At 44.0% G+C, this 144,179-nt stretch overlaps 2 protein-coding genes, 1 non-coding gene and 1 pseudogene across 5 annotated transcripts in view; all 4 read left to right on the forward strand.

Moving 5' to 3' along the window:
- The first annotated feature begins 941 nt into the window (after window positions 1–941).
- On the forward strand, window positions 942–1,182 carry LOC139279916 (U2 spliceosomal RNA; annotated as a pseudogene).
- Window positions 1,183–3,714: 2,532 nt separating this feature from the next.
- Window positions 3,715–109,021, forward strand: haus6 (HAUS augmin-like complex, subunit 6). 3 transcript variants are annotated; one of them, XM_070886448.1, is made up of 17 exons: window positions 3,715–4,033; window positions 20,287–20,382; window positions 51,356–51,434; window positions 61,995–62,127; window positions 65,567–65,711; window positions 69,556–69,621; window positions 72,723–72,768; window positions 73,934–74,107; window positions 80,978–81,156; window positions 86,236–86,365; window positions 87,263–87,365; window positions 91,989–92,097; window positions 94,286–94,340; window positions 94,497–94,679; window positions 100,822–100,957; window positions 104,266–105,556; window positions 108,938–109,021. In XM_070886448.1, the coding sequence occupies exons 1-16, from the start codon at window positions 3,894–3,896 to the stop codon at window positions 105,513–105,515; spliced, it is 3,024 nt and encodes a 1,007-aa protein (XP_070742549.1). In that variant the 5' UTR covers window positions 3,715–3,893; the 3' UTR covers window positions 105,516–105,556; window positions 108,938–109,021. The 3 variants fall into 3 exon arrangements, with proteins under 3 accessions (XP_070742549.1, XP_070742558.1, XP_070742567.1); XM_070886457.1 differs by lacking the exons at window positions 3,715–4,033; window positions 20,287–20,382 and adding an exon at window positions 42,064–42,229; XM_070886466.1 differs by lacking the exons at window positions 3,715–4,033; window positions 20,287–20,382; window positions 61,995–62,127 and having other exon boundaries at window positions 51,354–51,434.
- On the forward strand, window positions 93,871–94,002 carry LOC139279995 (small Cajal body-specific RNA 8). Its single transcript, XR_011596578.1, has one exon. It is a non-coding gene; the product is annotated as a small Cajal body-specific RNA 8 (non-coding RNA).
- A 17,405-nt stretch (window positions 109,022–126,426) lies between the features above and the next one.
- The window catches only part of LOC139268390 (stabilizer of axonemal microtubules 2-like), a 164,075-nt gene continuing 146,322 nt past the window's right edge, over window positions 126,427–144,179 (forward strand). Inside the window, exon 1 of the mRNA XM_070886479.1 lies at window positions 126,427–126,506. Coding sequence (XP_070742580.1) covers window positions 126,469–126,506 — 38 coding nt within the window. The 5' untranslated portion in view covers window positions 126,427–126,468. The remainder of the gene's footprint in view (window positions 126,507–144,179) is intronic.

Genomic DNA, 144,179 nt, shown 5'->3' on the forward strand with positions numbered 1-144,179 from the left:
GTTTAGAAGGATGAGAGAGGATCTCATAGAAATGTATAAGATTCTGACGGGACTGGACAGGTTAGATGCGGGAAGAATGTTCCCGATGTTGGGGAAGTCCAGAACCAGGGGACACAATCTAAGGATAAGGGGTAGGCCATTTAGGACTGAGATGAGGAGAAACTTCTTCACTCAGAGAGTTGTTAACCTGTGGAATTCCCTGCCGCAGAGAGTTGTTGATGCCAGTTCATTCAAGAGGGAGTTAGATATGGCCCTTATGGCTCAGGGGATCAAGGGGTATGGAGAGAAAGCAGGAAGGGGGTACTGAGGGAATGATCAGCCATGATCTTATTGAATGGCGGAGCAGGCTCGAGGGGCCAAATGGCCTACTCCTACTCCTATTTCTTATGTTCTTATGTAAACCCATGACCTTTACCACTGAGGACAAGGGCAGCAGGCACATGGGAACACCACCTGCGATTTCCCCTCCAAAATTAACACCATACTGACTTGGAAATATATCGCTGTTCCTTCATCATCGCTAGGTCAAAATCCTGGAACTCCCTCCCTAACAGCACTGTGGGAGTACCTTCACCACATGGACAGCAGCCGTTCAAGAAGGCGGCTCACCACAACCTTCTCAAGGGCAATTAGGGATAGGCAATAAATGCTGGCCTTGCCAGCAACGCCCAGATCCCATGAACGAATAAAAAAAAACTAATAGAGGTCTTTAAAATTATAAAGGAGTTTCATAGGCAGACGAGAGAAGATGTTGCCATTTGTGGGGGAGTCCAAAACTAAGAGTCATAAATATATAAGATAGCCACTAATAAATCCAGTAAGAAATTTAGGAGAAACCTCTTTACCTAGGGAGTGGTGAGAATGTGGAACAATCTGCCCCATGGAGTAGTTGAGGTGAATAGCATGGATGCATTTAAGGGGAAGTTAGATAAGTACATGAGAGAGCAATCTCGGCCTTTTGGCTAAGATCATGCGTAACTGACCTGACAGGGGAGTAACCATGACCAGAAAGTGGTTCTCCCTGGATCAGGAAGGTGGTTCTCCTATGCTTTTTGGAAATAGGAGGTGGGTGGGGGAGGTTTGACCCATCTACCTCCATGGAGGTGGGTGGGGGGGCTTGACCCAGCCACCTCCATGGCACGAACCTGGTATTGTAGTACTTCCAGGAACGGTGCTTTGGCTCTAGGCCTTTTGGCTAAGAGCAAAAACATTGGCGCAGAGTGATTCTTGAATGGGCCCAGGGTGACCTTTGCCGTTTATGATCTGACAAAGAATTGGAAAGATTGGCAACGAATAAAACATTTTTAAAAAAGTACATGAGAGAGCAAGGGATAGAAGGATATGCTGATAGGTGAGATAAAGAAGGGTGGGATGAGGCTCGTATGAAGCATAAACATCGGCATTGACCAGTTGGGCCGAATGGCATGTTTCTGTGCTGTACATTTTATGTAATTTATTTCCACAGTTGCACGGAAAAGTACTAAGACATTGATTGTACAATACTGACAAACAATAGTAATAGAATCCATGTCAAATTTTGTTTGATAGCGCACTTGTAATGTGCTTTGGAACTATAATAAAGGCGCTGTATAAATGCAAGTTGTTGCTGTTGTGGAATCAACACTCAAGGGGTTAAATGCTAGTCTCTAGATTGTACTCTTACACAATTTGTTACACAATATGGCTCTTGGATGAAACAATCTCACGTGGAACTTTAAGAACACAATATTGTATGTGAGTAACAGTGATTTCTATGTTGGTCCAGGCAGTACAAGCGTTAATTTTAGAAACTGAACTGAATTAATGATGACAGGAATACCCTACATGTCCCCTTTTTGTGTCGCTCGTTTGTGCCTCCGGAAATACTTTTCACCTGGAGGTCGCTACCGGCTCCCGGGGAATAATGGTAGTAATGGAGGCGCTGTCATGACAACGGCGCGCTCCACGTGTAGAGCCCCAGGCTGTCCTGCAACTAGCGATGAAGTCATCGCAGTGCGCGCCAAGCCCTTTCCGCACCGTGGCAGATATTGCCCTGTGGCCTGCAAAGCTGGCATGAGCGGGTGTTAGCACCAGCCTCACAGGTCGCGAAGCGGCCAATATCTGCTCGCGGGGCAGAAGTTAAAGGGGAGGTCGCCAGCGCCCGGTGCCACCATTTTGGTGGTTTTGCCAACTCTCCGGTTGGCTCTAATAGTTGTACCCTAGCGTGGTCCGGGCTGCCATCTATTTTGGGTGCCGGGCTACAGCCCTGGTACCACACTGCCCTGATGGCCTAGTGGAGGCCATCAGAGGCATTACAGAATGCGCAGTGGCCCTCCCATTTAAGTGAGAGGGTCAGCATGCAGATGGAAAATAGGAGGGAGCCAAGGATAGATCCTTGGGGGACACCAGCGGTAATGGTGCGGGAAGAGAAGCAATTGCAGATGGTTTTCTGGCCACGACAGGATAGATAAGACTGGAGCCGGGCGAGAGCAGTCACATCCAGCTGGACAATGGAGGAGGGGCTGAACGAGGATGGTGTGGTCAAATGTGTCAAAGACTGCAGACAGGTCGGAAGGAGAAGAGAAATGGGGGCAAAACCTTAAAATCAGAGTAAGGCCATTCAGGAGAGAAGTTAGGAAATACTTCTTCACGCAAAGGCTGGTAGAAGTGTGGAAGTCTCTCCACAAGAAGCAGTAGATACTAGCTCAATTAATAATTTTAAATCTGAAATCAATAGATTTTTGCTAGCCAAGGGTATAAAGGGATATAGAGCCAAGGCAGGTGGATGGAGTTAAGATAGAGATCAGCCATGATCTCATTGAATGGCGGAACAAGCTGGAGGGGCTGAATGTGGCTCAGTGGGTAGCACCCTCACCTGAGTCAGAATGTTGTGGGTTCAAGTCGCACTCCAGGGACTTGAGCACATAAATCTAGGCTGACACTTCAGTGCAGTACTGAGGGAGAGCTGTCGGAAGTGCCGTCTTTCAGATGAGATGTTAAACTGAGGTCGCGTCTGCTCGCTCAGGTGGATATAAAAGATCCCGTGGCACTATTTTGAAGAGCACGGGAGTTATCCCTGGGATCCTGACCAATATTTATTGCTCAACCAACATCACTAAGAAAAAATTATCTGGTCATTATCACAACTATTTTAGTAAAACAATAAATCAAGTGCCCCTTATTAAAGGGACACTAAAACTGACAAATTAAACTTTTAACTTGAAATGGTCAAATTCAAATTTGGTTGCCGGGGGTGATGATGCACCCCAGTGCTTCCGGCGCCTACCTCTCGCAGAAGGCCGCGAGCGTACCGGTGGACACCGCGTGCTCCATCTCCAGGGGCACCCTGGCTCGACTGTAACCGGAAGGGATCTGGTCATTATCACATTGCTGTTTGTGGGAGCTTGTGGTACACAAGTAATTAATTGGCTGTAAAGCATCTAGGGACGGCCGGTGGTCAGTCGTGAAAAACGCTATATAAATGCAAGTATTTCTTTACTGTTGCTTTGAGGTGAAAGCAGAGTTGGCGACCCAGCTCTTAATTATGTTAATGCCCTGCCCGATGGATCGCGGTGAAGCCAGTCTGATTGTACATCACACAACAAAGTCAGCGAAATGTGGTAACAGCCAGCAGCATCTGTGGAGAGAGACATACACAGTTAATGGGTACTCGCCCTTTCCGGCCCGTCGTCGCCAATCAGAGCGGCGCGCGGCTTGGCGCGCTCTCGGGGCAGAAGGCGGGCTGGCGCCGGGCTCGGATTGGCTGACCCCAGGAGCGGATTGGTTATTTCTCTCCCCCTCGCGGCGGTTTGAATCGAGCGGTTGGGGAATAATTGCAAACTGCCGAGTTAGCGGCTGTGTGTCGGGCATCGGCATCGGCATCTCTGGCAACCGAACTGAAGCGGCTCGGCCTAATGGCGGCGGACTGGAAGAAGAAGAAGCTGTGGAGCCTGCTGCTGGCCCTGGGCTTCACCCCACCCGGGGCTGAGGAGCGGCCGGCGGGGTCCGCGGGCAGCGCCGTGTGGAGGAGCGGCAGCCGGACCGTCTTCGGCGTGTGAGTGGTTTGTTTTAACCTAGATTTTGCCTGGGTGGGGGGGTGTACCACTACCACTAGCACCACCACCAACCGGGGCCGCCAGAGCACGGCTATTCTACCCCAATCCTCTTAACCCGAGCACCCCGGACCCGTGGCCCCAAGGACGAGGGTTAATTTGCAGGGCTACGGGGAAAGAGCAGGGGAGTGGGACTAATTGGAGAGCTCTTTCAAAGAGCCGGCTCAGGCATAGAATCATAGACATTTACAGCACAAAAGGAGGCCATTTCGGCCCATCGTGTCTGCGTGGGCAGATCAAGAACTATCCGGCCTAATCCCACTTTGCAGCTCTTGGTCCGTAGCCCTGTAGGTTATGGCACATCAAGTGCACACTCAAGTATTTTTTAAATGTGGTGAGGGTTTCTGCATCTACCACCCTTTCAGGCAGTGAGTTCTGGACCCCCACCACCCTCTGGGTGAAGACATTTCCCTTCATCTCCTCTAAACCTCCTACCAATTACTTTAAATCTATGCCCCCTGGTTGTTGGCCCCTCTGCCAAGGAAAACTGGTCCTTCCTTTCCACTCTATCCAGGCCCCTCAAATTTTATACACTTCAATGTCTCCTTAGCCTCCTCTGTTCCAAAGAAAACATCTCCAATCTTTCCTCATAGCCAAAATTCTCCAGTTCAGACAACATTCTTGTAAATCCCTTATGTACCTCCTCCAGTGCAATCACATCTTTCCTGTAATGCGGTGACCAGAACTGTGTGCAGTACTCTAGCTGTGACCTAACTAGTGTTTTATACAGTACAAGCAGAACCCCCATCTCTTGTATTTTATGTCTCGGCTAATAAAGGCAAGTATTCTGTATGCTGCCTTAACCACCTTATCTATGTGGCCTGCTACCTTCAGGGATCTGTGGACCTGCACTCCAAGGTCCCTTTATTCCTCTACACCTCCTGTGTCCTATCATGTAATGTGTATTCCCTTGCCTTGTTAGCCCTCTCCAAATGCATTATGTCACTTCTCTGGATTGAATTCCATTTGCCACTGTTCTGCCCACATGACCAGTTCATTGATCTCTTTCTGCTTTCTTCTTCATTATCAACCACACAGCCTATTTTTGTATCATCTGTAAACTTCTTAATCATACTCCCTACATTCAAGAAAGACTTGCCTTTCACAACCACTGGACGTCTCAATGTTTTACAGCCAATAAAGTACTTTTGAAATGTAGTAGCTATAGCAAGGGAACTAGTACAGATGTGGAATGTTTGGAAAGAACAGATCCGAACACTCCAGTTCTGACGAAGGGCCATCAATCCGAAATGTTAACTCTGCTTCCTCTCCACAGATGCTGCTGACCTGCTGAGATTTCCAGTATTTTCTGTTTTTATTCCAGATTCCAGCAACCGCAGTATTTTGCTTTTGGACCTAGTACTGAGCCCTGCGGGACCCTACCCGAAACAGCCTTCCAGTAAAAAAACCCCCATCAACCATTACCCTTTGCTTCTTGCCTCAGCCAATTTTAGATCCAACTTGCTACTTGCCTTGGAATCCATGGGCTTCTACTTTTGTGACCAGTCTGCTATGTAGGACCTTATCAAAAGCCTTGCTAAAATCCATATGCACAACCTCAAATGTACTATCCTCATCGACTCTCTTGTTATCTCCTCCAAAAGTTCGATCATGTTAGTCAAGACCTTCCCTTAACACATCTGTAAGGGGTTCTCGGGGAGTGTTGTTGCGCCTTGGGTGTCTCTTTCTCTGGGCTTCTGCCCTCACAGCTTATGCCTGGCCTGTGAGGTACCCTGAGTGCTGCAAGAGCACCCCTGGAGAGACTGTGTCCACAGCTTATGAAGGGGGTTTTGAGACTTGTGTGTCCCTACAGCTTATGCCTAGCCTGTGAGGCACCTGTGAGTGTCAAACACTCCTAACCCCTTCTTCCCTAGCCTGTGACACACAGTTGAGTGTTTTCGAGGCGCTCCTAGCTTCCCTTACACTGTTCTGACATAAGACTCACGATCAGGAGATGTAATACAATAGAACTGAGACAAGATGATTCCAAGAGGAACTTTAGGCTTCCAATTTATTTGACAAGGTGTATCTCAACAAACAGCAATACACCAACAAAACAATCCCACTAAACGGACACAATGAAAATATTTACACAAGTTTAGCAGTACAGTGCCCAACCTCTCTCCTTTCCTGGCCTAACTGAGTTGGGCGTTCCGGGGACCAGAGGTTATACTCACTACTGTGCCTTCTGCAGTCTGGTGGTTTGTTTCTTTTATCTTCGGACTGGTTTTCCTTCAGTGTCAAGAGGCTTGCTGGTTGTTGGATCACGAGGGCAGGGAACCACCCACACTACATCAGAAACCCCTTTTTTATAGCCAGATTATCCAGTCCGCCTCTCTTGCTGAAATCGATTCTTTCCATTGATGGGCTTTGTGATTTTGAAAAATGCAGCAGTTTTAGATTATTGCGGGTTTTTTCCACTGATGTTAACCTACTCAAGGTTTGAGTGGGTGTTGATTGTCTTGGCCTCCTGTAGCCATTGTGTAGGCCCTTGGTTTGTTTTGGGTTCCCTAGTTTTCTGAAGGTCTGCATAATTTCCTTCCATAGTGTAAACATGGGGAAGACAATAGCCCGATAATGGCTGAGTCCGTCCCACAGTTTTCGAGCAAGTACTCTCCCATTGGCTTGAAAGCCCCATGCTTCGGGCTGACTCTGTCCCACAATTGGCCCTCCGGTGTCCTCCCCCCGTCCAATCACTGCTCTGCCAAGGTCAAACCGTCTCGGTTTCAATTCACAGCACAGACCGATCCCACAGCCCTTTTCCTTCTGGGTAAAATGAGGGGGTTTTCGTCCTCCCCTACATGATCCCCCATCTGACACAGTCAGGCACCACTCGAGTGTGTCAAAGTTCAGGGTGGTGAGAAAACCCTAGGTCTCCCAAATTGCCCAACTTTCCCCAGTTTAACTCTAAACTGATCCCATCGATATATATCGTAATTCCTTTTAACGCGGTACAAAACACACAATCCAACAGGTTACAATATATGACAGCAATATACATATATGTACTTAAGGTTACAGCAGTAATTGTACATTGAGTCTCATTTCAGTCTTAACCGTAAAACAAAGAAACCTGCCCTGCAAAACCCCCAGGGGCCATGTATGAAAACACAGTCATCCCTGGGAATAACAAAACCGCCTAAGTGTTGCGGTCAAGCTTTGTTTACACGCCTCGAGTGTTTAGCAACGGCTCTCCTGTCTGTGTAGTAGCCTGAGGAACTGCTTTCTTTGTCTTTTTCTCCTGAGCTTACAGCTTGTAATTAGCAGATATGCTACAATCAGGAGTTGGCCGATTACTAAGGCATGCGATCCCACCCGGATCCATGCAGGTATGTCTGCTTGTATCCCCAAATCCCACTGGGGGTTTAATCTGGGTAATCTTCCCCTGCTAGAATTTCAGTTTTCTGCTCCATGGTGTAAAAATGTTTGAGACAAATCCACTGCCTGGAGGAGGGCTTTAAGTTTCTCAGGTAGTGGGGCAATGGGATAGCCAAAATGGGCGACATATTGTTGTAGGTGGCTGAGGTTGTTTTGTACCGTGAGGTGAATCGTGGAAGGTTCAGGGGTGGGTGTGATTCTGGTGTGTGCCACTTGAACCTCTGCCCTGGGTTTAAAGCAAAAGCTGCTGTATGGTATTGGACACCACCTTCCTGGTTCGTGTTCATACCGTTGGGCACTTGTGGTGACACAATATGTCCCACCACCTACATATGCTACCTGTGGAGGCATGTGGTTAGGGGCCATTACCTCCATTGTGCAATTGATAGGCTCTGCCCCAGCAGTGCTGAACCCGCATTGTGGCCTTGCAAAAGTGTTCAAGTGCTGGGGGCACAGGATTACCTGTGCTCCCCTGCTCCGACAACCCGAGAGGTCTGTACCTGTCAATGTGCTCCCACATTGTGACATAAGGTGGGACCTCTTGGAATCGAACAGGCACCCCTCCACGAATGAATCCCACATTCTCCACTCGGTACAGGAGTGCTGGTCGTGGGGACGCCCCCATCACGGGCATCCTGACCACCACACCCATGATGGTATGGTTTGACATTTCACAGTCCACCGGTACCGGGTAGGCTTCCGACGTTACACGAAGTTGGCAAGGACTCAAAATATTATCATAAGGGTGCAGTGCTACTAAGTGCTGGTTGCTGATCCAGAAGGGGACTGGTTCCTGTCTCAGATCCTCGAGGTTACTCCGTCCCTCTCCCAGCAACCAGGCCCCATAGAGCATGCACACCTCATTTTGGGCAGCTTGATCGGAGGCGGTTTCTATCCTCCCGAATCAAGGCGTGTACAGCCCTGGCCTGTGCCTCCAATTGAGAGATAATCTCCTTTTAAGTGAACTGTCATTGTCACCTCTTCGTGGAGTGCGGATCCCACTATAGTATTCTCGTCCCCCAGGATTTTGCGCAGCTGATTCTTTAACCCATTTATCTGGAGGGCCAGCTGCATGTTATCCAAACTGTTTATGGCGGACGTCCTGGTGTTAAACCACGTGAAAATGTCATTTAAAGTGCCACGCCTCTGCCTGCCCAGTTCAGCCCTATCCCACTGTTTATACAAGTCCTGTCACTTTGACATCCCCGAAGTCCAGTTCATAGAACTTCTGGAACATCTCCCGCAGCAGAGCCTGATATAACAGCTCGGTTTCCCGGGGACACCACGTAGGTAGGCACTGTCAGATTTAGCACCACTGATGCCACTGCGTATTGTACCGCCTGATAAAGTAGTTTCTCGGTAGGGACCAACACTAAACCATTCCCCGGCCCTCTGGTTGTTGTCGGGCACCCGTGTGGGGCGGTGGGCTTGGCCGTGGGTGGGGGTTTTCTTTCCCGAACTACAAGTTCGCTGGCATTTACTGGTACCCGGGGATTGGGGGGGTCACACATGCCTCCCTGCTGCGATCCCATACCAACCCATCCCCGACATCCTGCCACCACCTATAGAAAGCAACGGAGACCCCCTCTGAACATACGCGAGTGGATCCCCACATACACAAATAAATTCCTTGGTTGTACGCCCACCATTTCTCCCAACACACCGTGACCCCGCCAGATGACCCCACGATGGTTCGGTAGGTATCATTATCCAGATGTTCCCAGTCTGCGTGTCGGTCTCCCACGTCCCTCGAGCTTTCTGAGCCGCCACCACCACCGTCCCAGAGGTATGTCCCCTTGGCAAGTTAGGCATACCTTCCTGCCTTCTGTCACTCTCACTCTGGAAGTGGCCACAGTGATCTCCGGGCAGGGGATGGAGGCCTCTCCGTAGGTAAAGTCCTTATGGTTGGAGTACTTGGTGGAGTTCGATCCCAACCACTCAGGCAATCTCCCCTCGTGGGAGTAAGTGACCCGGACATCTGCCGCCGGAGTTCCTTCCCCTGTGGTCACCGTCGGCGCTCTGCCCCCGGAGCATCCGAAAACCAGGGAGTCCTCGGTGTCCCCTCGGTACCCGGTGCAGATCCTTAGCGATACCAGCATCACTAATGTCCAGCAGGGAGGTGTTGACATCTGAAAGGCAAGAAGAACATGGCCTTTCCTTGAGAGACCTCTCCAGGCTCGGCCCACTTAACATGTTCTGAACATAAAATGCTGTACCCAACCGTCGCTGCCTTACCTAAACACATTTGCACACAACACAAAGTAACAAAACAGGAAAGGAAAATATATACATTGCCACCCGTCCCCGGGTGGCTACATCCTGTCACTGTACAGGGGTCATTGACCACTCGGCTGACTGTACCCTGGGGACCAGGATGCTCTCCGCTGAGGGGCTCGTAAAGTCCCCCTTAATGAGTCTTGTGCTGCCCTCCAAGGCCCTCTCGAGCCCCGGATAATCGGTGGGAGACCCTTGCTAGCGCAACAGAGCACCCTCCCTGTTGTCTTTCGCCTTCTCGGTCTGGGACGGGGAGCTAAGTAAACAGGGGACCACGGCGCCCTGGGCTGTGGCACTCTGTTATTCCTCCTTACTGTCGGTGCAGAGTCCCACATTATGGGCTGCAATGCTATCTACTCCACCTCTTGGGCTAGCCCCAGCTGATCCACCATGGGCGGTTCAGCTTCCCCTTGGACCTTGCTAATGGTAGAGCCTTTCTCCCTACTTCTGTTAGTGGGCTGGGAACCTCTACCCAGTGGTGGGATAGCCTTACTGGAGCAGTGAACCAGCCCCGGCTGTAGAGCTTCGGGGCCCGCTGCCTCCTCCGGAGCCTCCAAATCCACCGGGGCCTGTTCTTTCCCCAGTGCCTGATTCCCTTCCCTTGCTCATCCCCTCTGTTTTTTACCTCTTTTGAGGTCAAACAATTTACACTGATTAATGTGATACTACTTCACCCGGTGAGGCAATTGAACCGCATAGACCATAGGGCTAGCCTTGTCGACTATGCTGTATGGTCCCATATACAGTGGTTCAAATACCCCGACCCGGGCGAAGCTTCTCACCATCATCTGGTCGCCCACCTTCCAATTGTGGTGACTATGGGGTTCCAGCAGCAGCCGATTGGCATGGTGCTGTTACCCATGTTGTTGGCCACCTGCCAGTGACTCTGTTGAAGCTGTTCAAACAGATTCCTGACGAAGCGGTCCCGGTTCACCCCTCGAAGCTGCCCTTCGGTGAGAACCAGCGGCAACACATGCACTGGGGTTCTCATGATCTGGCCCCTCATCAGCTCAAGGGGTGAGTACCCTGTGCTCTTTGACTGGCCCAGATTCCCATGAGGACCAATGGTAAGACCTCCACCCACTTGTTCGGTGAGTCTCCCGTCTCCTTGCGCAGGCGCTTTACGGGGCCTGAGGACTGAGGGTTGTAGGCAACATGCCATTTGGCTCTTATCCCCAGCACCTTTAGGGTGGCCTGCATCATCTGGCAGGTGAAGTGGCTTCCCCGGTCGGACTCCACGATTTGAGGTAGACCGAGAGAACACCTCCCTCACCAGGATTTTTGCAGTCCCCACCTAGCTGTTCGGCAAGGGAAGGCTTCCACCCACTTGGAAAACACATCCACCAGAACGAGGCAGTATTTATAACCTCCCTGGGCGGCCGGTAGGGGTCCGATGTAGTTGATCTGGATCGACTGCCACGGTCCCTCTACCCGCCTGACGTGTCCCATAGCACAAACCAGACAGCCCGCACAGAAGTTGCGGACGTCTTCCCGGAAGCCTGGCTACCACCCTGCCTTTTCTACCCGTTGCCAGGTAGATTCCGGCCCAGGGTGTCCCGCACCTGGACCCTCATGGGCCAGCTGAAGGAATTCCCTCTGGTGTTGTGGCGGCACTACCCATTTGTCCCCTTTAAACAACATTCCTTCCCGCACAGCAATATCTGCAGCACTGTATGGGCCCTCCACCTTTTCCCCCTTTTTGATAGCAGCCAAGGCAGCCTTCAGGACCGGATCCTGCATCTGGACTACTTTAAGGTCCGGGGCCGCAGCCGCCCCTACGCTCCCTTGTGCCTCTGGCTTGCTTCTTGCTGCTGCTATCCTGCCTGCCTTGTATGGGTTCCATGGGCGACCTGTACGAGCACCTTCCCTTGCCAGCAGGTCTGATTGCTGGTTACCTTCCCCCCGTGGCTCAGTTTTGGAGTGGGCCTTTACCTTGTGGATATATACATCCCCGGTTTCTCCCACTGCAGCCACGATCTTTTCTAGCAGGGGTTTGATCACAAGGGGCTTCCCATCCGCAGAGGTGTACCCCCTGCGTGACCAAATCGCCAGATACTCTGTACACGAATTGCAAGTGAACATGCTGTCCGAGCAAATCGTGTATGGGGTAGGGAATTCCTTTGGGTGAGTGACCACATACATCACCGCCGAGAGTTCCGCCTGCTGGGCACTCTGGGTGCATGGGAGTTTAAGAGCCAAGGCAATCCCTGCCTTGGCATCCCAAACTCCGCAGCCCATAGATCCCGCGGCCTGTGGGGTGTATCCCTGCCCGAAATCCAAAGTTGATGTCCCATACCCCCTCCACAGAGCATCTATGCGGCTGCCCTGGATAAATTAAATTTGCTGCGAGCCTAGGCTCGCAGAGGCCCTTGACCTTTAAAGTCATTTCGGAGAGGAGGAGGGTCCAGCGAGTGATTCTAGCACTGTTCACTGTCCCGTCCTTAATCCTCCCGTCCAACAGCATCTGCGTCGGGGTGTAATGGGGGATATTCTGGTAAAGATCTGATCACCCATGAGTTAGAAGCTAAAGGCTGGTTAATACAAAATTGGCAAAAAGTTGTGCATCTCCAGTCTGGGACACTAATCAGGATACACCCATGGTTTGGTATCCGTCCCGGCGTGGGTGGTGTCCCGGTTCCCCGCGCTGTTCAGTGAGGAGTGATTGCAGACAACGACTAAATGCTGCGCATGCAGAATGCTTCCAGATCATTGGTCCCAACTGCATCACACCCTGCAACTGGATTGAATAGATTTGTGCATGCACACAGAAAATGTGTAAATTTGGGGACGGGACCTGACAGCTGCCTCCATCTTGTTTCGAACTACCCTTGGGGGTGGGGGGGGGGGGGAGGGGAGACACGACCTTATAATTAAAAAAAAAAAGACCCAACTAATGCTGAACCACAGATGTTTCTGGATACTTCTCATCTATTTTTATCCTATACAGGTACAGCATCGAGAATCCAGAACCCTCTGGACTGAGGCCATTCTGGGCTTTTGCGATTGTCTTTCTGACATCACGAATCCGGAAATAACCGAGCCCAGGTTTGGGTATTTCCAGATTTCGGTCCCCTTCATGGTGGAGCTGTTTGAGGGGGCCCTGCTGGCGAGGAGGCCCCGAGGTGAGGTCGGTGGGTCTGAATTCCGGAACATTTTACAGATTCCGGTCGACTCTAACACCGATCGGTCTCGAACATTCTGGAACTCTGCATTTTCAACGTTGCATCTGTATAATAATATCTCTACTACCTCCTCCTTCACTGTGGCACCATCCATTTGCAAAATACTCATTCAGTACCTCAGCCATGCCCTTTGTCTCAAGAAGATCTCCTTTTTGGACCCCAATCAACCTTGCCCTTTGATTATACTTTTACTATTTATATGTTTTTAAAGGACTTTAGTGTTCCTTTTTATATTGCATGCTAATGTATTTTTATACACTCTTTGGGCCTTTTGTTTTCTTTTTCAGTTCATCTGTGCACTTTCTGTATTTAGCTTGGTTCTCTATTATATTATGAAGTTCATATTTATCATAAGCTTTCTTTTTCTGTTTCATTTTAATCTCGAACTTTGGGTGCCCTTCCTTTACCACACCAGGAAATATCTGGTGTGTACCCAAAGCATCTCCTTTGAAGGCCTCCCATTGTCCATTTACTATTTTACTTGCCAATCTTTGACTATTCCACTGGGAGAAGATCCCCTTTCAACTCATTGATATTAGCCCTCCTTCAGCTGAACATTTTTTACGTTTGATCCTTTTCCATAACTACTCTTAAATCTAATGATTGTGATCACTGTTTCCCAAATGCTCTTCACTGAAACATGCTTCACTTGCCCCACTTCATTCCACTGATCTAGATCCAGCACTCCTTCCTTCCTTTGTTGGGCTGGAACTATTGATTAACAAAGTTCTCTTGTGCACCTTTCAGGAATCACTCCCCCTCTTTGCCCTTCACATTATTATTTTTGCTGTCTATACTATGATAATTAAATTATTATTACATTACTACAATATTGCTCCTAATTTAGAAATCTGAAGGAAAAGGTCAAGCCAATGGAGCAGTGTAGCGAGTTGGGTAAAGATAAGCAGAGTAATAGGAAGAGACAGAGTTTAACAGTAAAAGCGGATAAGGTGAAATCAGGGAATAGTGGTTTAAAGTTAAGGTTCTCCATCTGAGTGCACAAAGCATTCGTAACAAGATAGACAAATTAGTGGCACAAATGGAGATAAATTGATCTAATAGTCATTACAGAGACGTGGTTACAAGGTGACCAAGGTTGGGAACTAAATATTCATGGGTACTTGATGTTTTGAAAAGATGGGCAGAATAGAAAGGAGGCGGGTAGCCCTGATAATAAAGGATGACTTACTGATGGTAGGGAGACAGGATCCTGGCTCGGAAGATCAGGAAATAGAACCGGTATGGGTGGAGATTAGAAATAACAAGGGGGAGAAAATACTAGTGGGGTTAGTATTATCATCATAGGCAGTCCCTCGAGATGAGGATGACTTCTTTCCATGCCAAAAAAGATGAGTTCATAGGTGTTTTAATGAAGGACCTAATATTCCTGGTCCTGAACTATATTCTGAAGGTTGGAAGGTGCCTGTGCGTGGATTTTTTTTTTTTAAACTTGTGGTGGCTGTTGCGCACCGGCCACCACACGGGTTTGACAGAGCTAGGTGTTGGTCCAGTGGCAAGGGTTATCCAAGACGACTTGAGACCTGCTCTGCTGCACGGACCTAGTGCGCACACATCGCAGTGTGGGCTGGCTCGTGCTGCCCCTGGCCCCGAACTCTCACCTCCCCTGTGCCCCGATCACATCCCTCCACAGTCTCGCCGCTCCTGCTGTATCTGCCCACTCTCCAATCAATGACCTGGACCTTGATGACATCACTCCTGCCCCAGCTCGCGCTGCTGCCTGATGTGGCATGCCTCCACGCTGCTCCCAGGCCGCTGCCACCACCTACCTTGGTACACGTAACTACAAGTACTCTTGCACACATGTGTATGTACGTGCAACATAAACACACTCGCCAATACTATTATAATTGGTTGAAACAAGCAATATTCAGATCTGACAGTGGAAGGATGCATTGCTATCAGTCAAAGCTTCCTGTTGAATAGTTGATGTTTTCCAATCTTCTGAGGAAATGAAGTTGTCCCCCCACCCTGCCCCCCTATCCCTCCCTCCCCCTGCATCTCCCCTCTCCTCCCCTCACCTCGCCCCCCCCCCCCCCCCCCCCCCTCCAATGAACTGGGCCACTGAATATATTTAAAGGGGAGACAGACAGATTTCTGATATGGGGAATCAAGGGTTATGGGGAGCGGGCAGGAAAGTGGCTTGAGGGGCCAGATGGCCTACTCTTGCTCCTATTTCTTATGTTCTTATAACAATAAACTGGTCAGAACAATGGCAAATGGCATTAAATCTGGAAAAGTGTGAGGTAATGCATTTAGGGAGAGTTAGCAAAGCGAGGGAATACACATTAAATGGTAGGACACTGAGGTGTAGTGGAACAAAAGGACCTTGCAGTGCATGTCCACAGATCCCTGAAGGTAGCAAGCCAGGTAGATAAGGTGGTTAAGGAAGCATACAGAATACTTGCCTTTATTAGCTGAGGCATAGAATACAAGAGCAAGGAGGTTATGCTTGAACTGTATAAAACATTAGTTAGGCCACAACTAGAATATTATGTGCAGTTCTGGTCGCCTCATTACAGGAAAGATTTGGTCACCTCATTACAGGAAAGATTTGGTCACCTCATTACAGGAAAGATGTGATTACACTAAAGAGGGTACAGAGGAGATTTGAGGATGTTGCCTGGACTAGAGAAGTTTAGCCATGAAGAAAGATTGGAGGTTATAGGCCCCTCAACACCTATACTGTTAGACAGAGTGTTAATCAACTAATATTTGGAGCTTGTAACAAAGATAATGCAATAATTGTGGGAGACTTTAACCTTATAGACTGGGCAAATCAAATTGGCTAAATTAGTCTGGAGGACGAGTTCATGGAATGCATTCGAGAGTTTCCTAGAACAATATGTCATGAAATTAATGTTGTGGAGTATTTAAATATAACACTCGACAAAAGCCTGAATATAGAGAAAAGAGTTTATTTTGCTCGATCAATCAAGGGAGAAATGGCTCTCACCAGTTCCGCAACTGGATACACCCCCACTCTCACTGAACAATCATCTGGTCACTGTCTTTATACAGTGAACATACATACAAAATCATCAAGTTCTGCGTGGAAGTTTTCCATTTGTTGTTTCTCTGACGCTTCACAAATTTTCGCCTACCTACTACGATTACATTGGTTAATACAATTATAATGACAGTTTTGATGCATCCCCCTGTGCGCCCTTTATCTGATTAGTTACGTGCCGCATCATTTTCATGTCTGCGAACTCTCTCTCTTTTCCCCCCGCCCCCCGCCTTGGCCTATTTGCCCTCAACCAGCTGGGATGTTCTCAATCCTCCTTTGTTTCCTGTTATCTCCTCCCACTCCATGTGACACCTATCCTAGCCTTGGAGTTTATTTTTTGTTGACTAATGTCTCCAACCTAGTCCAACTATTTTTTTCTGTTATAAGCTGATTTATATTCCTCAATGTTCTTTTGACTTCAACCACGACCCTTGCTAAGTCTCAATGTTCTAACAACAGTTTCCCTGTGTTCAGCATGTGTCTTTTCTGTTTTTACTTTCAGCTTTGCTTATGGTTTTAACTTTACTTAATTAAGTTCCCTCTGACTACTAATTGTAGAGGGGGAAAAATTAATCTCAGTAAAGGAGGGGAAGTGTGATCATAATATGATAGAATTTCACGTTAAGTTTGAGTGACATACTTCAGTCCGAAGCTAGAGTCTTAAACTTAATGAAGCCAATTACATGGTTATGAGGGGTGAGTTGGCTAAGGTAGATTGGGAACTTGAATTAAAAGGTATGACAGTAGATAAGTAGTGGCAAACATTTAAACATATTCCAAAATTTTCAACGAATGCAAATTCCATTGAGAAATAAAAACTCCACGGGAAAAGTGATCCATCCATGCCGAACTAAAGAAGTTAAGGATAGTATTAGATTAAAAGAATAATGTTATGTTGGGAAGAATAGTAGCAAGTCTGCGGATTGTGAGAGCTTTAGAAACCAGCAACGGATGACCAAAAAATTGATAAAGGGAGAAAATAGAATGCGTAAACTAGCAAGAAATATAAAGATTGAAAAAGCTTCTACAAATATGTAAAGGAAGAGTAGAAAAAGTAAGAGTTGATTCCTTAGAGGCTGATTTATAGGAGAAATTATAGTGGGGACTAAGGAGATGGCAGAGATTTTAAACAATATTTTGCACCAGTCTTCACCAGTAGAAGATGCAAAAAGCATACCAAAAAAGTGGGGTACCAAGGGCCGAATGAGAGTGGGGAACATTAATATCAGTAGAGGAAAAAGTACTTGAGAAACTAATGGGACTAAAAGCTGATAAATTCCCTGGACCTGACGGCCTACATCCTAGGGCTCTAAAAGAGGTGGCTGCAGAGATAGTGTATCTTTCAAAATTCCCAAGCTTCGGGAATGGTCCCAGCGGATTGGAAGGTAGCAAATGTAACCCCACTGTTTAAGAAAGGAGAGAGAAAACTGGCAACTACAGGCCAGTTAGCCTGAGATCAGTTGTCAGGAAAATTCTAGAGTTCGTTATTACGGGAGTGGTAATGGGTCAGTTTGAAAATCATAGTCAATCAGCATGGTTTTGTGAAAGGGAAATTGTGTTTAATAATTTCATTAGCATTTTGAGGATCTAACTAACAGGGCAGATAAAGGGGAACCGGTGGATATAGTACATTTGGACAATAGGAACATAGGAAATAGAAGCAGGAGCAGGTCATTTGGCCCCTCTAGCCTGCACTGCCATTCGAGAAGATCATGGCTGATCTGATCATGGACTTAGCTCCACTTCCCTGCCCGCTCCCCATAACCCTTTACTCCCTTATCGCTCAAAAATCTGTCTATCTCCGCCTTAAATATATTCAATGGCCCAGCCTCCACAGCTCTCTGGGGCAGAGAATTCCATAGATTTACAACCCTCAGAGAAGAAATTTCTCGTCTGTTTTAAATGTGCGGCCCCTTTTTCTAAGACTATGTCCCCTAGTTTTAGTTTCCCCTATGAGTGGAAATATCTCCTGCATCCACCTTGTCAAGCCCCCTCATTATCTTACATGTTTCGATAAGATCGCCTCTCAATTCTTCTGAACTCCAATGTGTATAGGTTCAACCTACTCAAACTTTCCTCAAAAGTCAACCCGCTCATCTCCGGAATCAACCTAGTGAACCTTCTCTGAACTGTCACCAATGCAAGTATATCCTTCCTTTTAAATATGGAGACCAAAATTGTACACAGTACTCCAGGTGTGGCCTCATCTATATCCTGTACAGTTGTAGCAGGACTTCTCTGCTTTTATACTCTATCCCCTTTACAATAAAGGCCAACATTCCATTTGCCTTTCTGATTACTTGCTGTACTTGCATACTAACTTTTTGTGTGTCATGCACAAGGACCCCCAGATCTCTGTACTGCAGCATTTTGCAATTTTTCTCCATTTTAAATTATAATTTTGCTTTTCTATTATTTCTACCAAATTGGATAACCTCACATTTTCCCACATTATACTCTCTCTGCCAAATTTTTGCCCACTCACTTAGCCTGTCTATATCCCTTTGTAGATTTTTTGTGTCCTCCTCACAATTGCTTTCCCACCCGTCTTTGTATCTTGAGCAAACTTGGCTACATTATACTTTGTCCCTTCATCCAAGTCATTAATAACGATTGTAAATAGTTGAGCACCCAGCACCGATCCCTGCTGCACCCCACTCGTCACTGTTTGCCAACTGGAAAATGACCCATTTATCCCAACTCTATTTTCTGTCAGCCAATCCTCTATCCATGCTAATGTATTACCCCCAACCCTGTGAGCATTTATCTTGTGCAGTGTCCTCTTGTGTGGCACCTTATCAAATGCCTTCTGGAAATCCAAATACACCACATCCACTGGTTCCCCCTTATCCAACCTACTTGTTACATCCTCAAAGAACAAAAAAGGTTGTTGCACAAGATAAGGGCTCATGGGGTTGGGGGTAATTTATTAGCATGGAGAGGATTAGTTAACTGACAGAAAACAAGAGAGTAGGGAAAAATGGGTAAATTTTAGATTGGCAGGCTGTAACTAATGGGGTTTCACAAGGCAACGTGCTTGGGCCTCACCTATTTACAATTTATATTAATGACTGGATGAAAGGACCGAGTGTAATATATATCTAAGTTTGCTGACGATACAAAGCAAGGTGGGAAAGTACATTGTGAGGAGGACACAGAGCCTGCAAAGGGACATAGACAGGTTAAGTGAGTGGGCAATAAGGTGGCAGATGGAGTATAATGAGAAGTGTGACCTGGTAGAATGGAAAAGCAGAATATTTTTTTAAAAAGGTGAGAAATTACATTCACTTTTTGGTAGGAAGAATAGAAAAACAATATTGGTGTTTGTTTGCCTACAGGAAACTAGCATGTGGGTACAGCAATAATTAAGGAGGCAAAGGGGTTGGAGTACACGAGTAAGGAAGTCTTGCTTTAATTGTACAGGGCTTTGATGAGACCACACCTGGAGTATTGTACAGTTTTGGCCTCCTTTATTTGAGGAAGGATATACTTGCTCTAGAGATGGTGGAATGAAGGTTCACTGGATTGAGTAGGTGAGAGATGATCTCATTGAAACGTGTGATTCTGAGGGGGATTGACAGGGTAAATGCTGAGAGGTTGTTACCCCTGGCTGGAGAGTCTAGAACTAGGAGGCATAGTCTCCAGATAAGGAGTAGACCTGCTATGAGCAGGAATTTCTACACTCAGAGTTATGAATCTTGGAAATTCTCTACCTCAAAAGGGCTGTGGCTACTGAATCATTCAATATATTCAAGGCTGAGCTAGATTTTTGGACTTTAGGGGAATGAAGGGATATGGTGATCAGGTGGGAAAGTGGAGTTGAAGTCAAAGATCAACCATGATATTGAATGGCAGAGCAGGCTTGAGGGGCTGGATGGTCTACTCTTGCTCCTAATTATGTTTTTAAATAGATTCTGTCTTTAAACCCGTGAGCCTTTTCAGGGCTGAAACAGTATCTTTGATTAATACTGCTAAGCCCCTCTTTTTCCTTTATTTTTCCTGAATATATTGTAGCCAGGACTATTAAGTTCCCAGGTCTCTGCTGTTGCCACAATAACATACTGTTTGTGGTTTGGTACCGATAATATAATTGCTTTGCTTCCATGTTTTCAATAATCCTCATTAAGAATTAAGGAGTAAAGGAAAATTAATTTCAGTTACAGTTGAAGCTTCCAACTTGTGAATCTGATGCTCTGTTGGTGGAGATGTTTGCATTCTGTCACTGATTCACTTTGAAAATGTTGTCAAAAAAACATGATCTGTTGCACATGCCTGAAATTTCTACATATGTTATAGCCTATAATAATGATCACCTGTTTCATTCTTCAAACAGGGATATGTTTGACAAACCAAACAATGAAGCATTCCAAATTGTCATGCACTACTTGTTGCTGCAATTGGACCAAACTCGGGCCAATTCTCTTTTCAGGTAAGCAGAGTGGATTTGTTATGTCAACTGACTTCAACTTTTTGTTCACCTAGGTTTGTATGATACTTGTTTTATTATAGTTTACAATAAAGATGAATATAATTCTTTTGAGGATGCAACGAGCAGGTTGGATAAAGGGGAACCAGTAGATGTCGTCTTTGTTTGGATTTCCGGAAGGCATTCAATAAGGTGCCACACAAGGTTACGGCACACAATAAGAGCTCATGGGGTTGGCATGGATAGAAACATAGAAAATAGGTGCAGGAGTAGGCCATTCGGCCCTTCAAGCCTGCACCGCCATTCAATGAGTTCATGGCTGAACATGCAACCTCAGTACCCCATTCCTGCTTTCTCGCCATACCCCTTGATCCCCCTAGTAGTAAGGACTACATCTAACTCCTTTTTGAATATATTTAATGAATTGGCCTCAACAACTTTCTGTGGTAGAGAATTCCACAGGTTCACCACTCAGTGAAAAAGTTTCTCCTCATCTTGGTCCTAAATGGCTTACCCTTTATCCTTGGACTGTGACCCCTGGTTCTGGACTTCCCCAACATTGGGAACATTCTTCCTGCATCTAACCTGTCAGAATTTTAAATGTTTCTATGAGATCCCCCCTCATTCTTCTGAACTCCAGTGAATACAAGCCCAGTTGATCCAGTCTTTCTTGATATGTCAGTCCTGCCATCCTGGGAATCAGTCTGGTGAACCTTCCCTGCACTCCCTCAATAGCAAGAATGTCCTTCCTCAAGTTAGGAGACCAAAACTGTACACACTACTCCAGGTGTGGCCTCACCAAGGCCCTGTACAACTGTAGCAACACCTCCCTGCCCCTGTACTCTAATCCCCTCGCTATGAAGGCCAACATGCCATTTGCTTTCTTAACCGCCTGCTGTACCTGCATGCCAACCTTCAATGACTGATGTACCATGTCACCCAGGTTTCGTTGCACCTCCCCTTTTCCTAATCTGTCACCATTCAGATAATAGTCTGTGTCTCTGTTTTTACCACCAAAGTGGATAACCTCACATTTATCCACATTGTACTTCATCTGCCATGCATTTGCCCACTCACCTAACCTATCCTAGTCACTCTGCAGCCTCATAGCATCCTCCTCGCAGCTCACACTGCCACCCAACTTGGTGTCATCCGCAAATTTGGAGATACTACATTTAATCCCCTCGTCTAAATCATTAATGTACAATGTAAACAGCTGGGGCCCCAGCACAGAACCTTGCGGTACCCCACGAGTCACTGCCTGCCATTCTGAAAAGTACCCATTTACTCCTACTCTTTGCTTCCTGTCTGACACCAGTTCTCAATCCATGTCAGCACACTACCCCCAATCCCATGTGCTTTAACTTTGCACATTAATCTCTTGTGTGGGACCTTGTCGAAAGCCTTCTGAAAGTCCAAATACACCACACCAATGGGTTCTCCCTTGTCCACTCTACTGGAAACATCCTCAAAAATTCCAGAAGATTTGTCAAGCATGATTTCCCTTTCACAAATCCATGCTGACTTGGACCTATCCTGTCACCTCTTTCCAAATGCGCTGCTATGACATCCTTAATAATTGATTCCATCATTTTACCCACTGCTGAGGTCAGGCTGACCGGTCTATAATTCCCTGTTTTCTCTCCCTCCTTTTTTTAAAAAGTGGGATTACATTGGCTACCCTCCACTCGATAGGAACTGATCCAGAGTCTATGGAATGTTGGAAAATGACTGTCAATGCAGCTGCAATTTCCAAGGCCACCTCCTTAAGTACTCTGGGATGCAGACCATCAGGCCTTGGGGATTTATCGGCCTTCAATCCCATCAATTTCTCCAACACAATTTCCCGACTAATAAGGATTTCCCTCAGTTCCTCCTTCTTACTAGACCCTCTGACCCCTTTTTATATCCGGAAGGTTGTTTGTGTCCTCCTTCGTGAATACCGAACCAAAGTACTTGTTCAATTGGTCTGCCATTTCTTTGTTCCCCGTTATGACTTCCCCTGATTCTGACTGCAGGGGACCTACGTTTGTCTTTACTAACCTTTTTCTCTTTACATATCTATGGAAACTTTTGCAGTCCGTCTTAATGTTCCCTGCAAGTTTCCTCTCGTACTCTATTCTCCCTGCCCTAATCAAACCCTTTGTCCTCCTCTGCTGAGTTCTAAATTTCTTCCAGTCCCCAGGTTCACTGCTATTTCTGGCCAATTTGTATGCCACTTCCTTGGCTTTAATACTATCCCTGATTTCCCTTGATAGCCACGGTTGAGCCACCTTCCCTTTTTTATTTTTACGCCAGACAGGAATGTACAATTGTTGTAGTTCATCCATGCGGTCTCTAAATGTCTGCCATTGCCCATCCACTATCAACCCCTTAAGTATCATTCGCCAATCTATCCTAGCCAATTCACGCCTCATACCTTCAAAGTTACCCTTCTTTAAGTTCTGGACCATGGTCTCTGAATTAACTGTTTCATTCTCCATCCTAATGTAGAATTCCACCATATTATGGTCACTCTTCCCCAAGGGGCCTCGCACAACGAGATTGCTAATTAATCCTCTCATTACACAACATCCAGTCTAAGATGACCTGCCCCCTAGTTGGTTCCTTGACATATTGGTCTAGAAAACCATCCCTTATGCACTCGAGGCAATCCTCCTCCACCGTATTGCTTCCAGTTTGGTTAGCCCAATCTTTGTGCATATTAAAGTCACCCATTATAACTGCTACACCCTTATTGCATGCACCCCTAATTTCCTGTTTGATGCCCTCCCCAACATCACTACTACTGTTTGGAGGTCTGTACACAACTCCCACTAACGTTTTTTGCCCTTTGGTGTTCTGCAGCTCTACCCATATCGATTCCACACCATCCAAGCTATTGCATTAATCTCCTCTTTAACCAGCAATGCTGCCCCATCTCCTTTTCCTTTTATTCTATCCTTCCTGAATGTTGAATACCCATGGATGTTGAGTTCCCAGCCCTGATCATCCTGGAGCCAGGTCTCCGTAATCCCAATCACATCATATCCGTTAACATCTATTTGCACAGTTAATTCATCCAACTTATTACGGATACTCCTTGCATTAAGACACAAAGCCTTCAGGCTTGTTTTTTTAACACCCTTTGTCCTTTTAGAATTGATGTAGTGTGGCCCTTTTTGTTTCTTGCCTTTGTTTACTCGGCCTTCCACTATTGCTTTTTACTTTTCTACCATCTGTTTCTGACTCCATATTACTTCGCCCTATCTCGCTGCATAGGTTCCCATCCCCCCCTGCCATATTAGTTTAAACACTCACGAACTGCATTAGCAAATGTTACCCCTAGGACATCAGTTCCAGTCCTGCCCAAGTACAGACCGTCCCTTTTGTACAGGTCCCACTTCCTCCAGAACTGGTTCCAATGTCCCAGGAATTTGAATCCCTTCCTCTTGCACCACTGCTCAAGCCATGTATTTATTCTAACTATCCTGTTCCCTCTACTCTGATTAGCACGTGGCACTGGTAGCAATAGAGGATTGGCTAACTGTTTTCTGTTAGAGAGTTGGGATAAATGGTCATTTTCAGGATGGCAAACAGTGACTAGTGGGGTGCTGCAGGGATCATTGGTGGCGGGGGGGGGGCCTCAACTACTTACAATCTATTAATGATTTGGATGAAGGGACTGAGTGTAATGTAGCCAAATTTGCTGCTGATGCAAAGATAGGTGGGAAAGCAAATTGTGAGGAACACACATCTGCAACGGGATATAGACAGGCTAAGTGAGTGGGCAAAAATTTGGCAGATGGAATAGAATGTGGGAAAATGTAAGGTTATCCACTTTTTGGTAGGAAAAATAAAAAAGCAAATTATAATTTTAAATGTGGAGAGATTACAAAATGTTGCGGTACATCAGGATCTGGGGGGTCCTTGTACATGAAACACTAAGCTAGCATGCAGGTACAGCAAGTAATTAGAAAAGCAAATAGAATGTTAGTCTTTATTGCAAAGGGGATGGAATATAAAAGTAGGGAAGTCCTGCTACAACTGTACAGGGTATTGGTGAGAACATACCTGGAGTACTGTGTACAGTTTTGGTCTCCTTTTTAAGGAGGAATATACTTGCATTGGAGGCAGTTCAGAGTAGGTTCACGAGGTTGATTCCTGAAATGAAGGGATTGTCATGAAGAAAAGTTGAGCAGGTTGGACCTATACTCATTGGAGTTTAGAAGAATATGAGGTGATCTTATTGAAATGCATAAGATTCTGATGGGGCTTGACAGGGTAGATGTAGAGGATGTTTCCCCTCATGGGGAATCTAGAACTAGGGAGCATAGTTTCAGAATAAGGGGCTGCCCATTTAAAACAGAAATGAGGAGGAATTTCTTCTGTGGGGTGTGAATCTTTGGAATTCTCTACCCCAGGGAGCTGTGGAGGCTGGGTCATTGAATATATTTAAGTTGGAGATACAGATTTTTGAGTGTTTTTTTTAAAAGTGAGTCGAGGATTATGGGGAGAGGGCAGGGAAGTGGAGTCGAAGCCAAGATTGCATCAGCCATGATCTTATTGAATGGTGTAGCAGGCTCGGGCCAGATGACCACCTCCTGCTCCTATTTATGTTCTAATTGAGTGGTGAAATAATCATCACTGAACTGGTTAATTTGTTTTTTTATTGCTTTAAAAACTAACTAGGATATTTGCACTGTAGCAGTGAAGTCTTTTTCTCCTGTTTTCACCAGATGTGTTAAGTTGTGCTGTGATTGATGTCGAGTAGCTTGCCCTAGAGGCGAGTTATGTGAATCTGCAAAGTGATAATTTGTCACTCTTCAGCTTTGGGGAATGTAGCAATTAAGTCTGAGCACTACAATTTCCTGAAGTCCATATTCATGTAGAAGCAGGAATGCTGGGTGATTTAAAAAAAAAAATCGCAAACCATGGGCACCGGAGTAGGTCATTCAGCCTCTCAAGCCTGTTCTGCCATTCAATGAGATCATGACTGATCTGCGATCGAACTCCATATACCCACCTGCCTTTGGCCCATATTCCTTCATACCTTTGGTTAACAAAAAGCTAACGGTCTTCGATTTTAAAATTATCAATTGATCTAGCATCAATTGCCATTTGTGGTAGAGAGTTCCAAACTTCGACCACCTTTTGTGTGTAGAAGTGTTTCCTAATTTCACTCTTGAAAAGTCTGGCTCTAATTTTTAGACTATGCCCCCTAGTCCAAGCATACCCAACCAGTGGAAATAGTTTCTCTCTATCTACTCTATCTGTTCCCCTTAATATCCTGAATATAACCCTAATTTGTGTAATCTCTCCTGGTAACTTAACCCTTGAAGCCTGGGTATATAATTCTGGTAAACCTATGCTGCACACCCTCCAAGGCCAATGTATACTTCCTAAGATGTGCCCAGAACTGCCCACAGTACTCCAGGTGTGGTCTAGCCAGTGTTTTGTACATCTGTAGCATAACCTCTACCCCCTTGTATTCTAGTCCTCCAGATATAAAGGCCAGCATTCCATTAGCCTTTGATTAATTTCTGCACCTATTCATGAAATTTTAATGATCTATGTACCTAAATCCCCAAGTCTCTTTGTATGACCACTGTATTTAGCTTTTTACCATTTAGAAAGTACCCCGTTCTATCCTTGAGGTCCAAAGTAGATGATCTCACATTTGCATAGTAAAATCCATTTGCCACAGTTTTGCCCATTCACTTAATCTATTAATATCCCTTTTTGTAATTTTATGCTTTCATCTACACTGTCTACAATGCCGCTTATCTTTGTGTCATTGCCAAATTTGGATATATGATTTTCTATGTCATCATCGAAGTTGTTAATAAATATTGTGAATAGTTGAGGCCCCAGCACCGATTCCTGCAGGACATCACTAGTCCCCTCCTGGCAATTTGAGCACCTACCCGTGCCAATTTCCTAACCAGGTCAATAATTTGCACTCCATTCCTTAGTTAACAATCTCGTCTCAAGTGCCTTCTGGAAGTCCATATAAATAACATCTATAGACATTCCCCTACTTTAGTCACCTCTTCAGAAAATTCACTTGGGTTTGTCTGTTGTAGTCAGTTGTCGGGCCACATTACTGTAGAGGCATAGAACATGGAAAAGTCTATGGGGCCTTTTTTTTTTTTCTAGCTTGGTTCCAAACTAAGCAGTGAATTTATATTGGGGGCAGTCATTTTTGTCAATTGCTTTTATTTTATTCTGCAGTTGAAAGTGTGGGTAGACAACCTGATCAACTAGCTTTTGCTTCTTTTATAAGCAAAATAGTCTGAGGGTACTTGTGCATGAAACACAGAAGGATAGTATGCAGGTACAGCAAGTGATCAGGAAGACCAATGGAATCTTGGCCTTTATTGCAAAGGGGATGGAGTATAAAAGCAGGGAAGTCTTGCTACAGCTATACAGGGTATTGGTGAGGCTACACCTGGAATACTGCGTGCAGTTTTGGTTTCCATATTTACAAAAGGATATAATTGTTTTGGATATACTCGGGCCATCTATCATCAATGGCGCTACTTGGTGCCGAGCTTGTGGCTAACACTTCGCCATAGGCAATTAGGCTTATAGAGCAGTGCCTGGTCTCCAGTTGTCTTGAACCCCTTTGCCACTGGACCAAGACCTTGTTCAGCTAAGCCCATGTGGTTGCCGGTGTGCAGTGGCCACCCCATGTTAAAAGCACTCGCGCACAGGCATCTTCCACTGCGTCAGTATGAAGTTCAGGACACTCTTGGACAATCCCAACAGCAACAGGCTGGAATGCCGCACCGCCATAGTTGCCCGGGAACTCGGACACTTTGATATTGACCTCGCCGCCCTAAGTGAGACCCGGCGGGCAGGGGAAGGCCAGTTGAAGGAACATGGTGGCGGTTACACCACCTTCTGGAAAGGGAAACCAGAGGCAGAATGCTGCCTTCATGGAGTCGGCTTTGCCGTCAAGAGTGAGCTAGTCGACTGCCTCAAAGACTCTCCCTGTAGGGTTAACGAACGCCTCATGACTCTTCGTATTACCCTATCCCGGAACCAACGCGCCACAGTCATCAGTGCGTACGCCCCTACACTCGATGCAACGGATGAGGCTAAAGAGGGTTTTTATTCCAACATCGAGACATCCTTGTCTTGCATCCCCACGGGCGACAAATTGATCCTCCTTGTTGATTATAATGCCAGGGTCGGCAAAGACACAGCTCTCTGGGGAGGTGTGATTGGCAGAGAGGTGGTAGGGAAAGCCAACTCCAGCAGTACCCTACTCCTGACAAAATGTCTAGAACATGAACTCCTCATCACCAACACCCTGTTCCACCAGCGGGACAAATACAAGGCATCATTGCAACACTGCCGCTTCAAACACTGGTACCTGCTTGACTATGTCATCGTCCGAGCCAGGGATCGCAAGGATGTGCGCATCACCCGTGCCATGACAGGAGCTGACGACTGCTGGACGGACCACCGCCTAATCCGATCCATCATCAACATTAACAAAGCAGAGGGGACAGCAGAAGCAGTTCTGCAAAATAGTTAATGCTGGGGCACTTAGAGAGCCCTATACAGCCAGCGCCTCACAGCCAATCTAGCGTGCCTTGATGACACTTGGCCTGCCCTTCAGGCCTTTATAACCAGTGCCTGTGAAGAGACACTTGGTCACTCAGCCAGGAAACATCAGGACTGGTTTGATGAAAATGATCAGGAGATCGAAGAACTAATGGATCGCAAGCGCAAAACATTTCTGAGACTCCAGCAACAACTCTGGAGCTGCAAAACAACATTGGACGGCTTACGGCTCAGGTCCAACAAAAAACCCGGAATCTAAAGAACAGGTGGTGGATGGAGAAAGCACAGGAGATACAACAACTGGCCGACAGCCACGATGTGCGAGGATTCTTCGCTGCAGTCAAGGCCACCTATGGTCCAAACTCCCAAGGCCCCACCCCACTCCTGGCCAAGAACGGGGAAACACTCAGCCTCTGTGTCCTTGATATCAGGGCCCGATGGAAGGAGCACTTTGAAGATTTCCTCAATCGAGACTCTGCCTTTGACTTGAGTGTTCTCGACTCCATCCCGCAGCACGTGACCCACCACCAACTCGGTGAAACTCCAACGTTGCACGAGGTAGGCAAAGCCATAAAACAGCTCCAGAATAACAAGGCTACGGGTGCGAATGGAATCCCTGCTGAGGCGCTAAAGTATGGCGGAGAGGCAGTTGGTGCAGATACATGACCTCATCTCTCATCTGGAGGGAGAGCATGCCAAGAGATCTGAGATGCAGTGATTGTGACTTTTTTTTAAAAAGGGGACAAGTCCGACTGCGGCAACTACAGGGGAATCTCTCTAGCGACAACTTTCCCAGTGGCTGATAGTAGAGTTCTCCTCAACCGTCTTCTCCCTGTGGGTGAGGAGCTCCTCCCGGAATCACAATGCGGATTTTGTCCCCTACAAGGCGCAACAGACATGATCTTTGCAGCGTGACAATTGCAGGGAGCAGCGCCAGCCCTTGTACATGGCCTTTTTCGATCTTACAAAGGCCTCTGACACTGTTAACCATGAGGGTCTATGGAGCGTCCTCCTCCGTTTCGCCCCCAACAGTTTGTCAACATCCTTTGCCTGCTTCACAATGACATGCAGGCCGTGATCCTTACCAACGGATCCATTACAGACCCAATCCACATCCGGACCGGGGTCAAACAGGGCTGCGTCATCGCACCAACCCTCTTCTAAATCTTCCTCGCCGCCATGCTCCACCTCACAATCAACAAGCTCCCCGCTGGAGCGGAACTAAACTACAGAACCAGTGGGAAGCTGTTTAACCTACGCCGCCTCCAGGCCAGGTCCAAGATCACTCCAACCTCTGTCGTTGAGCTGCAGTATACAGACGATGCCTGCGTCTGCGCACATTCTGAGGTTGAACTCCAGGAAATAGTCAATGTATTCATTGAGGCATATGAAAGCATCGGCCTTGCGCTTAACATCCGTAAGACAAAGGTCCTCAACCAGCCTGTCAGCACTGCCCTCCAATCATCAAGATCCACTGTGCGGCCCTGGACAACGTGGACCATTTACCATATCTCGAGAGTCCTTATCAACAAAGGCAGATAGTAATGCGAGATTCAACATCGCCTCCAGTGCAGCCTTTGGCCATCTGAGGAAAAGAGTGTTTTGAAGACCAGGCCCTCAACTCTACCACCAAGCTCATGGTCTACAGGGCTGTAGTAATACCTGCCCTCCTGTATGGATCTGAGGCATGGGTGATGTATAGAAGGCACATCAAGTCGCTGGAGATATATCACCAACAATATCACCAACAATGTCTCCAAGATCCTGAAAATCCCCTGGGAGGACAGGTGCACCAACAGTGTCCTCAACCAGGCTAACATCCCCAGTATTGAAGCATTGACCACACTCTGATCAGCTTCGCTGGGCAGGCCACATAGTACACAAGACTCCCTAAGCAAATGCTTTATGCGGAGCTCCTTCATGGTAAACGAGCCAAAGGAGGACAGCAAAAACGTTATAAGGACACCCTCAAAGCCTCCCTCGTAAAGTGCGACACCTGGGAGACCCTGGCCGAAGATTGCCCGAGGTGGAAAAAGTACATCCAGGAGGGTGTTGAGCTCTTTGAGTCTCAACGCAAAGAGCATGAAGAGGCCATGCACAGGCAGCAGAAGAAGCGCGCTGCAAAACACCGACCCCTTCCGTCGACGAATGTCAGTCCCACCTGTAACCGGGTCTGTGGCTCTCTTATCGATCTGTTCAGCCATCAAAGAATTCACTGGGAGTGGAAGCAAGTCTTCCTTGATTCTGAGGGATGCTGATACTTGCTTTGGAGGCACTTCAAAGAAAGTTCACTCGATTGATTCTGGGGATGAGGGAGTTGGCTTATGAGGAAAGGTTGAGTAGGTTGGGCCTCTACTCCATTGCCATTCAGAAGAATGAGGGATAATCTTACCGAACGTATAAAATTGAGGGGGCTTGACAAGGTGGATGCAGAGAGGATGTTGCCACTGATGGGGGAGACTAGAACTAGACGGCATGATCTTAGAATAAGGGGCCGTCCATTTAAAACTGAGATGAGGAGAAATTTCTTAGAGGGTTGTAAAGCTGGAATTTGCTGCCTCCAAAGAGCTGGGACATTGAATAAATTCAAGACAGAAATAGACAGTTTCTTAAATGATATGGGGAGCTGACTGGGAAGTGGAGCTGAGTCCATGATCAGATCAGCCATGATCTTATTGAATGGTGGAGCAGGCTCGCGGGGCTGTATGGCCTTCTCCTGCTCCTACTTATGTTCTTATAAAATATTTAGATATTAATGGTGCAAAATATCACCATTTCTGTGCGTGGCCTGAAAAGATAACTTGTAACCATGGGATGAAAATCCTTTGGGTTTTTCCCCTCTACCACTAACTTCAGTAGATGTTTGGTGGAAATCCTGTTTACATGAATAAATGGGACTTCTGCCAAACCTGCAGAGGAGAAACTGAGGAAATTCACCCCTATGTTTCTGTAATGAAACTAAGTAATGGTGAATCAACCATTGAGGTTGTGCTGTGCCTGTAAAGGATCCTTCTTTTTTTTTAAAGTTATTTGGATGTAAACTGCATTTATTGCCCATCCTTGGTACCGCAGAGAAGACGGTGGTGGTTGTTACACACCTGAGTAGCTTATTGGGCATCTTCAGTGGGCATCAGGAGTCAATCATCTAGAACAGTCTGGGCCGAGACTCACATGTAGCAGTCAGTGACTGGCTTCTTTTGCTGACTACCCGGTTCACTAAAGTTAATTTGGTACCTCTCGGTCATGCTAGCCCACAAGTTACCAGCTTTTATTAAATTTGTGCTCTGAATTGCTAGCACAGTGCCAGAACCACAAGTATTATAACTGAGATTTGAGATGGAAATATGATACTTAAGCTTCTAGTTTGCAACAGGAAAATTAACTTGGATTTGAGAATTGCTTCCTGTTTTTTTGGCGGGTGGGGTCTGAGCTAATTTTGATCATATGACATGAGCATGCAATTTAATTATTGAGCTGAGAGAACTGCTTTGACAGTGTGAGAAGGAAATTACTAGGTGTAGATCACAGCAATCTATATGGGAATTGTTTTTTTTTACATTTTCCGTGTAATTTTAGGTATTGTAAAAACAGTGCTAATTTGCTTTTGCGTATACAGATAATTCAAAAATATTCCAGATTTTTCTATCTTTGTTGGTATTTAAAGCTGCTAGTACAATTTTTATTTTGCACTTCATCTCTTTTTTTTTAAATAAGTATTTTAATTTTCATGTACACTATTCTGTTAGTATTTTCTTGAGGTCCTCATTCCACCTTCATTCACTCATTAATGGGTGTCAGTAGACAATTGCAGCTTGAAGCAATGGAACTTCATAATTGAAAACTTTTCATAAAGTGACATACTGTTAAGAATCATTTTATTGGCTACAGGATGTAGGACAAGTTTTATTCAAATAGATTTATTTTACTGACTTCTAAAGTTGAGCCTTGTCACTCATCCATTTATTTAAAAATAATGAAATCTGCTTTCAATAAGTAATAGGGCCCAAGTTTCCCCACGATAAAAAACGGGCGCCCCTCCGAGCTAGGCGCCTGTTTTTCGCGCCTAAAACGGCGCCGGAAAAAAAAACTAGTGATTCTGGAGCGTTCTGCAGCTCCTTGTCTGCTTGGCGTGGCGCCCAGGGGGGGGGCGGAGCGTACACTTGCGCCGATTTTGTAAGTGGGAGGGGGCGGGTACTATTTAAATTAGTTTTTTTTTCCTGCCGGCAACGCTGCACGTGCGCGTTGAGGCATTCGCGCATGCTCAGTGTGAAAAAAACATTGGCGTGGCCATTTTTGTAGTTCTTTGTAGCTGTTTAGTTTTTGAACATTTTTTAATAAAAGTACATTGCCATCAGCACAGAGGCTTCTTGTAGCAGTGAGAAGGGTGCAGGAAGCCTCAAAGTTGAGGCAGCCGTTTCCTGACGACCTCCCCCTTTTTGCTGTTGGGAAATGGCTCCGCAATTTCTGAGACTTCCTGCAGCCTTCTCTCTTTCCCGCCAGCTTTCTGGAACGGCTCCATTCCCCCCCCCCCGCGTTCGGTCGCCTCCCTCGTTTTGTGAGGCTTGCTGCACCATTCTTACTGGCTGAAGCACTTTCACACAGGTAGGGAGATGGTTTATTTAATATTTTCTTTGTTTATAAATGTTTATTCAGGTTGGATTTATTTGTATAAGTATAAATAAGGATTTATTGTAGAATTTAATGACTTCCCTCCCCCCCCCCCCCCCCCAACCTCGTTCTGAACGCCTGATTTGTAACCTGCGCCTGATTTTTTTAATGTGTAGAACAGGTTTTTTCAGTTCTACAAAAATCTTCTCTTGCTCCATTCTACTTTAGTTTGGAGTACATTTTCACTGTGGAAACTTTCAAATCTGGCGTCAGTGGCCGGACACGCCCCCTTTTGAAGAAAAAATTCTGTTCCAAAGTAGAACTGTTCTACCTGACTAGAACTGCAGAAAAAAAAATATGTGGAGAATTGCAAATTCTAAGAAAGTCTGTTCTCCACCAGTTGCTCCTAAAAAAAATCAGGCGCAAATCATGTGGAAACTTGGGCCCATAGAGTTGGTGTATGTCTTTAGTGTGCTGGAAGGAATGGCTGTTTGTTATTTGACTCCTAATCACAACAAAGATGACTTGAATTGTTTCGTGGGTTTTATACCACTTCCAGGCAGCAGAGTAGGGAGGATATTTAGAAGCTATTTGATAATGCTGGCTGCTGGAGGATGAATGGGAGTTGTGTGGTATCCTTGCTCTTCTCTCTAGAATCATAGAGGTTACAGCATGCAAAATTCAGCCTGTTGAACCTGTGCCGACTCTCAACTAGTCCCACTCCAACCTTTCTCTGTAGTCCTGCAACTTTTTTTCCTTCAAATAGATATCCAACTTCCTTTTTGGAAAAAAAAAGATTGAGTCTGCCTCCACCACCTTTTCAGGCAGTGCATTCCAGAACCCAACTACTTGCTGAGTTAAGTTTTTTTTTTATATCGCTGTTGGTTCTTTTGCCAATCACTTTAAATCTGTGTCCTATGGTTCTTGACCCTTCTGCTGGTGAGAAGTTTCTCTATTCTGTCCAGGCCCTTCATGATTTTGAACACCTATCAAATCTCCCCTCAGTCTTGTCTGCTCCAAGGAGAACAACCCCAGCTTATCCGGTCTACCAATGTAACTGGAGTCCCTCATTCCTGGAATAATTTTTACATCTTTTCTGCATCTTCTCTAAGGCCTTCGCATCTTTCCTGAAGTGTGGTGCCCAGAATTGGACGTAGTACTCCAGTTGAAGCTGAACCCATGTTTTATTATACAGGTTCATAGGGCCCAAGTTTCGGGCCGTGCCTAGAATGGCGCAGCCCCGACCTGGACACCCGTTTTTCACGCTACAAAGTGCGCCTAAAAAAAACTTCCAGATTCTCCGACTCCCTGCAGTTCATTTGCAGCTCGGCGCGGCGCAGCACGAGCAGTTGGGGGCGGAGCTCAGTCCCTGCGCTGAAAACAGTGCCGGGACCTCTGCACATGCGCACTACAGTGGGTGCGCATGTGCAGTAGCTCCAGGTGCCCAAAACTGTGTGGGAGGGGCCCGAAGCACGCAGCCCCTAGCCCTGGCCGAATGGCCTCACTGGGGCTGCATGCATAAGGCTGCCTCCCACGCCCAGCTCCTGCTTCCTCTGGACCCGACCCGACTTGACTCCCGCTCCCTTTCCCCCCCCCCCCCCCCACACCAGACCACCCCCGACACGACCTCCGTTTCCCCCGACCGACCCCTTTTTTTTTTTTCCTCCCCCCCCCCCCCTCCCGACCGATTTCCTGACGCCACCTACCTGTCAATCCGGTAAGTCTAAGCTCTCTCTCTCTCTCTCTCTCTCTCTCTCTCTTTTTTTTCCCCCCCCCCCCCTCCCGACTGTCCGACAGTGAGAGAGACACATGGGGGGGGGGGGCCGTCCCAGCATGCTGTTGGAGGACTCCCGGTGCTGCAGTCAGTAAGTAGAAAATGTTTCGTTTTATTTTTTTTTAAATTTATTTTTCATTAAATTTTTTGATGTATTTATCATTTATTATTGATTCTTTTTGTAAAATTGAAGTAATTTAATGTTTGTAAACTTTCCTTTTAAACCCCCCCCCCCCCCCCTTCCCATTCCGTATGCCTGATTTGTAACCTACACCTGATTTTCTAAAGTGTAGACAAGCTTTTTTTGAGCATACAAAAATCTTCACTTACTCCATTCTAAGTTAGTTTGGAGTAAGTTTTCACTGCCGAAACTTTGAAAACAGGCGTAAGTGGCCGGACACGTCCCCTTTTGAAAAAAAAATTCTGTTCCAAAGTGAAACTGTTCTAACTGACTAGAACTGGAGCAAACTAAATGCCGAGAATTTGAATTTCTAAGATACTCCGTTCTACACCAGTTGCTCCAAAATATCAGGAGCAACTGAGGCCGAAACTTGGGCCCATAATTTCCACACTTTGGTACACACATCTCTATGAAGTCCAGGATCCTGTAAGCCTTTTTAACTGTTGTCAACCTGTCTTGCCACCTTCAACAATTTGCGCACACATGCCCCCAGGTGTCTCTGTTCATGCAACCCCTTTAGGATTGTACTATATAGGTTCTATGTCCTCTCCTCACATTTTGGTAGAAAGAATATCACGTCACACTTTTCTGCATTAAATTTCATTTGCCACGTGTCTGCCCATTTCACCAGCCTGTCCATGTTGTCTTGAAGTTTATAACTCTCCTTCTCACTGTTCACTATACTTCCACGTTTTGTCAGGTGCAAATTTTGAAATTGTGCCCTGTGCACTCACATCCAACTCATTAATACATATCAAGAAAAGCAGTGGTCCTAAAACTGACCCCTGGGGATAACCACTATATCGTACTCCAGTCCGAACAACAACCGTTCATCACTACTTTCCTGTCGCTTAGCCAATTTCATATCCATGCTGCCACTGTAAATGTAGATTATTTTCTCTCAATCTGGTTCAGTAAAATTACTGAGTCGAATACCTCTTGTGCTTTGAACAAAGCAGTCTTTATTTTACCAGCCGGCAAGACGTATCAGACAGTGGATATACATTCTCGATCGAGCGTACACACTCCCTACGGATAAGTGAAGTTACATCGTAAAGCGACAACAGTTATACATTCTCGGCAAAAGATAACAAGATAGGGCTAGAGTGACATCCTAGTTCAACCTATCTCTTTTGGTCCCTCTTTCCCTTTGTCCACTCATAAGCCGACCTAAGTATGGTCTGATTTTAAACAAAGACCTTCTGTTAATGTTTCAGGTTAATAACATGATTTAATAAGACCTTGAGGTTTTTCTGCAAGCTGTGGGTTTTGTTTCAATATGTTAGTGTTGTAACATTTCGCAGTCTCGCGTCCGAGATGTCATGGCTATTCCTCCATGAATTCTTTGCTAGCTTATACTGTCCCTATACAATTCCCATGTTCTCAACTTCAATGTCTCTATACATTTTAAACATTCACACCACTGTCCCTTGGTCTTCAACTTTGCTGGCAAGCCTATTATGTTGGCACTTTGTCGAATGTCTTTTGGAAATCCATGTACATCAATCGCATTACCCTCATCAACCCTCTGTTACCTGATCAAAAAACTCGCTCTAGTTGGTTAAACATAATTTACCTTTAACAAATCGGTGCTGGCTTTCCTTAATTATTCCACACCTATCCAAGTGACTGTTAATTTTGTCCCTGATCACTGTTTCTCTAAGCTTCTCCACTACTGAGGTTAAACTGACTGGCTTGTAGTTGCTGGGATTATCTTTACACTTTTTTTTGAACGATGGTATAACATTTACAGTTCTCCTGTCCTCTGGCACCACCCCTGCATCTCTCTGGAAGATTGGATTATTATGGCCAGTAACTCCATTATTTCTGCCCTCCATTCCCTTAGCATCTTAGGATGCATCCCATCTGCTCCTGGTGATTTATCTACTTTTAAGTACAGCCAGTCTTTCTAATACCTCTATCAATTTTTATATCATCTATCTATTCTGATTCTCAGTTGTATTAGCAACCTGGCATCTGTCATAGTGCTTCATCATGTTCTCTCTCTGTTTCATCATCCAGGGAGTCCTGACTTTAGTTGCCTGCCTTTTCCCCCAGTGGGAATGTACAATGACTGTACCTGAACTATTTCCTCTTTAAAGATGGGGGGAGCAGTCTAAGGGAATCACAAGATTTGGAGATAAAGTGGAGTTGAGGTTGATATTAAAGAACATAAGAAATAGGAGCAGGAGTAGGCTATATGGCCCCTTGAACCTGCTCCACCATTTTAATATGATCATGGCTGATCTGGGACTTGGGTCCACTTCCCTGCCTGCTCCCCATAAACCCCTTTTATCGGTTAAGAAACTGTCTATCTCTGTCTTAAATTTATTCAATTACCCAGCTTCCACAGCTCTGAGGCAGTGAATTCCACAGATTTACAACCCTCTGAGAAGAAATTCCTTCTCATCTCAGTTTTAAATGGGCGGCCCCTTATTCTAAGATTATGCCCTCTAGTTCTAGTCTCCCGAGTGGAAACATCCTCTCTGCATTCACCTTGTCACGCCCCCTCCATAATCTTGTATGTTTCAATAAGATCACCCCTCATTATTCTGAATTCCAGTGAGTAGAGGTCCAACCTTCTCTGAACAGCCTCCAAAGCAAGTATATCCTTTCTTAAATATTGAAACCAAAACTGTACGCAGTGTTCCAGTTGTGGCCTCACCAAGCCCTGTATAAGTATAGCAAGACTTTCCTGCTTTTATACTCCATCCCCATTGCAATAAAGACCAAGATTCCATTGGCCTCCCTGATCACTTGCTATACCTGCATGCTAACCTTTTATGTTTCATGCACCAGGATATCCAGGACCTGCTGTATTTGCAGCACTTTGCAATTTTTCTCCATTTAAATAATAACTTGCTCTTTTTTTTTCTCCTGCCGAGGTGCATAACCTCACACTTTCCAACATTATCCTCCATCTGCCAAATTTTTGCCCACTCACTTGGCTACGTTGAAAGAAAGGACCGAGTGTAACGTAGCCAAGTTTGCTGATGATACAAAGATGGGAGGAAAAGCAATGTGTGAGGAGATGACACAAATCTGCAAAAGGACAAAGACCGGCTAAGTGAGTGGGCAAACATTTGGCAGATGGGGTATAATGTTAGAAAGTGTGAGGTCATGCACCTCAGCAGAAAAATCAAAGAGCAAGTTATTATTTAAATGGAAAAAGATTGCAAAGTGCTGCTGTACAACGGGACCTGGGGGTACTTGTGCATGGAACACAAAAGGTTAGTATGCATGTACAGCAAGTGATCAGGAAGGCCAATGGAAACTTGGCCTTTATTGCAATGGGGATGGAGTATAAAAGCAAGGAAGTCTTGCTACAGTTATATAGGGTATAGGTGAGGCCATACCTAGGATACTGCATACAGTTTTGGTTTCCATATTTACGAAAGGATATACTTGCTTTGGAGGTTGTTCAGAGAAGGTTCACCGAGGTTGATTCCGGAGATGAGGGGGGTAACTTATGAGGAAAGGCTGAGGAGGTTGGGCCTCTACTCATTGGAATTCAGAAGAATGAGAGATGATCTTATCGAAATATATAAAATTGAGGGATTGACAAGGTGGCTGCAGAGAGGATGTTTCCACTAATGGGGGAGACTAGAACTAGAGGGCATACTTGTAGAATAAGGGCTGCCCATTTAAAACAGATGAGAAGGAATTTCTTCTGAGGGTTGTAAATCTCTGGAACTCATTGTCTCAAGAGCTGTGGAAGCTGGGACATTGAATAAATTTAAGACCGAGATAGATAGTTTCTTAACCGGTAAGGGGTTATAGGGAGTGGGCAGGGAAGTGGACCTGAGTCCATGATCGTATTAAATGGTGGACCAGGCTCGAGGGGTCGTATGGCCTACTCCTGCTCCTATTATGTTCTTGTGTAACATCCTGATCATTCAAGCCAATATCGTTTCTTACTATTGCAGTGATTCCATCCTTTTATCAACACAACTACCCCACCTCCTTTTCCTTTCTGTCTGTCCTTCCGAATTGTCAAGTACCCCTGAATGTTTAGTTCCCAGTCTTGGTCACCTTGCAACCACATCTCTGTCATGGCTACCAGATCATACCCATTTGTAATTATTTGTGCCGGCAGCTCAACTAATTTGTTACGAATGCTGCGTGCATTCAGATAAAGAGCTTTTAAATATATTTGTCAGGACAGGCTCCAGGGGCCACATGGCCTACTCCTGCTCCTATTTCTTATGTTCTTAAAGGCAGCCCATTGTTCCATTGCAATATTATCTGTCAATCTTTGATTTCAGTTTACCTGGGCCAGATCTGTTCTCATCCCATTGAAATTAACTTCCTCTTCTTCCTCAAACATTTTTATTCTATATTGTTCCCTGTCCCCTAAATGTTCACCTACTGACACTTGCTCCACTTGACCTCCCTCATTCCTCAGAATCAGATCCAGCAATGCCTCCTCCCTCGTTGGGCCAGAAACCTACTGATCAGAAATTCTTCCCCTTCTCTGCCTTTTACACTATTACGATCTCAGTCAATATTGGGATAGTTGGAGTCTTCCATTGATACTACTCTAGTTCTTGCACCTCTAATTTCTCTGCAAATTTGCTCCTCCATATCTTTCCCATATATGATGGTCTATAGAATACACCTAGTAGTGTAATGGCACCTCTCATTTCTTAACTCTAGCCATATAAATTCTGTCCTTGACCCTTCCAGGATATCCTCCCTCTCCAGCACTAACATTCTCCTTAACCAATACTGCCACACCACCTCTTATCTTTCCTTTGCTATATTTCTTAACTACCTTTTTTATAACCAGGAATATTTAATAATCAATCCTGCCCTTTTTTGAACCAAGTCTGTTATTTCCACAACATCATATACCTATGTGGCTATTTGTGCCTGCGGCTCACTTGCCTTGTTTACTACACTTTTCGTAGGTTCACATAGATACACTGTAAACCCATCTTAGACCATCCTTTTTCCCTCTTGCTTTTGACCCCACCCAATACCATACTATTTGTTACTTATAGTGCTTTCCCTATTCTTTGAGAACTTTACTTCCTCTTTCTAATGTTGCATCCTGGTGCCCATCCCCCTGCCAAATTAGTTTAACTTAGTAAGAAGCCTTTGGCATTGTTATCAATTAGGTTAGTTTAAGGGTTAAGCCATGGCAGGAGAGCCCAGACCTGTGCCACGATCCTCCTGTGCTATGTGGGAAATCGGGGACACTTTGTGTCCCTGACAACTACATGTGCAGGAAGTGTATCCAGCTGCAGCTCCTGACAGACCGCCTTGTGGCACTGGAGCTGCGCATGGACTCACTGGAGCATCCGCGATGCTGAGGATGTCGTGAATAGCATGTTTAGTGAGTTGGTCACACCAATGGCAAAGTTTACACAGCCAGATACGGAATGGGTGACCATCAGGCAGAGCAGTGGAAGAAAGGTAGTGCAGGGGTCCTCTGAGGTCATCTCCCTCCAAAACAGATATACCACCTTGGGTACTGTTGGGGGAGATGACTCATCAGGGGAAGGCAGCAGCAGCCAATTCCATAGCACCAGGGGTGGCTCTGCTGCACAGGAGGGCAGGAAAAAAAGTGGGAGAGTTATAGTGTAAGGGAATAGATAGGCGTTTCTGCAGCCGCAAACGAGACTCCAGGATGGTATGTTTCCTCCCTGGTGCAAGGGTCAAGGATGTCTGAGTGGCTGCAGCGCATTCTGGAGGGGGAGGGTGAACAGCCAGCTGTCGTACATATAGGTACCAACCAAATAGGTAAAAAACGGGATGAGGTCCTACAAGCTGAATTTAGGGAGTTGGGTGTTGAATTTAAAAAAAATAGGACCTCAAAGGTAGTAATCTCAGGATTGCTACCAGTGCCATGTGCTAATCAGACTAGGAATTTCAGGATAGCCCACATGAATACATGACTTGAGGAATGGTGCAAGGGGGAGGGATTCAAATTCCTGGGACATTGGAATCGATTCTGGGGGGTGGTGGGACCAGTACAAACCGGACGGTCTGCACCTGGGCAGAACCGGAACTAATGTCCTAGGTGATGTGTTTGCTAGTGCTGTTGGGGAGGGCTTAAACTAAAAAGGCAGGGGGATGGGAATCTATGCAGAGGGAAGTAAAAAGGGGGCAGAAGCAAAAGGTAAGAAGGAGAAAAGCCAGAGTGGAGGGCAGAGAAATCAAGGGCAAAAATCAAAGGGCCACATTACAACATAATTCTAAAAGGACAGTGTTTTTTAAAAAAAAACAAGCCTGAAGGCTCTGAGCCTCCATTGCGAGGAACATTCGTAATAAGGTGGATAAATTAACTGCGCAGATAGCTGTTAACGGATATGATGTAATTGGGATTATGGAGACATGGCTCCAAGGTAACCAAGGCTGGGAACTCAACATCCAGGGGTTTTCAATATTCAGGAAGGACAGACAGGAAGGAAAAGGAGGTGGGATAGCATTACTGGTTAAAGAGGAGATTAACGCAATAGTAAGGCAGGACCCATTAGCGTGGATGATGTGGAATCTATAAAGGCCCAAGTTTCAGGTGGAATTGCTCCAATTTTTTTTGGAGCAACTAGTTTAGTTTGGAGTATCTTAGAAATCGCAATTCTCTGCATTTAGTTTGCTCCAGTTCTAGTGAGTTAGTTTAGTTTTGTTTTAGTTCAGTTTTTTTTCAAAAGGGGGTGTGTCCAGCCACTTGGGCCTGTTTTGCAAGTTTAGGCAGCGAAAACTTAGTCCAAACTAACTTGGAATGGAGTAAGTGTCCACTTTTGTACATTCTGAAAAACCTTATCTAGAGTTAACTTCAGTACAGGCACAGCCAGAGACTGGGGGTGGGAAGCATTAAACACAAAGGACTAAAGCATTAAACACATCACATAATATAAATAAGCAAGTGTAAGCTCCCGATGAGGCAGACACATCAAGGGGGGGGGGGGGGGAAGGATTTTTCAAAGCTCTAAACACCTTCACAACAACATTAAAGAAGCATAAGTACATTTTAAGCACTCAACAAAGTAGTACATTTAAAGCACCAAGCACTAAATGAAGCACAAAAAGTAATAAGCAATTAATTAACAAATAAAAAAAAAAATAGAAGGAACCCTGCACCTCGAGCACAAAGACCAAAGTAATAAGCAATCAATAACACAAAATAGAAGTCCTACCTTTTTTTGTGAAGGGAAGGTGTTCTGTCAGCCTGTCTCTCTGTCTGTGTCTGTCTCTCTCTCTCTCTCTCTCTGACAGGTGGGGGGGAGTGGAGGCGAGGCGGGGCGGGGCAGACAAACTGCAACTATACTTTGATACAAACAGCAGCTATACTTGAAGGGAGCATTGATCAACAGCGTGAAATCTGCTTTTCCACATGACTTTCAGAGTTTGCAATAAAAACATTTTTTTAATTAATGCTAGTACATTACCTTGCATCCACAGCCAACTTGATGTGTTTTTTAATTGTAAATTTACACTTGTAAACAATGCATGAAAAAGTGCAGAAAACAACAAACAGGGCTGACTGTTTTTAAAAAAAAATTATATCCATGTGGGAAGTGTTTGCTACAGGTTGAATGTGGGGGGGCTAAACAGGAGGTTGAACTGCAGAGATTCGGGCTGAGAAGCTACTGCACATGCGCGCACACTCGTGCATGTGCAGAGGTACTGGCACTGTTTTCGGCTCTGGAACCTGGCTCCGCCCTCGACCCCTTGCGCTGCGCTACGCCAAACCTAAAGATGTCCTGAGGAGCTCTAAGAATTAGCAGGTAAGTTTTTGGCACACCTTATGGAGGTGCGCTGTTTTTACAGGGGGTGGAAATTTGGGCCCTATATGGGTAGAGCTGCGAAACACCAAAGGGCAGAAAACATTCGTGGAGTTGTGTACAGACCACCAAACAGTAGTAGGGAGGTTGGGGATGGTATCAAACAGGAAATTAGGGACGTGTGCAATAAGGGTACAGCAGTTATCATGGGTGACTTTAATCTGCATATTGAGTGGGCTAACCAAACTGGTAGCAATACTGTGGAGGAGGATTTCCTGGAGTGTATAAAGGATGGTTTTCTAGACCAATATGTTGAAGAACCAACCAGAGAGCAGGCCACCCTAGACTGGGTCTTGTATTGCGAGAGAGGATTAGTTAGCAATCTGGTCGTGTGGGGCCATTTGGGGAAGAGTGACCATAATACGGTAGAATTCTTCATTTTAAGATGGAGAGTGACAGTTAATTCAGAGACCAGGGTCCTGAACTTAAAGAAAGGTAACTTCGACGGTATGGGACATGATTTGGCTAGGATAGACTGGAGAATGATACTTGAAGGGTTGACGGTGGATAGGCAATGGCAGACATTTAAATATCACATGGCTGCACGACAACAATTGTACATCCCTGTGTGGCGTAAGAATAAAATAGGGAACGTGGCTCAACTGTGGCTAACAAGGGAAATTATGGAAAGTGTTAAATCCAAGGAAGAGGCATATAAATTGGCCAGAAAAAGCAGCAAACCTGAGGACTGGGAGAAATTTAGAATTCAGCAGAGGAGGACTAAGGGTTTAATTAGATGGGGGGAAAATAGAGTATGAGAGTAAGCTTGCAGGAAACCTAAAAACTGACTGCAAAAGCTTCTACAGATATGTGAAGAGAAAAAGATTAGTGAAGACAATTGTAGGTCCCTTGCAGTCAGAATCAGGGGAATTCATAATGGGGAACAAGGAAATGGCAGACCAATTGAACAAATACCTTGGTTCTGTCTCTTCACTAAGGATGACACGAATAACCTGAAAATACGAGGGGACTGAGGGAAATCCTTTAGTCAGGAAATGGTGTTGGGGAAATTGAAGGGACTAGGCCGATAAAACTCCAGGGCCTGATAGTCTGCATCCTAGAGTACTTGAGGAAGTGGCCCGAGAAATAGTAAATGCATTGGTGGTCATTTTCCAACATTCCATGGACTCTGGTTTAGTTCCTATGGATTGGAGGGTAGCTAATGTAACCCCACTTTTTTAAAAAAGGAGGGGGAGAGAAAATAGGGAATTAAAGACCAGTTGGCCTGACGTCGGTGGTGGGGAAGATGTTGGAATCAGTTATTAAAGATGTAATAGCACATTTGGAAAACCGTGACTGGATCGGTCTAAGTCAGCATGGATTTATGAAAGGGAAATCATGCTTGACAAATTGAGTTTTTTGAGGATGTAACTGGTAGAGTGGATAAGGGAGAACCAGTGGATGTGGTGTATTTGGACTTTCAAAAGGCTTTTGACAAGATCCCACACAGGACATTCGTGTGCAAAATTAAGGCACATGGTATTGGGGGTAATGTATTGACGTGGATAGAGAACTGGTTGGCAGACAGGAAGCAAAGAGTGGGAATAAACTGGTCCTTTTCAGAATGGCAGGCAGTTACTATTGGGGTGCCGCAGGGGTCAGTGCTGGGACCCCAGCTATTTACAATATACATTATGATTTAGACGAAGAAATTGAATGTAATATCTCCAAGTTTGCAGATGACACTACGCTAGGTGGCAATGTGAGCTGCGAGCAACATAAGAACAGGAGTAGGCCATCTAGCCCCTCGAGCCTGCTCCGCCATTCAACAAGATCATGGCTGATCTGGCCGTGGACTCAGCTCCACTTGCCCGCCCGCTCCCCATAACCCTCAATTCCCTTATTGGTTAAAAATCTATCTATCTGTGATTTGAATACATTCAATGAGCTAGCCTCAACTGCTTCCTTGGGCAGAGAATTCCACAGATTCACAACCCTCTGGGAGAAGAAATTCCTTCTCAACTCAGTTTTAAATTGGCTCCCCCGTATTTTGAGGCTGTGCCCCCTAGTTCTAGTCTTCCCGACCAGTGGAAACAACCTCTGCCTCTATCTTGTCTATCCCTTTCATTATTTTAAATGTTTCTATAAGATCACCCCTCATCCTTCTGAACTCCAACGAGTAAAGATCCAGTCTACTCAATCTATCATCATAAGGTAACCCCCTCATCTCCGGAATCAGCCTAGTGAATCGTCTCTATACCCCCTCCAAAGCTAGTATCACTTTCCTTAAGAAAGGTGACCAAAATTGCACGCAGTACTCCAGGTGCGGCCTCGCCAATACCCTATACACTTGCAGCAGGACCTCCCTGCTTTTGTACTCCATTCCTCTCGCAATGAAGGCCAACATTCCATTCGCCTTCCTGATTACCTGCTGCACCTGCAAACTAACTTTTTGGGAAAATCCCCTCCGTGCCTTTCAGTTCCGCGCGGAGGGGTTTCCTGTACGGGCTGCTCCTGCACACTCTCAACTTTGCCATCCTCGCCTGCCGTCCGGACACGCCATGGCGTACCATCTTGCCGTCCGGAGGAGGCGGGGGTCCCCGATGGAGGGCACTCTACGCAGGGGTCCTCCCACTATTTGTCGGGGACTTGGCCTGGAGGGTGGTGCACGGAGCAGTGCCGTGCAATAAATTTTTAAGCCGGTTCACGGGCTCCCAGGCCGCCTGCAATTTCTGCGGTCTGGAAGAGTCTGTTCCATGTTTTTATTGAGTGCACGAGGTTGCAGCCCCTGTTTTGTTATCTAAAGGGGCTGCACTTCAGTCCCACACTCCTGATCTTCGGGCACCCTGTGCGGAGGGGAGCGGGTAGGTCCGAGGGCCTCCTCGTAGGACTGCTCCTGGGCACGGCCAAGGGTGCCATCAGCCGGTCCAGGCAGCGGGCGGTCGAGGGGGTCGTTCAGCCAGACTGCCTGCCTCTCTTCCGCGCATACATCCGGTCCAGGGTGTCCTTGGAGATGGAGCACGCGGTGTCCACCGGTACGCTCGCGGCCTTCCGCGAGTGGTGGGCACTGGAGGGACTGGAGTGCATCATCGCCCGGCAACCGAATTTTAATTTGATTTTATGTTAAGTTAATTTGGTTTAATTGCCGTTGCTTTTAGTGTCCCCCTCCCCTTTTATAGGGGGCACTTGGAGAAAAAAAATGTTTTTTGTGCCCAAAAAAAATACCATTTAAAAAAAAAAGGCATTGTAAATGTTGGTGTTTCCCCCAGATCGGGGGGCACGGTTTAATGTTTTTTGTTTACTCCTAAAAGAGTTTCATGCACAAGGACCCCCAGGCCCCTCTGTACCACAGCATGTTGTAATTTCTCCCCATTCAAATAATATTCCCTTTTACTGTTTTTTTTTTCCCAAAGTGGATGACCTCACATTTTCTGACATTGTATTCCATCTGCCAAACCTTAGCCCATTCGCTTAACCTATCTAAATCTCTTTGCAGCCTCTCTGTGTCCTCGAACAACCTGCTTTCCCACTAATATTTGTGTCATCTGCAAATTTTGTTACACTACACTCTGTCCCCTCTTCCAGGACATCTATGTCTATTGTAAACAGCACCGATCCCTGTGGCACACCACTAACCACCGATTTCCAACCCGAAAAGGACCCATTTATCCCGACTCTCTGCTTTCTGTTAGCTAGCCAATTCTCTATCCATGCTAATACATTTCCTCTGACTCTGAATACCTTTATCTTCTGCAGTGTGTGGCACCTTATCGAATGCCTTTTGGAAATCTAAATACACCATATCCATCGGTACACCTCTATCCACCATGCTCGTTATATCCTCAAAGAATTCCAGTAAATTAGTTAAACATGATTTCCCCTTCATGAATCCATGCTGCGTCTGCTTGATTGCACTATTCCTATCTAAATGTCTTACTATTTCTTTCTTAATGATAGCTTCAAGCATTTTCCCCACTACAGATGTTAAACTAACCGGCCTATAGTTACCTGCCTTTTGTCTGCCCCCTTTTTTAAACAGGGGCGTTACATTAGCTGCTTTCCAATCCGCTGGTACCTCCCCAGAGTCTAGAGAATTTTGGTAGATTATAACTAATGCATCTGTTATAACTTCCGTCATCTCTTAATACCCTAGGATGCATTTCATCAGGACCAGGGGGACTTGTCTACCTTGTCCCATTAGCCTGTCCAGCACTACCCCCCCCCCCCCCCCCCAGTGATCGTGATTGTCTCAAGGTCCTCCCTTCCCACATTCCCGTGACCAGCAATTTTTGGCATGGTTTTTGTGTCTTCCACTGTGAAGACCGAAGCAAAATAATTGTTTAAGGTCTCGGCCATTTCCACATTTCCCATTATTAAATTCCCCGTCTCATCTTCTAAGGGACCAACATTTACTTTAGTCACTCTTTTCCATTTTATATATCGGTAAAAGCTTTTACTATCTGTTTATGTTTTGCGCAAGTTTACTTTCGTAATCTATCTTTCCTTTCTTTATTGATTTCTTAGTCATTCTTTGCTGTCGTTTAAAATTTTCCCAATCTGCTGGGTTCTCACTAACCTTGGCCACCTTCTACGCATTGGTTTTTAATTTGATACTCTCCTTTATTTCCTTGGTTATCCACGGCTGGTTATCCCTTCTCTTACCGCCCTTTTTCACTGGAATATATTTTTGTTGAGCACTATGAAAGAGCTCCTTGAAAGTCCTCCACTGTTCCTCAATTGTGCCATCGTTTAGTCTGTGTTTCCAGTCTACTTTAGCCAACTCTGCCCTCATCCCACTGTAGTCCCCTTTGTTTAAGCATAGTACGCTCGTTTGAGACACTACTTCCTCACCCTCAATCTGTATTACAAATTCAACCATACTGTGATCACTCATTCCTAGAGGATCTTTTACTAGGAGATCGTTTATTATTCCTGTCTCATTACACAGGACCAGCTCTAAGATAGCTTGCTCCCTTGTAGGTTCTGTAATATACTGTTCTAAGAAACAATCCCGTATGCATTCCATGAATTCCTCCTCAAGGCTACCCCGTGCGATTTTGATTTGACCAATCGATATGTAGGTTAAAATCCCCCATGATTACTGCCGTTCCTTTTTCACATGCCTCCATTATTCCCTTGATTATTGCCTGCCCCACCGTGAAGTTATTATTTGGGGGCCTATAAACTACGCCCACCAGTGACTATTTCCCCTTACTATCTTTAATCTCCACCCACAATGATTCAACATTTTGTTCATTTAGAGCCAATATCGTCTCTCTCAACTGACCTGATATCATCATTTATTAACAGAGCTACCCCACCTCCTTTCCCTTCTTGTCTATCTTTCAGAATTGTCAGATAACCCTGTATGTTTAATTCCCAGTCTTGGCCACCCTGCAACCACGTTTCTTTAATGGCCTCCAAATCATACCCATTTGTAATGATTTGTGCCGTCAACTCATTTACTTTATTTCGAATGCTGCGTGCGTTTAGGTAGAGTGTTTTAATACTAGTTTTTAAACCATGATTTTTAGTTTTGACCTTTCCTGCAGCCCCTTTATATTCATACATATTGTCCCTTCCTATCACCTTGTGGTTTACACTTGCCCTAGTGCTACTCTGCTCTGTTGCCTCCTGCCTTTTGCATTCTTTCTTGGGGTCCTGTTCATCTGAGCTCTCACCCACACTAACTAGCTCAGAGCCCTCTCCTGGATTCCGAATACTCCTTGCATTGAGGCACCGAGCTTTCATGCTTGCCTTTTTATTACACTTTGACCCTTTAAACTTTTGCTGTACAGTGGCCCTTTTTGTTTTTTGCCTTTGGTTTCTCTGCCCTCCACTTTTACTCATCTCCTTTCTGTCTTTTGCTTTTGTCTCCATTTTGTTTCCCTCTGTCTCTCTGCATTGGTTCCCACCCCCCTGCCATATTAGTTTAACTCCTCCTCAATGACACTACCAAACACTCCCCCTAGGACATTGGTTCCGGTCCTGCCCAGGTGCAGACCGTCAGGTTTGTACTAGTCCCATCTCCCCCAGAACTGGTTCCAATGCCCCAGGAATTTTAATCCCTCCCTGCTGCACCACTGCTCAAGCCATGTATTCATCTGAGCTATCCTGCGATTCCTACTCTGACTAGCACATGGCACTGGTAGCAATCCCGAGATTACTACTTTTGAGGTCCTACGTTTTAATTTAGCTCCTAGCTCCTTAAATTCGTCTCGTAGGATTTTTTTTAACCAATGTGCACCATGACAACTGGCTGTTCACCCTCCCTTTTCAGAATGTCCTGCGCCCGCTCCGAGACATCCTTGATCCTTGCACCAGGGAGGCAACATACCATCCTGGAGTCTCGATTGCGGCTGCAAAAACGCCTATCTATTCCCCTTACAATTGAATCCCCTATCACTATCGCTCTCCCACTCTTTTTCCTGCCCTCCTGTGCAGCAGAGCCAGCCATGGTGCCATGAACTTGGCTGCTGCTGCTCTCCCCTGATGAGTCATCCCCCTCAACAGTACTCAAAGCGGTGTACCTGTTTTGCAGGGGGATGACCGCAGGGGACCCCTGCACTACCTTCCTTGCACTGCTCTTCCTGCTGGTCTTCCATTCCCTAACTAGCTGTGGACCCTTCACCTGCGGTAAGACCAACTCTCCATGTGCTACTCACGTCCTTCTCAGCATCGTGGATGCTCCAGAGTAAATCCACCCTCGGCTCCAATTCCGCAACGCATCCCTGATTTCCCACATAGTACAGGAGGAGCATAACACTTGTCCGAGCTCGCCTGCCATGACTTAACCCTTAGATTAACTTAAATTGGCAACAACAGTGCTAAAAGTTGCTCACTGATATAGAAGAGAAGGATGCTAGGAGGCTGCAGGGTGACTTGGACAAGTTAGGTGAATGGGTAAATGCATGGCAGATGCAGTATAATGTGGATAAGTGTGAGGTTATCCACTTTGGTGGCAAAAACAGGAAGGCAGATTATTATCTGAATGGTGACACATTAGTAAAAGGGCAGGTGCAATGAGACCTGGGTGTCATGGTACATCAGTAATTGAAAGTAGGCATGCAGGTACAGCAGGCAGTAAAGAAAGCAAATGGCATGCTGACCTTCATAGCGAGGGGATTTGAGTATAGGAGCAGGGAATCGTGGTACAGGGCCTTGGTGAGAACACCTTGCGTATTATGTGCAGTTTTGGTCTCCTAATCTGAGGAAGGACTTTCATGCTATTGAGGGAGTGCAGCGAAGGTTCACCAAACTGATTCCCGGGATGGCAGGACTGACCTATTAAAGACTGGATCGACAAGGCTTATATTCACTGGAATTTAGAAGAATGAGAGAGGATCTCCTAGAAACATATAAAATTCTGACTGGATTGGCAGGTTAGATGCAGGAAGAATGTTCCCGATGTTGGAAGTCCAGAACCAGGAGTCACAGCCTAAGGATAAGGGGTAAACCATTTACGACCGAGATGAGGAGAAACTTCTTCACTCAGAATTGTGAACCTGTGGAATTCTCTACCACAGAAAGTTGTTGAGGCCAGTTTGTTAGATATATTCAAAAGGGAGTTAGATGTGGCCCTTATGGCTAAAGGGGTATGGAGACAAAGCAGAAATGGGGTACTGAAGTTGCATGATCAACCATGATCATATTGAATGGTGGTGCAGGCTTGAAGGGCTGAATGGCCTACTCCTGCACCTACTTTCTATGTTTCTATGTAAACCCTCCCCAACAGCACTGGCAAACCTCCCCGTGAGGATATTGGTTTTGGCCCTATTGAGGTGCAAGCCATCCAGCTTTTTCAGGTCCCATTACCCCCAGAACCGGTCCCAATGTCCCACTAATCTGACGCATTCCCTCCTGCACCATCTCTCCAGCCGCACATTCATCTGCTCTATCCTCTTATACTCGCTCGCACATGGCACCAGGTGTAATCCGGAGATTACAACCTTTGAGGTCCTGCTCTTTAATCTCTTTCCATGTTTCCTAAAATCTGTATGCAGGACCTCATCCCTCTTTCTACCTAGATCATTGGTACCAATATTGACCACGACCTCTGGTTGTTTACCCTCTTCCGCCCCACACCCCCCAGAACTTTCTGCAGCCACTCTTGACATCCTTATACCTAGCACCAGGGAAGTAGCATACCATCCTGGAGTCCAGTCTGTGGCTGCAGAAACTCCTGTCTGCTGCCCTAACTCTTGAATCCCCTACCACTATTGCTTTCCCACTCTTCTTCCTCCCCCGTACAGCTGAGCCACCTGTGGACTTGGCTCTGGCTGTACACTCCAGAGGAACCATCGCCCTCATCAGTACTCCCAACAGAATAATGATTGGAGAGCGAAATGTACTCTAGGAACTCCTGCACTACCTGCCTGGTCCTCCTCTCCTATTTGGCGGTCACCCATTTCCTCTCTGCCTCTTGCAGGGTGACCACCTCCTGAAACGTGCTATCCAACTAAGCTCTCAGCTTCACGGATGCACCAGAGTGACGCCAGCAGCTGCTCAAGCTCCGAAGCCTGGAGCTCACTTCCAGCTAACGACACTTCCTGCACATGCCTCTATTTAATAGACTATGAATTTACTTAACATAAATAAACTTAGCTGTTTTTTTTTAAAAAAACATTAACAGCTGCTACTCCCAATTAGCTCCTTCTCTTGTGCTGATATCACACTTTGAAATTCTGCATGTGTTGAGTTGCTTTGGTCCCTCTCTGGTCTGCTGACTCTGCTGTCTGGCCTCCTCTACAGTGCTCTTTATCTTTATCTTGCTCTCACTCCCAGCTCTGGCCCCATTCAGGCCTGCTGCCTCCTTCCAACATGCCTCCACTTCCGACCTATCTGGGATTCCAGACATCAAATTTGCCCCACTGTCTGTAGTGCAGCTTGCTGATTTTCCAATTAATGTTTTATGGTTAGATGATTTTTAATTAAAATTTAAGTGCCATATCAAATTGAGTGTGTAAAATTAATCTTTGTATTTTTCAGTGCCTCTAATTAACTCTAGAATCATAATTCATATGGCGTTTAGTTTGTCGGTATTAGAAATCTTGGTTGGAATTTATAGCAAATGTATAACTGCATAGTATTCCATATCTGAATAATTTTTTAACCTCTGCTTTTCTCAAGGGATTGCTGGCCTATTTATGATCGGAAAATGGCTGCATGCTTTAGAAAAGTGTGCTTTGAGTGGATAAAGAAAGTTGCAGTAAGTAATTAAACAAAATAATCAAACTGTAAAAGATGGGATGTATTATATGGTTGAGTCCAGGTTAATGTGATTTGTGGTGGGGGGTTGTTGGGACATCATGATGCTAAGGGCGTTATGACTGCGTGTGTTGGGCTCAATACATTGGGCCCAAGTTTCGGGCCGCGCCTAGAACGGCGCAGCCCCGACCTGGACGCCCGTTTTTCGCGCCACAAAATGCGCCTTAAAAAAAAAAACTTCCAGATTCTCCGGCTCCATGCTGGTCATCTGGCCCTCGGCGCGGCGCAGCACGAGCTGTAGGGGGCGGAGCTAGGTCCCTGCGCTGAAAACAGTGCCGGGACCTCTGCACATGCGCGCTACAGTGGGCACGCATGTGCAGTAGCTCCAGGCGCCCAAAACTGTGTGGGAGGGGCCCGAAGCATGCAGCCCCTAGCCCTGGCCGAATGGCCTCACTGGGGCTGCGTGCATAAGGCTCCTCCCACGCCCAGCTCCCGCTTCCTCCCGACCCGACTCGACTCCTGCTTCCCCGGACCCGACCCGAACCGACTGACCGCCCACCCACCACCCCCCGACCCGACCCGCGCTCCCCCTTCTCTTTTTTACCCCCTCCCTCCTCCACCTCCACCTCCCCCGACACACACAGACAGTGAGCGACACACTGGGGGGTGGAGGGGGCCTGATGCTGCAGTCGGTAAGTAGACAATGTAACTTTTATTATTTCTTCTTGATTTTTTTTTGATTGATTAATGGCTCTTTATTTGTAAAACTGAAGTGTTTAATGTTTGTAAACTTCCCTTTAAACCCTTCCCCCATTCCCTACGCCTGATTTGTAACCTACGCTTGAAGTGTAGACAAAGTTTTTTTCGAGCGTACAAAAATCTTCACTTACTCCATTCTAAGTTAGTTTGGAGTAAGTTTTCACTGCCAAAACTTTGAAAACCAGCATAAGTGGCCGGACACGCCCCCTTTTGGAAAAGAATTCTGTTCCAAAGTGAAACTGTTCTAACTGACTAGAACTGGAGCAAATTAAATGGCGAGAATTAGAATTTCTACGATACTCCGTTCTACACCAGTTGCTCCAAAAAATCAGGAGCAACTGAGGCTGAAACTTGGGCCCATTAGTGCTTTTTTTGTATGTTTGTGTACTCTTAACCTCCTCCGTTTACTCTTCTGTTCTTGATTGGGTTATTGCCTCAAATCCATGTCCGTCTTCCCCACAACTCTGTCTGAACCTCTCCAATCCGGTTTCTGTCTCTGTTAAAGCACTGAAATGGACCTTATCAAAGTCACAAATTATAATTCACCCAACTCGACCTCACCACCACCTGTCTCGATCCCTCCACTGCCTTCGACTTGACATGCCACTTGCCCAACATCCAGTATTGCAGGAGAAAAAATTTCCTTCAATTAAATATTGGGAACACTCAAATCAGTGCCTTCAGCCCCTGCCACAAGCTCTGTTCCTAGGCATCGATTACATCCCCCTCCCTGGCTACTGTCTGAGGCTGAACCAGACTTGTTTGCAACCTCTGCGTCCCATTTGACCCTGATCTGAGCTACTGATCCCGTATCCTTTCCATCACCAAGACAGTTTATTTCCACACCTAATATTGCCCATCTCCTGCCTCAGCTCATCTGCTTCTGAAATCCTCATCCATGCCTTTGTTACCTCGAGACTTGACTGTTCCAATGACCTCCTGGTCTGCCTCCCACCTTTATGGAGCACCTTCCATAAACTTGAACTAAGCCAAAACTGCTGCCCGTATCTGAACCTGTTTACCCATCACTCCTGTGCTTGCTGACCTACATTGACTCCTGTTCAGCAATGCCTCTGTTTTTTAAAAAAAAAAATTTAATTCTCAACCTTATTATCTCATCCCTCCACGGTCTTGCCCCTCCCTATCTCTTCCAGCCTTACAACCCTCTGCGTTCCTCCAATTCTCTCCTCTTGCACGTCCCCTGTTTTCTTTGCTGTGCCATAGAGACTTGTCAAACCTGTTGATGCAACCCTGCCAGCAGCAGTAAGTATGAAAATCTGGAAAAAAAAAAAGTAAAGTTTTTATTTTTTTACTTTTCCCCCCCCCCCCCCACCCCTGTGATTTGATAGATAAGGGTCTTGTGAAATCCCCAAAGCATTCACCCCCCCTCCCCTCCAAGATGCCTCTCGCAGCGCTCCCTACCCCGGACTAAAATTGGCGACACTTGTGTTTTTGCGCTGCAAATACTTGTGCAACACCCCAGCCTCGCGCGCCCCCCCCCTAGCCTGACATAAAGGACAAAAGTTCGGGCTAAAAACAGTAGTGCAGCGCAAATGGTAAATTTCACGTATCGCTACAGTTTTCACCGAAAAGCCAAAAATCCGGCCCAATGTATTTAATGAAATGAGTGCAGTACAATGTTCTGAAGCCGCCTTAATATTAAAAACTAAAATTCTCACTGGGGGAGAGGGAGAAGAGAGACAATATCTGGGTCACTGCCCTTTTGCAACAGGTCCCTTTCATATGCCATTATTTAAGGCCCTGTGAACTGTTCTTTCTTTTTCCCTCATTAACTCGGGGCACGTGGAAAAGGCTTTTTTTAAAAGCCTACGGGATTCTAGGATTTCTAACCAGGCAGAGAATACAAAAGCAAAGCAGTTGTGCTAAACATTTTATAAATCATCTAGTTAGGCCCCAGCTGGAATATTGTCCAATTCTGGACACCACACTTTATGATGTCAAGCCCTTCGAGAGGATGTAGAGAAGGTTTACTAGAATGGTACCAGGAATGTGGGACATCAGTTACGTGGAGAGACTAGAGAAGCTGGGATTTTTCTTCTGAAACAAAGAAGGTTAAGGAAAGATTTAACAGAGCTGTTCAATATTAAGAGTTTTGATAGAATAAATACAGTTTTCAGTGGCAGAAGGATCAGTAAGCAGGGGATGCAGATTTAAGTTAATTGGCAAAAGAACCAGAGGCGAAATTATTTTATGCAATAAGTTATGATCTGAAATGCACTACCTAAAATTGGTGGTAGAAGTAGATTCAATAGTAACTTTCAAAAATGGAATTGGATAAATACTTTGAAGGGGGGAAAATTTGCAGGGCTATTGGGAAAGGCAGGTGAGAGCGACTAGTTGGATAGCTCTTTCAAACCGCCAGTACAGGCATGATGGGTTGAATGGTGGCCTCCTTTGCTGTATCATTCTATAATTCCAACTACAATTTTGTGTGGGTTATTATCGGCACACATTTCTCCTTAGAAGAACATAAGAAATAGGAACAGCAGTAGGCCATACGGCCCCTCGAGCCTGCTCTGTCATTCAATAAGATCATGGCTGATCTGATCATGCACTCAGCTCCACTTCCCTGCTCGCTCCCCATAACCCCTTATCCCCTTATCGTTTAAGAAACTCTCTATTTCTGTCTTAAATTTATTCAATGTCCCAGCTTCCACACTGCTCTAAGGCAGCGAAATTCCACAGATTTACAGCCCTCAGAGGAAATTTCTCATCTGTTTTAAATGGGTGGCCCCTTATTCTAAGATCATGCCCTCTAGTTCTAGTCTCCCTGATCAGTGGAAACAGCCTCTCTGCATCCACCTTGTCAAGCCCCTTAATCTTGTATGTTTCGATAAGATCACCTCTCATTCTTCTGAATTCCAATCAGTAGAAGGCCCAACCTACTCAACCTTTCCTCATAAGTCAACCCCCTCATCCCCGGAATCAACCTTGTGAACCTTCTCTGAACTGCCTCCAAAGCAAGTATATCCTTTTGTAAATATGGAAACCAAAACTGCATGCAGTATTCCAGGTGTGGCCTCACCAACACCCTGTACAACTGTAGAAAGACTGCCCTGCTTTTATACTCCATTCCCTTTGCAATAAAGGTCATGTTCATGTTTCAGTGTAGTTTGCTTTTTAAGGAGTTTTGTAAAAGCCGTCTTGTGTTTTCAGTTACCATTTTACCCCTTGTTGTACCATTTTTCTCTCTTCTGCAGACATCAACTCTTTTGGCGTTAGGATCTGTAAGCTGAATGTCCTCTTATACCTTGCCCAAGTGACAATGCTTGATGTGAGCTTAGACAGTGGTTGTTACACTACATGACCACTGGGAATATTCAAGCCAAAACCAAACCTGACCTCTCCCAGTGTCCATGCATACACTTCTGGCGCAAGTTGCTGCAAAGCAGAAAAACGGGAGCAAGAACACTGACCCGTTCCTCCTCCCCACCCTTCACGATTGTGAGATAATTACAGATGAGCAAGGCTTGTGTTCAGCCCATCTTAATTTATCCATTCAGAGTGATCCTAATGTATTCTCATTGTAGCAAAATGTTTCTTGAATGGCTCCAGGGTTTCTACCTCCATAGAATCCTAGAAATCTACAGCACAGAAGGAGGCCGTTAGGCCCATCATGTCTGCACCGGCTGAGCTATCCAGCCTAATGCCACTTTCCAACTCTTGATCTGTAACCCTGTAGGTTATGATACTTCAAATGCATACCAAATACTTCTTAAATATGATGAGGATTTCTGCCTCTACCACCCTTTCAGGTGATATGCTCCAGACCCCCACTGCCCTCTGAGTGAAAAACATTCTCCTGCACTCCTCTCATCCTTATACAAATTACTTTTAAGTCTATGCCCCTTAGTTATTGACCTTCCTGCTCAGGGGATTAGGTGCTTCCTATCCACGCTATTTAGGCCCCATATAATTTATACACCTCAATTAAGTGTCTTTCCAGCTCCTCTGTTCCAAAGAAAACAGCCCAGCCTATCCTCTTAAATCTCTTCTGTACCCATTCTAGTGCAATTGCATCTTTCCTGTAATGTGATGACCAGAGCTGTGTGTTATCATCATAGGCAGCCCCTCAAAGTGAGGATGATTTGCTTCCACACCAAAAAGGGATTAGTTCACAGGTGTTTTAATGAAGAACCTAAAATTCCAGATCCCAAACTACATCGTGAAGAGTGGAAGATGCCTGTGCATGGATTTTTTAAATGTGTGGTGGCTGTTGCACACCAGCCACCACGTGGGCTTGACAGAGCTAGGTCTTGGTCCAATGGCAAGGATTACCCAAGACTAACTGGAGACCAGCTCTGCTGCACAGACTGAGTGCGAGCGCACATATCGCAGTGTGGGCTGGCCTACGCTGCCCATAGGCCCCCTCCTCTTCTGGGCCCCAGATTCACGCCTCTCCTGGGCCCCGGTCACTTCCCTCTACGGACTCTTGCCGGTCCATCGCCCCTCCTGCTGTGCCTGCCTGCACTGCAATCAACAACCTGGCTTCGTAGCCGTCTCCCTCCTCCAGCACGTGCTGCTCCCTGTAGTGATATACTGCCGTATGCACTATATGGTAGTACTCTATCTGTGGCCTAAGTAGTCTGTTGTACAGTTCTAGCATAACCTCTGCTCTTGTATTCTCTGCCTCGACTAATAAAGGAAAGTATCCCAAATGCCGCCATAACCACCTGTCCTACCTCAGGGATCTGGTCATTTTTTAAATATTTGTTCACTTGATGTGGGCGTCACTGCGGAAACCAGCATTTATTGCCCATTCTTAATTACCTTTTGAGAAGGTGGTGGTGAGCTGCTGCCTTGACAACTGAGTGGCTTGCAAGGCCATTTCAGAGGGCAGTTAAGAATCAACCACATTGCTGTGGGTCTGGAGTCACATAGGCCAGACTGAGAGTTAAGGACGGCAGATTTCCTACCCTAGAAGACATTAGTGACCAGATGGGTTTTTATGACAATCCAGCAGTTTCATTACTGATACTAGCATTCTTTAATTCCTAATTTATTTAATTAATTGAATTTGAATTGCCTAGCTGCCCTGGTGGGATTTGAACTCTTGTCTCGGATTATTAGTCCAGGCCTCTGGATTATGAGTCCAGTAACATAACCACAATGCTACTGTTCCTGTCTAAGTACTCCAAGGACCCTCTTTCCCTCTGCATTTCTCAGTATCATACCATTTATTGTGTATTCCCTTGCCTTGCTAGACCTCCCCAAATGCATTACCTCTCCTCTCTGGATTGAATTCCATTTGCCACCTTACTTCCCATCCCATTGATATCTTCCTGCAGTCTTCAGCTATCTTCCTCACTATCAACCACAAGACCAATTTTTGTCTCCTCTGCAAACTTCTTAATCATGCCCCCTACATTGAAGTCTAAATCTTTGATATACCACAAACAAGGGACCTAGTACTGAGCCATGTGGAACATCACGAGAAACAGCTTTCCTGTTGTAAAAACACCCATTGACCATTATTCTTTGTTTCCTGCCACTGATTCAACTTGCCACTGTCCCTCAGATCACATGGACTTTTACTTTTTGCTCCACCTACCATGTCGGATCTTCTCAAAGGCCTTGCTAAAATCCATGTAAACTACATCAAATGCACTACCCTCATTGACACTCCATGTTACCTCCTCAGAAAATTCAATCTAGTCAGACACAACTTTCCCTGAACAAAACCATGTCCTTGATTGATCTGTGATTTTCTAAATGAAGATTTATCCTGTGCCTCAAGTTTTTCCCAAAAAATTTCCCACCACTGAGGATTGACCTACAATTACTCAATCTATCCATTTCTCGTTTTAAACAATGGCATGACGTTTGCAGTCCTCCAGTCATCTGGCACCATGCCTGTAGCCAGAGAGGATTGGAACATGATGGGCAAAGCCTCTGCTATTTCCTCCCTTGCCTCAACAGCCTGGGATACAATTCATCCCGGCCTGGCGATTTATCTACTTTCAAAGTTGCTCAACCTCTTAATACCTCCTCTCTCCCTGTTTATCCCATCTAATGTCATACTCCTCCTCCTTAACTCTGTCTGCATCGTCTCTCTTGTCAAGACAAATGCAAAGTATTCAATAAGAACCATACCCATGTCTTCTGTCTCCACGCATAGGTTATCTTTTTGGTCTCTAATAGGCCCTACTCTTAGTTATTCTCTATGTATTTGTAAAAATCTTTGGGTCTTCTTTGATTTCACTTGGCAATATTTTTTCATGTCTGTCATTGCTTTCCTAATTTTTTTTTATACTCCATGGCTTTCTGTCGTATTGTGTTCTTTGTATCTGATCTAAGCTTCTCTCTTTTTTGCCTTATCCTACCCTGTACGCTCCTTGACATCTAAGGGGCTCCAGATTTTGCTAAATCGCATCTCGGCTTTGTAAAATTGGCCTTTCCCCAATTGAGAACTTTTACACCTGGTCTATCTTTGTCCTTTTCTGTAACTATGCTAAATCTAATTGAATTATGATCACTACTGTACCACCAAAATGCTCACCCACAAATACCTGCCCAGCTTCGGTCCCTGAATTGTGGTGGTGGAAGGAAGAAAGAACTGTTTTGTCAAATGATCTGGCTTCATGGACCAGCAGGTCTTTTCCTTCCTGTCAATTTCATATGTTTGGATGTTCTCAAATTTCATCTGCCATTGTTTTGCCCAATTGCATACCTTGTCTAACTTGCTCTAATTTTGAATCTGCTGCTTCTGATTCTACTGCCCCTCAGACGCACGCACACATTTGTGAGCATTGTGATACTGCCACTTGGGTTTTAAATCGTCAAATAGCACCAGTCATTTCTCCACCACTTGTGTAGCACTATGGGCTCTTCACGCCATAGATGAATTTGTCTCATATGTCTAATGTTTGAAAGACCCACCCGATCAAGAGAAGGCATCCAATATTGCAGCACGAGATCATTCAGCTTATCATGCCTGTGCTGGCTCTTTGAAAGGGCTATCCAATTAGTCCCACTTTCCTGCTTTTTCCCCCCACAGGTCTGCATTTTTTTTCCCATTTAAATGTTTATCCAATTCCCTTTTGCCAGATCATCACTCGCTGCATTTATTTAAAATAGAAAATCTCCTCATCTCTTTTGGCAATTATCTTAAATCGATGTCTTCTGGCTACTCAATCTGCCAGTGGAAAATTTTTAATTTATTTGATCAAGACCCAAGTTATTTTGAACCTCTTAAATGTCCCCATAACCTTCTGTTGGCAAGAATATGCAAAATGTATTGGTCTCTGTAGAAAGTGACGTTGAATGCTCCGTTCCCTCACTTCTGTCAGGAACAGAATTGGGTTCAATTGAGGACTGCTCTTGGGAGCGCTCCTTTTTTTTCCAAAAAAAAAAAATCTGATTGGGTGACATTGGTTGCTAGCTGGGCTCAAGATATTGGGTCTTCTGGATTCATGGAATGATATCCAGTTGTAGTCACAAAGCTACTCATTCCCAGATTTTTCTACAAAAGTTAAATAGTATGGATGCTGGAAATCTGGGGGGGGGGGGAATGGAAATATTAATACTAAAATCGGGTGTGGTTGATGAAGAAAGCTGCGGACTGCAGGAAGATATCAATCAGGTGGGCAAGGCAGTGGCAAATGGAATTTAATCCGGAGAATTGTGAGGTAATGCATTTGTGGAGGGCTAACAAGGACAGGGACTACATATTAAATAGTAGGACACTTGAGAAGTGTAGAGGAACAAAGGGATCTTGGAGTGCATGTCCACAGATCCCTGAAGGTAGCAGGCCAGGTAGATAAGGGGGGGGTTATGCTTGAACTGTATAAAATGTTGTTTAGGCCATAGCTGGAGTACTGCGTGCAGTTCTGGTCGCTGCATTACAGGAAGGACATTATTATATTAGAAAGGGTGCAGAGGAGATTTACGAGGATGTTGCCGGGAGTGGAGAATCTTAGCCTATCCAATCTATCCTCATAGCTATGGTTGTTTTCTTTGGAACAGAGGAGGCTGAGGGGAGACCTCAAATTGAGGGGCCGAGATATAGTGTATAGACAGGGCCTATTTCCCTTAGCAGAGGGATCAACAACCAGGGGTCATAAATTTAAAGTAATTGGTAGAAGGTTTAGAGGAGTTTTCAGGGGAAATTTCTTCACGGAGGGTTGTGGGGGTCTGGAACTCGCTGTCCGAAAGGGTGGTAGAGGCAGAAACCCTCCACATTTTAAAAAGTACTTGGATGTGCACTTGAAGTGCTGTAACCTGCAGGGTTATGGATCTGGAGCTGGAAAGTGGAATTAGACTGGATAGCCTCTTGTTGGCTGGCATGGACACGATGGGCCAAAATGGCCTCCTTCCATGCTGCAAACTTCTGATTGGAAATACTCGGGTCAGGCAGCAGCTGGAGAGCGAGGAAAAAGAATTAACGTTTCAGATCAATGACCTTTATGTCGGAACTAGAAGTTGATTTAACAGTTTATAAGCAAGAACAGAGGGAGGAGAGGAAAGAACAAAAGGGAAGGTCATCATAGGCTAGGACTCATTAAATGACACAGGATGGTGCAAGGGGATAGTAATGGAACAAGTGAAGAACAAAAGATGCGTCTAGATGAGCTGTAAATGGCAATATCAGGACCTGCTATCTAAGAAAAAATGGGAGCTGTGGTTATGATCTGAAGTTTTTGAACTCTATGTTGAGCTGCAATTTGCCTGATTGAAAGAGATTATGCTGTTCCTCGAGCTTGTATTGAGCTCCATTGGAACAGTGTAAATGGCAGAGGACAGAGAATTAAAATGGCAAGTGATTGGAAGCTTAGGGTCACGTTTGCAGACTGAATGGAGGTGTTCTGCAAAATGGAAAGTGGGATTAGGCTGACGCGGACACAATAGGCTGAAATGGCCGCCTTCCGTGCTATAAATTTCCAAGATTCTATCTGCGTTTGGTCTCCCAAATGTAGAGGAGACTTGTGAGCAGTGAATACTGTATATTAAATTGAATTGCTGTTTCTACTGGAAGGAGTGTTTGGGATCCTAGATGATTGGAAGGGAGGAGCTAAAAGAGTAGGTGTTGCATCTCCTGTGTTTGCACAGGAGGGTGCTGTGGAAGGGTTGTTGTGAATGATTTGAAGAGTGGACCAGGGAACGGTCCCTTGGAGTAATGATAAGGGAGACGACTGTCTTTGGTGGTGGCATTGCGCTGGATGATCTGATGAATGTGGAGGCTGGTGGGGTGGAAGGTGAGAACAAAGGGAGCTCTATCTTAGTTCTGGAAGCGAATGGAAGGGGTGAGGGCAGAAGTGCAGGAAATGTAATGGACACGGTCAAGAGTCCTGTCAACCACAGCAACGGGCAATCTTTGCTTGAGGAGAAAGGAAGACCTATCTGAAACACTGGTGCAGAAGGTAGCATCGTCTAAACAGATGCAACAGAGAAACTAAGAATGGAATGTTTCTAACTGTCTAATCCTTACGCATAGCAAAAGCCTCGGTGACGAATGCGCTAATCTGTTGACTGCTTGTGAGATAACTGCCACTGGTTCGGAAATCTCCAATACCTGGTGTCATTGATCTGTTGACCATGATGCAACTTACTTTGAGCTTTTTTTAAATTTAAAAAAAAATAACTCCGATTATATCAGTCTTTTGCTAGTAGAACCTCTGACTGGCAATTCAGTGCTGTTTAAGAGTATATCCATGGTTCTATTTCCCTATAGGAGAATGACCATATGAAATTAAACTGTACTCATAGAATGAATATAATATAATCTCTTAAATGAGGAATGTTTTTCAACTTCACTTTTTTTTGTTAATCTCTCCTTTTTAAGGATGAAGTTGGAAACAGTTTTCCTCAAGTTGTGGCTTCTTTCTTTCATTCTCCTGGAGGTCCTAAATTTATTAATCTCATGTACTATTTTGCAAAATATGTGGTTATGCACCTGTTTAATGAACAAGTTGAAAGTAAGTGCATTTTCTTGGCTAATCTTTTGGAATAACCTCACTTCAGTATTCAAATCATTGACTTGTATTAATGAATTATAAATTTTCTTTGAATATAATGGTTGGTTCTTTGTAATATGTATGTAGGAATGGAATTTAAAATAACATTTTAGACTAAAAGCCAATCTATTTAGTTCTGATCTACCTTGCCAAGGGAATGGGCTGCAGACTGTTTCACATTTACTGCACCATAGTCGCTGGAGAAATAACACCAGCGATGTCTCCGCAAGATCCTGCAAATCCCATGGGAGGACAAACATTAGCATCCTCATCCAGGCCAGCATTGAAGCACTGGCCACGCTTGATCAGCTCAGCTGGGCAGGCCACATAGTCCGCATGGCAGACACGAGACTCCCAAAGCAAGCGCTCTACTCTGAACTCGTCCACGGCAAACGAGCCAAAGGCGGGCAGAGGAAACGTTACAAGAACACCCTCAAAGCCTCCTTGATAAAGTGCGACATCCCCACTGACACCTGGGGAGTCCTTGGCTAGAGACCGCCCTAAGTGGAGGAAGTGCATTCGGGAGGACGCTGTACTCCTCTAGTATCGTTGCCGAGAGCATGCAAAAATCAAGCGCAGGCAGCGGAAGGAGCGTGTGGCAAACCAGGCTCCCTGCCCACCCTTTCCCTCAATGACTATCTGTCCGACCTGTGACAGACTGTGGTTCTCTTATCGAACTGTACAGTCACCTAAGAACTCATGCTAAGAATGGAAGCAAGTCTTCCTCGATTCTGAGGGACTGCCTATGATGATGATGAGTTGCTGCAATATGTAGAGTTAATGCAGAATAACTGGTATTCCTCCTTTTTGGGAAAAGTGCCTGCCCTCTGCTTGTTGCACCTCTTGATTTTATGGCACATTGGTAACATTTTGTGTAGATACTACAGCCAAGGTTCTGTATTCATGGTATTAGTGGATTTGGCGTGCTTAACTGTTGAATTGATTTTCAGATAAGTAATCTTCAAACTCATAACTTGGGTATTTATTTTAGTTTCCACATTGTGTTGCTCGGGTGATGTTTCTGAATTACAAACCTATTGGATATAGCTTTCCTCCATCTAAACCTGCAACATTAAACTAATGGACCAGATTTTTAACTACATTTTTATGAAAGTGATGGCGTTAGCAATGATGAGCATAACTTTTAATCATGCCATCAAGCCAGAAATGTGACACTTTCTGTCACCATTATTCTTGAATCGGTGAGTGGAGGGAGCTTTTCTCTGCATCTGATGTGATTAAATTGCTACCTCCAAAGAGTACGTCACTGCACCAGTGTAACACTGGTTTCCTACCTTGGCTATCCTTCTAGAGAGAAAGAGACCATTTGTTCTGAGTTTGTGGACAGTGTATGTTGTGTACTTGTGATTATGAGGAGCTTGGAATTAAACTATAGCTTCTATTTGTGAGATGTGACCCCATCTAGTCAGTCTGGACTGGATTTGAATATAGATCAGGGTTTTTTTTAAAACTGTTCACTCTAATGTTTTTTTTTAAAAAGCTCTATTTTGCCTGAATGGAACTTCATTTTTTTTTAAAGAATTATATAAAATTTGACGGCACAGAAACAGGTCATTTGGCCCAATTGGTTTAATGCCAGTGTTTAGCTCCATGAGCCTCCTCCCACCTGACTTGATCTCACCCGACTAGCATATCCTTTTTTTTTTCTTTCTCTATCATGTACTTATCTAGCTTGCCCTTAAATACATCTTTGCTGATTGCCTCAACCACACTTTTTCTCTGTCCAATCTTTCTTTACCCCTCTCTTTCTGTACTGGTTTAACTGTAAATTAACCCTATTTCCATCGTCATTCCTTATCTTTAAATCTAATTGGAAGCAAGATACTATTGTCCCAGATGCCCCGTTGCACTTGCCACTCGGTCATCAGCTCACATTTCCAGCAAGTTATGGCACTATTTCAAGTTGAAGGGCGAGAGAAAGGTCGAACGGCATATGTTGCACAATGCCTTGCTTCAGCAAGATTTGGCCCAATGTATCTAACTGTGGTGTGTTTGTCACTGGAGATCACCAGTGAATAAGTTGAAGCACTATCTGATGGCAAAAGATGGCTATTGCATCATTGATTAATTCTGAATCTGTTTAATTTTTTTAAAAAATTGACTACTTTTATTCTACAGCCTAAAACTTGAGATTTTAGATGTGTATACTTTAAAAGCAGGGTTGGGGAGTATTGTGGGTAATTTACTTAAACAAAATGTGAGGGGCTTCTTGAGCAGAGGAAATGTGAAATTGGGTGCAGGGAAAGTTTTGAGTATATTGTGATTTTGATACGTTTTGTAAAGTTTGGTCACTATTAGTTATAACAGGAATGAGATGGAGGGATGCAAACACTACTATAGATGGTAATAGATTACAAGTCTTAAGCTCACTTCTTCATGGGTTGCTGGGGATAGAGATCACTGGAGGAAGCCAATGATGAATTAGAGATGAACTTTTGTGATATCTGTTAGATTTGACATTAAACTAGGGAGGAAGAAAGTCAATATGCTCAAACTATACTGTAAAGGGGTGATGTAAACATCAAAATAAGAAACCTTGCTAATTAGGGATTCCATCGGGTTTGCAGAAGTTTAAAAATTAATATCGTAAATGTGTTTCCTAGGGCTGGAGTTAAGTATATTTAAAGGGTACTTTGCAATATGCCAAATTACCACACAAATTGACAAAGTCAATGTAATAGTCTGCCATATAATTTTTATATAGGACTAGTTTGGACTTGAGATGTCAGATTTTAAATCATAAGGAATAATTTGTCTGTTTTATGATGATCCAGGATTCCTTTTACAGGATGGGTGTTGGATTCAATTGGGAATACATGAGATGATAACCAAGATAATAGACTTGGTCGTGTGCTGCAGGACCTAATCTATCTGGAAATTATGTTGTCTATATTTGACTTGCCAACCAGAAAATATTCAAAGGGCTTGTATCTTTTGATTTTTATCTAGCTCCATTCCTACAATACTTGTTTCAAAACTCTGGAGCTATTTAACTGCAGTATAGTTCTATTGCATTGATTCAAATGTCTTGTACCGCATTAAAAAAATTCACAATACTTGAAACAATAGATTCAACCTTTTGTGGAAGAAGGGAATTTGTGATGTAAGCAGTATAATGAACACCATTGAAAAGTTTTCCATGTAATTGGAAAATCTTAGTTCTTATTAAAATTTAGCACTTCTAATTTAAGAGATGCAAATGGTTTATGCCATATATTTGATGCTTGCTCTGCTTTGAAGGAGAGTTTACTGTGCATGTATGGGATTTTTCTACTACTATAAATATTAGAGCTAAACATCTGGTATTAAATGAATTACTAATATTGTTTCTAATGTTTTTTCTCTCCCCATCCCCCTTCCTGCACGGTTAACAAATAAGATGGTACCTGGAAACCTATCGAAATGAGAGGAAGACCACAAAATTCCCATTTAGCAGCAATGAAAAGTTGCATTGCAGGCAATCTGTTTTTAGAAGGAATTCAGAAGGAAGCTTTTGTCGTTGGAGAATATAAAACCAGGGAAGAGTGAGTATATTTGGGTGTCTGAATTTTACAATGTGCAAAGTTATATATTTATACCATGAAGCTTAAGGGTGTACCAGAGTGCTCTGTTCCCCTAGAGAAGCTGTTCCAGCATAGATGCGACACTAGATTCTAACCGATAGCGTGGAACATTGCCTAGGTATGTCCTTTATTTATTTTTTTAAAGCCCATTACTACCCCATTGGCCACCGCCCAAAGAATAGTAAAGTGATGGAAGGAGTCATCAATATTGCTGTTGAGTAAGCACTCAACAATATTTTACTCATTGCTCAATTAGGGTTCTGGTAAAACCACTTGGCACCAGACCCCATCACTGTCTTGTTCCAGACATTGCCATGAGCTAAATAGCAGCTATTGAGAGCAGCTGCCCTCAAAGCCTATTCATCTATGTGGCTAAAGTCAAGATTGCAATGAAATTCTCGTCTGGATGGGTGCAGCCACAACACCCTAGAAGCTCTGACCATCCAGGACGAATCAGTTTGCTTGGTTGGTGTCCTTGCCATTGGATTTAATATGTATCCTCTCCTCCATTGGCGCATTGCGGTTGGAGTATGTTGAGTCTAAATAATGCATTGTGGCAACTTGCCAAGTTAACTTTAACAGCACTTACTGCACCTTCTTGGTTGCAGAGGTCACAAGTAGCTATCGTCTTACCAACTTCCTCTACATTCCGCTTCAAGTCATACACCATGCTGACTTTGTGTATAACAGATAGTAGGAATAAATGGATCATTTTTGGATTGGCAGACTAATGTGGGGTACCACAAGGATCAGTGCTTGAACCTCAGCTATTCACAATCTAGATCAATAATTTGGATGAGGGGGCCAAATGTAATATTCATATTTGCTGATCCATTCCCACCTAATTTTATAAGTTGTGCAGAGGCTGCAAGGGGATATAGACAGGCTAAGTGAATGGGCAAGAACATGGCAAATGGAATATAATGTGGAGAAATGTGAAATTAGTCACTTTGGTAGGAAAAATAGAAAAGCAAGTTTTTTTTAAATGGTGAGATTGGGAAATGTTGGTGTTCAGAGGGACCTGGGTATCCTTGTACACAGATCACACAGTTAAAATGCAGGTACAGCAAACAATTAGGAAAGCAAATTATATATTGGCCTTTGTTACAAAAGGATTTGAGTACAAGAGTGAAGATGTCTTACTGCAATTAAATAGGGCCTTGGTGAGACCGTACCTGTAGTATTGTGTACAGTTTTGGTCTCCTTACCCAAGGAAAGAAATACTTGCCATAGAGGGAGTGCAACAAAAGTTCACCAGATTGATTTCTGGGATGGGGGGATTGTCCTATGAGAGAGATTGAGTAGACTAGGCCTATATTCTCTAGCGTTTAGAAGAATGCGATGATCTCATTGAAACATGCAAAATTTTTGCAGGGCTTGACAGGGTAGATGCAGGGAGGATGTTTCCTCTGGCTGGGGAGTCTAGAACCAGGGCTCACAGTCTCCGAATAAGGAGTTGGCCATTTAGAACTGAAATAAGGAGAAATGTCTTCACTGAGGGTGGTGAATCTTTGGAATTCTCTACCACAGAGGGCTGTTGATGCTCAGTTGTTGAGTATATTTAAGGCAGAGATCGATAGATTTTTGGATATTATGGGGATAGCGAAGTTTAAGTGGCAGATCAGCCATGATATTGAATGGTGGAGCAGGCTCGAGGGGCTGACCTAATTCTTGGATTCTTATCACCCTTCCTTCATTGTTGCTGGGGCAGAATACTGGAATTCTCTACTGAACATCATTGTGGGATCACCATCACAAGGACATAAAAACATAAATAGGAACAGGAGTCGGCCATACAGACCCTCGAGCCTGCTCCGCCCATTCAATAAGATCATGATAGCAGGAGAAGGCCCACCTGCATCTTGTTAAAACAACTAGGGATAGCATAAATGCACCCTTGTCAGTCGCCAGCGTCTGAGGAACAAATTTTGTTTAAAACTCCTCTGCTGGGTGAGGAGCCAATATGTCTGTCCCTTTCCAGTCTGCATGCTTTTTTGAGCTGCTCAGTTTGTCTCCATCCACGAAGCTTTCAAGGAAAATGAGATGGCCACGGCCTTCCCAACCTCTTGATGTGCAAGAGTTATTTGCACGCATTGAAATAGTGGATCAAACCATGCAAAATTGTACAGCTTCATTATTTGTGCTCTGTTTGAGGAATGGGAAATGGAGGCAGTTTCAATTTTAATCCATTGTAGGTGTTAAGCATTCACCAGTCAAGACTGAAACTCTTGTGGCTCGAACTTAAGATACAACTGCTGTCAGCCTGACATTTTGTACTTCCGACCATAAGTAAAAATTGCTTATGGGAAAGGGACTATGTGCTGCAGTAAGTGAAATGCTTGGTTTCTTTTCTGTTCCCCATCCTTTACAGGTTTCTTGCCCGATCCAGCCAATCCACTTGCACCTGTTCTTGGAGGCGAGCTTTTGGGAAGGTGTTTGGCATCCACTTATCTTGATGTGGCTGAGACCAGAAATTCAGTTGCTAGAGAAGGGATCAAACTTTCTACCACTTTGTGCTATAGAAGCCACCCTTGAGGCCTGTTTGCTTGTCAATTTGTGCAAAACTGTTTTGTGCCATGAATGTAAACTACTGAAACACATTGTGGGTAGAATATTATATTGCACATTGCACCACCCAGTTTCCTATTGCCCCTCAATTCTGACATGCAGTAAAAGACCACTCCAAGCAGTTCATGACCACAGGATGCATTTGAATGAAGTCCCTGTAGCTCATTTGACCTTCACTGGAAACCAATCCTAGTATTTTCCCATTACAGCATCTGGTTTAAAAGTCAATTGCAATAACCCCAGTTGCCCTTCTATGTAACCAGTTCCACCAATTCATCACCAGCTATTTAGAAATAAATGCGTCCTGTGCTAAAGTTGCCTTTCATGGCCTGTGCCCTCATGTTTTGCTCAGTTTTGGTGTGTAAGGACTTGTTTTGGAAAAGTGGCAAACATGAGAAGGATGTGGATTTGTGAACACAGCCATCAAGTAAGATTACAGATGATGTGGTTCCAGAAGTATCTGTGTTCTCATTGTTGGGTAAAAAGGACATTTTAGATGTCTAGTATTATACTTCAGATGTTGTTGAACTAGTGAAGAGGTGCTGAAGCTCTCTCCCTTCATGGAACACATGCCTTGGGCCTACATATAAAGTTTAAGTCCAAATTCCTGTTAGTTTGTATATATTTCAGATAGCTGATGAAATTTATTCAGCAATGAGGCAACAGTGCAGAACACGGGTAAAACAGAACAAATCAGAAATATGAGCAAGTCGAACGGAGTTGCCTGGGCCCAGAGGTTGCATGTGGAGAACAGTTTGTATACCCCTGATTTTAGTGGGATATGAGGGTGTATTATCCTCTTGTCCTTGCTGACCTCCATAGACACCTGGTCCCCCCATGCCTCAATTTTAAAATTTGTATCCTTGTGTTTAAAACCCTGCTCTTCCATATCTCTCGTCTTCCTCTCCCACCAAGAACTTTTTTCCTCCAACGCTGATCTCTTGCACATTATCTCCATCCCTCTACCTTCCTCTCCTCTGTTCAGGGCCTCTTTAAAACACACTTTGACCAAGCTTTTGATCACTTCTCAATATCATTCTTTAGCTCAGCATCCATTTTTATTTGATTATGCTTCTATGAAGTGCCTTGGGATACTTTTCTACATTAAAGATGCTATCTAAATGCAAATTGTATTTCTCAAATAGGGTATAAGTAGTCACACCCTGTTGGCTTAACTAATCATTTGTAATAAGCTTCCTTTTTAACAATTGAGTATTTATTTTGGATTTGTCTCTAGATTATTGGTTAAAGAAAATGCAATCTTGGAGAAACCGTCTGCTGAAAAGAAGGATCACCTGGAAAAGTAAGAGTCATTAGTGGTATTTTGGTTATAAGCCCATTAGTGGATCTATAGAAGATCATGCTGATTTCCCACGATAATCGATCCAAACTCTATCTCTGCATACTGAGAAAAGAACATTAATATTTCATCTGGACATGTCTTGTTTTGTGATCTTTTATCAATCTTAAAATAAAAATGTCTCCATTCCTATTTCCCTAAATTGCCTGAAATCCAAACTGAACTATGGGAGGTTGTCAGTTATGTACTATTTAAGGAAAATGGTTAGAATAGGGTATATATTGGGAAACAGTTGAGATCAAGGGGAGGATACAGAAGAAAGTTGAAGTCTTGAATAAGGTTAACTTTTTGCAAAAATAAAGCTACTTCTAGCATTTGAGTAGCTTTAGTATGACTCTTTATTTCAGTGCCAGCATAGAACTGAAACAGTAACATGGTTGACTCAGGGAATTCTCTGAACTTGCAGGCAGTTTAAGGGATTACCTTTTTGTAAAGTGTACTGCTAGATGGGTTGCATGTTTAATTAAAATTAATATCATAGATCAATTAATTATCAGTCTGGAGGTGGTTGTGATGTTTAGCTGCTAATTTGACCTGTTTAAGGCCATTACTCAGATTCTTGTGGGGAAATGATCATAATGGGTCAGTTACAAGTTAATAGCTGTTGGGTGTTGGGAAACTTTACAGGTTGTCAGGTGCTTGTTCCTTATCAGTCTGCAGACTTCTCTTTCCAACAGAAATTAACCTGTAATTGTGCTTGTGATGTGCTCTGAAAAGCATCGGGCTAGATTTACAAAAGGTTCTTCGTCTGGGCAAAGTGCAAAAACAACTCTTTGGCACTAAATGAGTCGCACAACATTTTGCACCCAGGCAGAAATTTCAACAGTGGTTTTGCGGCGGTGCTAAAACTTAGTGCCTACCCGATGTTTTCACCGTTTCGATTGTCAATCGGCGTGTAACGCTGCGCTATCGCCCCGGGTGGAAAATTTTGCGATATTGCCTGATTTACCATCCGCTCGTGAACCCGCCAGCAAAAACCAGTTGAACCCTGGCGCTAACAGCGCCATCTTGAAAACTGAGCAGAAGTTCAGCGCATAAAAGGATTTGGAGAAGAAGGCTGCATTTTACACAGTAAAATGAACTATAAATTCACAAAACTTCAACAGATATTTAAGGACATTTATTTTTTAAAAAGGAGGCTATACTATGTCAGCCATTATTCATTGCTGCTGTATTTATACAACGTTGACCTGAAACAAGGCTTGTTAATGAGCATAATGAGGTTGCAGACATATGGGGAGGAGGCCTTACCCCCACGAGCTTACAGGCTCAAAGGCAGACCGACAGCCTACCAGCGGTAACAGGACTGCACTGCCCGTCGAGGTGAAGGTGACTGTGACACTTGCCTTCTATGCCTCCGGCTCTTTTCAACCATCACGGGATATGTGCTCCATCTCTCAGTGCACTACACATTGCTGCAGTCACCAGGTGACTTACTGTATGCACGCAGGATGAACGTCATAAACTGCCCAATGACCAAGGAGGCCCAGAATGCAAGTTTTGGATGAATTGCTGGCTTCCCCAAGCTTCAGGGTGTCATTGACTATGCGCATCGCCCTGTGCGCACCTTTTACTCAATCCAGAGATTACTGAAACTGAAACTGATTTCATTCCATGAACGTACAGATCGTCTGCGACCATACTCAGCGCATCATGGCAGTCAATGCCCAATATCCAGGGAGCATCCATGATGCTTTCATCTTGCGTGAGAACAGTGTCTCATGCCTGTTCGAGTGTCAATCACAACGTCACACCTTGATTCTGGGGGACAAAGGTTACAGCTTCACTACCTGGTTCATGACACTTTTTTTTTTCCCCCCCCCGGGAACCTTCAGACAGAACCCGAGCATTGCTATAATGAGACTCATAGCCACACGCAATATTGTCGAACAGACAATTGGAGTGCGGAAGCAGTGCTTCCGATGCCTCTACCACTCTGGAGGCTGCCTGCAATACTCCACTCAGCTGGTCTGCGTTCATTGGTTCATTGTGGTGTGCTGCATGCAACTTAGCCATGTGGGGACAGGATTTGCCGATGGGGCCTGCAGGACCACCTCAGGAAAGGGTGGGGAGGGAACGATGACTAGCCTGGCAATGAACCCATGCCACTACCACCACCATAGGAGGTCTCGTGCAGCTTTTGCCACTGCAAAAGCATTGCGTCAGCAGCTCATGATTCAATTCTTTGCTTGAAGAATGAACGGCACGTTTGACCGTTGCCTGGCCACTCTATCCCACCATGTTGACTATTCCTGCTCTTATTCTGCAAATGAGACTACACAGGAATGGTTAAGGTGAACAAAAGAATTTAATAAACATTGTAAACTTGTTAAACATAATTTTGAAACTTGAATAAAATTTGAACTTGAACAGAATTTGTAAACTTTTAAAAACATTTTATAAAATGATGACGACAAAACAACACCTGCACCGAATGTCTGTTACCTCGCTCTCTCGCTCTCCTCCTTTTTCCCCCATCCCTTGCATCACGACCCTACCCAAGTTGGCACAGAGTTCGTGCAGCATGACGGCCTGAGTCCTGCTGTATGTGGAGAGAGAGAGAGAACCACTCGCAGGTGATGGGGGTCTGGGTGTGACACTAGGAACTGCAGTCTCTCAGATGGAGACCAGTGATTGTTTAATAACCGGTGGGGAAAGGAGGGAGAACTGATTGTGCTTATAATACAGTAGTAACCTACAAACTAATTTGAAACTACTCAGTGTATAGACGCAGATAGCTGGCAGTGCATCTTTTCTTGACGACTTTTTTTTCCCCCCGTTGCTGCTCAAGACCCATGTAACTTCTAATGGTCTAAAGTCCCAAGTAACTCCATGTTGATTGGAGTAGATTATAAGCAATGCATGAAAATTGACCTGGGGTGGATTGAAAATTGAACAATTTCATTATAAAGCAGTCTGGCTGCATCCTAAATTTCTTGCTCTTATTTGAGCTATTGAAGAAAATTAAATTATGTTCTGTGCAAAGTTGTGCACTTGAGAGAATCCATTTAGCAGAATTCTTACAATTTGACTTCTTTTTCTAGAGGTGCCTGCGGCTTCACAGAAGAACATATTCTGAAACTGAATGAGGTTTGTGCAAAATCACTTTTTTTTTTATTGTTTTTTTTTTTGCTTTGATCAAATTGACAATTGACGACATCAAATATTTGATATCTTTTCACCTACAAAAGTCCGACCTTGATGGTACTTTTCGTTACTTGTAACTTTCTGTTCCTGGCTTAAATTGGCAGTCGGTCAAGCACTTCATGTTGCTAGGAAAAGCTAAGGGAATACAATTTACTGCTTTAATGTTTGAATGACTGTTAACACAAGTTGCGATCTAGTTGTTAGACGGTGATCTTTGGACTTTTTTTTTTTGAATTGTTGATAACTCAACTCGCAGCTAAAATTGAAGGAAAGTCTTAAGTTTTTTTTTATTGAGTGTATTGACCCCTTCTCTTCCCCTCCACCCCCACCACTTTTGTGGTGTTCCTCCTGCTGTTTTATTAAAGAATGTCTTTGCAGAAATTTCTGTTGGTTTAAAAATGTTACTATTAATTTTATTGTGTGAAGAGCCTGGAGTGTAGCCGTCCCCCTGCCAGGCTATGCCGTGATTTTTTTTGTAATGTGTCTTGGAGCGACATTATTGAAAACAGCAGGCATTGGATGCCAAACCCTGTTCTGAAAAGTGTTCTAGAAGTGCAAAAAACATTGCTACATGTTTGGAAATTTGCTTGTATTTCATATTCGCAATTCTTGAAATAAATTTCAAGGTCACATTTTTGCATTTATTTTGAATTGTTCAGTTACTCCAGGTTTTTTTTAAATTTAAAAAAAAAAACCTGTTTGATCCGTTCACTAATTTTAGTTGGGTGTCCATCAGATTCTTGTACTACTTTGAAGGCACTAATTGCTAATCAGACCAGCTAATATGACATCAGCCAAGAAGACTTTTGTAACCAACTTGTAATTTTGGAACTTGTAATTCAATAGTTCTGTCATCGTTTGGTCTCTTCAGATTGATCCAAGATTTTTAGGAAAACAAACTGTTCCTGTTATGGTTCTTAATGAGATTATTTTAAATTAGTTTAGAATGGTAGTAACTGACAAGAGAAACTACATTGGTGGCCACTCAATTGAGACATTGTGGAAGGGAAGATTTATTTTATTTTGGATAGCATTGATTAACGAATGTGTATGTTATGTGCTGTTGAGACTTTAATTAATTTTTGTACCACAAACCTCTTTCGTTCAGCTGCGTGAAATGTGGAATGTAGTAACGGATACATTGTCTAAGCTGGAAAAAGAAAAGGAAGTTATTGACTCTATTGTGGAGGGACGCGTGGACTTGTACACTCTTGATGGAACAGATGTCACATTAAAAGTCCCAAGACCATTAGTAGTTAGGATTGAGAATGAAGCAGATCAGGTGAGTAGACGTCATAGTATCTCAAACGGTATGCTTGTTGAAGTTTCCCATTGCATAAAGATTCCAGTTTCAGGCAGAATTTAAAAAAAAAAAACAAGTGAACCAGGAGTGATTCCAATTGTTTAAATGGAAAATTCATGACCTTGAATGTAAATAAGAGAATTTGAAAATATTTTTGAAAGCTTCCCTACTCCTCGGTTTCCTCTTTCTTCCCTCTTAAAGGGCCCAAGTTTCCCCAGGAGTTGCTCTGTTTTTTTTTGGAGTAACTTAAAAAAATTCAATTCTCCCCATTTAAGCTGCTCCAGTGTAAGTGAGTGAGTGAGTTAGTTTTTTAAAGTTCAGTTTTTTTTTCAAAAGGGGGCACTACCAGTCGCCTGCTCTCGTTTTGTCCATTTAAGCAAGTTTAGCCAGTTAAAACTTCCATCACACTGCCGCATCACATTAGTTTCTGCCTCACCATTGCACGTTGTTGCACTTGGTGTTAAAGCTTCGAGCTGGGCAAGGGGAGTCTAGAGGCGCTCCCTGCGGACGCGTGGGTCGGTCTTGAAGTCCTGAGCGATCTACCGCACCAGGTGCTGGAAGGGCAGCTTACAGATCAACAGCTCGGTGGATTTCTGGTAGCGGCGGATCTCTGAGCCATGGTGCCAGGTCTGTAGCGATGAGGCTTCTTCACTCCGCCTATGGCCAGAGCGCTCTTCCTGGCCGCTTTGGTCGCCAGCTGTTTGCAAGGAGCTTTCCCTCCGGTTGATTTGCATACTGTCTGCCTGGTCCTGGCCATCTTCTGAATGGAGCACAGCACAATCTGCAACCCCATTCTCCTCGCTGCATTTAAGCCCTGTTCCCTGACTGGGCTGCCCGCCGCGATCTTTCGGCCAGGGCTAGCGCGCATGTGCAGAGGTCCCGGCACTGTTTTCAGCGCCGGGACCTGGCTCCGCCCCCAAATCCAGCTGCCACGCCGTGCCACTATTGAGGAGCGGCTAAACTCGGCCTGAAGATTTTTGTCGCCCTTTTTCTTCCAGAAAAGCGGCGCACCTAGAGTGCGCCAGAAATCTGTACTGGCCAAATTTGGTCTCCGAGAAGTTAACTCTCTCTCCTGGTTAAACTAGAAGCCCTCCAATACTTCACAAGCGGGCATTGTTTGTAAATGCACCAAAACTCTGAGTATGAAGAACATCTGATGCAGTTCTTGCCTGACATCCACACAACACTCTGCAGCAGAGTTATCTATTGGGAGTGTGAACTCTGACTGTCACTGCCAATTGTAAGACCTCAACCTGGTTGAGATCCACTAAACACAGAGGATCAAACTTGGGACCTGAGTTGTAGGTTTCGAGTCGCAGTGGAGTCTTTACTCCAGGCTATATGTAAATTTGTACTGAAATTCTATTGCTTTTCTTAGCAAATGGAGAGCAATTACAATCTTAATGGGCCCAAGTTTCCACATGATTTGCGCCTGATTTTTAGGAGCAACTGGCGGAGAACGGACTATCTTAGAAATCGCAATTCTCCACATTTTTTTTTCTGCAGTTCTAGTCAGGTAGAACAGTTCTACTTTAGAACAGAATTTTTTCTTAAAAGGGGGCGTGTCCAGCCACTGACGCCTGATTTGAAAGTTTCCACAGTGAAAACATACTCCAAACTAAAGTAGAATGGAGCAAGTGAAGATTTTTGTAGAACTGAAAAAACCTGTTCTACACATTAAAAAATCAGGCGCAGGTTACAAATTAGGCGTCCAGAACGAGGTGGGGGGGGGGGGGGAAGGGAACTCATTAAATTCTACAATCAATCCTTATTTATACTTCTACAGATATTATACAAATAAATCCAACCTGAATAAACATTTATAAGAAAAGATTAAATAAACCATCTTCCTACCTGTGTGAAAGTGCTTCAGCCATTGTTCGCAGGAAACCGGCGTTTGTTGCCGCGCAGGGGAGGGAGGGGAAGGAGACAGCGGCTTGTTGCCGCGCAGGGGAGGGAGGGGAAGGAGACAGCGGCTTGTTGCCGTGCAGGGGAGGGAGGGGAAGGAGACAGTGGCTTGTTGCCGTGCAGGGGAGGGAGGGGAAGGAGACAGCGGCTTGTTGCCAGGGAGGGGAAGGAGACAGCAGCTTGTTGCCGCGGAGGGGAAGGAGACAGCGGCTTGTTGCCGCGGAGGGGAAGGAGACAGTGAGAAGGGAAGCCTCAGTGCTGATGTGCTGATGGCAATGTGGTTTTATTAATGAATGTTCAAAATTTAAACAGCTACAAAGAACTACAAAAATCGCCGAGTGCCAATGTCTTTTTTCACACTGAGCATGCGCGAACGCTCAGCGTTGCCAGCAGGAAAAAACTAATTTAAATAGTACCCACCCCCTCCCAGTTACAAAATCGGCGCGAATGTAGGCTCCGCCCCCCTGGGCGCCGCGCCAAACAGACAAGGCACTGCAGAGCGCTCGAATAGCGCGTTTTTTTTTCTGGCGCCGTTTTAGGCGCGAAAAACGGGCGCCCAGCTCGAAGGGACGCCCGTTTTTTAACAAAACACAGGTACAAAAATGGCTCCAATCAGAGATGAGATTTCAAACTGAAATGGAGAGCATCAAAAGTCTGCTTGTAAAGCAGCAAATATCTGCCAAGTCAGCCAGGTCCAGCCTATTTGTGCTTTTGTAGATCTTCAAGCGGAGTGGGGGCAGAAACGGACTTCTGTCTATCCTATAATTCTATCGCTTGAGCAAATATAAAACACACAGGATCATGGCAAAAGATTTGGATACGACACCGAGTTACTTTGCCACTTTTACAACAAGGACCCAAGTCCCTTGGGACTGGAGTGCAATTAGCTCAGGAAGTGGAGTAACTCAGTTAGGACGGGTGAAAACCAAGCCCTGGTTTGACACTGATTGATTTAAACCTGAATAGATCCATAGGGCCCAAGTTTCCACACAATAAAAAACGGGCGCACCTCCGAGCTGGGCGCCCGTTTTTTGAGCCTAAAACGGTGCCGTAAAAAAAAACGCGCGATTCTGCAGCGCCCTGCAGCTCCTTGTCTGTTTGGCGTGGCGCCCAGGGGGGGCGGAGCCTACACGCATGCTGATTTTGTAAGTGGGAGGGGGCGGGTACTATTTAAATTTTTTTCCTACCGGCAACGCTGCGCGTGCACGTTGGAGCGTTCGCGCACGCGCAGTGTGAAGGAAACATTGGCACTCGGCCATTTTTGTAGTTCTTTGTCGTTCTTTGTAGCTGTTTAGTTTTTGAACATTTTTTAATGAAAGCACATTGCCATCAGCACTGAGAAGGCTGCAGGAAGCCTCAAAGTTGAGGCAGCCGTTTCCTTACGACCTCCCCCTTTTGCTGTCGGGAAATGGCTCCTCAATTTCTGAGGCTTCCTGCAGCCTTCTGTCTCCTTCCCTCCCTCCCGCCGGCTGTCTGGAACGGCTTCCTCCCCCCTCCGCCCCCGCGTTCGGGAACCGCTGCCTCATTTTGTGAGGCTTGCTGCAGCATTCTCCCTGGCTGAAGCACTTTCACACAGGTAGGAAGATAGTTTATTTAATCTTTTCTTTGCTTATAAATGTTTATTCAGGTTGGATTTATTTGTATAAGTATAAATAAGGATTTATTGTAGAATTTAATGACTTCCCTTCCCCCCACCTCGTTCTGGACGCCTAATTTGTAACCTGCGCCTGATTTTTTTAATGTGTAGAACAGGTTTTTTCAGTTCTACAAAAATCTTCACTTGCTCCATTCTAAGTTAGTTTGGAGTATGTTTTCACTGTGGAAACTTTCAAATCAGGCGTCAGTGGCCGGACACTCCCCCTTTTGAAGAAAAAATTCTGTTCCAAAGTGGAACTGTTCTACCTGACTAGAACTGCAGAAAAAAAAATGTGGACAATTGCGATTTCTAAGATAGTCCGTTCTCCACCAGTTGCTCCTAAAAAATCAGGCGCAAATCATGTGGAAACTTGGGCTCCTAGTATGGACAGAACATACAACAGACCCAGAGATATGGAGGAGGTTGCTGACTGACTCTTCTGCTCTCCCTCCCAACTCTCATTCAGTATATTTTCTAATTGTGTAAATGACATTGGTTTCAAGCTTTTTAAAGTCTTGCCTGCATTTCTATCATGGGGCACCATTTATAAATATCCTTTGGCTGTTAGTGCAGATTTTATTACTGTTCCTAGACTATTATCCACTGTCACTGAGTTGTGAAAAATAAAATAAAAACGAAGGCTTCTTCAGCTACAATGAAAATTAAGTCTTCCAAAATTGTAAGTGACAGAGCAGCCTGTGCTAATTCAGCACAAAATAGAAGCTGCATATGCCGGCATGGTGACGATTGTTGTTTTGAGAGGCAGAAAAATTATTTCCATTAGAAAGCTGGAACAGGCACATTAGGTCCCCTATACTTTGAACTCTACTATAGTGTGAGAAGATTGTCAAAGTTAGCCCAGAAAGGTGAATTAGGCAAAATATTCTATGGTTTAGGTATAAGGATAATGAGTTACAGTAACTGAGAAGGAAAAGTTTGAGGCTACTGAGAAAGTGGGAGCATGTGGAAGTAAAATATTTATTTAGCGATACTGGGCAGATAAAGTAAGCTAAGGACAATAATGAATATAGGAAAGTTGCAAGTAGGGAATTGGAAAGTCCAAGATAAAAGTATGAGGAGAAATAGCAAAAAGAGCAATAAAATGTAGCTGCAACAGTATTGTCAGGGTTTGGACAAGGCTGCTAAGAGATGGGCACAAGCTTGTAGTGCAGGAGGAAATGGCAAATACATCAAGTACTTTGCCAATATCCACCTGCATGAAAAATTAGACATTGTAAAACCACGAGGCTTGTGTCGAATGACAAGAACAACTTGCATTTATATAAGAGTCTTTACCGTAGTACAACATCCCAAGGTGCTTCACAAGCGTTGTCGGACAAAATTTGACGCCCAGCCATATAAGGGGATATTGGGGCAAATGACCAAAAACTTGCTCAGAGATGTGTTTTAAGGAGCATCTTAAAGGCGGACTGAGGTAATGAGGCGGAGAGGTTTACGGGTGGAATTCCAGAGCTTAGGGCCTCGACAGCTGAAGGCACTGTTTGTGGAGTGATTAAAATCGGGGATGCACAAGCGGCCAGAATTGGAGCAGTGCAGATACCATGGAGGGTTTAGGGCTGGAGAAGATTGGAGATGGGAAGGGGTGAGGCTGTGGAGGGATTTGAAAACGAGTGAGAATTTTGAGGTGTTGCTTAACCGGGAGCCAATGTAGGTCAGCGAGCACAGGGTGACAACATACAAGACATTAATAAACTTGTAGAATGGGTGAGTAATAAACTAATTTCAATATAGCTAAGTGTGAGGTGGTGGATTTTGGTAGGAAGAATGAGGCCACAGAATTGGATAATCAGAGTCTAAATGGGGTAGAGGAACAAAGCGATCTAGTGGTAGATATACCAGTCACTAAAAGAAGCAACTCTGGTTAATAAAGACATTTTAAAAAGTACAAACCAAGCACTGGGGCTCATTGCTAGAGGGTTAGAATTGAAAAGTAGAGAAGTTCGGGTGGTTTGCTATTCACTCCGGTCGAGATCCTTGGTTCCTTGTTTGCAGCAGCACATGTAACAACTCTGTTACCGTTTGCGTTTCGGTATTCGCCCAACCCGTAAGGCGTGCCCAGAAGACCACCGGGTAAAAGTCCTGACAGCATCGGTAAGTTGGAAAACCTGAAAACCAGGTAAGTTAAAGGTTTGGTTTTTTTTGTGCAGCAATTTGTTAGGTAAGGGTTTTGGTAATGTTTTTGAATTCCCAAGACCTCTCTCGCAGCGCTCCCTGCCCTGCACTAAAGTAGGCAAGAATTGCGTTTTTGCGCCCCGAATAATTGTGCAATGCCTCCCTTTGCGAGATAACAAGTGCCGAAAACTAGGCCTTAAATCGGTAACTCAGCGAACTTAATTTTCACGTATCACTTACATTTTCGTCGAGAAACCCGAAGATGCAGCCCATTATGTTAAGCTTGTATACAACCTTAGTTAGACCACACTTGGAGTACCATGCACAGTTCTGGTCTCCATATTATAAATAGCATTGTTGCATTTAAGAGGGAAAAAAGACTTCAATTTATATAGCACCTTTCAAGAGTACTAGGCATCCCAGAATGCTTTACAGCCGATTTTAAGTGTAGTCACTGTTGTAATGAAGCTGGATAAATACATGAGCGGGTTAGATAGAGGGGTGTGGGCAGGTGTCTGTGGAGCATAAACACTGGCATTGACCAGTTGGGCCGAATGGCCTGTTTCTGTGTCATAGACTATGTATCCAAAGAGAAATGGTACTGAAAATGTAAAGCAAACTTAAAATTGACATGTCACTGACCTAGTAAACATGGATTTAGAAGAGCAATATCCTACTTGACTAATCTCCTCCAACTTCTTTAAGGAAGTGATACCTCGGGTGGACTGTGGAAAACCCTGCTATGTGGTGTACCTGGACCTCCAAAAGGCATTTGATAAAAGTTCTGCATTAAAGGCTTATTGGTTAAGCTCAAAGCCGTGGGGAATCTTGAACAGATAAGAAAATGGCTAGACAATGGAAAACAACTGGTACTTGTTAAAGGAGTTATGATCTGGAGGGTGAGCACTGAGTTAAGTGGTTCCGTGCTCAATGTTGGGATCGCTACTGGTTCTAATTTGCATCAATGACTTGGATTCAGAAACTCACTTCAAATAGAAATGGAAAACATGAAGATTTTATTACAATGTATAGGCAAAAATATATTTGGATCATCAAACTTGACCTGTTTAGTGAAAGGGTGGGTGAAATTTCAATTGTGACTTAAAATACTTCAAACACCATATAGTGCTCTTAATTGGAATCATTTCCTAACATATAATGCTTATTTACAGATTGGTGACCTGTACAAAGCTGGTAAACTGAATCTTGCAGCAATAATCCAGCTATGCAATTGGTCTCTCAGACTTCATACTGACTACCAAGTGGGCCCAGCAGAACTGGAACATCATTCTTCCCTGGAAAGACTGGCAGAGTTCCTGAAAAATGAATTAATTGAAATGAAAGAAAAAAGGTAAATGCTGGGTTAACCAATTGGTGGTGGGTTGTTTTCTCAATCCAGTTGCTTTGTGAGGTGAAATTAATATTGTACCTTATTTGTTCTGGGGAAGTAGAGAAAATATAATTGAAAGTTCTATGATTTTTACTAATTATTGCATTCAAAAGTTAGGTTCAATGTGCAACAGATATGGCATTTAAACAAATAATGGTTTTGTGTTCAATATAAATCGATGGCATCTGTCCATCACATGTCAAAACTGGAAGATGGAACAAGCCTTGAATAGAACTGAGCAGACAATTTAAGGGTGATTGGGATTATGGGGGAGTGTTCAAACAGTTTTATTGTAAAACTGAAGAAATGTGCAGGTTGTATAAAGGCATAGAGAGATTCAAGAACAAAAGAGCAGGAAAATGGCCAATGATCAAAACAAATTACAGGAAACCTGCAATGAAAGACACTGTTGGGAAAACACAAATAGAGAGCCTGGGTTGAAAGCGGCTAAAATCAGTGTTCAGACCAGAATGCGCAGAAGAAAGTTTTGTCTGAAGCCAATGTGGTGCACGTGCACTTTTTTATTTTGTTGGCAATTATTTTGAATGGCACATGAACGCATTATCTTTTAGCTTTACAGATGCTGAGTAATCTTGTGTCTTTGCAGCATTTCTGTGCTTAATTGGTTTCGAGCATTTGGAATACTTTACACACACTCGTTGCTTGGGATTGTGATGCTCTCCACCAGCTCCCAAATGCAGCAGTTACGACACACCTGCCCTGCCATCTCTAAACTTGTTTAATTTATTAATTTAATAGTTAAATCTTTCATTCAATTGGTATTTTAGTTTTGCTTAATTATTTTATGTATCAAGTTATTAATTTAGTAAGTACCAGCTAATTACTGATTCTCGGCTCTTAATTTAACCCCTTCCCAAACTTGGAAAGCAAGAAAAGCTGTAATACTCACCAACCAATCACCTAGCTGCTCTCCTGCGATGTCAGCATGATTTTTCCTTTTGTTGCTTTGAATCGGAGCCTCCCTGCTCTTTAATGCTCCGCCACTGCTCCACACCTGCTCTTTAAGCGTCCTGGAATTCCCACATAAGAACATAAGAATTAGGAACAGGAGTAGGCCATCTAGCCCCTCGAGCCTGCTCCGCCACTCAACAAGATCATGGCTGATCTGGCTGTGGACTCGGCTCCACTTACCCGCCCGCTCCCCATAACCCTTAATTCCCTTATTGGTTAAAAATTTATCTATCTGTGACTTGAATACATTCAATGAGCTAGCCTCAACTGCTTCCTTGGGCAGAGAATTCCACAGATTCACAACCCTCTGGGAGAAGAAATTCCTTCTCAACTTGGTTTTAAATTGGCTCCCCCGTATTTTGAGGCTGTGGCCCTAGTTCTAGTCTCCCCGACCAGTGGAAACAACCTCTCTGCCTCTATCTTGTCTATCCCTTTCATTATTTTAAATGTTTCTATAAGATCGCCCCTCATCCTTTTGAACTCCGAGTAAAGACCCAGTCTACTCAATCTATCATCATAAGTTAACCCCCTCATCTCCGGAATCAGCCTCGTGAATCGTCTCTGTACCCCCTCCAAAGCTAGTATATCCTTCCTTAAGTAAGGTGACCAAAACTGCATGCAGTACTCCAGGTGCGGCCTCACCAATACCCTATACAGTTGCAGAAGGACCTCCCTGCTTTTGTATTCCATCCCTCTCGCAATGAAGGCCAACATTCCATTCGCCTTCCTGATTACCTGCTGCACCTGCAAACTAACTTTTTTTAGGATTCATGCACAAGGACCCCCAGGTCCCTTTGCACCGCAGCATGTTGTAATTTCTCCCCATTCAAATAATATTCCCTTTTACTGTTTTTTTTTCCAAGGTGGATGACCTTACACTTTCCGACATTGTATTCCATCTGCCAAACCTTAGCCCATTCGCTTAACCTATCTAAATCTCTCTGTGTCCTCGACACAACCTGCTTTCCCACTAATCTTTGTGTCATCTGCAAATTTTGTTACACTACACTCTGTCCCTTCTTCCAGGTCATCGATGTATATTGTAAACAGTTGTGGTCCCAGCACCGATCCCTGTGGCACACCACTAACCACCGATTTCCAACCCAAAAAGGACCCATTTATCCCGACTCTGCTTTCTGTTAGCCAGCCAATTTTCTATCCATGCGAATGCATTTTCACTGACCCCGCGTACCTTTATCTTCTGCAGTAACCTTTTGTGTGGCACCTTATCGAATGCCTTTTGAAAATCTAAATACACCACATCCATCGGTACAGCTCTATCCACCATGCTCGTTATATCCTCAAAGAATTCCAGTAAATTAGTTAAACATGATTTCCCCTTCATGAATCTATGTTGCGTCTGCTTGATTGCACTATTCCTATCTAGATGTCCCGCTATTTCTTCCTTAATGATAGTTTCAAGCATTTTCCCCACTACAGATGTTAAACTAACCGGCCTATAGTTACCTGCCTTTTGTCTGCCCCCTTTTTTAAACAGAGGCGTTACATTAGCTGCTTTCCAATCCGCTGGTACCCCCCCCCAGAGTCCAGAGAATTTTGATAGATTATAACGAATGCATCTGCTATAACTTCCGTCATCTCTTAATACCCTGGGATGCATTTCGTCAGGACCAGGGGACTTGTCTATCTTGAGTCCCATTAGCCTGTCCAGCACTAGCCCCCCTAGTGATTGTCTCCAGGTCCTCCCTTCCCACATTCCTGTGACCAGCAATTTCTGGCATGGTTTCTGTGTCTTCCACTGTGAAGACCGAAGCAAAATAATTGTTTAAAGTCTCGGCCATTTCTACATTTCCCATTATTAAATCCCCCTTCTCATCTTCTAAGGGACCAACATTTACTTTAGTCACACTTTTTCCGTTTTATATATCTGTAAAAGCTTTTACTATACGTTTTTTTATGTTTTGCGCAAGTTTACCTTCGTAATCTATCTTTCCTTTCTTTATTGCTTTCTTAGTCATTCTTTGCTGTCGTTTAAAATTTTCCCAATCTTCTAGTTTCCCACTAACCTTGGCCACCTTATACGCATTGGTTTTTAATTTGATACTCATTCATTTCCCTGGTTATCCACGGCTGGTTATCCCTTCTCTTACCGCCCTTTTTCGCTGGAATATATTTTTGTTGAACACTGTGAAAGAGCTCCTTAAAAGTCCTCCACTGTTCCTCAATTGTGCCACCGTTTAGTCTGTGTTTCCAGTCTTCTTTAGCCAACTCTGCCCTCATCCCATTGTAGTCCCCTTTGTTTAAGCATAGTACGCTCGTTTGAGACACTACTTCCTCACCCTCAATCTGTATTACAAATTCAACCATACTGTGATCACTCATTCCGAGAGGATCTTTTACTAGGAGATCGTTTATTATTCCTGTCTCATTACACAGGACCAGATCTAAGATAGCTTGTATCCTTGTAGGTTCAGTAACATACTGTTCTAAGAAACAATCCCATATGCATTCTATGAATTCCTCCTCCAGGCTACCCCGTGCGATTTGAGTTGACCAATCGATATGTAGGTTAAAATCCCCCATGATTACTGCCGTTCCTTTTTCACATGCCTCCATTATTTCCTTGATTATTGCCTGCCCCACCATGAAGTTATTATTTGGGGTCCTATAAACTATGCCCACCAGTGACTTATTACCCTTACTATCTCTAATCGTCACCCACAATGATTCAACATTTTGTTCATTAGAGCCAATATCGTCTCTCACAACTGCCCTGATATCATCCTTTATTAACAGAGCTACCCCACCTCCTTTCCCTTCTTGTCTATCTTTCCGAATTGTCAGATAATCCCTGTATGTTTAATTCCCAGTCTTGGCCACCCTGCAACCACGTTTCTGTAATGGCCACCAAATCATACCCATTTGTAATGATTTGTGCTGTCAACTCATTTACTTTATTTTGAATGCTGCGTGTGTTTAGGTAGAGTGTTTTAATACTAGTTTTTAATCCATGATTTTTAGTTTTGACCCCTCCTGCAGCTCCTTTACATTCAGTGGCCCTATTTGTTTTTTGCCTTGGGTTTCTCTGCCCTCCACTTTTACTCCTCTCCTTTCTGTCTTTTGGGGTTGTAAATCTGTGGAATTCGCTGCCTCAGAGCTGTGGAAGCTGGGACATTGAATAAATTTAAGACACAGATAGACAGTTTCTTAACCGATAAGGGGTTATGGGAAGCAGGCAAGGAAGTGGACTCGAGTCCATGATCGTGTTAAATGGCGGAGCAGGCTCGAGGGGCTGTATTGCCGACTCCTATTTCTTAGTTCTTATAACTGCATATGTTAAATTCCAGTGCATATTTGTAGATTGGAGAAGTAGCCTGTGATAAATCTCAAACAACTTTGTAAATAAATTTTTCAAAATCTAAATACATATCTCTCGCTTCGCTGTCGCCTGTCCCTCTGACGCTCTCTCTCTCTCTCCCTGAATCGGGACTCCAGAACGGTGTGAGCCGAGCCCGGGCTCCAGTGCACAGCAAACCCCCGCCCCCTGTCCGTCCGCCCGTACTATCCCACCCGGGTTGGGCGGGGGGCAGGTCGGTTCGGCTCAAATCATTAACCAAAGCCGAGACTTGGTCTCGCTGGCGCAACCGAAGTGCCAGGCTGGATAACTCATTAACCAGAAGGCGGCTGGAGGCAGGCAGGGCTGATGGCTGAGGCCGGGTACAAGGATGTCGAACTGTTCATGGCTTCTCTGGGTTTAACAACTGACTTTTGCTCATGGTTTCTTTAGAAAATGAATGTAGTTGCTGCTTAATGTAAATACACTTATCTTTTTCTAAAACCACTTCCAATATTCTTAGTGGGAACATTGCTACTTGGTAAGTGGCTAGCATGGATCTTGCTTTGAGACTAATTTGTATATAATTGTTTTGTGTTGGTCACCAATTAATGCATTCTATGTTATTATTTCATGTAGCTGATTTCTGATCACAAATGATGTACTGAAATCACTTCCTAGTTTGTGATAATCTGCATGAAATTCTTAGTATGTTATTTCTCAGTCGTCATCAACTGAACTTTTGGTTGTATTGAGTCATATTCTTTTCACAGCCAGAAGATAACACATGAACTTATCCCTTCTGTGAAAACATCAATAGCCAAAATGGAAAGTGCATGGGATAAGAAATGGGAACAGTATTTGAGTAGAACTGGTTTTTCTCCAGTGAGGAAAAAGTATCCTGTAAGTAGTACTTCTTGTTGAACTTTGATATGGGGAAGCATTCCTTCTTCAATGTTGTCATAACTCTTGATTTCAATTTTTGAGCATAAGTAATTTCCTGTATTGTTTTATGATTGAACCCAAATCTTAAAATGTGTATCAGAATGCAGCGTAGAGTTAGTGTGAGGAAAGATTGGAGAAGTTCAAATTCAATAGTCTTGAAAGAAGTTGTACAAGAAGGGACATCACCTGCAGCATACAAGACATGGGCACTTAAAACACATAATAATGAGACCAGATGGGAGCCATTTAAATCTAATGTATATTAAGGAATACAAAATGCAGTTGGACATGTACTTGAAGAGGACTAACTTGCAGGGCTATGGGGAAATAGGTGTAGGACTAAATTGGACAACTTTTCCAAAGAACTGGCACAAACAAGACTGGCTGAATGCAGGCTAAGCAAATTAATGTATTGGAGGGACAAGTTTGATGGGCTTAGTGGTCTTTTCTGTTTCATGACTGTTCCAGATGTGATGGATTTGTTTTTCTTAAAATTGTCCAAGCTAGAATGCTTCCTTCTACCCCAAAATAACACACTTGTTTTCATGCCCTATTAAACTTGACATGTTGTATAAAATTTGAGTAATTTCGAAATGATATTTGGACAAGGCAAAGGCATGATTTGAATACAACTTTACTTGCCAACAAGTAATCTTGATTGTAATTTGCCTTTTATCTTCAAGGCAAAGCTGCCAATTAATTCTGATCATATTACCTTCAATTACTTCATAATTGTGTCCTCATGTAGTTGAAATTTACTGTGATTCAGATGCATTAAATCAATTTCCATTCCGCTTCACAAAAAAAAACTATTTTATGGTTGTTCAATTTAATGGGAATGTGTTGCATTTTTAGGTCCTTGATCTTCTACCGACCATGCCACCGTTGTCTTTTGAGCCAGCTTCAGAAGAAGCTTATAAAAGCAGTATATTTTATTCACACTCTGCAGCACTTCCAGGTAGGTTCAGAAAAGGTGCTAATTACACCACGTAGCAGTTCCTGTAATTTGCCTTTTATCCATCTAGAATTAAGATTTAATTTACATCTGAGCAGGAATTGTTTTTGTGATCATTTATACAAATATACAAAATATATTAATTTGCAAAAATGTTAAGATTTACTTAAGAACTTAATTTTGTTTGATTGACTCATACCACCTGAAAATTAAGTCAATCACTGACCTTTCTATTGCCAGCCAACATTTCAAGTTGCTTGTTCTTTTCCATTTGACTGTATACTTGAGATATAACCATTATCGTTGCATTTTTGAGGGGAAGAGAAATTCAGTAGAATGTACAGCACAGAAATAGACCAGTCGGCTAAACCGATCTATGCCATTGTTTATGCTCCACACGAGCCTCCTACCCTTCATCTCGCCCCATGAACATATCCTTATTAGTGACTATCAATTTATGGCCCCTAGTTCTGGTCTCGCCTGCAAGTTGAAATATCTTTACGTCTGCCTTATCAAACCCTTTCATAAAACTTCTATCAGATCACCCCTCCACCTTTTCTTTTCTAGAAGAGTGAGCCTCAGCCAGTTAAATCTTTCCTGGAGTATAACATCAGTTGTGTTATCATTCCCTCAAATCTTTTTTGCACCTTCCACAGTGCCTCTATCCTTTTCAGATTATGGAGACCAGAATTGTGTGCAGTATAGAACCTTGGTTTGACAAGTTTAGCATAACCTAATTGATATCCCTTCGTTTGTTTCCTGGTCCTGTTCACAAAGGCCAAACAAAACTCACTTTGGCAGTTCTATCATCTATTGCCCTATTCACCTTGAGCTCTTTCCTAATTCTTTACTACAACGTGCTCGTGTTACCTTTTCAACTAGAATATTTTTAATCTGCCTTTCCATCTTTCTGCTGTGTATCCCTTTTTTCTCCCTCTGCTGCAAAACCTGCATTGCATTGCTGCCTCCCTCTTAGCCGGAAGAGTGTGTTTCAACCAGCTTTCTCCATCTTTCAGTTCCCATCTTGACTTCTGACTAAGGTAAATGCAATTTAAAAAAAAAAAAAAATTAACAGCCTCACTTCCTAAATTCTATTTTTATTTGGATCTCATGTGTTTTTCTCATTCCCTGGCATGATGTTTAACAGCTTGAAGCATGATTAAGTTGATGCTTCATGCCGTTTCACCATAGTAGTTTATTTTGTATAAAGTAATTTAGCACTTCTAAAGCAAAGGGAGGTGGAGAAATTCAGGCCTGATCTACAGTGAACATTTTTGTCTGAAAACTATGATATACAAGTAACTACTGTAAAGAGCTGTTTATGTATTAATTTTTGCATGAAAAACCATACTTTCATTTGTAATATTGTGCAATTAATTCAAATATTTATGAAGTATAATGAAATTGTTTTGTAACTTGCTCGCTTGTATATGAATCCTTAAATTGACCAGTATATAATGAATTTCAAATAGGCTCCTACTAATTTTCCTTTGGGGGAAGAAAGACCACACGCACTTCTGTTGGAAATACAAGTTACAAGAAAGAAAGACTTGGATTTATATAGCGCCTTTCATGACCACTGGACATCTCAAAACACTTTATAGCTAATTAAGTACTTTTGGAGTGTAGTCACTTGTAATGTAGAAAGAGGTGGTGGTCAGCCATTGGTGATGTCACTGCTTAATCAGATCAAGTTTGTTGGATGTATCAGAAGTTTTTCAAATTATGTATGCAGGTTTGTCACTGGGGAGTACATTCATTGATGTGGCATTCCCTCAATAGCTGCAGTAATCAAATTGCAGTAGGCATTCCATTCTGGCCAAATAAATAACTTACCAGACTAAAAAGTGCTGGTTATCCCATTCTCCTGAGGTACAAATACTAAATATTTTCTCATCTAATGCTTGCAAATAAACTTGGTGCTTCTTTAGGACTGGATAGGAGTACCTGGTCGGCATCCCACACTGATCTCTGGTGCTTTACATTATGGTAAAAGAGTAATTGCTAAATCGATGGAAAATTTTACTTCATGGTTTACATAAAGTTCTAACTTTCAGATCATGGGGCAATGCTGGACTGCTTACTAAAGCTGCCTTTTGCTATGGACGTAGAAAAGATTAATAGTAGCCAAGCCTATTTTATGTTTAGATTTTGTATGCAAAAATGAGAGCAAAATGTATTTTTTAACATGTACATTTAACATTGCCATTTGGTTCCGTGCTTCCTTATCTGTTGTTTCATGTTGGAAGCCCTTCAGTTCCATTTCCTCGGTCAAATTGTGTCCTTTAGCATACTATCTTTACTAGTCTTCGCCCCTTCTGTGGCATTCAGTGCTGTTAATCTCTCCCATTGTCCTTGTTGGTTTCCGTTCCAGTCTGTCCCAATGTCGCTGAGACATTTCCTGTAGTGATTTCTCCTCCTATCTGTGTTTCATTCCTGGCCCCATTATATTCCTCATCTGCATGTTTCTTGGTGACATCGTCAGTATCCACTGTATCAGCATTGATGTGTATGCTGTTGATACTCTGTTCTACCTCTCCACCATCTCCCTTGATTGTACTGCTTGCATTGTTGTTGGACTGCTTTTTCAACATCAAGTAGTTAATTAGCCAGAATTCTATTGAATGTAACCTCAGCAAGATCAAAGACTTCTCCAAATATTGTACACTCCAGCCCTTGGTACCATTGCCCACCCCAGCTGCTAGCTCAGCCTGAACCAGAGCATGCTCACCCCTCTCTTGTTTCTCCTTCAGCTGAACTTCAAATGTCATATTCTGCCTCTTGTAGGCTACCCGCTTCCACTTATCTCTTGGTCTCCATTTTTCTTTTATCTTTCTTCATCCCTGCTTTCTCTTTCTCTTCCCCCCCCCCCCACAACTCCTCACACTGGAACCCTCATGTGCCTTTTGTCATCTCTAGGCTCCGCTTCCCCAATGAACTCCATGATATGCAAACTCCAGCTCATTCTAAAATTGCTGCCCATTTCCTATTTGACAAGTCCTATTTCCCAGTTCTTGCTGATCTCTCTTGGCTATTTGTTCCTTTGTTCCCCATCACATTTGAGTTGAATATCCTCATTTAATTTAGAAATTCCTCTGTCTCTCTCCTCTCTAACTGCAGCTGCTTTCAATCCTGTGTGCCAATGTGCTCTTCTAACCTTGGCCTCACTTCACCATCAGTGGTAATCTTCAGGCAACATGGCCCAGATCTGCCTAAACTTTTCCACCTATACTGCTTTTCCAGCGACTCACAACCAAAAAAAGCCTTTTCCAATCTTGCTTTTTTGACCTTGCCATATCTGTTCCAATTAATGCTCAGTACCATATTCTTCTGCATGCGCTCAATGATGATATGCCTGTTTCCTCACCTTCACTGGTTAACTACCACTTTTTTACATGCCTAGCTTGCCATATTGTAGTAGGGATTAAATATGATACTATAAGAATTAGCAGAAGTAGGCCATACCGCCCTTCAAGCCTGCTCCGCCATTTAAAAAGATCATGGTTGATCTTCGACCTCAACTCCACTTTCCTGTCGATCCCACTATCCCTTGATTCCCCAAGAGTCCAAAAATCTTATTTATCCTGGCCTTGAATATACTGAATGACTTTACACCCACAGCCCTTTGCGGTAGAGAATTTCAAGGATTCACAACCCTGAGTGAAGAAATTCCTCCTCATCAGTCTTAAATGGCCAACCATTATTCTAAGACTCTGTTCCCTTGTTCTTGACTCTTCAGCCATGGTAAACAACCTCTGCATCTACCATCAGAATCTTATGTTTCAATGAGATCACCTCTCATTCTTCTAAACTCCAGAAAGTATTGGCTCAATCTCGTAGCACAGCTCTCTCATCCCAGGGATCAATCTAGTAAACCTTTGTTGCACTGCTTCGAAGGCAGGTATGTCCTTCCTTTGATAAGGGCACCAAAACTATGGACTGCACTCCAGGTGTGCTCTCACCAAAACCCTGTGCAATTGTAGTAAGACTTCCTTACTCTTGTACTCTAACCCCTTTACAATAAAGGCCAACATGTCATTTGCCTTCCTAATTTCTTGCTTTACCTGCATGCTAACTGTTTCCTGTACGAGGACACCTAAATCTCGGAACACCAATATTTTATAGTTTCTCACCATTTTTTAAAAAAAACAAAATACTTGGTTTTCCATTCTTCTTCACAAAATGAATAATGAAACCCTAGTTTGTTTTCATAGTTGGGAAAAATTTAGTTTATTTTCTTTAGGATGTTTTAAGAAATTGTTAATCTGAAGCTCTAATTATATAGACCTACCACAGCATCTTACTTTGCTGTCCATTCCATGTTAACTTTCATTTCAGTTGGTTCCAGAGGAGCATTGGTGGAAGGTTGGCTGCCAATTACTTGCTGCCTCAGCAAGGGAGTGCAATATGTTTTTTTTTTTAAATTGGATGCAAGGAAGTACAAATTTTAATACTCAATCCTATAACTTAAAATTAACTCCAGTTTCTCCTTTTTTTTTTATATAAGCACATGAAAAAGTCTGCTACGAGGGAGTTTGGTTTAATTTGTTACTTTGACTGGAATTATCTATTGTGCACTGAGCAAGGATTTGAAACTTAATTTTTCTTCTTTTGTTTTTTTAATAGGGCCCCAAGAGCCATGTACAAGAAGTTCAGAGAGAGATGACAGTGGTATAGGGAGTGTTACAAGAAGCTTTAATGATCCAAGCACATCAAAATTGCAGTGTTCTGGAAGGTACACTCTAGTGCCCTCAACTACTTTTTCACTGAAGTTATAGCCTTGAATCCAATGAAGGTTGCACATCTTGCATGTTACATAAGCACATGAGATAGGAGCAGGAGTAGGCCATACAGTCCCTTGAGCCTGCTCTGCCATTTAATACGATCATGGCTGATCTGATCATGGACTTGGGTTCACTTCCCTGCTTGCTCCCCATAACTCCTTAATTCTTTATTGGTTAAGAAACTGTCTTGACTCTCTTACATTTGTTCAATGTCCTAGCTTCCACAGTTCTTTTGAGGCAGCGAATTCCACAGATTTACAACCCTCAGAAGAAATTCCTCCATCTCAGTTTTAAATGGACGGCCCCTTATTCTAAGATTATGCCCCCTAGTTCTAGTCTCCCCTAACAGTGAAAGCATCCTCTCTGCGTCCACCTTGTCAAGCCCCCTCATAATCTTATACGTTTCGATAAGATCATCTCTCATTCTTCTGAATTCCAATGAGTAGCGGTCCAACCTACTCATAAGTCAACCCCCTCATCTCATGATCTAGTAAAATTTAGTTTTCATCTTGCATCATTAATTTTAACATACAATTTTAAATCCATCTTTTTTTAAAGAAACAGGATATGGTCTATATTTGTTGGCCATTTTGAACAATATTTGTATTGCCATACCTGAATTTCCTAGTTGGCTACTTTCCAATTTTAGTGGCTTAATGTTCCTTACTGTATTTTGAGATGGCAGTCTGCAATCTTACAACAGAAAGCAACCTTTTTCTATTTTTAAGCCGTTCTGAAGCAATTTCTTGTTTTTTGTTGTCAACTTTTTCTGTCACTTTTCTTAAAGTATTCAACCCTTATTGGGGTACATTTCAACAGATGCCTTGTCCAAGCAGGCATTATTCATGTGATGACTACATTTTAAAGGTAGAATCTTCAACCCCTAAACTACTTAATCAATGTTCAAATAAAAACCATAAATAGAGGGAAATTGTGGCCTGTAACATAGTAAAATGCCATGTGATATTAGAACAGATAATCAAATACATGGTCAACGAGGTAAGTTTTAAAGAGCGTCTTGATGGAGAGGTTTAGGCAGGGAATTCCAGAGCTTTGAGGCCCAGGCAGCTGAAGGCGCAGTCACCAATGGTGGAGCAATGAACATCGGGGATGTGCAAGAGACTGGATTTGGAAGAGTGCAGTGATCTCCTGGTGGTGGGGGGGTTAGGGCTTGAGGATGTTGGAGAAGGGCAGGAGCGAGGCCATGGAAGAGTTTTGGCTGAGCTCCAGTTTATGTAGGGTGGGAGATAAGCGAGTATTGGAATAGTCCAGTCTAGAGTTGGTTTTTAAAGTTATAAACCATGCAATAAAGACTGCTGACATGGAAAATATATCACTGATTTTAATCAAATTAACCAACAAGATTTGAGTGGGTGGGTGGATACCGAATACAATTTATTGGCAAGCACTTGCTAAATACAGTAAAGTTGAGGCTACCCTGCAATTGGTGTTCTAGAAACCTAGTGGAACGGAGCAATGTTCTCCTCAGTCACCCATCTTAAACCTGGGGGGGAAATATGACTTGGCTACTAAGGTTTGCTAGTGCTTAAATTTAACATGCTGAAAAATACTTAACTTGCTAAGAAAAATATTACCTCAAATTGCAATGTGTACATCACCTTTTAAAACTTTTATCTCTCAGAAAATGAGGATTTGTATCTACATAACAGGTAATTGGCTCAAGGGACTGAATGGCATACTCCTGTTCTATGTTTCTAATCCCCTGGGAGGCTGATACACAACTAGAGCCAAATTTACTCTAGTTGTCACCAATATCTCCCTAGAATAAAATGAGCCTTTTGATGACCGAGCCAACTTGAGAGAAATTGGAGCGGACAGATACGGGGCAAACAAGATGCGTGAATTGCAATCAGTGTGGCATAATGAGCTGTGCATAAATAGTCTGTACCTTGTAAATCAACTACTGAAATAATTGTGTACGCAAAATAATGTTGGAATGAGCTGGAGACTTACCGAGATCGTTGTGAATGTTAACTTGCCCAAAGTACTGTAAGCTTGAACATTAGGAGTTTATATTTAATTTCATTATTTTTTATTTCACCTTCACTTAAGGTTCAATTCAACCTAAAAACTATGAGTGGAACGATATTCCCTTAATTCAAGCTTTTAATCTTGTAGGTTCAACACTCCAGTTAGAGATCCAACTGACGAAACGAGTTCTTGTCTTGGAGAGGTAAGAAACCTTTTCATATTACATTTGCAAAGGATACAGCGATGACTAAAATCAGTTGCATTATATTCATAAATACATTAGAATATAATGTGTCTCTAGCAATGCAAATTATACTTGCCAGTATTCAAACCAATATAAAAATGTGTTTCTTCTCAGGAATCAATTGAAATACCACTGGTAAATAGGCACCCTTTTGAAAGTAGTTTGCAGACTCCATATGCAAATCAGAAGGTAATACAGCAAAAGGACCAAGCCCAAGATCCAGCACTTCTGAATAAACCTAAAGAAAGTCTTCAGAAAAGAGAACTTCAGAAGACTGTTGACCAGTTGGCAGAAGAGGTTAGTAAACATCCCCTTTTTATATCATAGAATGATACAGCACAGAAGGAAGCTATTCAGTCCATCTTATCTGTCGGCTCTTTCAAAAGCTATCCATTTAGTCCTACACCCTGCTTTCCCCCATAGCCCTGCAAATTTTTCCATTTCAAATATTTCTCCAATCCCCTTTTGAAAGTTAATGTTGAATCTGCTTCCACTACCCTTTCAGGCTGTACATTCCAAAAAAACACTGCTCATCTCCCCTGTGGCTTTTTTGCGAACTACTTTAAATCTGTATCTTCTGGTTACTGACCCTCCTGCCAGTGGTAATAGTTTCTCCCTCTGAACTCTTGGCAAACCCGCTCATGATTTTGAGTTTCTATTAAATCTCACCTTAACTTCTGCTGTAAGGAGAACAATCTCAGCTTTTCCAAGTCCCTCATCCATGGTACCCTTCTGATAAATCTCTGCACCCTCTTCAAAGCCTGGACATCCTTCTTAGCATTTTGCCCAGAATTGGATGCAATACTCCAACTGAGGCTGAACCAGTGAATTATAAATATTTACTATAATTTCCTTTTTAAAATTTTATGGGCCAGACTTTTCACTTCAGATCGCTGGCCTAGTGCCCATATATCTCCTAAAACGGCAGGCTATCGCCCGTTTTGATTAAAAAGTGGAAAGTTGGGCTGGAAAATTGCCAGCCCAACTTTCCTGTCGCCTCGCTGAGGTTATTGCCCTCGCATTGCCGGGCTGATCACTCGCCGAAAAGCTGCTTTTACCTGGCCTTCCTCACAGTACTCGGCACTTCGGACACCATTTTGAACATCTGAGGAAATGAGGCTGCTTAAACAAGAAGGGCTTATAATTTGAGTTATTTAAGGGCCTTTTACTGATGGATCAACTCACATTTATACATTTTTTTTTAGTACAAAGATCATTTATAACAATAGTGATAATAGCGACGGGGCCTGTAGCTTCTCTACCATTACTTGTAAATGCTCACATGCTGGCATCTGAAGTAGAGCTTAGTGAAGGGGCCAATCGAAGAGGTGGCAGACTAATGTGGAGGAGGAGAACGTACAGCCGACGAACTTGCAGGGAAAAGCAATCTTGCCTCAACTTGTCTAATGCGTGCCTTAAGAGGCTGCGCTTCCGGAAGGGGTTCATCGATGAGATATGCCAGCTCATCAAGGAGGATCTGCAGCCTACCAGCACTATCAGGACCGTACTGCCCATTCAGGTAAAGTTTACTGTATCGGGCTCCTTTCAGGCTTCAGCTGGTGATATCTGTGGTATCTCCCAGCACACCACACTGCTCCATTTGACAGGTGACTGAAGCCCTTTACGCTCACAGGATGGACTTTAAACTTCCCCATGACCAGGGAGGCATAGATCTAGAGCGATTTGTGTTTCTCGCGAACAGCAAACTTCCCCAAGGTGCAGGGAGCAATAGAATGCTTCCACATCCTCCTGAAAGCACTTTTACAGAATGCGGAGTTGTTTCGTAACCGAAAGGGATTCCACTCCCTGAATGTACAGCTCGTTGTCGACCACAACCAAATCATCATGGCAGTTAATGCTAAATTTCCAGGCAGCATCCATGATGTGCACATCCTGCATGAGTGCTATCTCAGACATGTTTGACAGTCCGCCAGAAGGTCATGGTTGGATGCTGAGGGATAAAGGATACAGCCTTGCCAGCTGGCTCATGACCCCCCTCCCCACCCCATGTAATCCCCTGACTGAAGCCAAGAAGCGTTACAACGAAAGTCACATAGCTACACGCAATATAGTCAAAGACAACTGGAGTGCTCAAGCAACACTTCAGATGCCTGGACCACTTTGGAGGAAGCCTACAATAGAACCCAGACCAGGTCACTGAGTTTATTGTGGTGTGCTGCATGTTACATAACCTAGCTATAAGGAGAAGGCAACAATTGCCACATGGGGCTGCCGGTCCACCTCAGGAAGGAGTGGGGACGGAAGAGGCGGAGGATGAGGCTGGTGAGGACCTCTGGGAGGACAATCTGCCTGACTCTGAATCCATGGTCCCACCTCCTGGAAGACTGGAGAAACCCCATGGGAGTTATGCGGCTGTAAAGCTGTTGCACCAGCAGCTCATGAACGCTTCGGGGGACGGTTACGGTTAGACAACAGTTGCATTTGCGTTAAGTTTTATCCTGGCCTGGCCATTGTTGTGCAACAGTTGCATTAATGTTTTAACTTAACGTTCTTAGAAGACAATGCACAACAATTGTAAAATTCAATAAAAAGATGTAGTAATTTAACGTCAACTGTAACAAATCCCCACCCACCCCAACAATCGCCCAACAATAAATTTTAAAAAAACAAGAAAAAATAACAATACACCCCCCTCCCTACCTGTGGCCACCTTTCCCTCCAGATCCTGTACCCCTCGCGCCGTGTCCTAACCCCACCCGTTTTGGTCCCCGGGTACCAAGGCGCGTCTGGTGTGTAGCGGGCAACTGCAAAACTTCCTGTCGTGGTGGGGGTGGGGGTGATGGTGATGCGATCGGTTGTTTGTGGGGGGGGGGGGGGGGGGGGTGTTGGAGGTGGAGACTAAGCTGGGGCATCATCTTCCAAGTCAGTAGGAAGAGCCTCCTGACTCGCTTGTATGCTGGTGCTCATGGTGTGTGTGACAGCGGCACCTTGGGGTTCATGCCGTGTCCCGCCAACAACGCATGCCACAAAGCATCGATGGAGGTGGTCAGCGCGTGCATCTCCAAGAGTGTCTGCTGCGAAACCTCCGCTTGCACAGCACACACCCAGGACATGTTCCTTGTGAACATCATGAATGCCTGGAGATGCTCGCGACTAATTGCGACAAGCTCCTCGCACAGTGTGATCAAGCCCTCTATCCGATCGGCCAGAGGAAGCGTGTGCTCAACTGGCTGACCCGACCTCTTTGGTTGAAATCGACAAAGTGGCTGCGGCTTCCACTGTCTGAGATGAAAGGGGCATCCTCCTCTGTTTCCATAACTACTTCCTTCTCTGGGTCGGTAGTCTCCTCCTCCTTCTCTTCACCACCCGTGGCAAATGACACCTGCAAAGGTGCAGGTGCTGCCTCCCTTTGCGTCTCTGGTGGTGGTTGACCTTCAAAACACAATTGAGCTTATTAGAACAGAATGATGCACTATTATTGCGCTGCGTTGGCATACGTAGGAGGAGTAGCATGACTACAATAAATGTTACCAAGAGATGTTACATATTAATGCATCATTTGGTTGTACATCAATGTGGAATTCACAGACCCAGAGAGCTATGGAGGCTGGATCAGTTGGAGATGGACAGAATGATAAGGGAGTAAGGGTTTATGGGGAGCGGATAGATGGCCTTCCCTTGCTCTTATTTCTTATGTTGTCAACTTGAGAGTAGCACAGAGGCTGCATGTATAACACCATATACGAATGATATATTATAATTAAATGACGTTACATTACTTTAAAACTGCTGGACCCATTACTCACGTGATGCAAGTGCCGTCACGTGTTCGTCAGGGTCCGTCCTTTGCAACTGCTGGGCAGAGCCCCCTCCGGTGCACTTCTGCTCTGAACGGTTGTTCGATATCTTCTGCAAACGTGGAAAGAGCATGGCATAAGCTAATTGACTAGGTAATATCATGGAACGACAACAGTTTCCAACGTTGCATGCAAATAAGATCCACAATTGCTGCACGGTTATAACAAAGATTTGCGTGTTTAGGAGCTGCAGCTTGACACACACATCTCTCTACTACAATCACCATTGAACTCTGCAATGACAGGAGCTAATGTCCAAAGGTGTCTCCGGGCAGACAGTGAGCACGGGAAGCTCTTCCTCAGTCCATATGCTGGGTCCCTGTGTAAGTGACAGCAGCCAGAGAGTCTTAAAAAGGGCACAGGTTCATAGCCCTGTCCAGACTTTAGCAGAGAATATATATTATATAGATGTAATAATAATAAAATTAAAGTCAATCCAGGAGATTTACTATTATAATTACAATTTTCATCAATACACTATAAAATCTGTACTTACTCTTGCCGAAGCAGCAAGGCTGTTCAAGCGCTTCCGACACTGGTCGGGCCCCCTCGTCTCGTGGGATGCCGAGGAGATGACTTCTGCAATCTTGGCCCAGAGCTTTCTGTAGATCTGGGGTGGAGATTTTCCACGCCCACCCCGGGTTAATTGGGCCCACCAGGAGTGCACCTCCTGGACGATGGTCTTGCCCTGCACGCACTCCCCCTCCCTCTAAATCACTGCTGGATGAAGACATTTTCCTTTTTATCGATTTTTCTTTTATCGACTCTTTCTCCACTATGTCTCAGTTTTGATTTTTTTTTTTACTTCTGTATGTATCTACTATGTTTAATCTCTTCCTTTGCTGTGCTTTTTCTTTCTCTCTCTCTCTCTCTCTCTCTCTCTCTCTCTCTCTCTCTCTCTCTCTCTCTCTCTCTCTCTCTCTCTCTCTCTCTCTGCCTTCTGCACATGTGTGGAAGGCTGTTGCTAGGGAAGCTTTGCCTTCCATATTGCTTGGCCCGTTTCGCATCACTGGACTATCGCTTCGCCCATTTCACATCGCTGGGCTATCACTGAGCCGAAAGTCGAGATCCAAAAAATGGGCGATGTTCCAGCAATCATGAAGGCTGCCACATCGCCCATTTTTTGGGCGATAGCCAGCAAAATGGATAGTAGCCCTATGCCTCTTTATAAAGCCAAGGATCCCATATGTTCTTTGGGCTTATCAACTTGTCCTGCCAGCATCCAAGATTTGTGTATGTGAACCCCCAGTTCCTGCACCCCTTTCATTTAATTTATATTGCCTCTCCTCATCCTTCCAAAATGCATCATTCAAACTTCTGGTAAATTTCTTCCATATGTCTTCCCATTTCACCAGTTTCTATCCTCCTGAAGTCTACTACTGTCCTCCTCACATTGTGTCACCTGCAGACTTTGAAATTATGCCCCGTATACCCAAGTCCAAGTCCAAGTCATTAATGTATATCAAAAAGAGCAGTGGTCCTAATACCGACCCCTGGTGGGACACTACTTTATACTCTTTTCCAATCCAATAAATAACCGTTCACCACTACTCTCTACTTTCTGTCTCTTAGCCAATTTCGTATCCACACTGCCACTGCCCCATTAATTCCATGGGTTTCAATTTTGCTAACCAGTCTATTATGTGGCACTTTTATCTAATGCCTTTTGAAAGTCCATATACACAATATCAACAGCACTACCTTCATCAGCCCTCTATTACTTCATCAAAGAAGTTGACCAAGTTTGTCAGCCATACTTTGCTGCTGGCTGCCATTTATTAACCTATGTTATTCCAAGTAACCGTTAATTTTGTCCCAGGTTATCTCTATAGAGATTCCCATACCACTGACGTGAGACTGATTGACCTATCGTTACCTGGTTTATCCAAGGAGGATTGAAAGATTGTGGCCAAAGCATCTGCTATTTCCACTCTTGCTTCCCTGAGCAATCTCTGATGCATTCCAGCTGGATGTGGGTGACTTTTCTATCCCTTCCTTTACTGTGAAAAGATGCAAGTACTCATTCAGTACCCCAGCCATGCCTTCTCCATCCTCAATTAATTCATTTTCGATCTCTAATCTACCCAAGCCTTCCTTGGACTATCCTTGTACTATTTATATGTTTATAAAGTCTTGAATGTTCCTTTTGTGTTACCTGCTAATCTATTCTTATACACTCTCTATTTGCCCTTCTTATTTCCTTTTTCAGTCTGTATTCGGCTTGGTTCTCTACTGTATTATGAGCCTGACATTTATCATAAGTCTCCATTTTCTGTTTTTTTTTTTTAATTTCTTTCGTCATCCATGATGCTCTTGCTTTGGATACCCTTCCTTTTAGCCCCTGGAGGGAATGTGTCTGAGCAGTACCCAAGCTATCTCTCTTCCTTGAAGATCTCGTTGCTGATTTACATAGTTGTATAAATTAGCCAAAACACTTAATCCAAATCTATCCTGATTGCACACCTTATGTGGAAAGCTCATTTATTTTGGGAAAGTACGATAATTAATCATGTATTTTAGCTCTTAGAGTAATGTTGCCCATTGCAATGCACAACTTGTCCAAGGCTCCAAAACACCAAGAACCAACTGAATGTTTATTGGTGAATGATTTCCTTCTACAGGTAGCAGATACTATCACCAAAGATTCACCTGGAGTATCCCAAAAGCAACATCTGGCCCTGGAAGACATATTTGTCTCGCTGGTGAACAATCCCTTTATTGCACAAACAGAGCTTCCAAGGACACCCAAACACTTGGGTAAGTTTCATAGTTTGATTTTTAAATCTAAGCACATGCTGAGTTATGTGAACCATAATTTACTAATTTTCCTGTGTCTGTAGACTTGGAAGTACAAGCTTTTTTGCAGGTGACTACTATTAAAATTATGATCAAAATAGCAAGCATTTGAATTTGTGACAAAGAAAGAACAAACTTTGTATTCATATCATGCCATGATGTCCCAAAGCTCTTCACAGCAAATGAATTACTTTTGAAGCATAGTCCAGATCTGCCTCCACCTGACATTACTCGTGTTTGACTCTCGTCATTCCCAGCAATGGCTCATGGCATATAACAGCCTAATTGGGCCTGCTGAACAGCCAGCTTGGTGTTGGTTGTCACTGTGTGCTTTGCTCTGTTTAGTATCGCTGGTGTTGGTTACTCTGTTTCGTGCCTCATTAGCCTGTTTTCTGACTGCTACAGAGGATCCTAAGAAAAATTCTTACTTAGTATTGACTGATTAAGAGATCTCAATTCTTCATTGATAAAGATGAAAAATCAGTAAAGTGAAGGTGAAGTTTAAAATAGTTAAACTTGTATTTCTATGGTGTATTTCATACCCTCATGATATCCCAAAGTGCTTCACAACTAACAAATTACTTCGCAGCGTATCCACTATTGTTCTGTAGCCAAACTTGTCAGCCACAACCTTCTAGAAGTATTCACTAGTAGCAGGTCTCCCATTATCAGAGATTTTACAACTAAGCTTACTAACATTGATATTTACAAAGGGTTCTAGACCAGCTCGAGTTCAAAACTAATCAAACCACAAATGACTGAGTGCAAAATGAGGTTGGGGGCAAAGTTTACAATTCGCTGATGGTAACCATTAGGGAGTCACTGAATATAAGGGAAATCCCATTGGATTAGAGATGAGCCAACTTGCTACCACTTTTCAAAAGTGCCAAAACAGACCCACCTAACTTTAAATCCATTAGTCTTGCACCACTAAGTAGCAATGTAATGGAATCAAGAGCAAAGTTGATGGTTACCTATTTCAAAATAACCTAGTAAATGGTACCCACCATAGTTTCAGAAGGGGAGGATCCTGCCGGAGTGATTTCCTTGACTTTCTTTTTTAAAACTTTACCTCAAGTGGACATTTTGGCCTTGATAAAGTTACTCGAGAGGCTGGTGCAACAACAATTTGCATTTTTGAAGGCGATCCCTCCAATAGTAGGGTTGCGAGTGCAGAAAAGTCAGTTAGAGGAACGATATCGGCCCAGAATTTTTTGCAAAGATGTTAAACGCAGCCATTTGTGGCAAAGAGATGCACCATGAGTTGCGAATCGCCACAAATTTGCTGGATGGTTTGCGGTGTTAGCCTCGTAAAAACTGGAGCTCACCATCAACCTTTTGAGTGTCAAGAAATTGCTGCATGTAAATATGAATTAGCCTTGCTGCAGAAAGTTGGGGCTGCTATTTCATGGTGTGTAGACCCTGTTAATGGGGTAATTTATGTTCCAACGGCCTTCCACTTTGAAATCCATTTACAATTAATAATTGTTCGCCACAAAGCATGCAATCAGGATGCAAGCTAAACTGGGGAAATTATAAAAGGAAGTAAATCCTTCACTGAGGGGGAAAGATGCATTGGAGAATACATCTAAATGATGGAACTGTGAAAGAAAACAAAAAAGGAGCACTGATTGGAAATGTTTTACTGGAATGTTGCAAATTGAGAATACGTGGGCTAGCAACTGGCTGGCAAGGCAAGAAATATTTCTCACCAGCAGAGAGGAAGATCAGCAAATTTGATTTGTGGATTCTGTCTGGGAATAAAGTCAAGGCTAAATGAATTTCAACTTTACTTATTCCCCCAATCAACCAGTATGTTGGTCCACTAGAGTTTAGGGAATATGTAAAACAAGGCAGAGGAACCTGAAGGGGCACGCTAATTTATTCTGAGCATCATCCCCATAAACATTGCTTTCAATTGTAAGGAACAATCCATCACCATGCTGATTGCTCAAGTAAAATCAAACTTTGAATTGCTAGAAAATATATAGCTTTCATGTAGGCAGCAGCTACATTTGGTTCCTGAATTTCTTAACCAGCTGAACCTGGGCAGGGCATGGTCTTCAATCAGATGTATGTTTGTCATGTTCCATAGACAAAAAAAACAAACTACACATTTTCCTGCAGGAAACTCGGTGACATTTCAATAAACTGTTTAAATAACACTAACCATTCAACTCCTTAAATTTCATTGGTTAAGGAGATGGACTATTAGTCCCATCTTTCATCAAGGTCCTAGTTGGCAATTTGCGGCGCAAAAATTATTTGAACTGAAAAGCGAGGAAAGAAATCTATTGTGCTTGCCACGAGATGCCCTGCTCAAAGATTCTTGGCCAATTAGAGATAGGGAGGGGCAAGGCCATGAAGGGATTTAAACACATGGATGAGAATTTTAAATTTGAGATGGGAGCCAATGTAGACCAGTGAGGACAAGAGTGATGCACAAGTGAGCCCTGGTGCAGGATAGGATATAAGCAGCAGAGTTTTGGAAGAGATGGAGTTTTTGGCAGGTGGAGGGTCGGAAGATGGCTCGATGAGAAACTACAGAAGGATGGAGATGGAATTTGCAAGTAGGCAGAACTATGATAGGTGAATTTTAATCAGTTGCACGTTGCTTTGTATTTTTTTGTCTTTAATGAATGACGTGGAACTAGCTATTTGAGAAACTGAGAGCTGAGGACTACAGATGTGTTGACAACTTCTGCAGATTATTTCAGTACTTGCCATGTCCAGTCATTGCAGAGCAGCAATCAACAAAATAAAAATAATGTGGAGCTATATTGCTACATCACTGCAAGTCTGTGGCAGCTATGCTGATGCTGTGCAATGTACTGCTCAGGCCTTGCCTTGAGTACAGCATTTGGTCCTGATTGCTGAGCCCTGGAGTGTTGCAAAAAAAGGGACTTGAAGTTGTTCTCCGAAGACTGAATTACAAGAAGTTTTGAACCTTGCAAGTAAGCAAATTAATGGAAACATTATGGAGGTATACAAGGTAAGTGAAATAGGCAGTTAATCCAGAGTCCTATTTCAAATTAAATCATAACTATAGAGCAAGAGGAGATGGGAACAAACTGATAAAAGGCAAGATCGGGTTTGGTGTTGGGAAGCACTGCACATAATGAATATTTGGTTTAAGTAAGGTTGATTTGCTGAAATTCATATCCTTTCCCTTTGTAAGAATTTTTTAAATATCCAAACCCCTCACTTTTTTATTGATTGGGTAATTTGTGGTTTTTTCAAAAGCGCTCAATAAAACTAATTTGTTACAGTTACAGATATTAGGAAGTCATGGAGATGTGCAGTTCAGGAATCGGAGCTTGAGCAAAGGAAACACCAGGAGGAATCTGTATCAACACATCCAAAACACACACACTGTACCAATGGCCAAGTTCTATTAAAGCCTGAAGAATCTTCATCTGTTGCATGTATAAACCTGTCAGTTAATGATGAGACTATTCCCTTTTGCTGTACTGAAATTGGTGAAATACAGAAAAGCTGGATTGTGTCAGCTGATAGAAAAATATTGCCATCTGTCAGAAGAAGGACCCGCTGTTGGAGTGAGAATGCTTCCAATCTTGATGCAGAATCAGCTAGCTCAAACTGTCACTCCACCAGAAATGAAAAGAGAAACAACCAGCTTCCTACACCTGATCACCTGTGGGAAAAGACCAAATACAGACACAGTAATTGGGAGGGATCAGGAATGGGTTGCTCAGATGTTGGATCTGAAGATGAACCACATCACTTCAGTCGTAAAACCACGGGTAGTGATACAGACGATGCATTGAGCAATAAAATTCTCTCTCTGTCTTCTGGATCCCAAGTTTTAAGTTTTGAAGATGATTCTAGCACTGTGACAACAGATGAGACTAAATCTGATCACGGTCTACAGTTTGTGACTCAAGGGAGATTAAGTGCCAAATCTCCAATTAAAAAGGAGAAACTGTCTCAAGATTTCGGATTAGAAATGTACAAAAACAAATTCACTTTGGAAAACTCTGAGTCCTTTTCATCCTTTGATACTGAACGTGACTTGGAGTGTACATTACCTTGGAATGAATCTCACAATTTTATTGCTACACTTTCCAGCTCAGCGAAGCCTCCAAGGCTTGGAATTTTGCAGGAGACTATTCCTGATGTGCTTGGTAATGACAGTTTTAACTGTTCTAAAAGCGTGGATGTCTATCAACTAGATAATTCCCACTTGGACCTGCAGGATTGGAGCAATAGATTGGGGAAAACGCCCAAGGGATTTTTGGCCACAGGGTATGGTGGAAGTGAAAAGATCAATTTAATTGAACATATGGGAGCTTCTAATTTCAATAGTAGCGGTGATGGTAAAGAGCAATGCAAGTCTGAACTTAAGGGTGAAATAGACTATGTGAATGAGGAAATAGATAATGCTGATAAACCGTTTGCCCTGGATTCAAATTTTTTGGAAATTCTATCACCAGTGTCTTTGGAATTCCAAAGGCTTGTTTTATTTTCTGATTCTTTGGGAAGCTCTCCATCTCTTTGAAGATTGCCTTTTTGCCATTTCTCAGCTCATTCCTTCAAAGAGTAAGTACATGCATTTGATTATTAGCATATGTCAGCAGATAAATAGCTGTGATTCTGCTTACAGTAGTAGGTAACTGGAATTTTTTTCTTTGGTGTGTGGTAATTGTTTAATGCCCATATTGTATATTAAAATGTTTGATATTTGTTTAATGACTTGTTGCTTTTTTGTTCTCCATGTGATTCATTTGGTACAAGAAAATTGTACGTCATGTCTGCAAGAGGTTTTCTCGAGCCAAATGACCAACCCCCTGATAAGATTGAACTATAATCCTGAGCTAAGAGTTCTACTTTATCAACAGCAGTGGCTTTTCAATTATTCCCAGCAGAAAAGGTTTAAAATGTTAAGTTGTTCAGTTCTGTTATCAAACCTTGTATTAGCATCTTCTGTATAGATAGGTCAATGATCTGAGTATGAAAGCACATTCATTTATCCATGGTTTAGTACCTATTTGGATTGTAGAGGCAGGTGGTTGCTGCTGAATCTCTTCGCCTCCAATTGATGAATGTACTTTTTTGGGGTGTGTCCATGCTATGATCAGAAAGATGTGGTTAATTTTATATATTTTGAGTTGTGCTTGTGCCACTCGGCATTGTTTGCCTAGTGAACCTGTGCGCATCGTCTGTTTAGTAACTAACTAGTGACAATCCTGAGGATGGTGCAGATAAAGGGTTGGCAGATCTCTTTGGGGTCAAATTAACACCAATGATGTCAAACAATGGGAAATTGAAACCAAGTTGATCCTCTGACGGTCTTTATAATCCTATATCCTTGCCAAGCAGGTCCTTGTTCCTCTTAAGTCATTGTTACTTGAGCAGCCTGGCTGATTGATGGGAATTTGTTGCTGGCAGCTGAGATTTTTTAAACCACTTGAATCCCAGTAACCCTGTAAGCAAATGCTTCAATTGGTAGGGAGGTCGAAGCTGGACAAATGGCAGGAAACTATATTCAGTGCAGTTAAGATGTGCTGTTTCAGTAGTTAAAACTTCCATCCACACTTGGAGATTCTTAAGGCTTGACTTTTGATCTGCACCCAAGCTACATTAGTGAAGTACACCCCACCCCCTCAGAGTGCACACATGTATAGTGAGAATTAATCTCAATGTTTTTTTTCTGTTTGGTTTGGGAACTCTAGCATGATGGGTTCCTGCATGTTAGACAAGCAGGTGACCAAATGGTCTCACCCTGGCATATTTAGCAGATCGACCTGTAGAGCTCTCTTGTAAAAGGAAACAGTTCTTGGGGACAGATTATTGATGCTTAAGCGTTCCATGATCATCTCATAGTTCCCAAGCAGGTGGGTGGGAAAGTACCAACACCTAAACTGATTTGTTCCCAAGCTCTTAATGGACTATGGGCTAGATTTTGGCCGACTTTGCGACCGGGTTTTCGTGGCGAACCCAGTCGGCAGGATCCTCGGTGACCTACACATTAGAAAACTTAAATACCTCCATGCTGTACCCAATTAACTCTGTTTAACAGCTTTACAATGTTCACATTATGACTTTCAAAGAATGATGATTAATCCAAGTTCTTTTCCATCTTTGATAATGGACATACTTCCTTTTGAATGCTGTGAATCGTTTTATATTGGTCACCTGTCCACAGTTAACAATCATCTCTAATTTTTGTTTGAACAGTTAACTACCCTCCACAGATTACTGAATGTTAACCGCAAAAAGACCCAGAACTGACTACTGTGAAGCTCCACTTATTAGTGCATCTCCGTCAAACCCATATCCAGTCCATTTAAGATAGTCTACTTGCATCTCTCCATATTTCAACTTGTGCTGTTGAAACCCTCCTTCGTGACTTTGGCATTTCCATACTTGGCCTTTCCAGCATTCTCCTGGGCCAGCCTTCTGAGCTCCATCATGCATAAATTGCAACCCATCCAGAACCCTGCCACCCCCATTTTCTGCACATGTATCAACCCTAGTATTGCCCTCAATTGGCTTCCAGTACATTGATTGTGAAATTGTAACACCGGTGCAGCGTCGAGAATCCGGAACCCGAGGCCGTTCTGGATTGTGGGCATTTCTGGACTTTCAATCGTCTTTCTGGTGTCACTAATCCGGAAACACCCAAGCCCAACTTTGGGGATTTTGGAATATCAAGGAGGAGGGGGTCCCGCTGAGGAGGGGCTGTCTGGGCCGGCGGGGTCCCACCGAGGAGGGGCTGTCCAGGCCGGCAGGAGCGGGTCGGGTTCTGAGGTAAGAACGATGAGGTCAGAGGTCGGGCAGCGGCGGGGCCCCAGGGTCGGCGGGTCCGGATTCCGGACGATCCTGCCACTGATCGGTCCGGATTCCGGAACTCTAGATTTTTGACGCTGCACCTTTTTATTACAAATCCCTCCACTGCATCCTACAGATTAATTTTGCGCACTCCATTCTTCTGACTCTCAGGTTTTCCTCCTGCTCCGCCATTGTTGGCAGCGCCTTCAGCCATCTTGTCTTCACACTCTGGCATTTTCTTCTGAAACCATTCCATTTTGCCCTATCTCTTTCCACTTTCAAAAGCTGCTTTGGTCTTCTGCCCTAACTCTTATCCTCCTTTCTGTGTCGTAGCTTGGGCCCTTCCAATTTCAAAGGGCTATATAAACAATTCTTGCCTTTTTCTGTAAATTCTGTTTGCCTGCAGCTTTCATTCCAGGCCTGAGACTAATTCAACTGAACCATGTGAGCCATATACTTCGTATGGTGTTTGACAGTGGGCATGTGCAATTTAAGTACTATGTCCACTTCAACTGAGAAATACAACAGTTCTAGATTTTGTTTTCCTTCAATTAGGTCATCTGAAGAGAGCATTTTGAGCCAAATAACATTGTTCCAATGTTCCAAGACTGTTATTCCTGGTGGATAGTATTGGAAGGAACTGGAAATGGCAAATTCAGAGTTGTACAGAAATGAATTACACCAGTATATTACCATTTTTTTTTGTTTGTTTGTGACGGAGATTGAAACATGCAATTTACCTCTGCAAGGCATTAGCCTCCTATGTTAATGATAGTCAACTGTGTTTCTTCCTCTGGAGAATCCATTATATTGAATAGTGGATTGCATCTCTTCAGTGTTGCTCCATCTCGAGTCAAGACCCACTAGGAAATTTAGACTTTGTACTGCAAGTGGTCCATAGGTGAACCATTTGATTATGGAGATGCAAGCTAGTGTATGTATTACTGTAGTGTTATCAAGCTGTAACACGCTTCGTTACTTCAAATTGGTCCAACCACCAGTAACTGATCTGTAAGCACCACACACTTGGTATTTTATAGCTTCACTGCTTATAGTAATGCTGCCTTTTAAACGATGCTTGCTGGTAAACAGCTTTTGTTTCTGTGGGAGTACTGGTTTTAACTCTTTCTTTCTCTTTCTAATTTTCAGATGAAGAACTTCAAAGGCCATTTGCGAAAATTCCGTTGTCGTTCAAGGCACTTTCCTTAATAATGAACTTTTAACAGGGACTGAATGTTGCAATGGGTTAAATGAGGTATTTCGCCTCTGACCTAGAATCTGATCCAGCCCACACTGTTGAGACCCTGTGTGAAATAAGTTTGGAAAGCTTCAAAACTGTTTGTTTTTAGCAGGGATGGGCCAATCTAGTTGGTCTTGAAGTAGAGCAGAGGTAATTTTACTCTACACTGTGTATTTGTTCATGGCTGGGTGCCTGAAATGGAAAATAATTATGTTGACCAGCAGAAGATATTACTTGCCTTGGTGAAACCAGAATTTGGAATTTTAAAACTTTTTTCATGAACTTTGTACATACTGCACATTTTAATTTATACAAAAGTCACTAACTTGCAATTTTTTTTAGCAGCTGTGGACTTCAGTCTTGGACAGTAGGTGTCACAATGTCATTTTACCTCTGACTTGGGTTCTAATTAGTCCAGCGTAATGGGATATGAGGGTCCCAAATTAAATTGTTTGTGCTCTCCCAACTGCCCAATTCCAATGAAATACATGTCTACAGTAAAACTGTCCATTTTAATACTAGCAGTCATTGAAATGTCATCCAGAATGGCTGCAATCTATCTTTAGCTACCTTGGCCATGTTGGACACTGACATTAGGTGTAAAAGTTGGAAATGTGTCCCTAGTGATGCCAAGCTAAACTTCCTGAATTCACCCAAAACATTTAAACATCCTCCAATCCATTTATCACTTTCTTGTTCTCCTTATTTCTTGTACTAATATTTTGTACTTGCCATTAGCAAATGTAACATTTGTAGTTTATAATAAAGTTTGTGTATGCAGAAATTAATTCTTAGATCATCTACAACTGATGGTTTCTCTCTGATCTTGTTTAAGACTACAGGTAGAGTACACTCTGGGGGGGCCCCCATACCTTGCTGCTTAACTTTTCAATCATTCAACTTCAGTTGGGAGTCTGGAATTACATTGTGACTATATACAGTTAATTATTTGGGTCTAAAGCCCTCCGATTTCTCTACTGGAAGCAGGATACCCTTTCAAAAATAAACTGGGCAATTTTATAATTTTGGTACCAGAATCTAATAAATGCAAATCTTACTGTTGGTATAGTAGCAAAGACATGCAGTTTATATTTGTAATTGTTATAAGTAAACTGTACACTGAAGTATGGGAATCGGGGGTGAGAAAACTCCACTAGCTGGATTCATACCTAGCACAAAGGAATATTGTTGTGGTTCATTTCAGTCCCAGGTCTTTGCTGCAGGAGCTCAGGGCTGCAGCCTTGGCCCAACCATCTTCAGCTGCTTAATCAATGACCTATCACAAGCCTGACTTGTGTCTTGTAGATGATGGAAAGGCTTTGGGGAGTCAGGAGGTGAGACACTTGCTGCAGAATACCCAGCCTCTGACCTGCTCTTGTAGCCACAGTATTTATATGGTTGGTCCAGTTTAAGTTTCTGGTCAATGGTGACCTCCAGGATGTTGATGGTGGGGGATTCAGCGAAGGTAATGCTGTTGAATGTCGAGGGCTTGTTGGAGATGGTCATTGCCTGGCATTTCTGTGGTGCAAATGTTACTTGGCACTTATCAGCCTCGGTCTTGCTGCATGCGGGCATGGACTGCTATTTATCTGAGGATTTGCGAATGTCACTGAACACTGCAGTCATCAGCGAACATCCCCACTTCTGACCTTATGATGAAAGGAAAGTCATTGATGAAGCAGCTGAAGATGGTCGAGCCGAGCATACTCTTATTGAATGGCGGAGCAGGTTCGAGGGGCCGTATGGCCTACTCCTGTTCCTATTTCATATGTTCTTATAAGGTCAGAAGTGGTAATGTTTGCTGATTGTACAGTTTTCAGTTCCAGTTGCAACTCCTCAGATAGTGAAGCAGTCTGAATGCAGTAAGACCTGATGACATTCTTAAACTTAACTGGCTACAAGAGGTGGCGAGTATCTCACCTCTTGACTCCCCTTTCCACTATCTGCAAGGCACAAGTCAGGAGTGTGATGGAATACTATCCACTTGCCTAGATGAGTGCAGCTCCAATACTGCTCTGAAAGCTTGATAAAAGCAGTCTGTTTCATTGGCATCCCAATCCACCACCTTTAAACATTCACTCCCTCACCCACCAGTGCATGGTGGCTGCAGTGTGCACTATCTACAAGATTTTCATTATTCATTCACTTGAGCATCACAGGCAAGGTGGGCATTTATTCCATCCCAAATTGTCCTGCAGAAGGTGGTGGTGGTGAGCAGCCACCTTGAACTGCTATAGTCCATACAGGTGAAGATACTGTCAGTGCTGACTTTGTTGTAGTGGTTTGGTACATTGCTAGGCCATTTCAGAGGGCAGTTAAGAGTCAACCACATTGCTGTGGGCCTGGGGTCACACATAGGCCAGTCCAAGTAAAGATGGCAGATTTCCTTTCCTAAAGGACATTCGTGAACCAGTTGGGTTTTCTGACAATCTGGTAGTTTTATGGTCATTACTAACACTAGCTTTTTAATTCCAGATTTATTTAATTGAATTTGACATGGTGGAATTTGAACTCTCGTCTTCGGATGATTATTCTAGGCCTCTGGATTACTAGTTTGGTAACGTAACCACTATGCTACCATACCCCATCTACAAGATGCACTGCAGCACCTCCCAAATTAGCGACCTCGACCACCAAGAAGGCCAAGGGCTGCAGGCGCATGGGAACATCACCTCCAAGACACCAGTACTGGGCAAAGAGTGCCTGTTCTGTTAGGACAGGCACCACTTAAACTAGGCTGGAATCTGTCCTGGTGAATTGCATAACTAGAGCAATGGACAGGGCTTTAAATAATGGGGGAGGAGGGAGGAGGGAGGAGAGAGTGAAGATTCAGAAGAGTGTATTTTTCTTGCTGCTTTTAAATTTAAAGGCTCCAGAGCAGGGTTTTTTTTTAAATGAATAAATAAACTGGGTCAAAAAGAGAGAGTAATAAAGCATTCACAATGAAATAGATGAATTAATAGTGCAGATAGAAATTAATAGATTTGATCTAATAGCCATTACAGAGATGTGGTTCCAAAGTGACCAAGATTAGGGACTAAATATTCCAGGATACTTAACTTTTTTAGAAGAGCGAGGCAAATTGGAAAAGGAGGAGGGTTGCCCTGATAAATGATGGGATAAAGACAGTAGAGAGAAAGGATCTTGGCCCCAAAAATCAAGTAGTAGAACCCATTTGGGTGGAGCTAAAAAACAGCAAGGAGCACAAGACATTGGTGGGAGTTGTTTATATGCCACCAAACCGTATTTGTAATGTAGAGCAGAGTATAAATCCAGATTAGAAATGCATGCACCAAGGGTAATACAGTAATCATGGGGGACTTTACATAGACTGGGCAAACCACATTTGCAGTAATGTGGAGGATGAATTCATGGAATGTATACAAGATAGTTTTCTATATCAGTATGTCGAGGAACCAACTATGGAGCAGGCTATTTTGCAATGAGAGGGGGTTAATTAATAACCTTTGTAGTAAAGGAGCCCATGGGGAAGAATGACCATAATATGTTAGAATTTTATATTTAAGTTTGAAAGTGATTTCCAAAACTAGAGTTGTAAATCTAAACCAAGCAAACTGCATAGCTATGAGGGGCGACTTGGCTAAAGTAGATTGGGAAACTACATTAGAAGGTCTGAAGGCTTCTGACAAGTGATGGCTAGCATTTAAAGAATTAATACATAATTTCCAACAAATATACATTCCTTTAAGGCACAAAGTCCAACCGTGGCTAAGGAGATGTTAAGGATAGTATTGGATCAAAGGAAGATGCTTATAATGTTGCCAGAAAGAGCAGTAAGCCAGGGGATTGGGAGAATTTCAGAATTCAGCAAAGGAGGACCAAAAAATTGATAAAGGGAAAATAAAATTTGAGTAAAAAAGCAAGAGACATAAAAAGAGACTAAAAGCTTCTATAGGTATGTAAAAAGGAAAAGATTAATGAAAGTAAATGTGGGTTCCTTACAGGATGAGACAGGAGAAATTATAATGGGGAGTAAGGAAATGGCAGAGAAATTAAAATACTTTGTGTCTGTCTTCAGAGGGAGATGCAAAAAAAAAAACCTGGAAATAGTGGGGAACCAAGTTTCTGGTAAGAATGAGGAACTGAAAGAAATTAGTATTTAAAAAAAAATAGTACTGCAGAAATTAATGGGACTGAAAGTTGATAAATTCCCTGGACCTGATGGCCTACATCCTAGGGTTTTGAAAGAGGTGGCTATAGAGATGGTGGCTACATTGATTGTCAACTTCCAAAATTCCATAGGTTCTAGAAAGGTTCTCTCGAATTGGAAGGTAGCAAATGTAATCCTGCTATTTAAGAAAGGAGGGAGAGAGAAAACTAGGAATTACAGACCAGTTAGCCTGACAATAGATTCTTGCATTTTCCCTACTACTAAGGATGTGGTAACATGGCACTTAGAAAAGAATAAGATTGGGCAGAGTCGACACGGATTTATGAAAGGGAAATCATGTTTGACAAATTTGTTCGAGTTTTTTTAAGGTTATAACTAGCAGAATAGATAAGGGAACCAGTGGATGTGGTATCTTTGAATTTTCAGAAGGCATTTGATAAGGTGCCATATGAGGTTATTAAACAAAATTGGGGCTCATGGGATTGAGGGTAATATACTAGCATGGATTGAGAATTGCTTAACGGACAGCAAACAGAGTAGGAATAAATGGGTCATTTTTGGGTTGGCAGACTAACTAGTGGGATCCCGGTGCTTGGGCCTCAGTTAGTGACAGTTTATATCAATGATTTTGGATGATGGGACTAAATGTAATGTATCCAAGTTTGCTGAGGATACAAAGTTAGGTGGGAATGTAAGTTGTGAGGAAGATACAAAGAGACTTCAAGGGGATATAGATAGGCTAAGTGAGTGGGCAAAACTATGGCAAATGGAATGTAACATGGAGAAATGTGATGTGGAGTTGAGGTATAAGATCAGCCATGATCTTATTGAATGGTGGAGCAAGCTTGAGGGGCCAAATTGCCTATTCTTGCTCTTGTGTTCTTATGTCATACACCATCCTGACTTGGAAATATATCGCTGTTCCTTCATCATTGCTGGATCAAAATTCACTGTTGGAGTACCTTCACCACATGCACTGCAACGATTCAAGAACATTGCGTGGACTGGTTGGGCCGAATGGTCTGCTGTATATCCAATGTAAGGCAGCTCACCATCTCCTTGAGAGCAATTAGTGATTGGGATAAATGCTGGCCTTGCCAGTGAATCCCACATCTCGTGCACAAATTTATTTTAAAAAAAGGATGCTGAACATGCAGGCTGAAAACTGAAAATCTATGTTCTGAATAAGCAAATATGACCAATTTGCAAAACCTGCAGAAAGCAAAGAGGAGTTTCACTGGAAGGAATACAAGAAAATGTAGACACTGGTAGAAAAGGTGATCAATGCCCCAAAGAATCATACACAGGAGGAGGCTGTTTAGCCCCTTGAGTCTGTTCCACCCTGAAGTAAGCTCTCTGCTTAGCACAGGTGCTATTATTGCTAGTTTCATTTGGATAAAAGAACAGTTGAGAAGAGATGGAGCAGCAGCCTAAGCAACCAGCACATGCACCAGTTGGATCTATGCAAAGACAGCAGGTGAGGAGGGACTGCATGTAAGAGTCCGAGTCAATTTCTTGGATCTATTTGAAGAAGTTTCAGCTTTTCTAAGCAGGCAGTTGAAGAGCTCTGCAACCATCTGTAACGGGACCTACTGCCCGATGGAGCAGGGCACCATGCTGTGCCAGTTGCTGTCAAAATCACTGGTTCATTCCGTCTGTTACAGGTTACATTTCAGCCTGTAGTACACAGTTGCAATAAGTAGGCCTCTAATGCTGAGTTTTCCAGGGCTAACCAATGCAATATATTTCCTAACACGGGCTTGCAGCAATGGCAGGCTGGCTTCCCTCACATCCAGGGACCCAGCCTGCAGCATTTGTGATTAGGAAGGATATCATGCAATATCTCATCGAATCACAGAAACAGGATCATGGAAGTTTGTGCAAGATACCCACGCAGTTGTCATGAGGCTTTTATTGTGTGGCACTCAACAATTTCCCCCAATTTTTGATGCTTCCATGAATGTAACAGGATGGCTACTGGGGGACAGGATACCTCCTCCATGTGTGGCTCATGACCGAGCTCCAGAGCCCTTGATCAACACATGTAAAAAGAAAGATGTGTTTTTATATAGCGCCTTTCACGACCATTAGACGCCTCAAAGCTCTTTACAGCCAATGAAGTACTTTTGGAGTGTAGTCACTGTTGTAATGTGGGAAACGCGACAGCCAATTTGCTCATAGCAAGCTCCCACAAACAGCAATGTGATAATGACCAAATAACCCACAACCTTCTGACAGGCGAGTGTGCTACCCACTGAGCCACTGCTGGTACAATCACGTAATTGAGCACACCTGTAGGGCTGCTGAAACAGGTTTAGGAGTCTGCACAGGTCTCGGGCTCCCTAATATATTCTCATAGTGGTGTGCTGCATCCTGCACAACCTTACCATAGAGATGCCTGCATTTGGAGGAGGTAGAGAAACTGCAGCAGTCCTCATCAGATGAGGAATTGCACAGCAGACAGAGGGCCACCTTGCATCAAGAATAGTTAATTGAACAGCTCTTTGCTGTGCCCTGAAAACTTAAACAAAGCCCCTTTACTTTAACAGTTCTTGTTACATCCTTGCTGCTCCCTTAATCATGCTAAGCAACATTGAAACCATTCAGCCATCTTCAATATAAATGACATGCAGAGCCAGAATATGCTATTAAAATGCTTTGCAGACCAAAGTGCTAGATATGATTATAGTGATTTATTTAATTGCCAACACAATACTTGAATTCAATTCATTTCTCACCCAAGTTTCAATGCATGGTTACTTTTATAAAAAGTTTACTATTACTCCCACGAGGTACAGTGGCTTCAGCAAAGTTGGTGGAAGGATGCTGTTGCTCAAATTGGGACCCGAGAGATCCTCGTGGCTGATGACTTCAGGGTGGTTGAGCAGGCTGTAAAGAAGCAGATTCCCTGAGAAGGGCCACATGTATTAATCACGTAGTGCCACTCCCTAAGGTTCGGCACTTCCACTGATTTGCAGGAGTGAACACTATAGAAGCAGAGTGACTCCTTGAATGTCCCTATCCGATCATTCAAGGTGGACTTTTGCTTCTGCAAGGTAATGTCCAGAGCCTGCATGGCAGCTGGTTGAGCTTCCGCCAAAGCTGCAAAGACTGGTGACATTGGCTCCTGTTGTGAGGGTCCAGATGCAGCGTTTCTGGAGGGGACCACACACTGCAGACAGGTGATGCTCTGCAAGATGACACCATACAGGCTGGAAGCAGACTTCCAATCTTTCTAAAGTGCTGAAACTCCTTGGCAGGCCTTCTGATATCTGGTATAACTGCATGTGAGGCAGAGCTAGGTAGATCGCAAGCAGAATGGAAGAATTTGGTGATAGTAGAAATTTGATGGAGAGGGGGAAGGTGGTTTCTCATATCAGACTCAAAAGGAGGAGGGGAGCCACAGAATCCAAGGACTCTAAGGGAGGAGCAGCACAAGGGAAAGAGCTGATTGGTGAGTTTTCTTTTCCCCGGATCAGATTAGGGACATGTTTTAAGTTTATTTCTAATAAATAAATAGAGGCATTTAAAATTATTTTCCAGTATTTTAGTGCTTAATGCAAGTTAACGTGTGAAAAAAGCTTAAGTAATATAATCTAGACTAAGATATGGCAGAGCAGGTTGTGTGGACTGCAGTATGTGGGAGTTTGTGGACGAGTGTTCCGAGCAAATACATCTGCAGTAGATGCCTCTGTCTCGAATCTCACCGACTTGGAGTCATTGAGCTTGAGTGTGAGTTGTAGACGCTCCGACACATAAAGGAAGGGGAGCAGTGTCTGTACAATTTGCTCCAGACTTTAATCACACCTCGTAGAGAGTTGCAGGTTCAGAACTGTACCGCTGGGATGGGCTGAACCGGGCTGGGACCAGCGTCTAGCGGAAACGATAAATAGGGTGGTTATAAGGACTTTAAACTAGTAAAAAGGTGGTGGGGTGGGGGCTCTGGTAGAAAATGTATCAATTATAGTTCAAAAACAAACAAAAGAGAAGAGTAGAGTAATAAATCGTGTTTTAGGCACCAAAGGTAATGGGGAAACTAAAAGATGTAAAGTGATTAAACCAAGAGAGAGAAATAAGAAACATGAATAAAACATTAGAGCTGCAGGAGGCTAGGACGTGTGGCCCAAATAAGCATTCTTTATACAAACGTACGGAGTATAAGGAATAAATTGAATGAACTGCAGTCACAAATTCAACTTGGTGGGGGGGAATGACATAGTAACCATTACTGAGACATGACTGCAGGACAGTCAGGACTGGGAACTAAATATACCAGGTTATAAGGTCTACAGGAAAGACGGGAGAGGGGGAGGAGTAGCCTTAGTGATTAAGGATTAAATCACTTAAATGATAAGGGAGGATATAACGTGAGGTAAGCAGGCAGAGGAGACTATAGGTAGAAATAAGAAAGGGTTTAAGAGTAGTAGGAGTTGTGTATAGGACCTCTGAAGTGCTAAATTGTATAAATGCAGAGATTAGACAAGCTTGTAGTAAAGGCAGAGTGGTTTTAATGGGGGATTTTAACTTTCATAGATTGGAATAAGCTGACGAGCACTTATAAGAAAGGTAGTGAATTTCTTGTGTGTCTAGGATAGTTTTCTACAACAATATGTTCTTGAGGCAACAAGGGGGCATGCCATATTAGATTTAGTAATGAGTAATGACCTAGATTTAACAGCCTAACTATGCATGAACATTTATCCTATAGCGATCACAATATGATCGAGTTCAACGTAGTGTTTGAAAGAGAAATGCGAAACAGCTAAGATTTTGGATTTCGGTAAGGCTGACTTCAGTGGGATGAGACAGAGATTGTCCACGGTAAATTTGGAAAATTTGTTGCTGGGTAAAACGACAGATCAATGGGAGATGTTCAAAAAATAATTTAAGGTGATACAGAACCAGTTTATACCCCTGAGGGGTAAGAGCTCTACTTGCCCCCCAAAAAGCCATGGATGACTAAAGAGGTAAGGGACCGCATAAAAGAGGTAAGGGACCGCATAAAAGTGTGAGGTCATCCACCTTGGGGGAAAAAAACAGTAAAAGAGAATATTATTTGAATGGGGAGAAATTACAACATGCTGAGGTGCAGAGGGACCTGGGGGTCCTTGTGCATGAAACTCTTTTTGGATCCAAAAAGTTAGTTTGCAGGTGCAGCAGGTAATCAGGAAGGCGAATGGAATGTTGGCCTTCATTGCGAGAGAGATGGAGTACAAAAGCAGGGAGGTCCTGCTGCAACTGTATAGGGTATTGGTAAGGCCGCACCTGAAGTACTGCGTGCAGTTTTGGTCACCTTAAGGAAGGATATACTGGCTTTGGAGGGGGTACAGAGACGATTCACTAGGCTGATTCCGGAGATGAGGGGGTTACCTTATGATGATAGATTGAGTAGACTGGGTCTTTACTCGTTGGAGTTCAGAAGGATGAGGGATGATCTTATAGAAACATTTAAAATCATGAAAGGGATAGACGATAGAGGCGGAGAGGTTGTTTCCACTGGTCGGGGAGACTAGAACTAGGGGGCACAGCCTCAAAATACGGGGGAGCCCATTTAAAACTGAGTTAAGAAGGAATTTCTTCTCCCAGAGGGTTGTGAATCTGTGGAATTCTCTGCCCAAGGAAGCACTTGAGGCTAGCTCATTGAATGTATTCAAGTCACAGATAGATTTTTAACCAATAAGGGAATTAAGGGTTACGGGGAGCGGGCGGGTAAGTGGAGCTGAGTCCATGGCCAGATCAGCCATGATATTGAATGGCGGAGCAGGCTCGAGGGGCTAAATGGCCTACTCCTGTTTCTAATTCTTATGTTCTTAAAACTAACAGAAAAAGAATACAAAAATGCAAAGATTAGCTCAGATCTTGGTGAATGGGATAGATACAAAGAACAGCAAAAGGTCACAAAACAGAGCTACAAAAAGGGAGTATGAAAAGAAACCTGGAAGGGATATCAAAATCAACACCATTTTTTACAATTGTATTAGGAAAAAGAGGGTTGTCAGGAGCAATGTTGGCCCCTTAAACTGAAAGCGGTGATATCAATGATAAGAAAATGCCGGACATGTTGAATAATTATTTTGCATCAGTATTTACAGGTGGAAGAAGAGGATAGCATGCCAGAAATCCCAAGGAAACAATACTGAATCAGGACAGGGAGTCAATAAAATTTAATGTAAGTAAAATAACAGTAATGAAGAAAATAATGGCACTAAAGCGTGACAATACCCCAGGTCCAGATGGTTTCCATCCCAGGGTTTTAAATGAAGTAGGTGAGCACATTACAGATGCCCTAACTATAATCTTCCAAAATTCATTCGATTCGGGAACTGTTCTTTTACATTGGAAAATTGCACATGTCACTCTGCTAGTTAAAAATGGAGAGAGAAGGAAACCAGGGAATTATAGACCAGTTAGCCGAGCATCTGTTGTCAGGAAATTGCTAGAGTCTATAACTAAGGATAAGGTGACTGAACACCTCAAATTTTCAGTTGATCAGAGAGAGCCAGCATGGATTTGTGAAAGGTAGGTCATGCCTGAAAAACCGGATTGAATTTTTTGAGGAGATGATTAAAGTAGTGGACAGGGGAATGTCTATGAATTATTATATATGGACTTCCAGAAGGCATTTGAGACAAGATTGTTAACTAAGGAATTGAGGGCAAATTATTGACCTGGTTAGGAAATTGACTGAGCGGCAGGAGATGGGCAGTAGGGATAATGGGTAGGTACTCAAATTGGCAGGAGGTGACAAGTGGTGTCCCACAGGGATCTGTGTTGCCTCAACTATTCACAGTATTTATCAATGTCTTGGATCATGGCACAGAAAGTCATGTATCCAAATTTGCCCATGACACAAAGCTAGGTGGCATTGTAGGCAGTATAGATGATAGCATAAAATTATAAAGGGCTATCGACAGATTAAGTGAACGGGTGAAACTGTGGCAAATTGATTTCGCTGTAAGCAAATGTGAGGTCATCCACTTTGGACCTAAAAAGGATAGAACAGGGTACTTTCTAAATGGTGAAAAGCTAAAGACTGTGTAGGTCCAAATAGACTTGGTAGATTATTAAAATGTCATGAACAGGTACAGAAAATCAAAAAGGCTAATGGGATGCTAGCATTTATATCTAGAGGCCTAGAATACAGTGCCTAGAAGTTATGCTGCAGCTATACAAAACCCTGGTTAGACCAGACCTGGAGTATTGTGAGCAACTCTGGGTACCACACCTTCGGAAGGATATATTGGCCTTGGAGGGAGTACAGCATAGGTTCACCAGAATGATACCTGGACTTCAAGGGTTACGTTACAAGGAGAGATTACACAAATTAAGGTTGTATCCTTGGAATTTACAAGGTTAAGGGGTGATCTGATCAACGTTTTCAAGATATTAAGGGGAAAAGATATGGTAGATGGAGAAACTATTTCCACTGGTTGTGGATTCTAGATCTCGGGGGCATAGTCTAAAAATTAAAGCCAGACCTTTCAGGAGTGAAATTAGGAAACATGTCTGCACGCAATGGGTGATAGAAGTTTGGAGCTCTCTTCCGCAAACGGCAATTGATGCTAGATCAATTGTTCATTTTAAATCTGAGATGGATAGATTTTTATTAACCTCTGGAGTACTGTGTACAGTTTTGTTCTCCTTACCTTATGAAGGGTATACTTGCCATAGAGGGAGTGCAACGAAGGTTCGTCAGACTGATTCCTGGAATTGGGGATTGTCTTATGAGGAGAGATTGAGTAAACTCGGCCTATATTCTCTCGAGTTTAGAAGAGGTGATCTCATTGAAACATGCAAAATTCTTACAGGACTTGATAGGGTAGCTGCAGGGGAGTATGTTTCCTCTGGCTGGGGAGTTTAGGACCAGGGATAACAGTCTCAGAATAAGGAGTCAGCCATTTAGGACTGATGAGGAGCAACTTCTTCACTTGAAGGGTGGTGAATGTTTGGAATTCTCTACCCCAGAGGGCTGTGGAAGCTCAGTCTTTGAGTATATTCAAGACAGATATCGATATATTTTTGAATATTAAGGGAATTAAGGGATGGGATAGTGCAGGAAAATGGGGTTGAAGTGAAAGATCAGCCATGATCTTATTGAATGGTGGAGCAGGCTCAAGGGGCCAAATGGCCTACTCCGAATTATTATGTTCTTGTGTTGCTAACACAGATGAGACTGCACACAGGGAGGTTAAAGTAACAGTGACCTCAGTCTTTATTAAGACACTCCAGAGTGAGGAACAGGCCTTTGGGGCCGGCTTATATATAGTGCTCCCAAGGGATGCTGGGATCCCTTGAGACTTCAGGGAATGCGCTCCCTGGTGGCATAACATAGGAGTGCATGCTTTACCGATGCACAACATCACTTCCCCCCCGCCCCTGCCAAAGTCAAAGTGAAAACTATTTACAAGGTGAGGCAGTCGGGAGCCTTTCTTTCCCTGGTGGACCGCCTCAGTACAAATGTCTGTGCTGGTGTGTTGGCTGTGCCCTTGCTGGACTGGCGTGTTGTTGGCCCTGCAGGGCTGCTGGGTGAGCCTGGCCTTGCTGGGCTGTTGAGAGTAAAGGGTTCAATTTCCTGGTCTGGGGTGGTGTCGTTGGTCCTTTGGGTGTGTGTTGTGGGCTCGAGAAAGCTGGTGTCTGCTGTGGGTTGTTCACGGCAGTCTGTGAACCGCAGCCTCGTTTAGTCCAGGTGCTTTCTGCAAATTTGTCCATTGTCTAGTTTGACTACAAACACCCTACTCCCTTCTTTAGCTATCACCATGCCCGCGATCCACTTGGGACCATGTCCATAGTTTAGCACATAGACAGGGTCATTCAGATCAATTTCATGTAGCACAGTGGCGCGACCATCGTTTACATTTTGTTGCTGCCACCTGCTCCCTACCTGATCATGCAGCTTGGGGTGAACCAGCGAGAGTCTGATTTTAAGTGTCCTTTTCATGAGTAGCTCAGCCGGGGGCACCCCTGTGAGCGAGTGGGGTCTCGTGTGGTAGCTGAGCAATACTCGGGACAGGCGGGTTTGGAGTGAGCCTTCTGTGACTCGTTTAAGGCTCTGTTTGATTGTTTGTATTGCCTGCTCTGCCTGCCCATTGGAGGCTGGTTTAAACGGGGCCGAGATGACATGTTTGATCCCATTGCGGGTCATGAATTCTTTAAATTTGGCACTGGTGAAACATGGCCCATTGTCACTGACCAGTATGTCAGGCAGGCTGTGGGTGGCAAACATGGCCCTCAGGCTTTCAATGGTGGTGGTGGCGGTGCGTCCCGACATTATTTCACATTCAATCCATTTTGAAAAAGCATCCACCACCACCAGGAACAGGTTACCGAGAAACGGGCCCACATAGTCGACATGGATCCTCGACCATGGTCTGGAGGGCCAGGGCCACAAACTTAGTGGTGCCTCTCTGGGCGCGTTGCTCAACTGAGCACATACGCTGCATTGCCGTACAAAGGATTCTAAGTCAGAGTCAATACTGGGCCACCACACGTGGGATCTGGCTATCGCTTTCATCATTACTATACCCAGGTGTGTGCTGTGGAGATCCGAGATGAATGTCTCCCTGCCCTTTTTTGGTAGCACTATGTGGTTACCCCACAACAGGCAGTCTGCCTGAATGGGCAGCTCGTCCTTTCACCGCTAGAACGGCTTGATTAGCTCTTGCATTTCAACGGGGATGCTGGCCCAGCTCCCATGCAGTACACAGTTTTTTTTATTAGGGACAGCAGAGGATCTTGGCTGGTCCAAGTCCTAATCGGCGGGCCGTGACAGGTGATTTATCATTTTCAAATGCTTTCATGACCATCAACAAGTTTGCAGGCTGCGCCATTTGCACCCCCGTGGTGGGCAATGGTAGCCGACTGAGAGCATCCGCACAGTTCTCGGTGCCTGGCCTGTGGCAGATGGTATAGTTATACGCTGATAGCGCGAGTGCCTACCTTTGTATGCGGGTTGAGGCATTAGTATTTATCCCCTTGTTTTCAGCGAACAGGGATGTGAGGGGCTTGTGATCGGTTTCCAGCTCAAATTTGAGGCCAAACAGGTACTGATGCATTTTCTTTACCCCGAATACACACGCTAATGCCTCTTTCTCAATCATGCTGTAGGCCCTCTCAGCCTTAGACAAGCTCCTGGAAGTATAGGCGACAGGTTGCAACTTCCCCGCAATGTTGGCTTGTTGTAATACACCCAACTCCATATGATGACGCGTCACATGCTAGCACAAGTCTTTTACACGGGTTATACAATACAAGCAGCTTGTTGGAGCATAAAATGTTTCTGGCTTTCTCAAAAGCAATTACTTGTTTTTTTTCCCCATACCCAGTTCTCACCTTTGCGCAATCACACATGTCGGGGCTCTAAGAGGGTGCTTAACCCCGGTAGGAAGTTAACAAAACAGTTGAGTCCCAGGAACAACTGCAGCTCCATGACGTTCTGTGGCCTGAGCGTGTTTCTGATAGCCTCTGTCTTGGCGTCTGTGGCGAATGCCATCCGCCACAATCTTTCTCCCCAAAAACTCCCCTTCTATTGCCATGAAGACGCATTTCGACCTCCTCAGCTGCAGCACTACGCGATCCAGTCACTGGAGGACCTCCTCCAGGTTTTGCAGCTGCTCGGCGGTGTCCTGACCCGTGACCAATATGTCATCCTGAAAGACCACCGTGTGTGGTACAGACTTGAGTAGGCTCTCTATGTTTCTCTGGAAGATCGCTGCAACTGACCGAATTCCAAACGGGCATCTGTTGTAGATGAACAGTCCCTTGTGTATGTTGATGCAGGTGAGGCCCTTCGAAGACTCCTCCAGCTCCCGCGTCATGTAGGCCGAAGTCAGGTCGAGCTTGGTGAACGTCTTGCCTCCTGCCAGCATCGCAAATAGGTCGTCTGCCTGAGGTAGCGGGTATTAGTCCTGTAGCGAGAAACGATTAATAGTTACTTTATAATCGCCGCAAATCCTGACCGTGCCATCACTTTGGAGTACTGGAACAATCGGGCTGGCCCACTCACTGAATTCCACTGGGGAGATGTTGCCCTCACGTTGCAGCCTGTCCAGCTTGATTTCCACTCTCTCCCTCATCATGTGAGGTACCGCTTGCGCCTTGTGGTGAATGGGTTGTGGCTCTGGGACCAAGTGGATCCGCACCTTCGCCCTGGAAAAGTTTCCAATGCCTGGCTCAAAAAGGGAAGGAAATTTGTTCAGAACCTGGGTACATGAGGCCTCATCGACATGTGATAATGCTCAGATGTCATCCCAGGTCCAGCGGAATTTGCCCAGCCAGCTCCTTCCAAGCAGTGTGGGGCCATCGCCCAGAACAATCCAGAGTGGCAGTTCGTGCACCGTGCCCTCGTAGGTGAACTTGACCATGGCATTGCCCAGAACAGTGATGAGCTCTTTGGTGTACATCCTCAGTTTCATGTGGATGGGGCTCAGGGCTGGTCTGAGTGCCTTGTTGCACCACAGTCTCTCAAACATCTTTTTACTCATGATGGATTGGCTAGTGCCAGTGTCCAGTTCCATGGCTACAGGTAAGCCATTCAATTTTACATTTAGCATTATAGGTGGACATTTTGTCGACAATGTGTGCACCCCATGTACTTCAGCATCTGTCTCCTCACTCTCAGGCCGAAAATTGCTTTGATCCACCATGGACCGATCTTCCTCTGCCACGTGGTGGTTAGCAGGTTTTACAGAGCTTGCAGCTCGTTTACAAGCTCGTTGGCGGTGCCCCATTGTTCCACAGCTCTTGCAAACATGTCCTTTGAAGTGGCATGAATAGGCTGAATGGAAGCCTCCACAATGCCAACAAGGTATGAATTGCCTTGCATTCATCCTTTGTTGTGGACTCTGAGTCATCTGGGTCACCTGAGGCCTGCTAGCAGTTGCAGACTCGTAGTTTCTGCCCTGTACATTTCTGCTCGCAAACACAGTTCCAGTTAATTTATGAACATTGCTAGCACTTGTGTGCTGAGATTTGTTTGGTGTTATCACTGGTGGACATAAACGCCTGTGCTATCGCAATGGCCTTACTGAGGGTCGGTGTCTCTACAGTCAAAAGTTTTCGTAGGATGGTCTCGTGGCCAATGCCCAGTACAAAAAAGTCTCTAAGCATTTGCTCCAGGTAGCCATCAAACTCACATTGTCTTGCAAGTCGCTTTAGCTCGGCAATGTAGCTCGCCATTTCCTGACCTTCAGATCGTTGGCACGTGTAGAACCGATACCTCGCCATCAGCACGCTCTCCCTCAGGTTAAGATGCTCCCGAACCAGTGTACACAGCTCCTCATACGACTTATGTGTGGGTTTCACCAGAGCCTGAGGATTCTTCATGAGGCTGTAGGTCGGTGCCCCGCAGACTGTGAGGAGGACCGCTCTCCTTTTTGCAGCGCTTCCTTCTCCGTCCAGCTCGTTGGCTACAATGTACTGGTCTAGCCATTCGACATAGGCTTCCCAGTCCTCACCCTCCGAGAACTTCTCCAGGATGCCCACAATTTGCTGCATCTTTGCGTTGGATTCATATTCTCGTCGCCAGTTATTGTGTTCCTAACACAGATGAGGCTGCACACAGGGAGGTTAAAGTAACAGTGACCTCAATCTTTAATAAGACACTCCAGAGTGAGGAACAGGTCTTGGGGGCCAGCTCATATACAGTGCTCCCAAGGAATGCTGGGATCCCTTGGGACTTCAGAGGATGCGCTCCCTGGTGGCGGAACATAGGAGTGCATGCTTTACGGATGCACAACATCACTTTCCCCCCCCTGCCAAAGTCAAAGTGAAAACTATTTACAAGGTGAGACAGTCGGGAGCCTTTCTTTCCCTTGTGGACCGCCTCGGTACAAATGTCTGTTCTGGTGTGTTCAGATTCAGATACACAACACTTACGTTCCCTTAAAATAGCAAAGCAATTACATACCTACTGGTTTAACATTTGTGCCCTATATTTGCACAGCTCAATTTCAAAGCATGTGACATTTTCCGATTTGAATTACATGTTGCGTTTTTTTTAACTTTTTAAAAACTTTACAAATTGACCTTTTAATAGCAATTTAGCTATTCAAATACAATCTACAATCTTTAACCATTTGTAAGTTTAAAAAAACGAAACGCTATTTGTGGTCTCTTTCTTCTGTTGGAGCTGTTTTATTTCCATCTCAATTGAAGGATTATGTTCACCATGTGACATGTTGAAGTAATACACGTCAGGGAGAAGTGTTGCGAATTCAGCTGTTACTGGGGCGGATTCCTTGGATACCCGCACGGATTTATAACCAACACAGACCGCACGAAGTAAGGTTTATACCGACTACAATCAACATCATGAAGAGGAAATGCATTTGCGAGCTTTGCACCTGTGGGTATGTAAAAAGTGCAAACACTTAGCACAGAAATTGTAGGTCACCTAATATTCAGTTCACAGAAATATTCTCCTTGGGGCTGTCTCTGTCGATTGAGCTGTTGCTAAAATTAGACACGTAATATATAATAACGATTTTAAAGTTGCCTCATTCAGTTAATACAAAAATAAAATGGTGCAACATTGTGCACCTCAATCGGAGTATTTGCTGACAAAATAACCTGCAGATTAGCTATTGATGCAGAGCATTAAGCTGCCATATAACGCACGTTTAGCTGTTGGATTTTGCCATGAGGATTATTTAAATAAACCGGGTGCCTCACATTTTAAATATATAAGTTGAAGAGAATATGTAAAAATTCACATTCCGCAAACTATGAACGTTACAATCATTTGAAAATGTAGGGAGGATGGTACCAATGACTCAAATGTAAATACAATCTCAAAAGTAACAAGTCTAGTTAACCAGTTTGAGTAATGTAAAAATGTTCATGTTCTTAGTGACCGGTAAAACTGTGATGCAAAGGGGAATTGGCCTATAATGCACACGGCGTAACCATAGAAACGCTTGCCTATTAGCAGCTGCTGAGTTTCTATATTTCAATACACGGACCTGTGCTGACTCACTGAGATCCAGAGCAGTATCATTCTCAAACATCATGAAATTGACCCAAATAAACTGCCAGCATATGTTTCATTATTTAAACAAATCTCCCCCCTGGTAACTGGCAGGCACACTCCATACTCTGATTAACCATTTGCAGTGGTAATGTCAGCAACCATACCCTCCACACTGGAACAAAAGTACATTGCTAAAACGTGTGCTAGTTCGTTTTTTTTAACTATCAGAACTATAACAGGAGTCATATAAAAATATATTGCATAGAGTCATTCATATCTGGTTATGTGCTACTGGTTACAGAATTATTTGAAAAGGGGAAACAAATATTAAAGTTGTTGAAAATGTTTATTTTGTGAGGACGCTATAACAAAGTGCTGAACTTCCTGTGCAATATTTTACAAATACTAGTACTATGTTATAAGGATTTTTTTCAAAACAAAATATAATCCGTTTTCTCTATCCAAGTTCCCTAGCTGCAAGAATTTTTTTTTCGTTCCTGGGATGGCGAAGTGATGTTTGTAATTGTGGGCTTCTATATGACTGGTGGCTAGCAAGTATGCAGTAGCAGTGATATTCTCTGAATTTTCATTTCTCTATTTGAGGCATTCCCTGTCCTTTATGCTCCCTGATGTTGATGCTCACTGAAATTGATAAAGAAAGGGAAAATAGAATATAAGAGTAAACTAGCGAGAGACATAAAAACAGATGGCCAAAGCTTCTATAGGTATGTAAAATGGAAAAGATTAGTGAAAATAAAAGTGGGTCCCTTACAGACTGAGACAGGAGAAAGTATAATGGGGAATAAGGAAATGACAGAGAAACCAAACAAATACTTTGTGTCTGTTGTCACAGAAGAAGACACAAAAAACCTCCCGGAAATAGTGGCGAACCAAGGGTCTAGCGAGAATGAGGAACTGAAAGAAATTAGTATTAGTAAAAGAATAGTACTGGAGAAATTAATGGGACTGAAAGCCGATAAATCCCCTGGAACTGATGGACTACATCTAGAGTTTTGAAAGAGGTGGCGATAGAGATAGTGGATGCAATGGTTGTCGTCTTCCAAAATTCCATAGATTCTAGAACGGTTCCTGTAGATTGGAAGGAAGTTAATGTAACCCCACTTTTAAGAAAGGAGGGAGAGAGAAAACGGGGAATGACATCAGTCGGAGGGAAAATGCTAGCATCTATTATTAAGGATGTGGTGACAGGGCACTTAGAAAATAATAGGATTCGGTAGAGTCAACACGGATTTATGAAGTGGAAATAATGCTTGAAAAATCTGCTGTTTGAGTTTTTTGAGGTTGTAAATAGTAGAATAGATAAGAGAGAACAAGTGGATGTAGTGAATTTGGATTTTCAGGCATTCTATAAGATGCCACACAAGAGGTTATTAAACAAAATTAAGGCTCATTCGATTGGGGGGTAATATACTTGCAAGAATTGAGGATTGGTTAACAGACAGAAAACAGAGAGTATGAATAAACAGGTCATTTTCGGGTTGGCAGGCTGTAACTAGTGGGTTGCCTCAAGGATCAGTGCTTGGGCCCGAGCTATTCATAATCTATATCAATGATTTGGATGAGGGGACCAAATGTAATATATCCAAGTTTGCTGATGATACAAAGCTAGGTGGGAATGTAAGTTGTGAGGAGGCTGCAAAGAAGCTTTAAGGGGATATAGACAGGCTAAGGGAATGGGCAAGAACATGGCAAATGAAATATAATGTGGAGAAATATGAAGTTATCCACTTTGGTAGGAAAAATAGAAAAGCAGAGTATTTTTAAAATGGTGAGATATTGGGAAATGTTGGTGTTTAGAGGGACTTGGGTATCCTTGTACATGAATCTCTGAAAGTTAACATGCAGGTACAGCAACCAATCAGGAAAGCAAATGGTATGTTAGCTTTTATTACAAAGGGATTGGAGTACAAGAGTCTTACTACAATTATACAGGGTTTTGGTGAGATCACATCTGGAGTACTGTGTACAATTCTGGTCTCCTTACCTAAGGAAGGATATACTTGCCTTAGAGTAGGTGCCATAGAGGGAATGCAGCAAATGTTTACCAGACTGATTCCTGGGATAGGGGGATTGTCCGATGAGGAAAGATTGAGTATACTAGATCCATCTTCTCTGGAGTTTAGAAGAATGAGAGGTGATCTCATTGAAACATACAAAATTCTTTCAGGGCTTGACAGGGTAGATGCAGGGAGGATATTTCCTCTGGCTGAGGAGTCTAGAACCAGGGGTCACAGTCTCAGAATAAAGGGTCAGCCATTTAGAACTGAGATAAGGAGAAACTTCTTCACTTAGAGGGTAATGAATCTTTGGAATTTTCTACCTTAGAGTGCTATGGAGGCTCAGTCTTTGAGTATATTCAAGACAGAGATCGATTTTTGAATATTAAGGAAATCAAGGGATATGGGGACAGTGCAGAAAAGTGGAGTTGAGGTAGCAGATCAGCCATGATCTTATTGAATGGCGGAGCAGGCTCAAGGGGCTGAATGGCCTACTCCTGCTCCTAATTCTGATCTTATGTTGGCACAACAGAAAATAGTCATTAATTTTATGGAGTATTATAGTCTCAAATGGCACTTTGACATTGGACTCACGCAGATTAAAACTTCAAAAAAAATTAAATTGATTGATAGATGAGGTGTTCATAAATGTCAACCTTTTCATAGTTCTCAAGCTGAGGGGAAGTGGAATTGCAGTATTATTGTTGTAAAATCATAGAATTATACAGCACAGAAGGAGGCCATTTGGCCCATCGTGTCTGTGCTGGCTCTTTGGTAGAGCTATCCAATTAATCCCACTCCCCTGCTCTTTCCTCAAAGTCCTGAAAATTTTCTCCCTTCAAGTATTTATTCACTTCCACCATCCTATCAGGCAGTGTATTCCAGATCATCATAACTTGTTGCGTATTTTTTTCCTCATATCGTCTGGTTCTTTTGCCAATTATCTTAAATCTGTGCCCTCTGGTTGCTGACCCTTCTGCCACTGGAAACAATTTCTCATTATTTACTATATCAAAACCCTTCATAATTTAAACGCCTCCATCAAATCTCCCCTTAACCTTATCTGCTCTAAGGAGAACAACCCCGGTTTTTCCAGTCTCTCCTCATAACTGAAGTTACTCATCTCTGGTACCGTTCCAGTAAAGCTTCTCTAAACCTTCTTTAAGTCCTTGACATCCTTCTCAAAGTGTGGTGCTTAATACTCCAGCTGGGGCCTAACCAGTGTTTTATAAAGGCTTAGCATAACTTTCTTGCTTTTGTACTTTATGCCTCCTTATTTGTAAAGCCAAATATCCCATATGCCTTTTTAACAGCTTTCTCAACTTGTCCTGCAACCTTCAAAGATACTATGATCTCAAAATGTTGACCAAAGTATGTCAAAAGTAACCAGTTCAATTATCCAGTTGGAGTAAAGTCAGCGTAAGAATTGGGGTGTTGTCTCCATTGGCTCGGGAGGGGGAAATCAGCTATCGAATGGCCTTTGCTAGAAAGTCGGTAGTTGGACTGTGACTTCACTGGAACCTCTATTTGTGCATCATTTTAGTTCCTGTTTAACACTTATTTATATTTAGAAATAAATAGTTGTATTTATATAGTGCCTTATCAGGTAATAATTAATCACTTTTTGGAATGCACTGACTCTTGTACAGAGAAATGTAGCCGACATTCTGTGCCACTGATGTCCTACAAACACCAAACAATGGCCAGTTCATCTTTTTATGGTAGTAGTACTTGAGAAGAAGTATTAGCTATGGCTTTGGGAATGCTCCCTATTCTTCAAATATTGTGTGGAATCTTAAATGTTTATTAGAACAGGCTGACAGGACATCTAGGGATGGGCGATTAAATGCAGGCCTTGCTAGCCAACATATCAGACAAGGTATTGGCCTCATTGTGTAGCTACTCTGTTCTCCTGGCAAAACAAACATTAAAAGTTTGATTGACAAATGGAACAATGGAAGATAGAATTAAAAAAATATGGAGGTTAGCGGTGGGGGTCAAGGCCACTGTAAAAGTAACCTCAAAATAAATCATCTGTCATAGTTTAAGTATTGGCTTTTATGTAGGTGAATAGGCAGTATTTAGTAGGTTAGAATTGAAGGGATTTTAAAAGTCTAAAATGAAATGGGATGGAACATTATATAAATTAAGTAAGACCTTAAATTACAATTGAATGGGTAAAAGTACCAAGGATTCTATTAAGATGATATTCCGACTGAAAGCTACAGTTTAGACTCTGAGGGATAGATTCTCATTTCTAAGAAATAGCATTAGCAGAAGTTCTAGATTACCGACATGGAAATTGTTCTAATTATCATGTCTATCTTCACGATTAGAGATACCGAGATCTGACCACTCGAAACAAATCAGCTCAATTGACATTTTGGCATTTTCCCCTTGGTATCTGAGCTGAGAAGATAAGTTTTAGGGTAGAAAACAAGCTAATTTTGGTTGTAATTTTGCACCTCTGTTTGTTTGGTATAACATACCTAGTGCAAATATGTGAAACACAAGTAGGGTAAGCTATACATGGACTTCAAAGTTCTAAAAGCAGCTTATGATAAAGTTGATAGGAAATTATGCTGGAAACTGTCATATATGTATACTCTGTTTATATACTATGCTGGTACCACTAGAGGGTGCAACTGTGGGAGGCCCAGGCAGGAGCTGCATAAAAGGCTGGTCACCACGCAGTGAAGGCACTCTGCAGTTACAATAAAGAGATTGTCGCAGTAGTTCAAGCACAGCACTAGGCCTTGTGGAGTTATTCTACAGATAAGTAGAAACATATTAACTGGCGACGAGTATAGATCACGGACTTACACGCAGAGAGTGCTGCCGTTGGTAGTTTAGAAAAGTTTACAGAGGGTGAAGCCTTTACTTGGGTATCGCTTTTACACACACCGCCGCACCGAGGTCCAGGATTTAGTGGAATATGTCGCCGACCTACGAAGGCTCGCAGAACTGTGCGAATTTGGCGAACTCCTCAACAATGTGTTGCGGGACGTTTTCGCGATGGGACGGGACGTGACGTGGACCATCATCTTAAGCCAGGCATTCACGACCTCAACGTTGGGATTCTCCCAGAATCAAAACTCACTGGAAAGTAATGTGCAGAAAATAACTGTTGATCAAAGAATTAGTCCGACTCAGAGTCTGCCAAGGGGTGTAAATGTGAATCGTTTAACATGCTGGCGTTGTGGGGGTAACAGCCTGTGTTGATTCAGACACTGTGTGCAAAGGCTGCGGCCAGAAGGGCCACCCACAGCGAATGTGCAGAAGAACTGCGACTCAAAACATGGCAGAGGAGTTGGCAGGAGGTTTCCGATCCTGCAAGGATCATAAAGTACAAGCTAGAGAGGCGACTCAGCCCGAGGAAGACTACCAAAAGTCTCCCCATGATGATGAAAGTCAAGATAAATGGCATTCCTGTTTCCATGGAGTTGGACACGGGGGCGAGTCAGTCACTTATGAGCCAGAAGGCATTTGAGAGGCTGTGGGGCAACAAAGAACAAAGACCCAAGCTGAGCCCGATTCAGACAAAGCTGCGCACTTACACCAAGGAACTGATCGGCAGTGCGAACATAAAAGTATCCTATGATGGAGAGATACACGAATTGCCTCTGTGGGTTGTACCAGGCGACGGGCCAACGCTGCTTGGCAGAAGCTGGATGGGGACGATTCGGTGGAACTGTGAAGACGTCAGAGCACCATCTTCAGTGGACGCTGATTCCTGTGCTCAAGTGCTGAGCATGTTCCCATCCTTATTTGAACAAGGCATCGGCAACTTCATAGGCGCCAAAGTGCAGATCCATTTGGTCCCCGAGGCACGGCCTGTTCATCACGAGGTTCGAGCAGTCCCTTACATGATGAGGGAGAAAGTGGAGATCGAATTGGAATTCAACGCGAGGGAATCCTATCACCAGTCGAATTCAACAAGTGGGCCAGCCCGATTGTTCCGGTACTAAAGAGCGATGGCACGGTCAGAATCTACAGCGACTACAAGGTAACGATCAACCAAGTTTCATTACAGGACCAGTACCTGCTACCCAAAGCTGATGATCTCTTTGCGACATTAGCAGGGAGAAAGGCATTCACCAAGCTGGATCTAACCTACGCTTACATGACGCAGGAGCCAGCTGAGTCATCGAAAAAATTAACATGCATTAACACACACAAGGGACTGTTTTTGTATCACAGGTGCCCGTTCGGGATCCGCTCAGCTGCAGCCATCTTCCAAAGGAACATGGAGAGTCTGTTGAAATCAGTTCCACGCACCATTGTATTTCAGAATGACATCCTAATCACTGGTCGCAACACCACCGAACATCTGCGCAACCTGCAAGAGGTTTTAAGTCGACTAAATAGAGTCGGACTCCAGCTGAAACGATCCAAGTGTGCCTTCCTGGCGCCAGAGGTAGAATTCCTGGGGAGGAAGATTGCTGCAGACGTCATCAGGCCCATGGATTCGAAGACAGAGGCCATCAAGAATGCACCCAGACCACGAAATGTAACGGAGCTGCGCTCATTCCTGGGACTCCTCAACTATTGTGGTAACTTTCTTCCAGGGTTGAGCACCTTGCTCGAACCATTGCACAAGTTGCTACACAAGGGAGACGACTGGGTTTGGCATCAAAATCAAGAGGCCACCTTCAAAAAGGCCAGAAACTTGCTGTGTTTGAACAAGTTGCTTGTATTGTATGACCCAGGTAAATGTCTAGTTTTAGCATGTGACTCGTCGTTATGCTGTCAGGTGTGTTTTACAGCAAGCAAATGTAGCGGGCAAACTCCAACCGGTTGCATATGTGTCTAGAAGTCTATCCAAGGCCGAAAGAGCCTACAGTATGGTCGAGAAGGAGACTTTGGCCTGTGTCTATGGGGTAAAAAAAATGCACCAGTATTTGTTCGGACTCAGATTCGAGCTTGAAACCGGCCACAATTCCTAATCTCACTGTTTTCGGAAAGCAAAGGCATAAACACCAATGCTTCGTCGCGAATCCAAAGATGGGCACTAACACCGTCGGCCTACGATTATACGATCCGCCACAGGCCAGGCACTGAGAACTGCGCCGATACCCTCAGCCGGCTACCATTGCCCACCACCGGGGTGGAAATGGCGCAGCCCGCAGACCTGTGCCTGGTCATGGACGTCTTCAAAAGTGAAGCATCACCCGTAACGGCCTGCCAGATCAGGACCTGGACCAACCAGGACCCTGTGTTATCTCTTGTAAAAAGTTGCGTCCTCAATGGGGGCTGGTCAACGGTCCCAAGAAAAATGCAAGACGAGATAAAGCCATTTCCCCGTCGTAAAGACGAAATGTCCATCCAATCAGATTGCCTGTTATGGGGCAACCGTGTCGTCCTGCCAGAAAAAGGCAGGGCAACCTTCATACACGACCTACACAGTGCCCACCCAGGCATAGTCATGATAAAGGCTATCGCCAGGTCCCCCATCTGGTGGCACAGCATTGACTCGGACTTACACTGGTGCACGCACAACTCCAACACTTGCTCACAATTGAGCAATGTCCCCAGGGAGGCTCCACTTAGTCTGTGGTCCTGGCTCTCAAAACCATGGTCCAGGATCCACGTAGATTATGCAGGCCCCTTTCCAGGAAAAATGTTCTTCGTTGTAGTGGACACCTACTATAAGTGGATCGAATGTGTAATAATGGCATCCAGCGTATCCACCACCACCATTGAAAACCTCAGGGCCATGTTCGCCAACCATGGCTTGCCCGACATTCTGGTCAGCGACAATGGTCCGTGTTTCACTAGCTCGGAATTCAATGAATTCATGACCTGCAATAGCATGAAGCATGTCAGGTCTGCCCCATTTCAAGCCCGCATCCAACAGCACGCGGAACGGGCAGTCCAAACCATAAAGCAGAGCATGAAATGCGTCACGGAAGGCTCCTTACAAACCCGCCTATCCTGGGTGTTGATCAATTACAGAACACGACCCCACTCGCTTACCGGGGTCCCCCCTGCAGATTTACTAATGAAACGTGCACTCAAAACCAGGCTCTCCTTAGTCCACCCTGACAACGATCAGGTGAAAACCAGGCGTTATCGGCAAAACATGTACCATGATCACGCAGCTGTATCACGCGACATCACTGTAAACGACCCGGTGTTTGTGCTGAATCACGGTCATGGCCCCAAATGGGTCGCTGGCACTGTTTTAGCCAAGGAGGGGAATAGAGTGTTTGTTGTCAAACTGCTTAACGGACAAATATGCAGAAAGCATTTGGACCAGACCAAATTGCAATTTACAGGAACTGCCGGGAGAGGACCTTACCTTCAGCGATCCACCTGCATACACCTAATCAGCAACAGACCTAGCTACCAACCACGAGGATGATCCCACCATCTCCAACAGTCCAGTCAGATCAACAACGCTGCAAGACAGCAGTGGCCCGACCAACTCACTCATGCCAGAAGTGACACTCAGACAATCAACCAGGGAGCACAGAGTTCCGGATCGCCTCAACCTGTAACTAACTCGCATCAAAGACTTTGGGGGGGAATGTTGTCATATATGTATATTCTGTGTACATACTATGCTGGTATCACTACTGTTCAGCCACCAAAGAACTCACTTCAGGAGTGGAAGCAAGTCTTACTCGATTCTGAGGGACTGCCAATGATGCTGATGATGACCACTAGAGGGTGCAACTGTGGGAGGCCCAGGCAGGAGCTATATAAAAGGCTGGTCACCACACGGTGAAGGCACTCTGCAGTTACAATAAAGAGACTAAGTTCACAGCAGTTCAAGCACAGCACTAGGCCTCGTGAAGTTATTCTACAGATAAATAGAGACATATTAGAAACCATAATTTATGACTGGACAGGGTATTGATATAGTTAATCTCCTTACAAAGACACATGAGGAAACAACAATCGCGGTTAAAGTTGACAAAAATAGACATATTGATGGCATTCAGGACACTATCTGGATAAAACGGGTTGACCGCTGGCTGTGTACGCTGAACACGTCTTTCAGCAATGAATCTGGCTATAATCTGCAGATTCAATCTGTTGTATGACAGAAACATAGAAATTAGGTGCAGGAGTGGGCCATGCGGCCTCTCGAGCCTGCACTGCCATTCAATAAGATCATGGCTGATCATTCAACCTCAGTACCCCTTTCCTGCTTTCTCTCCATACCCCTTGATCGCTTTGGCCGTAAGGGCCATATCTAACTCCTTTTTAAATATATCGAACGAATTGGCCTCAACAACTTTCTGTGGTAGAGAATTCCACAGGTTAACCACTCTCTGAGTGAAGAAGTTTCTCCTCATCTCGGTCCTAAATGGCTTACCCCTTATTCTTAGACTGTGACCCCTGGTTCTGGAACTCCCCAGCAACGACAACCTTCTTCCTGCCTCTAACCTTTCTAATCCCGTCAAAATTTTATATGTTTCTATGCGATCCCCTCTCATTCTTCTAAACTCCAGTGGATACAAGCCCAGTTGATCCAGTCTCTCCTCATATGTCAGTCCTGCCATCCTGGGAACCAATCTGGTGAACCTTCGCTGTACTCCCTTAATAGCAAGAACGTCCTTCCTCAGATTAGGAGACCAAAACTGAACACAATATTCCAGGTGTGACCTCACCAAGGCTCTGTACAACTGCAGTAAGACCTCTCTGCTCCTATACTCAAATCCTCGAGCTATGAAGGCCAACATGCCATTTGCCGCCTTCACCACCTGCTGTATCTGCATGCCAAACTTCAATGACTGACGTACCATGACACCCAAGTCTCGTTGCACCTCCCCTTTTCCTAATCTGTCACCATTCAGCTAATATTCTGCCTTCCTGTTTTTGCCACCAAAATGGATAACCTCACATTTATTTACATTATACTACATCTGCCATGAATTTGCCCACCCACCTAACCTGTCCAAGTCACCCTGCAGCCTCTTAGCATCCTCCTCACAGCTCACACTGCCACCCAGCTTAGTGTCATCTGCAAACTTGGAGATATTACATTCAATTCCTTCATCTAAATCATTAACGTATATTGTAATTAGCTGGGGTCAAAGCCCTGAACCTTGCGGTACCCCACTAGTCACTGCCTGCCATTCTGAAAAGGACCCGTTAATTCCTATTCTTTGCTTCCTGTCTGCCAACCAATTCTCTATCCACGTCAATACATTACCCCTAATACCATGTGCTTTAATTTTGCACACTAATCTCTTATGTGGGACCGTGTCAAAAGTCTTTTGAAAGTCCAAATACACCACATCCACTGGTTCTCCCTTGTCCACTCTATTAGTTACAACTTCACAAAATTCTAGAATACTTGTCAAGCATGATTTCCCTTTCATAAATCCATGCTGATTTGGACTGATCCTGTCACTGCTTTGCAAATGCGCTGCTATTTCATCTTTAATAATTGATTCCAACATTTTCCCCACCACTGATGTCAGGCTAACCGGTCTATAATTCCCTGTTTTCTCTCTCCCTCCTTTTTTAAAAAGTGGTGTTACATTAGCTACCCTCCAATCCATAGGAACTGATCCAGAGTCAATAGAATGTTGGAAAATGACCACCAATGCATCCACTATTTCCCGGGCCACTTCCTTAAGTACTGTGGGATGCAGCCTATTAGGCCCTGGGGATTTATCCGCCTTCAGTCCCATCAATTTCCCTAACACAATTTCCTGCCTAATAAGGATTTCCTTCAGTTCCTCTTTTTCATTAGACCCTCGAACCCCTAGTATTTCCGGAAGGTTATTTGTGTCTTCCTTAGTGAAGACAGATCCAAAGTATTTGTTCAATTGGTCTGCCATTTCTTTGTTCCCTATTATAAATTCACCTGATTCTGACTGCATAGGACCTACGTTGGTCTTCGCTAATCTTTTTCTCTTCCTATATCTATAGAAGCTTTTGCAGTCAGTTTTTATGTTCCCTGCAAGCTTCCCCTCATACTCTATTTTCCCCCTCCTAATTTGACCCTTTGTTCTGCTCTGCTGAATTCTAAATTTCTCCCAGTCCTCAAGTTTGCTGCTTTTTCTGGTCAATTTATATACCTCTTCCTTTGATTTAACACTATCTCTAATTTCCCTTGTTAGCCACAGTTGAGCTACCTTCCCCATTTTATTTTTACTCCAGACAGGGATGTACAATTGTTGAAGTTCATCCATGTAATCTATAAATGTCTGCCATTGCCTATCCACTGTCAACCCTTTAAGTATCATTTGCCAGTCTATCCTAGCCAATTCACATCTCATACCATCGAAGTTACCTTCCCTTAAGTTCAGGACCCTAGTCTCTGAATTAACACTGTCACTCTCCATCCTAATAAAGAATTCTACCATATTATGGTCACTCTTCCCCAGGGGGCCTCGCACAACAAGATTGCTAATTAGTCCTCTCTCAACACCCAATCTAGGATGGCCAGCTCTCTAGTTGGTTCCTCAACATATTGGTCTAGAAAGCCATCCCTAATACACCCCAGGAAATCCTCCTCCACCACATTGCTACCAGCTTGGTTAGCCCAATCTATATGTAGATTAAAGTCGCCCATGATAACTGCTGTACCTTTATTGCATGCATCCCTAATTTCTTTTTGCACCATGCAAAGTTAAGAAGGGAGTGTAATGGATTCTGAATAGGGAGGAGATGAAAATTGTGAGATATTATAGGGCACTGTGCCACTTCGTTAAGGAGAAGGAAATTGCTCAGGATTCACATTCCCGATTGCTGTACAGTGATCCCTGCGGGAAATGTGTGTGTGTGTAGATAACTCGTGAGGACAGGATGGCGCTCAGCTATGATCTGGCTTGCAGTCCACTTGGCAACACACTGTTGTGGCTGACACGGGAGCTGTAGACACTACGGGCCCAAGTTTCCACATGATTTGCGCCTGATTTTTAGGAGCAACTGGTGGAGAACAGACTATCTTTTGAATCGCAATTCTCCACATTTTTTTTTCTGCAGTTCTAGTCAGTTAGAACAGTTCCACTTTGGAACAGAATTTTTTCTTCAAAAGGGGGCATGTCCGGCCACTGACGCCTGATTTGAAAGTTTCCACAGTGAAAACGTACTCCAAACTAACTTAGAATGGAGCAAGTGAAGATTTTTGTAGAACTGAAAAAACCTGTTCTACACATTAAAAAATCAGGCGCAGGTTACAAATTAGGCGTCCAGAACGAGGTGGGGGGGAGGGAAGGGAAGTCATTAAATTCTACAATAAATCCTTAGTTATACTTATACAAATATTATACAAATAAATCCAACCTGAATAAAAATTTATAAGCAAAGAAAAGATTAAATAAACCATGTTCCTACCTGTGTGAAAGTTCTTTGGGCAGGCCTTTAGGAAGTGGTTTGCCATCGGGACCGAAGGCTGAACGGGCCGGGCCCGAAATTTCAGGCAGGGCCCGTCCCCAGCACCAGAGGTAGGTGGCGTTGGGTCGGGTCGGGGAGAGAGGTTCGGGTCGGCGGCGGGAGGGAGGGAGAGAGGGAGGAGGGAGGAGGGGGGAGAGAGGGAGAGAGGGAGGAGGGGGGAGAGAGGGAGAGAGGGAGGGGGGAGAAAGGAAAGGAGAGGGAGGGGGGGAAGGAGGGAGAGGGAGGAGGGAGAGGGAGGGGGAAGGAGGTCGGTCAGGTCGGGGAGGGAGGTCAGGTCGGATCCAGTGCGGGGGCGGGAGTAGAGTCGGGTGGGAGCGGCAGTGGCAGACGGGTCGAGTCGAGTCGGGTCCGGTCGGGGGGGGGAAGCAGGAGCGACAGACGGGTCGGGTCGGGTCCGGGGGGGGGAAGCAGGAGCGGCAGCGACAGGCGGGTCCGGTCCGGGCGGGGAAACAGGAGCGGGAGTCGGCAGGAAGCAGGAGCTGGCCGTGGGAGGAGTCTTATTCACGCAGTCCCAGTGAGGCCATTCAGCCAGGGCTAGGGACTGCGTGCTTCGGGCCCCTCCCACACAGTTTCGGGTGCCTGGAGCTACTGCACTTGTGTGCCCACTGTAGCGCGCATGTGCAGAGATCCCGGCACTGTTTTCAGCGCAGGGACCTGGCTCCGCCCCCCCTACAGCTCCTGCTGCGCCGCGCCGAGGGCCAGAGGACCTGCAGGGAGGTGGAGAATACGGAGGGTTTTTTTAGGCGCACTTTGTGGCGTGACAAACGGGCGCCCAGCTCGGAGGGGCGCCCTTGTTTTATTGTGTGGAAACTTGGGCCCTACGTCTTGAAGAAGGAGGGAGAATTGCCCCTTAAATAATCATGTACTGTTGAGGTGTAAACCTGCATATAATATAAAGGGGGGAATTTTAAACCCCCCACCGGAGGAGCAGAACAAAGTTGGGGATGGGGTAGGGGATGTGGGTTAAATATGTGAGAAATGGGGAACCCACCACGAACGCCACAACGGTTTAACTGGAGAGGATTGGGAGAGTAACCTGCTCTTGAGAGGCGGGTCAGTAATTGGAATAAAGTGCAACATCCCCACCAACACCTGGGAATCCCTGGCCAAAGACCGCCCTAAGTGGAGGAAGAGCATCCGGGAGGGCGCTGAGCACCTTGAGTCTCATTGCCGAGAGCATGCAGAAACCAAGCGGAAGGAGCATGCGGCAAACCAGGCTCCCCACCCACACTTTCCTTCAACCACTGTCTGCCCCACCTGTTACAGAGACTGTAATTCCCGCATTGGACTGTACAGCCACCTGAGAACTCATTTTTAGAGTAGAAGCAAGTTTTACTCAATTTCGAGGGACTGCCTATGATGTTGATATGTTAATGAGGCTGCCTGGCTCAGAGTTTAGCAGCACTGTAGATTTAACAGCAGTGTACATTTAATTGTTTCTTTGCCTCCCATGGTCTCCCTCTGTGATCTGAGTTCCACCCCAGCGATTTCTCGCTCCCTTTCTCCTCTCTGGTCCCTGGCTGCGACCTCCTACCACAGGCTTTCCTATCCAGCTGCTTACCAGCCTCAATGTGACCAACTGCCGGACGGGAAACAGAGAAAAACAAATTCTATTGAGTTCCTGCCAGTAAATTCAACTGCACTCCATGTGTCCTGTATTTCCAGGTTTCCTATCCGCTAAAAATATCCCCTGCTCCCTAACTGCCTCCCCTGAAATATCGGGGCCAAAGAGTCGCATTAAAAATAGATTGTTCATCTCGCAAATGGGAACTGATAGAGGGAAGCTTCCAAAATTGGTTGCAGTTTGTAGACAGATAAAAAGGATTCTTAAATTATATATGAGCACCATTGTTGACTCCAAAATCGCAGCAGCACTGACTTGTATTAATTTACAATGAATATAAATGTTACCATGTTCAGAGAAGGTATTTAATAAATGAAGTCTGCCATCATAGTTACCTCAAAGGTGGAAAAGAGCACTTTGCCAAACCAGTATATATAGACTAAAACTATATTTATTTTCAAAGAAAAGAGTTTCCAGAAGCATACAAGTTGGAATGATAAAAGTTCAGTTCAATAATTAACCAAAGCTGAGATGACCATTTAAAAAGAGGCTGGCTGTAGTTCTTGCAGTCCCCTGAGCAAGTTTTTAGATGCACACAGACTGAAATAGTATATTGCCTCCCTCAATTTGGGTACAATTTTCCCCAAGCCCGTTTTCTGGCATATTGCCAGAGTTCCGCCCGTTTTTCTAGGCAGAAATATTTTGCCAAAGTTTCCCTGATGTATAATTCAAATTTGGCGCCGCACAGCATGTCCAGTCGCCTCAGGGTGGGTGGAGCCTACTGTCTGTGGCAAAAAACAAAGCTGCACCTCCCGCGCATGCACGGGGGAAAAAAGTGACATTTTTGACATCGTTCCAATGGACGCACATGCTCAGTACAGCTCAGATTTGGCAGTCAGCCATTTTTAAAGAGCCAGTTGTGTGTGTGAGGAGGAGTGCTGTGTGCGAGCATTGGAAAAATCACAGCTGGAGCAACACAAGGTGCAACGCGGTGCAAGGACCAAGAATTTCTTACAGGAAGAAGTGGAGGCTCTAGTTACTGTGATTGAGAACAGATGGCAGGAGCTGGACACCAGCAGAGGTCACATAAAAGATCCACCCAAAGAAATGAAGAAATGCTGGAATCAAATTACAGAAGATTACTGCGCAATGGTGACCACCACGTGATCTGGAGGCCAGTGTAAAAAGAAGTGTCAGGACCTTGGTCAAGTAGTTAGTGTAAGTAATATTTTCATTTATTCAATGCAATTGTAATTGTAAATGTGAGCAGCTGTGTATGTCCCACCCAGCAGAAAGACACCCTCTCTAAAAAGTTGCATTTTCATCTTTGCAGAGGAAGGTGGCACATAATAAAAGGGAAAGAACTCGAACAGGAGGAGGCCCTGCAAATCTGCACCCACTGACACCCTTGGAAGAGAGAGTCGCTGCTGGAAAAAAGCTATCAGTACTACACAAACTGGGCCCGCACTCGAGGGAGAGGTTAACTCCTGCAAATTCATTGTGGCCCTTCAAATCAATCTGCTGCCTGGCCTGCGCTGTGTGAGCCTACTCATGCCACCCATCCTACCCCCTCCTCTGCTGCTAACCATTTGACTGTTCTGTTATATTTTGTAGAATTTGAGGCCAACCCTGACAATGCAGAAGTTGTTTCAGACACGGACGAGCCTGAAGAGAAAAACATCTTCCAATCCATCCATGGGGGTGAGGGGGAGGGAGAGGGGATGGAGCTGGATGTAGCTCCCACTGTTGTACTGATTTTGGAGGAGGTGCTGCTATTGGAGGTGACAGCCCTTTCCGTGACTAGTGGTTTGAGTGCTAGTGGGACATTCCATGGTTTCACATCTTCCGAGGTTGCAGGTCCCAGTGGTGGTGGGGTGCAAGGCACACCCGTGGGGAGGAGGGGAAGGAGAGCACGACCGCGCTCTCCTGAGGTGCCGGATCTAACAGATGTGGTTCAGATGATGTCATTGAGTGCGGAGAGCATTGGCCTTACCCGATCACTCCTGGACACCATCAGTGGGGTGAGTGATGAGGTAGCGGGACTGTCGGGAAAAGTAACAGCAATGACACGAGAAATGGGAATGATATCCGGGACTGTCAGTGAGGGAATAGTGGCCATAAGGGAGGGAATGTCAGAGGTACTGCAAACCACTTTACTGCCCATGAGAGAGGGAATGTTGCAGATCGTTGAGACACTGTCAGGGCGCATGAGGGACGGCATGTTGGAGTTAGCTGCTGCAATAAGGGAACACGCCCAGACCCCGCATCCATTGACAGAATCAACTGTCACTCCCACTCCAATCCCCACACCAGCCTCTGAAGAGCCCAAAGCCGGGCCCTCCAACATGCCGCCTGAGCCCTTCAGCATGCCGCCTGAAGCTGAGGCCCCCCACCCTCAAGAGGTGCGCAGTACCCAAGATGTTAGAAAGAATAAGCTTGGTACCAAGCCCAGAAACACTGTGCCCCTGCCTGCGGGCAGGTGTGGTGGAGAGTCCAAGACCGAGCGCAGCAGGAGGCCTTAGAATAAGGGGGGTGAGAGATGGGTGCAGCCTTTCTTTGCTGCTGCTGTTGTTGTTGTTGTTGTTATTATTGTTACTGTTGTAACTTCTCAAATTAAACGTTTTTTGTAACCTATATAAATTTACAAGTTTATAAGTGATAAAGTTTTTAAGTGATCTTAAAGAGTGATATTAAAGTAAAGTTTGATACAAGAATAATTTTATTTAAGTTAAGTACATTGTAAACTTTTGAATAAAATATATTTTACATTAAAACTGAATCATGTTCCATTAACACAACACAACATTACGGAAGAGCTCCACACAGTAAACATGTCCATGTGGAATAGTTGTCGCTGAGCCCTCAGGCATCAGTAAAGTGCTCACGGATGAGCTGCTGGCGCAAGGCTCGAGCAATCGTTAAAGGGGCACGATGACCCGCCCTTCTTCGCCGTGTGCTCCGGCCTCAGGCTCTTGCATGGCTTCCTCATCCTCGTCATCATCCTCCTCCTCCTCCTCCTCCTGCTCGTCACCTGCATCTTCCACATCATTATCATCAGCCACTCTCACCGCAGGTGGGTCTTCCACGACCAGGTACTGCTGCCTCATGATGG

Source organism: Pristiophorus japonicus, chromosome 1 (genome assembly GCF_044704955.1).
Source record: "Pristiophorus japonicus isolate sPriJap1 chromosome 1, sPriJap1.hap1, whole genome shotgun sequence".
In the NCBI taxonomy this organism is placed as follows: domain Eukaryota; kingdom Metazoa; phylum Chordata; class Chondrichthyes; family Pristiophoridae; genus Pristiophorus; species Pristiophorus japonicus.

What these genes read in the sequence shown, in the direction of transcription:
- haus6 (XM_070886448.1), top strand. Translation starts at nt 3,894, where the DNA reads ATGGCGGCGGACTGGAAGAAGAAGAAGCTGTGGAGCCTGCTGCTGGCC. An exon ending in CAGTGAGGAAAAAGTATCCT is followed by an intron (nt 86,366 to 87,262) that starts GTAAGTAGTACT and finishes TTGCATTTTTAG; the next exon opens with GTCCTTGATCTTCTACCGAC. An exon ending in CGAGTTCTTGTCTTGGAGAG is followed by an intron (nt 94,341 to 94,496) that starts GTAAGAAACCTT and finishes GTTTCTTCTCAG; the next exon opens with GAATCAATTGAAATACCACT.